This window comes from Mercenaria mercenaria, chromosome 6, assembly GCF_021730395.1.
Source record: "Mercenaria mercenaria strain notata chromosome 6, MADL_Memer_1, whole genome shotgun sequence".
NCBI classification, from domain to species: Eukaryota; Metazoa; Mollusca; class Bivalvia; order Venerida; family Veneridae; genus Mercenaria; species Mercenaria mercenaria.
Window position 1 is genome coordinate 7294239 of NC_069366.1, and position 122482 is coordinate 7416720.

Below are 122482 nucleotides of genomic sequence, written 5' to 3' on the forward strand. Positions count from 1 at the left end.
TGTGGACAAGAGTAAAAAGGCCGATTTTTGGTAATTCATGGGCCATAACTCCAAGACCGATTTGGCTAGTTATCGAACTTGGCCGAGGTCTCATGGTCAAACACATTTTGTTCAAGTTTGGAGAAAATCGGATGAGAAATGTTCGACTTAGAGTGCTGACAAGCTTTGTGACAGACACACACAGACATGAGTAAATCAGTATGTCTCCCACACCACTGTGTAGTGGGAGACATAATTAAGGTAGACTACCCGTAATTGGCCTCAATTTCACCAAAAGCGTACATACAACTTGATAATGTCAAACGATAGAAATAAGGTGCATATTGACAAGTTATATAGTGACAGTTCTCAAATATTTTCTCCCCTGAAAACTAGAAAAAAATAATTTTCTCCTTTTCCCTACAGGGAATTTAAGATTTCTTTTTGATATTTGTATCAGAATCATATAATGCAGCTTTCTACCGCAAAATTTTCTCGAAACTTAAGTTCAGATTCTCGTAATCAAAGAAATTATATATTTCCCATAGGCATCTATGTTAACTTCATTACCGATTATCTCCCCAAAAAAATGATAAAATTTGAATCTGGTGAAACGTTTTTAATTCTGAATGTCTTTAAAGTGACAAAATTTCATTTAAATATTACCATCCAGTTACAAGATATGAAATATGGCTATTACGCCACGATATCCTTAAAGTAAAACACACCAAAAACAAATGTCATGATTCAATAACTTTATTCCAAGAAGTCTTCAGTACACATGAAAGAACAGGTATCAGTGACTAATATACATATACTATACACATTGACTACGTCATTTTCCAGTATACAAAGTCAGTAAGAGATAAATGAAACATCTATTTTTCACAAGTCTTATTATCAACTGAAATGTTTCAGTGCCAAATTAAAATTCATATATACAAATATAGCACTGTGATTAATATAAAGGTAGGAAATCAAAATTATACACAAGACTTTTCATCATAAACAGGAAACATCCAGCTGACTTTTCTAGACTCCGACTTATAGCGAGCTAAAGACTCGAGCTTTCTGAAAACTTTCACATATGTATAGCGATGGTTTTTAAAACTAAGGCCCACCTGTCGGTGAGAATGTCTTTTCTCCGCAGTGAAGACATCACATCATCAGGTTGCTTATTCAAAACTCAAAAATCCTACGAAAGGTTTCCAGTTACTTGCAAAAAATAATTTCATTCTTTTTCAATTAAACATAAAGTTTAGAAGAAACTGGAATACTCCTAAAGTAAACTTGGCCAATAGTGAACAATGTTACTGTGACATTAGCTTCCCTGTAATATTGCAATGTATGATATTCACTCTACTAGGTATGATAACACTAAATTAAACATTTTTAAGTGAAAATTTAAAAACATGTTAAATCTGATTTCCTCCGACTTCGAGGTTTTGCCTCATTTCATTTTTTTGTATATGTTTATGTGTTTCTAATCAAAAGTACCAAACTGTCACAATCATCGGCAACTTCTTCAATTTCGAATGATTCAAGGGCTATAACTCCAGAACAACAAAGGATACCTGACTGGTTACTGAACTTGGTCAAGATAATAAACCCACAAACATTATAAATTTGGGGTAAACATTTGATAAGAACTACTCAAATTAGACAGCAGACTGTCAATTTTTTCAATCATTCATCATTCATGGACCATAACCCCAGGACCACAAAGACAATCCGGATGGTTACTGAACTTAGTCAAGATGTTATGCCCATAAATATTGTGACCCAGTTTGGTGAACAATGGATAACAACTGCTTAATTTAGAATGCGGACATCTTTAGCAGATGCCACCTGCCTGCTGCTACAAGAAATCAAATAATATGTCCCATTTCACAGGCGTATACTAACAAGAGCTGTCCATAAGACAGCCAAGCTCGACTATTCGAAATATTGTCACAGAAGCTGGAAATTATTACCCAAAATGTTAAATATCAAAAGAGTTTTAAGTTCAAAAGGGGACATATCAGAGTTATGGGACTTGATGCTATCAACTAGTTTTATAACCCCGAAGAAACATGTTAAGTTTCAATTCAATATCTGCATTAGTTTTGGGGATAGTAACTTGCATGTAAAACTTTAACCAGAATTTTCTAAGTCCAAAAGGGGGCATAATTTGCTCAAAATACATGTTAAGAGTTATGGAACTTGACCCAGTGAGGTAGGTAATTGATCTAGAAAAAGAATAAATAAGTTCCAAATCTATATGCCTTTTAGTAATAGCTGTATGTACTTGCACGCAAAACTTTAACCAGAATTTTCTAAGTCCAAAAGGGGGCATAATTTGGCCAAAATACATGCCAGAGTTATGGGACCTGACCCAGTGAGGTAGGTAATTGATCTAGAAAAAGAAAAAATAAGTTTCAAATCTATATGCCTTTTAGTAATAGCTGTATGTACTTGCACGCAAAACTTTAACCAGAATTTTCTAAGTCCAAAAGGGGGCATAATTTGGCCAAAATACATGCCAGAGTTATGGGACTTGACCCAGTGAGGTAGGTAATTGATCTAGAAAAAGAAAAAATAAGTTTCAAATCTATATGCCTTTTAGTAATAGCTGTATGTACTTGCACGCAAAACTTTAACCAGAATTTTCTAAGTCCAAAGGGGGCATAATTTGGCCAAAATGAAGGTCAGAGTTATGGGACTTGGTGCTATCAACTAGTTTTATAACCCCGAAGACACATGTGAAGTTTCAATTCAATATCTGCATTAGTTTTGGAGATAGTAACTTGCATGTAAAACTTTAACCAGAATTTTCTAAGTCCAAAAGGGGGCATAATTTGCTCAAAATACATGTTAGAGTTATGGAACTTGACCCAGTGAGGTTGGTAATTGACCTAGAAAAAGAATAAATAAGTTTCAAAGCTATATGCCTTTAAATGATAGCTGTATGTACTTGCATGCAAAAACTTAACCAAGGTGTGACGCCGACGCCGACGCCAGGGTGAGTAGAATAGCTAGACTATTCTTCGAATAGTCGAGCTAAAAATGAAGCAAATACTTAAAACAAATTAACTTTGTACTAGGTATATTAAATGTACCAGGTATATCAACGGCAAAGGCAAAGGCTGATCTTAAAGAAGTTGCTTTTTTTAATAGGACTACACACATAATTGAAACTAACTTAATTCAGTTTCAGTTTCATTTCGTTGTTTCTGAACAGTATATAATAATAAAAGTCTGCTTTCCCTTTTTTTTTAACAAAAGTAGCAAAAACATAAAAATTTATGACACAAACTTATTTACAATTATACTAAGGCCACACCAAATTGATAAGTTGTTCATCGGATTTTTTTCTGAAAAATTTGAGGCAGCGAGCGAAAAAATAATTTAAATATTTTTTTTGGTTTTTGAGAAAATCAGGAGCGAGCGAAGAGCGAAGAAATATATTTGTCTTCATTTGGCTCTCAACTGACTAATAAAAACCTTAAAATAGAATGTATAGCCCTTTTAAATTAAAAAGTAAGTCCCCAGGGATTGAGAAAATCTAACCCGCAGACGCACAACAACACGAACTCGTGAAAAAAGGTAATAACATTGTCATACAGTACACTGTAATCAAATATCGAATCGAATATTTACTGCTATGAAAATGTAGCATTCTTAGCTGACTTTACAAAGTTTTTGATACATCAAATATCTATGTGAGTGTTGCTAGATCTATTAAAGCTTCTGATTTGAAACTTAGAACAGTTATTTACTGTCAAAGTCTACACCAGGAGAAACAATACTCTAAGTCTGAATCTAGACAGAGTTACGCCCCTTTTTAACATAGAATATTTTTAATTAAGTTTTATATAATGACCAATAGCTCTGTACTTTAATAGCTTCTGACTATTATGCCCCTTTTACTGGCAAAGCTCTGATTTAGAAAAGTCGAGCATGATGTCTTATGTACAGCTCTTTTTTCTAACTTTAAACTTTCATAACATATTAAATTTGTTGAAACAAAGTCTCAATTAAAGTCTGAAATGGAGATAAACGTGCATTAACATTAGTCTACTAAATGATTGGAAAATTTGAAAATCAAAACTGTCCTGAACAACACGTAATGTAAATCCCTTACCCCACCAACTTTCATATGCAAATGCTGATCATTTGGACAGGAAAAAAACAGATAACAGATAAGTGACATGCATCAATAAGTATTTACCCTTACCAAAATAATGTAGATTGATGTTATCAAACAAATTAGTATGTTTTTCTTCATCCAGTTTCAATGAAATAAATCGATTTTTTGTAGTATGTAATTTGGTAAACATTTGATGAAAATGGCGTAACTGCATCAAGGCGAAATATCTTTAATTACACTAAATATAAGTATTATGATTTATTATAGACGATGTGTGCGTAGTATGTATTTATTTTGATTAAAATCCATTTGAGAACAATCTGGGACTGGAAGTATAAGCATTTATACACTTTTACGTCCGTAAAAAGTAGCGCACCAAAAAATTTTGGACTGATTTTTTTCAATGGGGCGAGCGCAAGCCAAAAACAAAAAAAATTATTTTTTTTGTGTTTCTGAAAATATACGAGCGGCAAATCCGATGAACAACTTTTTAGTTTGGTGAGGCCTAATGATACAATAAAATCAGATCATTTTTCTCAAAATAACCAGTCATATTCAAATCTGTTTGACAATATTTATACAAGTCAATTGCGAAAAAAACATCAGATTTCATACTTGCATGTGTTCCAAAATTGTTGTCAATCCAACAATTTTTTTTTTTTTTTTTTTTTTTTTTTTTTTTTTTTTTTTTTTTAAATTTTGTAAGAAATCTAGATTCACTGGAGTTGATACAGGTTTACTCATGTGTATCAGTTTTCCTTATAACTTCTCACATAGTTTTTAAAATCACAGTGAGACAAAGATAGCTCTGAAATCCCTGATCTCCCTACCCTAGCAGTCTTTACAATGTAACTGGAATGTCAAACTGACAACAATTTTGAAATGAAGGATGAAAAATGTTCAAGACATATCTGAAAGTAATTGGTATAATAATGAATATTGCAAACATAACAAATCCCGATTTACTTATATATAATTTTGACATTATGTCTGATGAATTAGATATAAACATAACACACATACATGCATCCAGTGATCTGACAAATGAACAGATAGGAAGAAAGATGACGAAATGCAGATTTGAGAAAGTAAGGTACTAAAACAAATTGACAAAGAGACAGAAAGATGTACATGCATGATGTAAAGGAAACAAATGAAATGAAATGTTTTTTTACATCCATTACTCATCCAAGAATTTGTGATAGTGCATTTATACTAAAGGAAAAATCAGTCATACACAAATATAAAAAAATAAGCATAGCATCGTTTAAAATTTTGTTCAGAAAAATAAATATGAAGTACACACTGCACACAGAACTTGAAAGCTGGCACTGACTGTATATATGCAGAGCCCCCGCATCCATTTATACTTGCATGGCATAACATTAACACAGCTGTGTAAAATTTGATAACACAAAAAGTAACATTCACATGTACACTTTCACTCATTCCGACATATCCATTAGCAATCATATCATTAACTAACATTAGCACAAAAAGTAGTTACCTGCTTCTTTTTGTCGATGCAGTTAGTCACTTCTGGTGCAAACGTGTCAAAATGTTTACCGTACTTTTTTTCAACCAATCAAAATTAATTAAATAAATTTTCGAATTTTTCCAGTACTTTTTCATGAAGAGTGTACAAACTGTACAATTTATTAAGAGGCATAACAATTTATATCTGCACTGTAAAAGCAGTAAAAACATAGTAGTTGGACAGCGGCCACAAAGTGAAATTTTCATCATAGTCACTATGCTTCCTCCCTATTAAAGTCTTTATACGCATGACCAAAATGTATCAGTAATTGAACGAGGCCATTATTGTAAAAGAAGATTTCACATCACAGCCATAGTCCTAAAATAAATGCATTTTGTGATTAATTCAATACATATATTTACATGTCTACCCCATAGGGGATTTGTAAGTTAATAGGAACAAAAGAAGACTACATATTTGATCTGACAAAATAAATTCAATTTTAAGAAACCTTGCTACCGAATACAAAAATGTATTTGTAAGGCCCATGGCAGGACTCACTGGAACTTTCAGATCAGTTCCATTATTCAAACTAAACTATTCTCAAATTCTGCATCTTGATAATAATGAGCCTGTCTGAATGTAAAACTTTTCTGTGGACCAGTTTTATTTTTTTATGGAAAATACATTTCTTGGCTTTAGACACCAATTTTAACTGACAAATTTTTATTCTGGCTAATTTTTGCAAATTCAAAGTTAAAGAAATAATAAAAAAGCACTCATCTTCAAAGCACATTACTTACAACTGGTTTGCATGTTGTCTTTTCAGAAACATTGCGCACTAAAATTCTGAACACTGGCTTACTCTTTTACAAATCTGACAAACGAGTGATTCATGGTTCATACAGACCTTCCCAAAAAAAATTCAAGGAGTTTTCATCCATTTTCAAGGACTAAAATGGGCGCAATGTCACTGTTGCTGAGACATGAAATAACCAATTTAAATCCTCCAATTTAGGACAAAATTAAACAATGTAACACGAGATTTACCTTTAACGCATCGCGGATAAATTACAATGTGAAAATTACTTGAAAGAGCATAAAACCCGTAAAGTACAGTACTGTACCGTACTATCGCCGATTCCCTGGCAGGCCCTAATGACGGTAACGGTTGTTTTGTTTTTTTGTCGTTTTTAGTTTATTTTGGTCCGTTTAAAATGTTTGTCCGTTTTCACTTCGCACCAGACGAATTTAAGGACTATTTGCCATCTTTTGTACGTTTTTTCCTAAATTCAAGTAGTTTTCAAGTAGTTTCTGACTGTTACAAAATTCAAGTAGTTTTCAAGGAGTAGGCATCAAATTCAAGGACTTTTCATGGCCTGTGCGAACCATGTGATTGCTCAATTCAAATAAACCCTTTAAATAAAACAGGAAAAAAAAATGTTTATGTAGGGTTCATTTTGCAAGTAAGATTTTTTTGCCATTAGGAATGTGGTTCAACCCTTGATAATGTGTCAATTCATATACACAAAATACAGAAATGAATAAAAAAATCGTCATACAAGTTATTTAAAACTTCATACTAAAAAATTCTGTAATGTATTTTGACAAATTAAATTCATTGTACTGTATTTTTCTGTATATTTTATTAAATTATATATGCAAAACACTTAAATATCTGAAACACTGTAAAACTAAATACATCTTGATAAATTATGCAACTCGGTGATCAAATCTATTCTGTTGATATTTCACACTCACGACTCTTACTTTATTGCCTGCAAATTATCACAGTGGTCCATTTTAGTCTCGGTTTTCTATTTCCGTGTTACAAACACTGTTAGCGAGACTGTTCTTTTGGTGTGTAGTTCTCTAAAATCCAGGGATGTGTCATTGTTTTCTCCAAAGACAGTCGCTGCCGTGGGTCGTGTTTTAACAGCTGTAAATGACAGAATACAAAGTTTAAATCTGGGACTAGAGTCACAATATTGTATAAGGCCTACAATACATTTCATTACACTTCCTGTGCTAGTTAACTCTTAATGATGCTTTAAAGTGAATGGGATTAGATCATCTTATGTCACATCGCATGAACATGTGGGGTTTGAATATATATAGGATTGTTTATTTGACATGACATGTATATATTATTATATTCAATATTGTATATATGTTCAGCTCTTCAGTATTGGAGGAAATAAAAGAATCTATCTAACTTTATTATTACATATTCATTTGTACACTATGCGCTTTATTATTACACTACATCACTTTATTATTACATAGTCATTTTTATTATTACACTATGTACTTTATGTTTACACTTTGAACAGTACTATCTGAACATTAAACATTCATGTCCAGTACTAGCATAAAACAAAAGTTCTAAGCAACCTAAGTGTATTTGCATCACAGTCAGAAATATAAAACACAAGTTTAACCCTTATCATGCTGGACACACGATCGCTCTGCCGTTACGACCAGTGTAGATCATGAGCAGCCTGCACATCCATGCAGTCTGATCATGATCTGCACTGTTCGCCATTCATTCAGTAACTTTTGGTATGCACCCCTTTTAACAGTTAATGGTACTGACCAAATTGAAAGATGGACAAGTTCATTATAGAAATTTAGCAGGGTAAGAGCTAACATTGTGTATTCATAAAACTGCAGCTTTTTTCACAAGTTTATTTTTTAAGTTATAAAAGCTGAGCAAGAAATATTTCAACTGACTACTATATCTGTGCAGTAGATATAGAAATGACTAAAACAGCTTACACTAGAAATGAGATCCCTAGCACCAGGCGAGACGTAAGATGGGTATCTTATGTCTACTTTTGTTATTCTTCTGTAAGTTTCTGAATTACTCTCTGTCTCAAATGGCGGTTTGCCGACCAGCAATTCATAGCAGAGTACACCCAGACTCCAGAGGTCGACACATTCATCGTGGTAAGTCCCCTCAATCATCTCTGGTGGAAGGTAGTCTAGTGTCCCACATAGAGTTGTTCTCCTGAATAAATGTAAAGGAAGATATTTCGTTCTATTTTAATTTATGTTAAGTGTAGTTTTTTTAACAGTAATTCAGTTAATCTAAAAATCATTTCTGGTTTTGTCCCAGTACTGACTTGTTCACTGAAAGCGACTAAAAACTACCCTACTGCACATGAATCAATGGTTAAACTTTTTTAGTTAAATCATCAATGAAAACATGTATTAATGAGAATTCATTTTTGTGGGCATAAAATTTCATGGTTCTAGCACAAATGGCTATTTTGTAGGGACATGAACTCATAATTTCAAATTTTGATGATACAGTAATTGGGAACTTAATTTGTTGACAGCTAATTTCCCAGATTGACATAACTTACTAAATCCATGAATATTTATGATTTCACAGTTCCTCGCCTGGAATTCTATCTCTGGACCTTTCAGTTCAGTCTCAAGAACTGACTGAACCATGCATACAACTTTGCTGTAACTTTTCAAGACCTGTCACTTGTCACATGTAACAGAACTTGAGGGTCAACAGCAGTCTCGAATCTCTAGCATCTGACTGGTTCTTTCAAAATGAAACTAAATTAACCACTGGCAAAGCTGCATTCTGAGACTCATCTCCGTTAATCTGTTTTGCACCTATAAAACCTGGGAAATGGACTTACTCCTTGCCCGTCCAGATGAGATAAGTAAATAAAGTTGAGTACAAACCTTGAAGATGGAGCGTGTACAGACCACCCAAAGTCGGCAATCTTAAGATCTGAGGTAAGTCCTAGTAGCAGGTTCTCTGGCTTGATATCCCTGTGTATAACTTTCTTACTGTGACAGTATTTCAGCGCATTGGCTAACTGGTAGATATACTGTAAAACAAACAACACAATTGCAGATCAAGACTCAGGATCATCCAAATTCAAGAAATCCGAAATCTGACTTCAGATCCACATTTTATACATGATGTAACTTGAAACAAGGAATTGGGATTAAAAGAAATTTTTGCAGTGTATGTTATTATACAGCAACGCATATCATGATATATTATCTGAAATGTGATGTCTTCAAATGAACTCGCAAGTTTTTTTCTGTTTCTATTACCGGTAGCCTACCTGCTATACAATGTACCATCATCATAGTGTGGTATGCAAATAAGATTATCAATTACATGTAAATACATGACAATTTAAAACAAACATATCCATTAAACAAGCTGTTGTAAGAGATATATTCCCCAACATATGGGCAGGTATATCCAAGAATTTGCGAGATGGATCTGCCGTATAAACCAACAGGCTACTGTATTCTCAAGACGATTATATACAGATGCAGTGTTCGAAATTCACGGTAGTCCGACAGCCCGTGGCTACCAAATTTCAACTCGGGCTACCGATTTTCCACAGGTACAAGCCCGACTGGGCTACCGAATTTTCTTCATTTGTTTTTGTTTAAAAAGAACATGCTAATTAAACGAGTACTGCGTCGTGATTTTCCAGACTGAGAAACGCTTATGGAATTATTGGTTTTTGCACTCTTACGTGTTGACAATCAAACACAGTGTCAAAGACGTATCCGCAGCTCTAATTGGTTGAATACAATCACCTCTAGCGTAACGGATAATTTGATTAGCTTTCACACTTCTCGCGAAAATCTCACAAGTACCTGCAGTAGGTGGAGCTTAAATTATGCTATCAGCGTGTGTGTAATGTTTATTCAGCACTCGGTATTACATATTACAAATTGTCAACAGTCCGAGTTGCAGTAATTGGCGAGTGCGGATCCTAAAAGATCGGGCATAACAGTTTAGATTTCGTTTTGGCAAGGAGTGTCATGTCAGATGCTTTTGGACTCTGACGATGCTGATCTGGAGTATTTCGAGTTAAAATTTTTCAAAAACATGGCAAACATGTACTGTATGTCTTTTTTATTACTTCAAACATGCACAGAGATGTCTGTAAAACAAAATGTTATATGGTGCAAAAATTATGTATTTTAAGGTGTTAAAGTTCGGGCAAGTAAAATTGGTGTCGGGCTTGGAAAATTTTTAATCTGGTAGCCCGAACGGGCTATTGGATTCAAATCTGAATTTCGTACACTGCAGATGCAGCAAAAATAGCTTGTAATAGGATTTTATCATGTTACTGCATTTTTGTCCACAAACAACAAAATTATTTCATGACCGACATATAGCTAGGTCAATTATTAGCATTGTTTGCAAGTATGAATAGCTGTGGCATAGAACAGTTGATGTTTTAAAGTTCCAAGTAATTCATTAATTTATATGCCCCTTTCTAATGCATGCACTTTATATCAGTTATATACCTGGATGGAAAAAAATATTGTACCATGTCAGACATAATAGTTTGGAAATTTTACACAGTGATATTGTACATTTTTTACAAACTAATAAAATAATGGTTTTTAGGTAATACCCCACATCCCTACTCAAAACAATTTTCTTTATTCTTTCCCTTTAGTATGTTGTTATTGCACTTGCAGCACATGCAAAAGTACAAACGATGAATTCAGTTCTCTAAATCTAGTAAATATTATTTCTACCAATGCCTAAATGTCTAAAATGTCATTAAACATTTCTTCTGAAAATTTCTTGTCAAAATACAGAATTAAGATTTTTGGATAACATTTGTTTTGTTTTTTTCAATGAAGTAACAAGTTGATAGCTTGAAACTAGTACATCCAATTATGATTTGCAATCTCATGAAGTGTAAAATTCAACCGTCATATACTAGATAAATACTGTCATACCTTAGCGGTAACTTTTTCATCAAATCTTTTCTGTTTTGTCAACTCCTTGTACAGTTCTCCTTTTGGTGCATACTCCAAGATCAAATAAACTCTAGTTTTGTCATGAAAGTATCCAAACAGACGTAATATATTGTCATGTCTGCAATAAAAACAGTCATCAAGTATTCATCAATGTTTCAAATACTTTGCTTGTTTAAATTTTCTGTTAAAATTTTAAATAGCACTGAATGTAACAAAACTTTGCAAGTGTACTCCTTAGCTATAATAGCACATCTCACTGAAATATAAATATGAAGTATGGATTAAAAACTTTTAAACCTGCTGGAATCACTGAGATACAGAAAAACCAAGTGTGCAGACCCTATCAGTCACTTATTATGATCATGTGAGGGTAATGCAATGATTTCAATTCCTTTCATACACAAACTGTCGCCACAGATCCACATGGGACTCCTTATAGAAAGCTGAGAAGAATTTCAGATGTTGCTTTGGCTTTAATATCGTTTTCCTACAGTATTTCAGTTATGTAACTGCGGGCAGTTAACTTAACCAGCGTTCCTGGATTCTGTACCAGTACAAACCTGTTCTCCACAAGTAACTGCCAACTTCTCCACATGAATCAGAGGTGGAGGACAAATGATTTCAGACACAATGGCTTGTATCAAATTGTCAGAGAAGAAAAGCCCCGCCTGGGGATCCACCTCACGACCCCGCAATTCATTGATCTGCGCTCTACCTGAATTTCAGATGCACAAATACAGTTAAAACTCTGTATTTAAAACTTGTCTATCTAAAATTCTCCAAACATTTTCAAGTCCCGTTCTGAAAACGTGCACAAAGTATCATTTTAAGTCAAATTTTTGTGATCTTAAACTAAAACACTTGATTCCTTGGAATTCAAGAAACAATTGTACAAAGTATCAATGCAACCTGAATACTTGGCGTCCTTAAATTTAAGTTTAAACAAGAGCTGTTTATAAACTAAAACTGTCAGTCTTTCGACAGACTAAACAAGACCCACGTAACACCACCTTTTTGTACAAAATAAGAACCTTTTATTTCAAATTTTAAGTTGAAATGGGGCCATTTGATCTTAGCTTGTGTTTTATAATCATATACCATGTGTGTACCAATTAAGAAATAATTTATAGCAAAAGAGTGTTTTAACACTATTTATGCAGATGGGCGGTTATACGGTGGGTGTAATAATTTCAAGCGGGCACAGCCCGAGCGAAATTATTTGTACCACATATTACTGCCCGAGTGTATAAAAAGTGTTAAAACACGGTTTTGCTATAAATTATTTCGAATCTTATATCATGCCCTTAATCTAAAACAGTAGATAAAATGTAGTAGCGCTCTTTCTTGGTCGCAACAAAAACATTGTCACCGCACGTTAACGTTACGTCATTGTTGCATAAGTGTTTTAACAGAGAAAAGCTTATTAGAATAATGAATTAATCCATTCATCCTTTCAAAAGTTATTGAATGAAAATCAACATTTAGCAAAATTTTAAGTCGGAAAAGGGCCATAATTGAAATGAATTTCTTTTACTATAGCAAAGATCAGTATTTTAAACAAAAACTGGTATAAAACTTTTTGCTTTCAAATTGTAGTTGTGAAAATGACTAACAATGTTAACTGATTTTAAAGTAACTTGATCAAAATAATCATTTGTGGTTTTAAAGAAATATCCTAGGAATTTTTTATTTTCAGAAGCAGCACAAAAGAAACATTGCCTCTATTTGAAAGTCTGGCATTAAACAGATCTAGCTTCTAACTTGCATTCCAGCAAATAAACTAGATGTGTGTTCATAGGACATAAGACATAGTCTATAATTGCAAATGAATTATATAAATGTACAATTTATCAATTTTACCTCAAGTGTGATTGTATTTCTATTTCACGTCTTAGTTGATGTTCTACCCCAGATTTCTGTAACTGTGACTTAAATAACACCTGAAAGTCAAACAAATAGGGTAAACATGACATCTGCTTTTCCTGGCTAATCAGAAAGCCATCTGTGGCTGTCTGAACAATGAATACAACTTTCTTCAGAGCTACAATGTAAGGGCACTGTTTACGCTAAATGCTCATAAGTATGACCACTTTCACAGTGACCTTAAAAATGCCTTTCTTTAGAAGTTTAAAAGGGCAATTTACTGGTATCTGAAACATACTCTAAAATATACTTACAATAAAATCGAGAAAATAAAAGGGCTCATCAGAATGAAGCCACATTTTATGGTTTTTTAAACAGTGAAAAAACTGTTCTCCAAAAGAAATTGAGGTCTGTTACAAAATGTCATATTTACCAAAACAATCTCCAAATACCGGTAACATAATTTATAGCTTCAGGGACTGCGTTTTAGGCGAAGTTGAGCGAAAACTTCGCTTTAAAATATTTCACTTCGCCCTTCCCGCCCAGAAAAGCGAAGTTCAAGTCGCCCTAAAATTGGATGAAAGGAAAACATAATCGGCAATAAAGTGCGCCGATATTATACATCTCGGTTATGTAAAGTCTGTAAACACAATACGCAATACACAGGATGTCACCGGGAGGCACGCGCGGCGAAACGTGTCCATGACAACAAAAGATGATCACTCGATTTCAGATTGACGCCGCATGATAAGCTGCTAATTGTTTGCATTTAATGTGATTGCAGTAAACGATAATTAAAGAATGAAAGAGTAATAATTAAAGCTGACCGACATCGGAGATCAGAGAGCCCGAAAACTTCGTAAAACGGCGATAATTAACTTCCGAATTACAAACCTAATTACTTGTCAGTCGGCACGTGGAGTGATTGACATCTGTCAGTAGCTAATTAACATACGACGCTCCGCCTACTGTCATACTTAGTTTGTGGCAGCGAACAATTGAAATTCACCGAGATTTTGATTCACAATGCAGAACTTCGAACTCGAGACGCATTTCGCGGATCGAGCCGATGCACGGGACACTTTTTTTGTGCGGGTCAACTACGAGTTTTTCTTGATTTTCGCGGGTCAAAACACGGAACCTCAGGTCAACCGAACGCCCTCAGTACTTGTCTTATCCAGTTATTCTTGTTTTCAGATAAACATCGTTTCGAAATTTTTATTGCCATCACAGTGTAGACTACCCGTTACTCCCGACGTTTATTTTTCAATTGGGATCTGCTTACTATTCATTTTAATCTGCATTTCTCTTTCATTAAAAACATATATAAGTTAAATATATGGCCCTTGACAAACTATTAAATTTGTTGTTTGATAAAAATAGCAGACAACTCTTTTAGGTAATTCTGAAATGTGTTGAAGGGAGGTAATACATTTAACCAATTTTTAGATTTTTTTATGTCAAAATATGTAGTTTTAAAAATATTGCCCCTGATTTTTAAGTATTTTATCTACTGATCAATACAAATAACATTTCATTGTAAGATTGAGAGTTTTTTAAACTCTGTAGTTTGTCAAATTGAAGGAACATAAAAAAATTTAAACTCAGAATGCTCACATACCTGAAAAAGCTGCTCTAGGAAGGAAAAAAATTAATCCAAGAAATATTAAGTACTGATTATATGAGGAAAGATTTGTTGTGTCAAGTTGTTAAATATTTTGCAGTAAAACAGTAGAAATATGTACTGTATTGTTGAAACATTGCACCATTTTTATTTAAGTCATAGCAAGATAATACTACAATGGAACTGAATAAACATTATTATTGTTATTTAATGCATGTAAGCAATGTCCTGTCTCACGTTTGCCGAACTTCTCCCAAAATTTCAAAACTTCTCCCTGTTTCCCAAGGAGGGAGAAGTCACTTCTCCCTAAATTTCCAGGCTAAGGTAGTCCCTGAGCTTTAATGTATAAAAAACAAGAGCTGTCCCTAAGACAGCCAAGCTCGACTCTTCGAAATATTGTCCCAGAAGCAGGAAAATATTGACCAAAAAGGTTAAATATCAAAAGAGTTTTAAGTTCAAAAGGGGGAATAATTTGACCAAAATGCATATCAGTTATGGGACTTGCTGCTATCAACTAGTTTTATAACCCCAAAGGCACATGTGAAGTTTCAATTCAATATCTGCATTAGTTCTGGAGATAGAAACTTGCATGTAAAACTTTAACCAGAATTTTCAAAGTCCAAAAGGGGGCATAATTTGCCCAAAATACATGCCAGAGTTATGGCACTTGATCCACTGAGGTTAGTAATTCATCTAGAAAAACCAAAAATAAGTTTCAAATCTATATGCCTTTTAGTAATAGCTGTATGTACTTGCACGCAAAACTTTAACCAGAATTTGCTAAGTCCAAAAGGGGGCATAATTTGGCCAAAATGAAGGTCAGAGTTATGGGACTTGCTGCCATCAACTAGTTTTATAACCCCGAAGACACATGTGAAGTTTCAAATCAATATCTGCATTAGTTTTGGAGATAATAACTTGCATGTAAAACTTTAACCAAAATTTTCTAAGTCTAAAAGGGGGCATAATTTGCTCAAAAAACATGTCAGAGTTATAGGACTTGACCCAGTGAAGTTGGTAATTGATCCAGAAAAAGAAAAAATAAGTTTCAAATCTATATGCCTTTTAGAAATAGCTGTATGTATTTGCACGCAAAACTTTAACCAGAATTTTCTAAGTCCAAAAGGGGGCATAATTTGGCCAAAATGAAGGTCAGAGTTATGGACTTGCTGCTATCAACTAGTTTTATAACCCCGAAGACACATGTGAAGTTTCAAATCAATATTTGCATTAGTTTTGGAGATAGTAACTTGCATGTAAAACTTTAACCAAAATTTTCTAAGTCTAAAAGGGGGCATAATTTGCCCAAAATACATGTCAGAGTTATGGGTCTTGGCCCAGTGAGGTTGGTAATTGATCTAGAAAAAGAAAAAATAAGTTTCAAATCTATATGCCTTTTAGAAATAGCTGTATGTACTTGCACGCAAAACTTTAACCAGAATTTTCTAAGTCCAAAAGGGGGCATAATTTGGCCAAAATGAAGGTCAGAGTTATGGGACTTGCTGCTATCAACTAGTTTTATAACCCCGAAGACACATGTGAAGTTTCAAATCAATATCTGCATTAGTTTTGGAGATAGTTACTTGCATGTAAAACTTTAACCAAAATTTTCTAAGTCCAAAAGGGGGCATAATTTGCTCAAAATACATGTCAGAGTTATGGGACTTGACCCAGAGAGGTTGGTAATTGACCTAGAAAAAGAAAAAAATAAGTTTCAAAGCTATATGCCTTTAATTGATGGCTGTATGTACTTGCATGCAAAAACTTAACCAAGGTGTGACGCCGACGCCGACACCAGAGTGAGTAGAATAGCTAGACTATTCTTCGAATAGTCGAGCTAAAAATCATGTGTACACTGATCACTAAAATGTTCCATTCTAATAATGAAGAAAAAGTACATAGTACTTACCTTCAAAGCTACTATGTATTTACTATGCTTCTCTCTAGCCAAGTAAACATTTCCAAACTTCCCCTTCCCCAAAGGCTTGCCTATATCAAAATCTTCAAGTGACCACTTTTTCCTGCAAAAACAATATTTCCTTCAATTTCACACATTTGTGCAATAGAATATCACATGGCAGTGCTTTTTTTCAGTTTTCAGGGGAAATGGTGGTTGGGGCTTCTGGGATGGGGAAATTGTCTTGTAACTACCTGAATAGATGGGAAATTTTGCTGTAATGAAAACAGTTATTTTCAATGATATAGTACACTCTAGCAGTAAATGCTTAAAGCAGTTAAAGTACACTGTCTTTTGTTTACATGCAATTGTTTACATATTAAATGCAGGGGTGTAAAATTCCACTCGCCCGCTGGCTTTGGCGAGTAAGTCTGGGCAGGACGAGTGGACCCCGTTGTATACTTCACCAACTGCTTTTTACATTGTAACTTTACCAAAATTCAGCAAAAAATGTTTTGAATTACATCACGAAAAAAGATAACAGTAGACGCTTTAAAATTCAATCACCTACCGATAACGATTGCGCGCTAGACTGTGATTATTATTATTATCGATGCAGTTATTACAAGAAAACCATGTACCGTACGCCAGTCAAGATAAACTTATTTATCAGAGTTAATGTTATTATCGTCACCGTTTATTTTCCAATACTTTGTCAAAGCATGGCAAACCAACAGCTGTAGTTTATTTGGAGAGCGACCTGGTGACCTTGACCTTTGATCTGGTGACCCCAAAGTCAGTAGGGCTCGCGTACTCAATAAGTACTATCAGCATGTGAAGTCTGAAGGTCCTGGGTGCAGTGGTTCGCTAGTGAAGTGCCTTCATGCAAAAAGTTAACGTTGTGACGAACGTAGGAAAGAACTAATGGACGGTCAGTTGAAAACTAATATGCCTCCCTTCCGGGGCATAAAAATACAGTGAAAGGAAAAGAAAAATGTCTGCTGTGAAAAGAAAATTTAAGCATAACAAATATGATTAATCAAAAAGGAAACAAGAGGGCCAAGATGGCCCTAGGTCGCTCACCTAAGAAACACACCATAACAGTGTAAAACATGTCTGACCTAGTGATTTCATGGAAACAAATATTCTGACCAATTTTCAATAAGATTGGACCAAAAAATTGGTCTCTTGCGATAAAACAAGCATTTTCTTAGATATGACCTAGTTTTTGACCCTAGATGACCCATGTTCAAACTCGACCTAGATTTTATCAAGGCAATCATTCTGACCAAAATTCATGAAGATCAATTGAAAAATACAGCCTCTATCACATACACAAGTTTTTTCTTTGATCTGACCAAGTGACCTAGTTTTTGACCTCAGATGACCCATATTCAAATTCGACCTACATTTCATCAAGGCAATCATCCTGACCAAAGTTCATAAAAATCAATTGAACAAGAGCTGTCCATAAGACAGCCAAGCTCGACTATTCGAAATATTGTCACAGAAGCTGGAAATTATTACCCAAAATGTTAAATATCAAAAGAGTTTTAAGTTCAAAAGGGGACATATCAGAGTTATGGGACTTGATGCTATCAACTAGTTTTATAACCCCGAAGAAACATGTTAAGTTTCAATTCAATATCTGCATTAGTTTTGGGGATAGTAACTTGCATGTAAAACTTTAACCAGAATTTTCTAAGTCCAAAAGGGGGCATAATTTGCTCAAAATACATGTTAAGAGTTATGGAACTTGACCCAGTGAGGTAGGTAATTGATCTAGAAAAAGAATAAATAAGTTCCAAATCTATATGCCTTTTAGTAATAGCTGTATGTACTTGCACGCAAAACTTTAACCAGAATTTTCTAAGTCCAAAAGGGGGCATAATTTGGCCAAAATACATGCCAGAGTTATGGGACTTGACCCAGTGAGGTAGGTAATTGATCTAGAAAAAGAAAAAATAAGTTTCAAATCTATATGCCTTTTAGTAATAGCTGTATGTACTTGCACGCAAAACTTTAACCAGAATTTTCTAAGTCCAAAAGGGGGCATAATTGGCCAAAATGAAGGTCAGAGTTATGGGACTTGGTGCTATCAACTAGTTTTTATAACCCGAAGACACATGTGAAGTTTCAATTCAATATCTGCATTAGTTTTGGAGATAGTAACTTGCATGTAAAACTTTAACCAGAATTTTCTAAGTCCAAAAGGGGGCATAATTTGCTCAAAATACATGTTAGAGTTATGGAACTTGACCCAGTGAGGTTGGTAATTGACCTAGAAAAAGAATAAATAAGTTTCAAAGCTATATGCCTTTAAATGATAGCTGTATGTACTTGCATGCAAAAACTTAACCAAGGTGTGACGCCGACGCCGACGCCGACGCCAGGGTGAGTAGAATAGCTAGACTATTCTTCGAATAGTCGAGCTAAAAAAACAGTCTCTATCGCATACACAAGATTTTTCTTTAATTTGACCTAGTGACCTAGTTTTTGACCTCAGATAACCCATATTCAAACTCAACTAGATTTCATAAAGGCAATCACTCTGACCAGATTTCATGAAGATCAATTGAAAAATACATCCCTACTGCATACACAATGTTTTTTCTTTCGATTTGACCTAGTGACCTAGTTTTTGATCCCAGATGACCCATTTTCGAACTCGGCCTAGATTTTATCAAGGTAATCATTCTGGCTAAATTTCATGAAGATCAGCTGAAAAATAGCCTCTATTGTATACACAAGGTTTTTCTTTGATTTGACCTAGTGACCTAGTTTTTGATCCCAGATGACCCATTTGCGAACTTGGTCTAAATTTCATCTAGGTAATCATTCTGACCAAAATTCATGAAGATCAATTGAAAAATACAGCCTCTATCGCATACACAAGGTTTTTCCTTGATCTGACCTAGTGACCTAGTTTTTGACCCAAGATGACCCATTTTCGAAATCGCCTAGATTTCATCAAGTTATCATTCTGACCAAAATTCATGAAGACCAATTGAAAAATACCGCCTCTATCACATACACAGATTTTTCTTTGATTTGGTCTAGTGACCTAGTTTTTGACCCGAGATGACCCATTTTCGAACTCGGCTTAGATTTCATCAAGGTTATCATTCTGACCAATATCATGAAGATTAACTGAAAAATACAGCCTCTATCGCATACACAAGGTTTTTCTTTGATTTGACCTAGTGACCTAGTTTTTGACCCGAGATGACCCATTTTCGAACTCGGCCTAGATTTCATCAAGGCAATCATTCTGACCAATATTCATGAAGATCAATTGAAAAATACAGCCTCTATCGCATACACAAAGGTTTTTTTTGGATTTGACCTAGTGACCTAGTTTTTGACCCAAGATGACCCATTTTCGAACTCGGCCTAGATTTCATCAAGGTTATCATTCTGACCAATATTCATGAAGATTAATTGAAAAATACAGCCTCTATCGCATACACAAGGTTTTTCTTTGATTTGACCTAGTGACCTAGTTTTTGACCCGAGATGACCCATTTTCGAACTCGGCCTAGATTTCATCAAGGTTATCATTCTGACCAATATTCATAAAGATTAATTGAAAAATACAGCCTCTATCGCATACACAAGCTAAATGTTGACAGACGACAGACGACGGACGACAGACGCCGGACATCGAGCGATCAGAAAAACTCACCTGAGCATGCTCAGGTGAGCTAACAAGAGAATATTATTTGTCTACTGTGTGTTATATATTTGAAATTTGTTTGTTGTACATACTTCTTTCATAAAAGTGAGTATTAAAATGTCATTAAGATAGCTGTAATTTCATTAGGTGAGTGACTGTTCACCAAGAGCAAGTAGATTTTACTGGCTACTAGTCCTGTGGGCGAGTGGTGTGAATTTTTTTTTTACAACCCTGAATGTACTACCAGAGTTGTTTGGAATATGTGTAATAAAAAACATATTTGTGCAGAGAGGAGTCAATTTCTCCACCCCCACCTTCTTCCCCCAATATGTAGTAGTCATTTGTGTTCAGCTTCTGTTCACTATGTTGTCAGTGATATTCTTTTGTGCATCTATGTATAAATTAATTGTCTGGTATGTTTACAATGGGATTTAATGGGACAAAACTCAAAACATAGGAAAAAATGTTTCATATCTGATTTGTACAACCCTTCTTAACAAGGCCATCACGAAATCATAGGTGCAAATGAGTTTAAAAACCATCTCTTCCAGTTTCAAAACTATATCTGTTACATTTTTTTTGAATTGTCGACTCATTTTGTGAATCTTCAAAGCTGATTTCTTCAAGTCAATATCACTAGGGAGCTAAGACTCACTGTAGGGATGAAAATGAGTTTTTGAACCATCCTACAAGGTTTCAAAGCAATATATGTAACAGTTTTTGAGAAATTGTTATTTTTTGAATTTTCAAAGGCGTAAAAAAAAAAACCCCTAAACAAGGAGCTGCGTTCAAAAACACTTGATGCCCCCGATGGCATCCTTGTCGATACAAAGCAACCCGAGTCCGTAAAAAAAAACCCCCTAAACAAGGAGCTGCGTTCGAATATCACTTGATGCCCCCGATGGCATCCTTGTCGATACAAAGCAACCAAAGTCCAAAACGAGGTCAAGGTCAAACTGAGGTCAGGTGATGTTTGAAGATGAAGAAAGGTCACAGGTTACATCTGTATTAGTATCAAGTCATTCTTGTAAGGGGTATTGGTGCTGGACGAAATGGTCCCATTTGGTTCACCAAGAGATGGCCCATATAAAACAACCTAAGTCCAAAATGAGGTCAAGGTCAAGGTCAAACTGAGGTCAGGTGATGTTTGAAGATGAGGAATGGTCACAGGTTACATCTGTATTAGTATCAATTCATTCTTGTAAGCGGTATTGATGCTAGATGAAACGGTCCCGTTTGGTTAACCAAGAGATGGCCAATATAACGCAACCTAAGTCCAAAATGAGGTCAAGGTCAAACTGAGATCAGGTGATGTCTGAAGATGAGGAATGGTCACAGGTTACATCTGCATTAGTATCAAGTCATTCTAGTAAGGGGTATTGATGCTAGACGAAACAGTCCCATTTGGTTAACCTCGTACGGACGGACAGGACGATCACTATATGCCTCCCGCATCAGTAGATGCCGGGGGCATAAAAATGTTAATTTCTTCAAGGTCAATGTCACTAGGGGATCAAGGAGTCACCATGGGGTGTAAAATGAGTTTCTGAACCATCCTACAAGGTTTCAAAGCAATATAAGTAACTGTTCTTGAGAAATTGTCATTTTTGTGAATTTTCAAAAGCGTAAAAAAATCTAATGCTAATTTCTCTAAGGTCAAGGTCACTTGGGGGTCAGGACTCACCATGGCGGTGTAAAATAGTTTTTGAACCATCCAACAAGTAGGGGTGCGTACCGGTTCTTGATATGTATCAATTACCGGTGTAACAGCCCAGTTTTTCCCCCAGTCAGTTCTTTCCCCAGGGAAAAAACTGACTAGTCAATTCTTTCCCCTGGGGAAAAAACTGACTAGTCAGTTTCTTCCCTCCCTAGTCAGTTTTTTCCCCCCTTGGAATAAGTTTTCTGATAGGGAAAGAAACTGACTAGTTAGTCAGATTTTTCCCCCTAGTCAAGTTTTCCCTTCAAGTATTGGATTCTTTCGGTATTGTTATTTGGGATACAAGTGTCTATTCATTTTCAGTTTAAATTTCAGATGAAACAGGTATTGTTTTTCATTTGAAAAAACCTGTGTTTCTTTTTTTGTAACTTTAATCAATATTTTTTTTGTCAAATTAAATTTTCTAATTTCTGTTTGATTGCCATTACTATTTAATATCTGTCAGGTGCGGGGAAGAAATTGACTGGTCAGTTCTTTCCCCGTTGCATATACTTGACCTATCAGGTGGGGAAAAAAATTGCCCAGTCAGTTCTTTCCCCCTTAACATATATTTCACCTATCAGGTGGGGGAAGAAATTGACCAGTCAGTTCTTTCCCCCCCTAGCATATAGGTGGGGGAAGAAATTGACTAGTCAGTTCTTCCCCTCTTGCATATACTTGACCTATCAGGTGGGGGAAAAAATTGACCGGTGAGTTCTTTCCCCCCTAGCCAGTACTTGACCTGTCAGGTGAGGGAAGAAACTGTCCGGTCGGTTCTTTCCCCCCTAGCCAGTACTTGACCTGTCGGGTGGGGAGAAGAAATTGACCGGTCAGTTCTTTCCCTCCTAGCATATACTTGACCTATCAGGTGGGGGAAGAAAATGACCAGTCGGTTCTTTCCCCCCTAGCATATATTTCACCTATCAGGTGGGGGAAGAAATTGACCAGTCAGTTCTTTCCCCCCTAGCATATAGGTGGGGGAAGAAATTGACTAGTCAGTTCTTTCCCCCCTTGCATATACTTGACCTATCAGGTGGGGGAAGAAATTGACCAGTCAGTTCTTTCCCCCCTAGCCAGTACTTGACCTGTCTGGTGGGGAGAAGAAATTGACCAGTCAGTTCTTTTCCCCCTTGCATATACTTGACCTATCAAGTGGGGGGAGAAATTGACTAGTCAGTTCTTTCCCCCCTAGCATATAACTTGATCTATCAGGTTGGGGAAAAAATTGACCGGAGCTAGCTAGTTCTTTCTCCCCTAGCATTATACTTGAACTGTCAGATGGGGGAAGAAATTGACTAGTCAGTTCTTTCCCCCCAAGCCAGTACTTGACCTGTCAGGTGGAGGAAGAAATTGGCCTGTCAGTTCTTTCCCCTCAGCCAGTACTTAACCTGTCGAATGGGGAGAAGAAATTGACCAGTCAGTTCTTTCCCCCCTAGCCAGTACTTGCTGTTAGGTGGGGGAAGAAATTGACCAGTCAGTTCTTTCCCCCCTAGCATATACTTGACCTGTCAAGTTGGGGAAGAAATTGACCAGTCTGTTCTTTCCCCCTAGCATATACTTGACCTATCAGGTGGGGGAAGAAATTGACCGGTCAGTTCTTTCCCCCCTAGCATATACTTGACCTGTCAGGTGGGGGAAAAAACTGACTAGTCAGTTCTTTCCCCCCTAGCCAGTACTTGACCTGTCAGGTGAGGGAAGAAATTGACTTTTCAGTTCTTTCCCCCCTATATATAGTAAGTACTTGACCTGTTGTGTGGGGAGAAGAAGTTGACCAGTCAGTACTTTCCCCCCTAGTCAGTACTTGACCTGTCGGGTGGGGGAAGAAATTGACTAGTCAGTTCTTTCCCCCCTATATATAGTAAGTACTTGACCTGTGGTGAGGGGAGAAGAAATTGACCGGTCAGTTCTTTCCCCCCTTGCATATACTTGACCTATCAAGTTGGGGAAGAAATTGACCAGTCAGTTCTTTTCCCCCTAGCATATACTTGACCTATCAGGTGGGGAAAAAAATTGACTGGTCAGTTCTTTCCCCCCTAGCATTATACTTTTACTGTCAGGTGGGGGAAGAAATTGACTAGTCAGTTCTTCCCCCCCCCCCCCCCCATATATTTCACCTATCAGGTGGGGGAAGAAATTGACCAGTCAGTTCTTTCCCCCCTAGCATATAGGTGGGGGAAGAAACTGACTAGTCAGTTCTTCCCCCCTTGCATATACTTGACCTATCAGGTGGGGGAAGAAATTGACCGGTGAGTTCTTTCCCCCCTAGCCAGTACTTGACCTGTCAGGTGAGGGAAGAAATTGTCCGGTCGGTTCTTTCCCCCCTAGCCAGTACTTGACCTGTTGGGTGGGGAGAAGAAATTGACTGGTCAGTTCTTTCCCTCCTAGCATATACTTGACCTATCAGGTGGGGGAAGAAAATGACCAGTCAGTTCTTTCCCCCTTAGCATATATTTCACCTATCAGGTGGGGGAAGAAATTGACCAGTCAGTTCTTTCCCCCCTAGCATATAGGTGGGGGAAGAAATTGACTAGTCAGTTCTTTCCCCCCTTGCATATACTTGACCTGTCAGGTGGGGGAAGAAATTTACCAGTCAGTTCTTTCCCCTCTAGGCAGTACTTGCTAGAAAGAACTGACCGGTCAATTTCTTCCCCCTCTAGCCAGTACTTGCTCTGTTAGGTGGGCGAAGAAAATGTCTGGTCAGTTCTTTCCCCCCTAGCCAGTACTTGGCCTGTCTGGTGGGGAGAAGAAATTGACTGGTCAGTTCTTTCCCGCTAGCCAGTACTTGCTCTGTTAGGTGGGAGAAGAAATTGACTGGTCAGTTCCTTCCCCCCAGCAAGTACTTGACCTGTCAGGAGGGGGGAAGAATTTAACTTCCCCCACCTGACAGGTCAAGTATATGATAGGGGGGAAAGAACTGACCGGTCAATTTTTTCTTCCCACCTGAAAGGTCAAGCACTGGCTTGGGGGGAAAGAACTGGTCAATTTCTTCTCCCCACCAGACAGGTCAAGAACTGGCTAGGGGGGAAAGAACTGACCGGTCAATTTCTTCCCCCACCTGTCAAAACAAGTACTGGCTAGGGGGGAAAGAACTGACTGGTCAATTGCTTCCCCCACCTGACAGGTCAAGTACTGGCTAGGGGGGAAATAACTAACTTGTCTATTTTTTCTCCCTCCTAATAGGTCAAGTACTGGCTAGAGGGGAAAGAACTGACTGGTCAAATTCATTCCCCCCCCCCCCACCCGACAGGTCAAGTACTGGCTAGGGGGGAAAGAACTGACTGGTTAATTCCCCCCCCCCCCTGACAGGTCAAGTACTTGCTGGGGGGGGGGGGGGGGGGGAAGAACTGACCAGTCAATTTCTTCTCCCACCTACAAGCAAGTACTGGCTAGCGGGGAAAGAACTGACCAGTCAATTTCTTCTCCCCGCCCAACAAGTCAAGTACTGGCAAGTGGGGAAAGAACTGACCAGACATTTTCTTCGCCCACCTAACAGAGTAAGTACTGGCTAGAGGGGGAAGAAATGGTCAGTTCTTTCTAGCAAGTACTGGCAAGTGGGGAAAGAACTGACCAGTAAATTTCTTCCCCCACCTGACAGGTCAAGTATATGATAGGGGGGAAAGAACTGACCGGTCAATTTCTTCCCACTTAACAGAGCAAGTACTGGCTAGTGGGGAAAGAACTGACCAGTCAATTTCTTCCCCCACCTGACCAAGCAAGTACTGGCTAGGGGGGAAAGAACTGACTGGTCAATTTCATTTCCCCACCTGACAGGTCAAGTACTGGCTAGGGGGAAAAGAACTGACTGGTCAATTTATTTCCCCACCTAACAGAGCAAGTACAGGCTAGGGGGAAAAGAACTGACTGGTCAATTTACTTCCCCCACCTTACTGATCAAGTACTGGCTACGTGGGAAAAGAACTGACCAGCAGTAAATTCCTAAAAACCTTAGAAGAAATTGAAACAGGAAAAAGGCAAATAAAAAAATACAACAGAAATTAAAATAAGTTCATTTAAAAACATTTCTTTAATTTACACAAAATATGAAACATATTTATTTTATATGAAATTTAAATGAAAACCGACTATCTGAAATGAAAAACAGATTAGTTAAGAATAACCAAGAATAACCAGTTCCAATTCACTAACAGGGGAAATAATTGACTAGCCAGGAAAATTGATGAGGGGGGAAAGAATTGACTAGTTAGTTTTCCCCCCCATAAGAATGATCAAGAGTAACCAGTTGCGATGGGGGGGAAAAAATTGACTAGGGGGGGAAAGAACTGACCAGTCAGTTTCTTCCCCGGGGAAAAAACTGACTAGTCAATTCTTTCCCCCGGGGAAGAAACTAACTAGTCAGTTTTTTCTCCGGGGAAAGAACTGACTGGGGAAAAAACTGACCGTTACACCTGTATTCAGGGTTCGATCGATACATCGGATCGAATGTTCCTGTATCGATCAAAATCAAACTAACTACATGGTAAATAGCCTCATTAATAGTTCTCCTCCAGTAAGCATAATTTGTTTACTCCGGAAATGCTTTTATACAGCGTCAAACCTGATAGCCAATCAGCGTTCAGCAGCATAGGAACAAGAGCTGTCCGTAAGACAGCCATATTGTCCCAGAAGCAGGAAAATATTACCCAAAATGTTAAATATCAAAAGAATTTCAAGTTCAAAAGGGGACATAATTTGACCAAAATGCATATCAGAGTTATGGGAGCTGCTGCTATCAACTAGTTTTATAACGCCGAAGACACGTGAAGTTCCAATTCAATATCTGAATTAGTTTTGGAGATAGTAACTTGCATGTAAAACCTTAACCAGAATTTTTCTAAGTCCAAAAGTGGGCATAATTTACCCAAAATACATGTCAGAGTTATGGGACTTGACCCAGTGAGGTTGGTTATTGACCTAGAAAAAGAAAAAATAAGTTTCAAATCTATATGCCTTTTAGTAATAGCTGTATGTACTTGCACGCAAAACTTTAACCAGAATTTCCTAAAAGGGGGCATAATTTGGCCAAAATGAAGGTCAGAGTTATTGGACTTGCTGCTATCAACTAGTTTTATAACACATGTGAAGTTTCAATTCAATATCTGCATTAGTTTTGGAGATAGTAACTTGCATGTAAAACTTTAACCATAATTTTTAAGTGCAAGATGTACGAGAAGGCACATTTCCATAAGGTAAAAGAATCGATACCAGTCTACAATACATTATCCGGGTTATTAAAGGTTAAAATCTGTTACACATCTGGAGGTGAACAAAAAAGTCGTTGGATTATGCAATAATTGATTGGAAACCACAATGTCTTTTGTAAGGCCTCGGATTCTTTGGCTACTCCATCTGCAATATTGGATTCAATTTTTGGCTAAAGGTAATAAGATTTGGCTAAAAGATTTTTCATTTGGCTAAAAGCTTGGCTACAAGAAAATTTATCCCAGTGCCACCGCTGAAGGGGAGATAAAAATCAGAAACTTACGACGTACTATGAAACATGCCCTTTTCACAATTACATCACTCATCTTCACACTACAACCCATATTCATCAGTCATAACTACTGGCCATTTTTCATAACTGAAGCACAAAGAGCAACTGTATATTTACACATACCTTTCTCTACCACCCTCTGCCATAGCCATTTGTGGTTTCTGGGCTTCTCCAGTTGCACGGTCAGCCTGTGAGTTGTTCTGTCTGGGCTGCAACACTCTTTGTTCCATGTCTGGAAACAAAAAAATGTAAACGTGTATTCAACAGTTATTTAACAAGAGGACCATGATGGTCCTGAATCGCTCACCTGTCCCCACGTGACCCAGTTTTGAACTGAGTATGACGTCGTTTTTTCTATTATTTGACATAGTGAACTAGTTTTTGAGCTCATGTGACCCAGTTTTTAACTTGACCTAGATATCATCAAGATAAAAATTCTGACCAATTTTCATGAAGATCCATTGAAAAATATGGCCTCTAGAGCGGTCAGAAGGTTTTCCTATTATTTCACCAAATGACATACTTTTTAAAAGCACGTGACCCAGTTTTGAACTTGACCTAGATATCATCAAGGTGAACATTCTCACCAATTTTCATGAAGTTCCATTGAAAAATATGGCCTCTAGAGAGGTCACAAGGTTTTTCTATTATTTCATCTAATGACCTACTTTTTAAAAGCACATGACCCAGTTTTGAACCTGACCTAGATATCATCAAGATGAACATTCTCACCAAATTTTCATGAAGATCTCATGAAAAATATGGCCTCTAGAGAGGTCACAAGGCTTTTCTATTATTTGACCTAATGACCTAGTTTTTAACCGCACGTGATCCAGTTTCGAACTTTACCTAGATATCATCAAGGTGAACATTCAGACCAATTTTCATGAAGATCCATTGAAAAATATGGCCTCTAGAGAGGTCAAAAAGTTTTACTATTTTTAGATCTGCTGACCTAGTTTTTGATCGCAGTTGACCCTTTTGGAACTTGACCTAGATATCATCAAGATGAACATTCAGACCAATTTTCATAAAGATCCCATGAAAAATATGGCCTCTAGAGAGGTCACAAGTTTTTTTTTTATTATTTGACCTACTGACCTAGTTTTTGACTGCACATGACCCAGTTTCAAACTTGACCTAGATATCATAAAGATGAACATTCTGACAAATTTTCAAGAAGATCCATTCAAAAGTATGGCATCTAGAGAGGTCACAAGGTTTTTCTATTTTTAAACCTACTGACCTAGTTTTTGACCTCAGTTGACCCAGTTTCAAACTTGACCTAGATATCATCAAGATGGACATTCAGACCAACTTTCATACAGATCACATGAAAAATATGGCCTCTAGAGAGGTCACAAGTTTTTTTTTATTATTTGACCTACTGACCTACTTTCTGATGGCACGTGACCCAGTTTCAAACTTGACCTAGATATCATCAAGATGAACATTCTATCTTTCATGAAGATCCATTGAAAAGTATGGCCTGTAGAGAGCTCACAAGGTTTTTCAATTTTTAGACCTACTGACCTAGTTTTTGAAGGCACATGACCCAGTTTCAAACTTGGCCTAGATATCATCAAGATGAACATTCAGACCAATTTTCATACAGATCCCATGAAAAATATGGCCTCTAGAGAGGTCACAAGGTTGATTTATTATTTAACCTACTGACCTAGCTTTTGATGGCATGTGACCCAGTTTCAAACTTGACCTAGATATCATCAAGGTTAACATTCTGACTAACTTTCATGAAGATCCATTGAGAAGTATGGCCTCTAGAGAGGTCACAAGGTTTTTCTATTTTTAGACCTACTGACCTAGTTTTTGACCGCAGGTGACCCAGTTTCAAACTTGGCCTAGATATTATCAAGATGAACATTCTGACCAATTTTCATGAAGATCCCATGAAAAATGTGACCTCTAGAGAGGTCACAAGCAAAAGTTTACACTGTCACTTCGTGACATGTGAGCTAAAAATATATTCATTCTCTCAGATTTCTAGTTGAAGTCAATATGCCAGACTTTTCTGCTACTTTGAAAACGGACAACAGCTGAAATTTGGGAAAACTGTTTGTTTTTTTAAATGGGAGTTGGAAAATTTTAAGTTAGAAATTAAAGTACCATTTTATAGGATATGCTTATGGATGGTTTTTGACCGAGCATTCGTTTTCAACTGAAGCTAATTTTTTGGAAAAACGAAAAAATGGACACCTACAGATCCAGATCTATGCTGGTGGTGAAAAGATGTGAATACAAAAATTTAAAGGGCCGACACTCAAAGCACAGAGGACAAAATTCTTTTCAGCAACCACTCATCCTGCAGGACTAGTGACTTACAACTGTTACTGGTCAGGGTTCATACAGCCAAGCTGACAAAATTTTGAAGGACTTTTCAAGGATTTGGCTTAGATTTTCAAGGACTATTCAATGGTGACAAATGAAATAGTCAATATATAGTTGGGAATTACAACTACATAATTATGGAATAATTCTTACAACAGAACACCAGTATGCCTAGAAATAAGCATAGTTAACCAAATAGAGATATTTTAATCAAATTATTTGAAAATGGAGTTTTTGTAGGAATTCAGCTTATTATCGGACATCAATGCACAATACAGTTTCATTTCTCCCAGACAGGGCCCACGCTGTCGTGAAAAATCGCGAGTCGCGAAAATGAAAAAATCTTCGTAATTTGGACCGCCATTTTGTTTCAGACGTTCTAAATCGTAACCTCCGAGAAATTATGTTAAAAAAACAGTTGACTGGTTCCGATAATTTTACCTTGTAAAATTAACTTATTTCGGGATAGTACTACCCAGTCTGCATTCACTTTACATATAAAAGTGTGTAATAAACATCTTGACACTCAAGAAGAGGCAATTTGCAATCAGTTAGCAACCAATTTTCGGGTTAAAATAATCTTTTTGTTTTGTTGTCATTACGGCAGATTAAATGATTGATGCCTTTAATTTCCATGGATCAAATAATTAATAAATAAATCGGCAAAATAATGAATGGTTTGATGAATTTTTTAACGTTGTCGCCACCGTCAGACAGTATCTTAGTCACAGGCACGGGTCCAGTGTATTTTTTGTTTAATATAAAAATCTTTTTTTTTCACACAAATATACTTTTTATATGTTAGTCAAATGAAAAAAAAATGATGACAAACAATCCGGTCACAATATCATACACGACACTGTGACCGGATTTTTGTCATCAGGGCTCGACACTAACGCTGGTCCGAGACCAGTGCTTTTCAGGGAGGACCACTAACTTCTCGAACCTGTGTGGTCCAATGGACCACCGAAAATTACAAGCAAGTCATTTTTAAAATAAATTAATAAACATTGAATTGTTCACGGTACTGCAGTTTAAAAATAGAATTTGGTTTTCCCCATGTATATTTGCTTGAAATTTGGAATGCCCGGATGTAACGCTGGTACTAAAACCCGGGAACGGAACACAGTAACTTATCTATCTGATTCAAGTATTCACTTACGAACTACTGAGGTATCACTTACGAACTACTGAGGTATCAGTACAGTATCCAGCGTTCGGTAGACCCGAGGTTCCGGATTTTGACCCGCGAAAATCGAGAAAACTCGTATCTGACTCGCACAGAAAATGCCCCATGCGTCGGCATGACCCGTGGAAATTTTCTTTGATTCGTCTCGAGTTCGAAAGTTCTGCCTCTGTGCCAATCAAAATCCCAGTGAGTTTAAATATTGTTTGCCGCCATAAGCAGAAGTATGGCAGTAGGTGGAGCTCCGACTGACACGTTGTCATCTCGCGGTTCGTATTTAGTGCCCGTCATTATCAAAAGTGTTTATTGATCAAAAAGTTAAAAGTTAATTGATAAACAATACGAAAAGCAGCCTATTATCGTGTTTGTACAACTTGTTAATTAGCGTTATACAGCTTCTGCTGTATTGTTGTCTTGCCGATTATTACTGAACAACAAATTGGATAACGAAATTCATTTATTTTATGTGTTTGACACGTTTATATAAGCCCATCGGCCGTTACGATCAATAGCATTTTATTTAATTTATTATCATTACCGAGGCTTTGTTTGGGCAAAAACAAATAAAAATGCTTTTAATAAGCAGAAATTATAAGTATTCAATAGGTATAATGAAAAAAAAAAGAAAAGCAATTTATAACACATATTTTATCAAGAATTTAATGTTACTTTCGTTTTCCATATTTGTCACCCGTTTTCACGGCCGTGATTTTCGGACATTTTTAACGAAATTTTCTAGTGCAGTATTAATGAAAAGTCAATAAAAAGTCTGTATTTAAGAAAAAATGACAACTGTTGCAAAAAAAGCTCTTATTTTGAAGCATTTTTCAAGAAGAGGCACCAAACCCCACCCACTTAAAATATGAATTGCTGAAAAAATCATCTTTATTGACATCTCTATTTAAAATTTGATTTTCAAAACTATTTTTAATAATTAAATGGCAGATGTTTATCAAAATAATAATATAAAAATCACATGTTTTGCAGTGTTTGTAAAAAGTACTCCATGAAAGAAGAGGGGGTCTCATATGTTACTGGTTGTGTTAACTTAAAAAAAAAACCCATCCAACTATGTAGGACCACCTGAAATTCTGTCGGACCATCAGTTTGCAAAAGCTGCTGGTCCTTCGGACCACCACTGGAAAAAAGTTAGTGTCTAGCCCTGGTCATCCTTTTTTTTTCATTTGGTTAACATATAGAAAGCATATTTGTGTGAAAAAAGGTTTTTTCTCATATTAAACAAAAGAAAAAAAATACACAGGACCCGTGTCTGTGATCTTAGTAAGTAATTAGTAAAGGTGTTTGCCATGTTTTTTGAATGTCTGTAAAAGATAGGAATGGATTTGAAATGTAATCCTATATCAGTTACCAACACAGAAGATAATAGGTAGGGGTAGATTTATCGGAAGCACAAAGCACCAAAAACACAGCCCCGGGCCATGCATTTACATAGTAGGCCCACAACAAAAAGAAGCTGTAATGGAAAAATATTTCAGACAGGTTGCTTCAAACATCCAACAACATTTTAAAATACAAAACTTGCTTTAGAGGTATACCCACTTTCATTCAAAAGTCCCCCTATATAGCTAGAATATCACTATTTGCTTATGGGAAGTAACAAAAATTTTCAACGCGCTGTGGGAAGGGAAACCTCTCCAGCACCCTCCCTACCATTCCCGAGAAAAAAGGTGGCTCCAACTTTTTCCAGCCCAATGTGGGCCCTGCCAGCTCTATACCTGCAACATTTGTCAATTTTTTAATCATTCAATTCAAATTAAGAAGTTCCCGAGCTCGATATTTTCTTCTGTTTCTCCGACTTTGCATGTGATTTAAGGGCGGATTCGCCCATAGAGCCAATGTCTTTTATTTTGTTGCAATGTTTTCACATCGCTTTGTGCCTGTTTTCATGGTTCACCAACCACGGATATGTTAACAACCATTTTTTATTGAAAACACAGAGCTTTGTTTTTCGTAGCCATTTCCTGTATTTTTGACACCGGAAACAAACTACGGTGCGCATAATATAACACATCGTGAAAACCGTAACTTAAACGTTTTGTACTCGGTACAAATCGTACCAGGGGTGTGGAAATCACAATATTTTTCAGTAGTTACAAAAGCAAACATAATAAAGTGTAATACTGTAGCTGTTTCAAAAAATAAGCTTTCGACAGTTTTATAATAGCTTGTGTTTGTCTGCGAGGCCGTTGAACATTTAACAGAAATACCTAAAAGACTGCACATCATGCCATGCGAAGCCATGTGAGAAACTTTCTGTCAGAAAACATCATACTTCCTGACTCGTACTAGCAAGCGCTGTGTGCTTTGACTGTTGACTTCCATTTTTGTTGGCAGACGAAGTTGTAACAACTAATTTGTCCATAACTTTGTGATAATTGTTTACGTTTCCGGTTTATATTTGCCGAGTTAACGTGTGCAAAAGGATTTACAGTCAACACGCCCGATTTGGTCATTTCGTCCCCCTCGGCGATTTCAAATTGGTCATTTCGTCCCCCTTTTTAAAACGTATTTTTGAAAAAAATCGAAGTATGATAAATTAAGTCGTTTTTTTCTTTCAAATAAGTAAATTAAATACTAAACAAGAGGACCATGATGGTCCTGAATCACTCACCTATCCCCACATGACCCAGTGTTGAACTGAGTATGACATCGTTACTTCTATTATTTGACACAGTGACCTAGTTTTTGAGCACATGTGACCTAGATATCATCAAGATAAAAAATTCTGACCAATTTTCATGAAGATCCATTGAAAAATATGGCCTCTAGAGAGGTCACAAGGTTTTTCTATTATTTGACCTAATGACCTAGTTTTTGAAGGCACGTGACCCACTTTTAAACATGACCTAGATATCATCAAGGGGAACATTATCACCAATTGTCATGAAGATCTCATGAAAAATATGGCCTCTAGAGAGGTCACAAGGTTTTTCTATTTTTCGACCTACTGACCTAGTTTTTGATCCCACGTGACCCAGTTTCGAACTTGACCTAGATATCATCAAGGCGAACATTCTGACCAATATTCATGAAGATCTCATGAAAAATATGGCCTCTAGAGAGGTCACAAGGTTTTTCTATTTTTAGACCTACTGACCTAGTTTTTGACCGCACTTGACCCAGTTTCGAATCTGACCTAGATATCATCAAGGTGAACATTCTGACCAATATTCATGAAGATCTCATGAAAAATATGGCCTCTAGAGAGGTCACAAGGTTTTTCTATTTTTAGAACTACTGACCTAGTTTTTGACCGCACGTGACTAGGGCTGTCATCGATAGAAACGATATCGATGTATCAACGATATTTTTTGGTCGATCGATTATCGATTCCCATTTTCAAAAATCGATATTTTACAGAGAGAAAAAAAACTGTCTTGATAAACACTCAGACCGTCTAAAACAACTTTTTCTGCCTGCAAAAATATGCCATAAGTAACGGAAGTTGTCAAAAAAGGTAATGTCTAAACTTGTACCGTAGCAGTCTTTTCCCACTAGCCAGCACTACCTATATGGGTAGAAGTAAAAAGGGCTCAACTTCAGAATCTATTTGCAAAAAGTTACGTTGTCCTGTCTTGAAAGGTCGCTTCGTTGTTTGTGCATGTAAAAACATAGTGTATATACTGTTTCTACGTCAATCTCGGCTTTTTACTTGTTCGCGTATAGCTGATCACTCAGTAAAAGGTACAGAATTTAGCTAGTGTCGGTAACAATAACAATCAAAGATGGCCGAAGAGGAAGCCGTCGCCGGCTTAAATAGTGGAAACAGAGTCAAAAGACGGAAAGAAAAGCTTTGTTTGGGTTCGTAGAAACACAGGGTGTTGCTTAAACATGCCTTTCAGTACAACAAACAAACAGTCAAACACTACAAATTTGAGGCCCATCGAAAACTTGGGCAGAAGTTAAAAAAGAAAAACAAAAAAAAAAAAAAAAAACACGCGGTGCCAGTACCGAAAGTAAGTGCAAGGTAAAAATTAGACAGGGTACGAAACAGGCTAAAAATAAATAAAAGCATTGTAAAGAAATAAATTAATTAATTTAATAAATAAATAGATATCTGTGGAAGAGAAATACAGAATTTTAGCTGTTTGAAACCTGACTCCAGTGCCTGGTATTATAGTGTACTAGGTTGTAAAGTAGGATAAATAAAAAAGAGGAGTGAAGGCACAATGAAGATCTATAAAAGATTTCATTAATTTTCATTTATTTTATTTATTTCATAGATACAAATACAACACAATCAAACAGTAATATAAAAAGTTGGCAATAAAACTAAACATAACATTAACAAGAAGGTATATAGCATGCCCATGAACAAATAGGTTGTTAATCTAACTTAATAATCGATATATCGATGTATCGTCGATATTTGTCTTCCGATATATCAGTATCGTCGATATGCCAAAGTCCCAATCAATGACAGCCCTACACGTGACCCAGTTTCGAACTTGACCTAGATATCATCAAGGTAAACATTCTGACCAATTTTCATGAAGTTCCATTGAATTATATGGCCTCTAGAGAGGTCACAAGGTTTTTTCTATTTTTAGACCTACTGACCTAGTTTTTGACCGCACGTGACCCAGTTTCGAACTTGACCTAGATATCATCAAGGTAAACATTCTGACCAATTTTCATGAAGATCCATTGAGAAATATGGCCTCTAGAGAGGTCACAAGGTTTTTCTATTTTTAGACCTACTGACCTAGTTTTTGACCCCACGTGACCCAGTTTCGAACTTGACCTAGATATCATCAAGGTGAACATTCTGACCAATATTCATGAAGATCTCATGAAAAATATGGCCTCTAGAGAGGTCACAAGGTTTTTCTATTTTTAGAACTAATGACCTAGTTTTTAACCCCACGTGACCCAGTTTCGAACTTGACCTAGATATCATCAAGGTGAACATTCTGACCAAATTTCATGAAGATCCATTGAGAAATATGGCCTCTAGAGAGGTCACAAGGTTTTTCTATTTTTAGACCTACTGACCTAGTTTTTGACCCCATGTGACCCAGTTTCGAATTTGACCTAGATATCATCAAGGTGAACATTCTGACCAATATTCATGAAGATCTCATGAAAAATATGGCCTCTAGAGAGGTCACAAGGTTTTTCTATTTTTAGACCTACTGACCTAGTTTTTGAACCCACGTGACCCAGTTTCAAACTTGATCTAGATATCATCAAGGTGAACATTCTGACCAATTTTCATGAAGATCTTGTGAAAAATATGGCCTCTAGAGAGGTCACAAGGTTTTTCTATTTTTAGAAATACTGACCTAGTTTTGGACCGCATGTGACCCAGTTTCGAACTTGACCTAGATATCATCAAGATAAGCATTCTGACCAATTTTCATAAAGACCCCATGAAAAATGTGACCTCTAGAGTGGTCACAAGCAAAAGTTTACGCATGGACGCACGCACGGACGACGGACGCTGCGCGATCACAAAAGCTCACCTTGTCACTTTGTGACAGGTGAGCTAAAAATATACATAAGTTTTTGTTTGTTTTAAGAACTTTTTGCTTTAAAAATGATCGATTTAACAAGGAGGATTTTGTTTTTGATTTTTTTTTTCTGTTTTCTTTTTCTTTGTTTTTGAAAGTCTGTTATGTTGGACAACATGATAGCTGTTTACATGTCCGTATTTGATGCTGCTTATTTTCAAACTCTTGAATAAGATTAAAATTTTTATTAAACTTTTTTTATAACAAGTCAAAATATTTATTGGCATAAACATATATACATGTTTATCACCAACAACTATCATTTGGCGGTTTGCTTAACAGAAGTGAATTGAAAAGCATAATTTCCTCACTCCAATCAACTATCAGTGCTCGCGCTGCCAATCGACATTATCGCCAAATGGCGATTATTTTATTCAAAAGTCGATTAAAACGCAATTTTTGGCGATAGAAAATGGCGATTAATTAATAAAAATGCTACAAAAAATATTGCAAAAAATTGTCCATAAACACCTGGAACATACATAGTTTTATCAACAAAAACGTGCGAAGTTGGTAGCATGAAGTGTATTTGCCCAGAGGCATAATTACCCCCTCTAAAGTTGACTTTGACACGCTTAATTGAACACAGTCTGCTGTTTATTAAATGGCCAGTAATTATCGGCAATTAGCTTGACACCTTGTGTCAGTTTTGTTCACAGTTTGATCTCAGTTGGAGATAACACTCGATCTTTATTAGTATCATAATATCTATGATTTTTTATATTTCTTTCATCAAAATAATATTAAATTTATATGAAATTAAAAAAAAACCACTCGCTCTTTTACGGTATGTAATGGCAATCTTAGATTTTAGTGTAGATAGTAAGCGCTGAGAGTAGTTTCCCTTTACCGAAATGGCTAAAATCGCAAATGAACTTATTTTGAAGTTCGAAAATGGTCTATACCTGTGAATACTATGCATTCACGACTCACGGTTGGTCCCGACCGGGGGTCATAAATCATCGCATTTTACACGAGTATCAACGGTATGTTCAGTGATATGATGAATGTATAATGACATTTATTGAAAATGTATTTGCACTAGAAGAAACTTGCAATGTTTGATTATTCAAAGCCTATGATAAACATGAATAATGATAATTGAAAAATAAAGTGTGTTTAAGTGGTCCATGAACAAAAAAGATTAAATAGTTACAGGCCTTTTTTTATGCTGATTTTAGGGCCGAAATTCGGCCCCATTCCCCAATCTAAAAAGTATACTTTTTTCCCCACCTTGGCCAAAAATTCCCCATGCAAAAAAAAATGAAATTAGTTTTGATTTTCAGTCCTAATTTTAACAACTTTTCAGCAAATATATTCCTCCAAACAATGATTTCGCGACGTAAATTTCCCCTCCAAAAGGGACCTGGTACCCTTCCCCAAATTTACAAAAAAAGGGCTGTAGTTATAAAAACCCTGTTTTATGTTTTTTATTGAAATGCGAAAAGCGCATGCGATTAACGCGCACGCCAAGTTTGTCTATTAATTTTTTCCCTGAAAAAAAAGTGGCTATTAATTTATAATGGCCAGGGCTAGCACTGAACTATTAACACCTTTAATTTTACTAGGGGAAATTTTGACACATTTCATTCGGTCAGTCAACAACTTCTCATGCAATTAAATACCATTAACACCTTCCAATCAGCCCAATCAAAGCCTTTTAATGTGATTAATTACCTTTAACACCTTTCGTATGTAGGTATAGGTCAGAGACCACCAATTCAAAAAAGTACAGGGAACTTACTGGGAATGAGGTAAATGTATACCTGGGAATAAGGTAACATCTGTGCGTTCTGATTGGTCAGTCATGTAAACAAACCCAGGAAGTGATTATTTTTTCAAAATTGATATTTTTTCACTGCATTTACAGTATTTTATTATACATTCTGACAAAATTTGCTACATTTTAAGTGTATTTAAAAAAAGTTTTATCAAACGAATTTCTCCCGCCATGTCAATGATGTAAACAGGGGGTCATCTCATTCACACGAAAATTACTTAAATCAGGGGTCCTGAAATAAGATGTCTGATTCGTGGATTCCTCAGTCCGGACAAGCAGTTTTTAGAAGCTGGCTTGTCCGGGGACAAGTAAAATATCCGTGGTAAACATTTTATGAAAACGATACTAATCGGCGTCATCTGTCAGGGGTTCCATTTGACCCGGGACCCCGGAGATTTTCAAAAGACGTTCAAAAGACCCGGCAGAATACTTGCCTGTGCGTCCTTCGGGACCCGGGGCATTTTCCTTTGATAATCCTCTTTCTTATCATTAATTTCCAGCAGTAAAACTATTTCCACGATAGACACGTGTATTCAAAATAAACACTCGCGGTCATGCCCTCCTGCCTTACTGCCTTTGATCTCTGCTAAATCCCGCCCTTTCTCCTGTAGACATGCTTCGCTGATTTTTTTATCAGCAAGTTACGTCACGGCGAGTGCACATAGGTAACAAGAATCAATGAAGTGTTGAAATTAATTGATAAAGCGAATCACGTGTACTGTCAAAAAGGCGCCAATTATTAAATTATCGTAAGCAGCTGATTACCGAGCATGTGAAAAGTGCCCTGCAAGGTTTTTTCATGCCAACTTTAAATCAGACCATTGTTTAGTGATCATATCGTAATTTCAACAAGAAACTTCACAAATTTTGATGAATTTTGAAAGCAAAAATAAGTTTAGAATGTCCGTTCACGGGTCTAATTACTCCCGATGTCATATGCATATTTCCAAAATTCCTTAATAAAAACTGACTTTCAATGCAGTTTTTAATGACAAGTAGCATCATTATTCGAGGAACTATCGCTGATTTAGCTTAGTTTGACAAGTAAACAGAGCAAAAAGTACTTTCCGATGACATTCTGAAAGTGTACCAGTATCTGGATAGTACATTTTGGATACATTTTTATTTTTTTATAGAGTGTTCTAGCACTTCTCTGTTATTAAAAATGAAATGAAATATTGAAGAAAACCCTGATCAAAATAAAATGAATTTTGATAAATATTAGTTTACAATATCAGACTATAATTATGACCTGAAACTGACATTTTTATCATGCTGTAACATGATCTTGGGTTTATTGTTGTCTTAGGTAAAGATCTACGTATTACTGTATAAAAAATATAGTCAATTATAGGGACATGTTGGGACTCCTGTATTTTGGAAAAGGACCCTTCAAAATTTGGGCCCAAGGGTCCTGGGACTCTTGGGTTTTCGGGTCTAGTGGAACCCCTGATCTGTGATTTCCACATGCCTAAAGGCAATACCTAATCTGTTTGTGATCATTTATGACCCTTAAATTATCAAAACAAAAATGTATGCAGCCATTTATAGACACGTGGACAGGTTTACTACATTTAATGATCATTATTGGAAAATTATACCGTGAAGTTGAAAATGAGTGCCAGTCTGGGGATTCCCGTTATCTACTTTCATTTTTGACTTTCAGAAAATCGATTAGCTAGGTTGGCGCTATGTAAAAAAGTTTAGTAGCCAGAATTTGTGGCTTAATTTTTCGAGTCGATTGTTCTGACATTTAACAACTCGGACAGCTTATTTCAGGACCCCTGAAAGACCAGTGCAGTATTCAGTGAATGTTATGGGACCAGGGTAGAAATTCTAGGCATACTGAGATTATTTTTGTCAATGGCATGTGTTCAAGTGTTCTTAATTATTCTCTACTCACTAAACCTTGCTAGTCATAACATATTTTCAAGTGGATGTTCTAGTCACTTAGCTTGCTAGTCATAACATATTTTCAAGTGGATGTTCTAGTCACTTAGCTTGCTAGTTATAACATATTTTCAAATGGATGGTTCTAGCAAAGAAGTATAAAATACACAGAATGGCAACTGGCTGTAATCTCGCGTGAGCTCGTGTCAGAGCGTGATTCGGTGTTATCTTACTAAAAACAAACATCGCCGAGCATGGAGTTACAATTTGTACCTTTAAAACTACATTTAAAATACATGTTAGCTTCTAAAACAAAATTAGTTTAATGTAAAATGGTCTTAAGACACGAAGTACACGTTTTTTTTGCCATCGAAAGAAGCGTGGTCATACGGTGATAATTATTTTACCGATGAATAATTGCTTTCGCACACAAAATGGCGCGTGGAGAAAGCGCCACTTCCGGTAAACGAGATCTCGTGTTTTTGTCACGGAAGGTTGGCGAGATTTGCTCTATGTGCCTTTCAAGTTGCCAATCTATTTATTTTTATAGCTCTTTGGTTCTAGTCATAACATAAAAACTTTATATAAGTCAAAATAGAAGTCAACAGAAGTGTATGTTTGTATTATTTGTTTATTTAGTAATGATAATGCTGATCCTTTCCTTTTTAAACTAAAAAGTAAGGACAAGTTCTTCTTAGGTACGGACAAGTGGATTTGTGGGCCCAACTTGTCCGTGGACAAGTAGACTCTGAAAGTATTTCAGGACCCCTGCTTAAATAAAGTATCACTATTCAGATGTTTTTCGTCCGATATTTTGGTAGAACTAAGATAGTTCTTGAAAAACTTGAAATTAGATATGCATGTTTCGATGTATGGAAGGCCGTACATGCCATAATGTTACAATGTAATACGGGAAAACAATTGGTGGTCTCTAACCTATAGGCTCATTCTACTTTTTTAAAAAAAACTCTGTCTACTTTTGAAGTAATTTTTTTTATTTTAATGACAAAAAATGAATGTTATCTTTAGTAATATATATCAAAGAGCTATAAAAAATAAATAGATTGGCAACTTGAAAGGCATATAGAGCAAATCTCACCAACCTCCCGTGACAAAAAAACGAGATCTCGTAAGAGTCGTTTACCGGAAGTGGCGCTTTCTCCACGCGCCATTTTGTATGCGAAAGCAATTATTCATCGGTAAAATAATTATCACCGTATGACCATGCTTCTTTCGATGGCAAAAAAAACGTGTACTTCGTGTCTAAAGACCATTTCACATTAAACTAATTTTGTTTTAGAAGCTAACGTGTATTTTAAATGTAGTTTTAAAGGTACAAATTGAAACTCCATGCTCGCCGATGTTTGTTTTTAGTAAGATAACGCCAAATCACGCTCTGACACGAGCTCACGCGAGATTACAGCCAGTTGCCATTCTATGTATTTTATACTTCTTTGTATATATGTGACAAATATTAGTTGTTTATTTAATTCATATTGTATTTCTAATTAAAACTTTCTTCTATTATGACCAAGAGGGGGACGAGCTGACCAAATTTTATCATGAGGGGGAAGAAATGACCAATTTTGGGGGACGAAATGACCAAATCGGGGACAAGTTGACTGGGGGACGAGTTGACTTCATGGTTCATACAGAATATCAGAGACAAAATTCAAGTACTTTTCAAGGACTTTTCAAGGACTTTTTACAATTTTTCAAGCACTATTTTTTTTCAAAACCACGACATAATCTGAACAACTTTTATGTAATTGCAAAAATAAAACAACCATTACTTGTCACACCATTGAAAATGACGTAATTCGATTATTAGATTGATGTGATTCACTATTTTGCTGAGGTTTATCGCTTTTCTTGTGATTTTTTAGCGCACTCCTACTAATGATACCTCAAAATTTTGTCACACAACGTACAAATACACTTCGTTCTGTCTGCTCTATAGGGCTTCAGCCACTTTTATATTCGTCTTTTGTCTCCCGCTTACTTGAGTAAACATGTTTATTTTTCTTACTCATTTTAATTCACTGGAAACACTTGCAAATAGTTAAAAATTGTGAGTTATTATTCCCCGTACTTTTTTAACGGAAACGGAAACATGCAAACGGTGATATAGTAGAAATAGCACTCTGTAAATATCGATAAAGTGTGGCCGTAGACCACTATAATAGCATACGAGTGACCCGATCCTGCAATTTTACGAATTTATTTTCATTTTCTCCGATTTATTTTAAGCCTTAAATTCTTTTTGCAAACCAAAGTTACAGAAAGAATATTTTCAAGGAGTGAAAGGTCAAATTCAAGGAGTTTTTTTCAAAATTCAAGTACTTTTCCAGGTCTTTTAGGGTTTTTGTCATTTTCAAGGAGTTTTCAAGGACTACCATCGAATTCAAGGACTTTTCAAGGCCTGTGCGAACCCTGGACTTGATACCTGCAAAAGTCACGCGAGATCATGACAGGGAACCAATCAGAACGCAGAAAAAGAGATGCTTAATTTAGACGCAGTATGGTTCTCCGAAAACTGGAGAAATCGAGAGGCCCTCAGCTGGTGAAACATCCGTTATTTCATCACCTCCATAAACTTAGCAACAGCATTACTAAATTATTCTTGCTTATTGCGTAATTTATACCTGAAAATGTATACATGTCCATAGACAAACAAAATGAGTCCCGAGTCACTGTACTGTGTTTTTCGGTCGATATAATTATAATTCAGGCAACAGCAAGGAAGCGCCAAACGCTGTCAGCATTAGCGGACTCAAAAAACGGATTTCATTCAGCATAATAATTTTACATATGCAAAGAATAAAACATTTCCACCACAATTTTGACCTTTTCTGGAGGGGCATATCACGTGTAAAAAAAAATATATTAAACGATATTCATCTCTTGAATACAATTATTTGGACTAGGATACGGGTAAACTGAAGGTCTAGAAGTAAAACATATTATTTTAAACTATGTTTTTGGGTTAAATCATAATTTCAACCAGATTCTGTAAGCCAAAACCTGAAGAGACACGTTTTCGCGACCTAAAATATTTCTTTTGAAAATCTGTAACTTGTATTTACAAGTTTCCGTATGAAGTAGTAAAAAAATAAGTAAGTTTTAGAATGACTGAGTCTTTACCAGCAGATAAAACGCTGTAGTTCTCCTGTTTGCAAGTCGTTTTCTTCTCAACTTGTTCAAATGTTTTGTTTCAGCTGTTTAAAATTTTGTACGGTGAGTGACGATTGGATAAAACTTGGCGGGAGATAATTGTTGCTATAAAATCCGTCAGATCATATCCGATACGTACCAATTATGTCCGAATAACGGTGTATATTTAGATTGATTTAATGTTTTTTAAGCGACATTTTTTTTATTTTAAATACTATACCTGAATGCAGACGTATACTTTAAAGTAAATCATATGAAAAAATTTGGCCCAGAAAATGTTGAACAATATATAGTAAAGGCCATTTATGGCCGAAATGTCAAATAAAAGAAAAAACTCGCAAAGAATTGATTTTTTGTGTAAGTATTTTACAGGATGTATGTAGCAACATATTAAAAGTATAGGGAAGTAACATGATGCAAAATGTCTATTTTGGGGTAAAAATGTTAAAAAAATAAATGAAACTGTGGATTTCTGGAATCGACCCATAGCAACTGAACTATGCATCTTAAGAGATCCAAATTTGGCACAACATTAGATTACTATATTGTACAAAACGTAGATTAATTAGAAATTTTGAAAAAAGCAAGATTGCGTCCTTAATCCAATATGGCCGTCATAAAAACGACATTTAAACCAGAATTATCATTGATTTTATGTTAAATTGTCTCATATCCTTGCTTTTACACACAATAAATTGATTATTGTTATATGCAGCTTAAGATGGAAAACATACTGCCAGAAGATTCAATATGGGGCAATGGTGAAGTACAAAAATGTATACAGACAATTTTTTTGAGTCATTCAGCAGTAGAAATTATCGTTAAACAGCGATAACTTCCTTATTTACTAACAAAACATATAAAAGTTCAAGTATTTGTTTTCTTAGTAGGATCATTTCCCATCTTTTCTTAGTAGGATTATTTCCTATCTGATAATCATGTTTTTGGGAAAAATTACATTGAAATTGTTTACAGTTCTGTTTTCACTAAATAGAAATATGGCCCGAAATAGATGATAGTTGCATAATGGCGGATTCAAATAGTCCTCAGGTATTGTTTCATTATTTTCTTTTCAATTCTTGCTGAAATCACATGAGAGATCTATGCTTGATCTGTAGGTAGCCTTTTCCTAATGAAATAATATCATTACAGAATTTGCCATGTATACTTAGATCATACATCACCTCTACAATCTGGAGTCTCGATCATTGTTAGCTAATTTTGTAGTTTGAGTATTTGACTGAAAATATTTCCCCGCATCAAACATGACCCCGACTTTTATATATCTTTATTCAGAACTGACAATATTCTGTAAGAAAATGTAAGTTACAGACATTTTACATTTTAAATCGGTCCTGGTGTGTGCTGCGGTCATCGCAAATACGTGTTTTATATAGAATAAAGAAGAACAGCTTTTTAGTGTGTTGTATGTGGTTAATTACATGATGTTATATACAATAGTAAAAGGGAACCAACTATTTATTAGAGCAAGTTCCCATGTTCTTGTTGTAAAATATATTAGAATTTGAACCTATCAGAAACAAGATATAGTTGCAATTGAAATACATCTCTGCGTAGGTAAGTTAATAAGACAGATTACAATGAAGTCATTTTCTATCCAGCGACTGATGTAAACACACTGAGGATTCAACTTAAAATTTAACCAAACACCTTAAATGAGCTATTACAGCTACACTGAAATAGCAGGTAAATGACAGATAAATTACATAAAAGAAGACTTGAGACTAAAAAAGTGTTGCAGTATTGTAACTAGGTTTCGAGCTTTAGGGCCAGCACATAGAAATTAAACCATTACGGGATAGACAATAGCAAATACAGGCTGAGCATTGGAAAGTTGAGAGACGTTTGGTTTGGTAACCTTCTGAAGCAGTAGAGAGTTCCCGCTCACAGATGGGGTTCAACATTCATACCAATATGGTGGTTTAATGCTATATGTTATAGCATATAAACAATGAGCATCCAAGAGTCAGTGCAATCATATTGAGTTGCAACTTCAAGTAAGAGAACATCGGCTGAACATCTATGTAAAAACACGTCTATGGATGACTCTGAATTACTTTTTGCACTTTTAGCATGTGCAAATGTTGAGTTCTGCTGAACCCCGGGCTAGAGGGCGTGGACGGTAGCATGTATTTCCATTACCGTTCATGAACAGGCTCAATCAAACCGAGCCTGCAACATTTTCGTGTTTGTTGTGTTGAGCAACCTGTGGAGTTTCCATTTTTTCTATTTTTGTATGTTGTCCATTCAAAGAAATTGTCTGACGGGAACTTCAACAAAAAGACCTGTCAGTATAGCATCCCCAGCCTATAGAAGTTTGAGCTGATTATCATTAGTTGAAGGTTGTTAGTTCGAAGCATTGAGTGATTTTTGCCTGATCCCTGAATTATCTAGCTCATAACCAGGGATACAAATTAGCAGGGGCCCAGTAGCTCATGGCTAAATAGATTTTGGGCTGGGCCCCTAAATTGTTCGAGAAAATGCCTATTTACCTAATGTTAAATATTTATTTTTGACAGTCTGGTCCCTAAATAAAAATAGCTAGTTTATATCCGTCAAAATGCAATTATTTATGAAATATTGGAACACAAATCAGTTAGGCGAGATAGTTAGAGAAAGAAAATATATATGAGGTATATGGTTTCACTAGCTCTACATGTTTTAACAAAGGACATTCTACATACCGGTAGTTTGTCAGTTAGTCTGAGACATTGTCACCTTAGTGATTGGACCCATTACAATGTTTAAGATACTAAAGGCATAGGCACTCTCCTGGGCCATATAACTCTAATATGACATACATAATATTGATATAAATATGCTACGTGGAAGTGTTGTTATGATATAGTTTTCTTTGCTTTTGCAAAGCTAATTTTTGTAAAATGTTACCAATTTATGTTCTTGGTAAAGGTTATAACACACTTCATAGCCGTTTTTCTTTATCCTTTACAAAATTCATATATTTCCAATGACTGTAGCACACATCAGGACCTATTTTAAATTTGTATAACTCACATTGTTTTGCAGAATATTGTCAAATACTAAATATAAAGAAAAAAGCATGAGTCATGTTTGATGCAGAAAAAAATATTTTCAGTCAAACACACATTTTTTAAATCAGCTAAAGAATGAGACCCTTAAATTGTAGAGGGTGGTGTATGGTCTAAGTATACATGACAAGTACTGTAGTGTTATCATTTCATTATGAAAATGCTACTAACATGTCAATCATAGATTTGACATGTGACTTCAGCAAGAATTGAAAAGAAAATAAGGAAAATAGCTCTACAGAGCCAAAAATAAAATTGAGGACTATATGAATCCGCCATTATGAGACTACCATTTGCCTCTTTAGTGTCTTTATGCCTATAAGGTATACTTGTTTCTCTAACATTGTGCAAGTTTCATTTGAAATGTACAAACAAACCAGATGCATGTAAAAACACAAGGTTTTAGTCTGATACCAACAGGGTCTAAGGTTTTATGGTAATTTCAGTAACGTATGAGAACTCGTCAAAGTTTGGCAAAAATAGCTGTCACAACATTATTTTCAATCAGTTATCATAACTGTAGCCTACTTTTACCCTGTTTTGTAATTTTCTACTCGGATCTGTATACAAATTACACATTTAAGCAGTAACTGTTAAATATGTTGGTTTTACCTCTGACTGCTAGAAATCTGTAATATTTAGAATACCAATGTGCAGTTTTTGAGAAACAATACTGTACAACCAAAACATTAAGACTGTGATATTTTTGTGATGTATCAACAGTTAACGCAAAATTGCAACAATTTTGTCATTTTTTATCAATTCTAGTCAAAGAAAACCTTTCCCATGTGGCCAGATTTCATTTTTTACCAATATGCCCTTGTATGTTACAGCACACTGAATAACTGTTCTTCTTTATTCTAGATAAAATTGTCATATTTCTAATGACTGCAGAACACATCAGGACCTACTTTAAGTGTCTGTAACTTACATTTTCTTGAAGAATATCCTCAGTCCTGAATAAAAATCAGAAGAAAAGCGATGATCATGTTTGATGCAGGAAAAATATTTCAGTCAAACTATTTTAGAGCCATTTTCCTATTCAGTGTATGTATTCCTAAATAATCTTGTGGCGGCCATTTTGGAATCAGGAAGCCATCTTTAATTTGTTTAAGACTGAAGTTTGTGCGTTTTGATAAAAAATGTATGTATGCACAATGATGTTGGTCATCTTTCACACTATTTGAAGTTTTTGAAATACTTAAACGGTTTCCTGTATAATGAAAATTTAATGGCGGCCATCTTGGATTTTGCCGGCCATCTTGTTTTTTTTTAAATAATCTTGAGCTTAATTTTTTCTTGTATTATAATTCTCTACTAACACGCAAAATTTCGCCTTTTTAATACAAACAATGAAATTATTATGGGTCGATTCCAGAAATTCATAGTTTCAATTATGTTTTTTAACGTTTTACCCTAAAAATGCATTTTGCACCATGATACTTTTCTATACTTTTAGTATGTTGTTACATACGTCTTTAAGAATGCTTACACCAAAAATCAATTCTTTGCGAGTTTTTTTCCCCTATTTTCATAAAAGGCCTTTACTAATAAGGATCTTACACGCCTGCCTGTGTAAGACGGGGTTTTCCCTACCTAAAGGACAGTGTGGAATGGAAAACCGAGCGTTAGCGAGGTTTTTTATCCACGCTGTCCCGAGGGTTGGGAAAACAGCTGTCTTACATATGCAGACATGTTAGAACATTTTTCTTGCCTATCACGTTCAAAATAGATCGTGGAGACAAATAGAATGGGTATTAATATAATTTATTACATGAGTACCTATAAATAGTAACAAATTTGTGCCGAAAATTCTCCCATTATCGCATTGCGTCATGCATTATCACATTATCATAATAAGCCCCGGGGCCATTATCGATAATGGCCCTGGCGTTAGCGCGGGAAGTTAACGTCCGTAAACAGAAATGACGTCATGGCGTTTCATGGAGGTAAAACAGCGGATATTTCCGTTTTATTTTATCATCTTGAGCGTAACATCGTGTATTCTTCGTGAAATAACGTATTTTTATCCCTGAATTATGCAAGAAGCAAGAAAGTACAACTATCCAGGTATTTGATTTTATACAGTAAATAGACTCGTATACAAATAATATAGAAACTGAAAAGCTGAAATTTATTGTGCCAGAAGATGCAAGTACCCATAAAAATGACAAAAAAAACACCATTTCTTTCTATATTATAGGTAAACATGTAATAAACAGGTAAATACATGGGAAAGCGGTGCCTTTGAGTGATAATGGCCCTGGAAGAAGATAATAGCCCTCGGGCTATTATCACCTTGCCAGGGCCATTATCACTCAAAGGCACCGCTCTCCCATTTATTAACCTATACATCATAATAAGCCCCGGGGCCATTATCGATAATGGCCCTGGCGTTAGCGCGGGAAATTAACGTCCGTAAACAGAAATGACGTCATGGCGTTTCATGGAGGTAAAACAGCGAATATTTCCGTTTCATTTTATCATCTTGAGCGTAACATCGTGTATTCTTCGTGAAATAACGTATTTTTATCCCTAAATTATGCAAGAAGCAAGAAAGTACAACTATCCAGGTATTTGATTTTATACAGTAAATAGACTCTTATACAAATAATATAGAAACTGAAAAGCTGAAATTTATTGTGCCAAAAGATGCAAGTGCCCATAAAAATGAAACAAAAAACATTTCTTACTATCTTATAGGTAAACATGTAATAAACAGGTAAATACATGGGAGAGCGGTGCCTTTGAGTGATAATGGCCCTGGAAGAAGATAATAGCCCTCGAGCTAAAGCCCTCGGGCTATTATCACCTTGCCAGGGCCATTATAACTCAAAGGCACCGCTCTCCCATGTATTAACCTATACATAAATATTAATACTTCTATTCTTCATGCATGACTAACACCTTGAGGTTCTTATCTACATATTATATAGTCCCAATTATATGTGACTCTAGTTACCTCTACCGGCGGTCCGTCCATAGAGTCACAAGCAATATCAAACTGAAATGAAATAAAGTTGGGCTACATGTTTGACAGCAATGGTATTTTGCGGCTTCTTTAATTAATAGTCCTACCTTAGGATTTCAAGATTTATTAGCAAATCGTGAAGTCGTTTTAAGTGTGAAAGCACGAAGTTCAGGATTTCATACTTTACGATTTCACATTAAAATAACTCGTGAAGTGTGAAATCATGAAATATCATACCAGTCCTTGGCAGTAAATAAAGCTATATACTGACTACGAATTCAGGTTATAACTGTACTCTGGCCGCGGCTACAATATATAAGGTTCTAGATATATGGTACAGTAAACATATTGCGGTTAAATGTTTGCAATAATTTGTGATTTACTCTAATCTTGAATTCCAGCTTTAATTAAGCGAAACAAAAACAACAACAACAAACTTTTGAAGGAAATGACTTACGTAATATTTCTCTGACTTTGGAAAATCAAATGAACTGGCTTACTTTACGACAATTTCTCCCAGTTAGGTCCAAACGTTTAAGACATTTTTGGGGTGCTTACATTGTAGATAGCTGTATTATCAACATCACAAAGTTGAATCCAGCAAATTGTTTTGTTGAAAATAAGACAAACTGATTATCTTGATTATATAATAAATTAAAAATTTTCTAAAATAGTTTTCTATTAACAGTACGGAACTTATAAAACGTGTATAATTGGTTTTAGCCATAACATTTATGTAACGAATACATTCATTGGTTAATATTTAGTTTCATTGCCTGGGGCGGTATTGGCGAAGCACCATTGTCACGCGGGATAAGCCGGGTACGTACTTTCTACACAGACGAACGGAAAAAGAAATAATTTTAACCTTTACCCTGCTTAATATTTCAAAAATAGACTGGTCTATCATTCAATTTGGGCAGTAGGCCCTAGGGTGTTCACTGAAAAATTACTAACTGAATAACGAACAGTGCAGACCATGATATCAGCCTTGACGCACAGGCCCCATCTAACGCATCCTTATGGTATAGCATTTATATAGTAAGAAAAAAGAAAAGGTAGGACACTTCCGAATACCCATATTCTCTTGTTCATTAATATATGATCGATTTCAATAGAATAAAATTTAAACGTTAGTTGGAAATATTAATTTTAACAAATTTACCACAAAAAATATTCAAATAAGTCCTATTATAGCTATAAAATCGATGTTTTACATTTTGAATCGAGTCCAACATTTGCTTTGCTCCGCTGTTTCCGGATCTACGGTGCGAATATCCTCTGCGATTTCATTGGTTAATAGGTATAGTTTGACAGATACCGGGAAAATCGATATACCTCGGCTATATACCTTCATCATCATTACTTCAATAGAACTGAATGAAAAAATAGCGACAAACAATAATAAACAAAAATGTCAATTCAGTTAGAACAACTAAGGAGCGCTGCTAAGCGTGACCACAACATTATTACATCGGGCCAAGCCGGTACAGAATATAAATTTTTCGATTTATTTTCACGAAATTTTATACCTTCGATACCGAAGGTTTATTTTTGACCACCGCAATAAGGTCTACAAATTCACTCCGTTGCAAACCGGATGTATACAAGCAGGGAAGATGTAGAAATCTGAAGTTCGTGGAAAATCGCTTATTTCTTTAAAAATACTGTAGTGATAAAGGTTAAACTTATGCCGTAGGTTTATTACAATAATATCAATTAATTAAGTGTATCGTTTGAACCGTACGTTCTATATTAGCTTCAAATCAGATTTGGTGTTTCGGAAGTGTCCTACCTTTTCTTTTCTTACTATATAATGCTATACCATAAGGATACCGTTAGATGGGGCCTATGCCTGGACGGACGTGCAGGTTGATCTTGGTCTGCACTGACCAGTCGCAATGACTTGCCGCCAGTAGACTAATGGACACAGTAATGGTTAACTTAAAATATTGAGTAAGTAGGCCTTTAAGTAAATTCCGTTTTCTTTATTTACAAAATGGTTGGGCACAGATTAGTAGCGGGTCCAGGATTTTGACTGGCGGTAGGGGAGGATTTGGGGTAACGCCTGTTTTTAGCTCACCTGAGCACGAAGTGCAAGATGAGCTGTTAGAGAGTTTGAGATTTCAACCTTCGCCTTCCCCTTCAACGTCTCTCATATATATTTGGGGTAAAACGTCACCAATATGCGTGTATTTTATTTATATCAGACGTTGCTACTAAAGTTTTCCATGTAATTTCAAGTAAGCCTAAGAATTCGTTTTATTACTATGTGAAATTAAAAGTTTAGTTTCAGGATTTCTGCTTATTCAGTTATTCGATTATCCATATGTATAGGCTAACTGGACTAAATTTGATGCGAAACACTATCAATAAGTATAAGAATATTGAAGTTTTGTTTGGCTGATGATTTTAACTAAATACATTGAATTGAACCTGGAAGTATGAAGTTATCAACTGATTTTGAGAAACTTTGAGATTTTGTTCAAACTTTAACTTCTACGGCATATTTGTGTCCTCAATCGGTATTGATTATACCAGATGGGCCTTTTTGTCGTAAGAAGTGAAGTTTTGAAAGTCCGAAGATGTGATATCACGGAAGTCAAAACTTCAGTCTATGTACATCTACTCTGTTCACATACACGGCATCAAAGACTGAAATCTGGATGGAGGCACATGGCATGACAGTCGTTATTCTTGAAAAATGAATGATAACGCGCGATTATCATTTGGTGGAACATTTTATTTTAACTTCCAAATAGAATCAATCTGTTTCTGCCGGACACTTAATAAGACGATTGCGTTTTAATTATAAACATAAAATGGTACTAGTAATACGACATTTTTTTTTTCGAAGTAGCAGACAATTTTATATCTATGATATCATGATGCGAGAGGTTTCCTGTTAGCCGTATGGGATAGCTCCATTCTTTACATGCACGGACCCAGAACATGGCAGAGGGGCATTTGGATCAATCCACCTTTGATTCTTACATTTTACAAAGAAAATCGGTCTTGAAACTCGTTGTGACTACCCCCCGCCCCCCTCCCCCCACCCCCGAATGGGTGACCCCCCTCTTCAAATTGGCGTCCCTCTAACCAAAATTCCTTGATCTGCACATGCTTTACTTATGAAATAGTATATTCAAACAAATACGTGTATATGCCCACATATGTTATTTTGTGCGACAATTTTCGTCTCCACCTAACAGTTCTTGACTGTTTCGCTAGACACATGGCAGGGTAGCCACCGACTCTGGAAAACAGGGAAAACAGGGAAAAAGGCTAAAAAAATTCCCTGCATGGAAAATTCAGGGAATTTGAAAATTTTGAAAAAATCAGGGAATTATCAGGGAATTTTTCAAAAATTGAAAGAAAAAATTAAAAAAAAAACTGTATAATTATGTCTTGGCTACTGGTGGTTTCTCTTCTTCATAATAGTTACATTTATTTTATATAATAGAGAATACTATACTTAGCAAATGCACTCACTGTTTGATGATTCTAAAACTGTTATTCATCAACTATAAGAGATATGTTTTTGTTTCTAAAATGCAGAGAAGCTAAAATGGAATTGAGCAACCATTGCCCCAGAGCTCAAATACTAATACATTGTACTTTGAAAGCAAGCAGAAGTTGTTGCACAACTAAAAACTAAAATGAATTAACTGTCAGTACATTATTGACATTAACAAAATGTATACCAACATTTGAATCATGCATTAGAAGTACCTGTGTATTGGTAGTAGTTGCTTGTTAGACTTTTGCTAGTTATTAACAAATATCCACATTAGTCTTGAATAGCATGATTATGAAATGTATTTTTAAAACCATAAAATTAGCAACTTCATGAGAAAACTCTTTGGCTTTGAAACCAGTAATGGAATCAAGACTAGCCTGTACATTCTGTGTAGTCTGATCAGGATCCATGTTGTTTGTTTGTGCACATTAACTGTAACAGCCATAGGTCTATAAAGTTAAAATGAACAAGATGGTTCCTGATCAGAGTACAGGCTTTTTTACTCCATACTGGCCACAAAGTCAATATGCTGATGTCCCATGTCATGACTTGAGTTTTAAACTCTGTTTACCAGAAAGATGAAATTGTTGTTATGAATGCAAGGAGGTGTTGACAGTAACTGTTGTATGCTAGTTTAGTGGACTAATTCATTTTCAAAGAAACTTTTATGTCAAATCTTGAAGACAATTTGTCTAGATTTAATATTTTTCTTTTTAAGTTAAAAGTTAAAACTGCAGGAAAAGTTATTTCCCACTGCCTCATATTAGAAACTAAAGTGCTGGATTTGTAATTCTTAAAGGCTTATTTGTAACCTTCTGCTTTAATATGCAGTATGATTATGAAGATTGTAGTGTCTTTGTGGCATTGTAAAGGAGAATGTTAAAAATCAGGCTCAGTTCATTTACATTAAAGCTGTAATCACATTGTTAATTTGAATAATCAATGTTATAGGCAGTAAAAGACATTGGAATTAGTATCACAACAAGTTACAAAATAAATAATGGTATGTACATGTATGTGAAATGTAAGTCATTGCTGCTGAAGTATTGAAGTTTTCTTTTTGGAGCTGTTTTGAGTTGTTACTTACCATGCTTACTACTCTTATTGAAGTTGCTCAATGAGATATTAAATTACCTATATAATTGATTATTCAACAGGATTCTGGAAATAAAATAAATAATGAATATATTTTCAAAATATGATAAATAAATATAATTTCATATGTATATAAAATAGATGTAAAATAAACAAGTTTATTGGTGGAGAAGGTATGGCTAGAATGGGAGGATGGAGGCCATAGTATTACTACATTTATATTCACAATTGTTGCTAAACCGAACAAAGTGTCAGGGAAACTGACTATCCTGTCAGGGAAAATTCAGGGAATTATCAGGGAAATTTACTTCAGATTTTTGGTGGCCACCCTGCATGGTGACTTGACACGATTATATTGTGCTGTCTGAGAGTTTGGCATTATACAGAGTCAAACTGAGTGTCATGATGCCAAAACGTATGATACCACGAGAGTATCTTACATTTGTTTCAAATCGCTTGTTAAATGTATTCATAAATTGTGTATATTGCCTCATGTTATCAACATATCTTTTAAAAGGTTAGATTTTCAACAGGAACAGTCTACAAGTAAAACGTTTCTTTTAAGGAATTCGATGTACAAAGTACCAATTCAAAGTAAAAAAAAAACTTTAAGAAAAGCTATGAAATACTAGTCAACAGACTTTTGTGTTTGCTTTATCTCGTATATTTAACTTCTAAGTATATCGAGAAATACATTTGTTGTAGTTGATGTCTCATGTTTTTGTTTAAAAAATATTAACTGTAATATCTTTAAAGAACACCATCAACTATAGAATACGTTGATATGATTATCATTTTTATTTCCTCTCAAGTATGATATCCATGCGATGATTATGTTAATTGAAATGTTTTTATTTAGTTTTCATTTCTAAAACCTCTTGTAAAAGTCCTGCACTTTCGGACAGTTTATATCAAAATGCACGAGAAAAACGATCATAATTACAGATAAATTGAATGGGCGGATTAAAAGAAGTAAGGTTCATTCTAAACTTTGAAATCTCAAGGAATTTTAATCGAACTTCAACTTCATACGTTAACTTCGCAAGAGACGTTGAAGGGGAAGGCGAAGGTTGAAATCTCAAATTGTGACCGTCCGTCGTGCGTCGTCCGTCGTCCGTCAACGTTTGCCTTGTGAACACTCTAGGGGCCAAAGTTGTGACTCAATCTTTATGAAACGTGGTCAGAATATTTGTCTTGATGATCTCTAGGTCAAGTTCGAAACTGGGTCATGTGGGATCAAACACTAGGTCACCCTGTCAAATCAAAGGAAAAGCTTGTGAACACTCTAAAGGCCATAGTTGCGAGACTTGGCCGGAATGTTTGTCTTGATTATTTTTAGGTCAAGATTGAATCTGGGTCATGTGGGCTCAAAAACTAGGTCACTAGGTCAAATCAAAGGAAAAGCTTATTAACACTCTAGAGGCCACGTTTATGACCCTATCTTCATGAAACTTGGTCAAAATGTTTATCTTGTTGATCTTTAGCCCAAGTTCGAATCTGGGTCATCTAGGGTTAAAAACTAGGTCACCTGTTAAAATCAAAGAAAAACCTTGTGTCTGCAATAGGGGCTACATTTTTCATTTGATTGCATAAAACTTTGTCAGAATGTTTGTCTGCATGAAATCTCGGAGGAATTATTATCTGGGTCACGTGGGGTCAAAAACTAGGTCACCAGGTCAAATAAAATAAATAAGCTTGTTTACACTCTAGGGTCCACATTTTTTATTCTATCTTCATAAAACTTGGTCAGAATGTTTGTTATCATCAAATATTGGTTGATTTCAAATCTGGGTCACGTGGGGTCAAAAACTAGGTCACTAGTTCAAATCAAAGGAAAAGCTTGTATACACTATAGAGGCCACTTGTTTGCTCCAATCTTCCCGAAACTTTGTCAGAATGTTTGTTTTTATGAAACCTTGGACAACAACGAACCAGGGTCAAGTGGGGTCAAAAACTAGGTCACTAGGTCAAATCAAAGAAAATGCTTGTTTACACTCAAGAGGCCAACTTTTTGGTCCGATCTTAATGGAAATTGATCAGAGTATTTGTCTCCATGAAATCACTAGGTCTAAGGTACATGTTTACACTGTTATGGTATGTTACTCAGGTGAGCGACCTAGGGCCATCTTGGCCCTCTTGTTTGCCTCAAATGGTACAATTCATACTTTGAACATGAATATTTTGACACAATGTCATCTTTAAGATATATAAATGTTGAAAAATTAATTTGAACTTAAACGATAGCTTTTAAATTTTTTTTTGGCTCTTGGGCAGTTAAAATAGGCGTAATGTTTAGTGATATGTAATGACTTAATAGCGAACAAATTTTAAGGGAGGTGATTTTTTTTACTAAAATTGCTGATATCTAATTTATGCTCGCTGGCCTTTAAGCGAGCTGGACACTCCCTTTGTATCCACACTTGCAGGTATACTTATATAGTGCACATGCGACCAAGGGCGTACCTGTGCATACTCCTGTACTCGTGTGCATATATAATCAAGATCTGAAACCAGGAAAATAGAAAAAAATGAACAGTGTCGTTTAGGCCTATAAGAGTTTCTTCAAATTCACTTCTTTATTCATTTTTTGTAATCATTGCGTAGGCCCACCTCAAACGAAATGCCTATGTACTTATAATTTTCTTTATTCTAAATGGTTTAAAAGGTGTATTTGCAAAAAAAGATTTTTTTTTGCGACAGGCCGCTCAAAGGCGACATAGCAGCTTAGAAGTAATAAGGAATTTGAATCGTACTCAGGGTACTGTCGCGCTAAGCTGAGCGTAGCATACATCCAAGCTTATTGATATATAATAAATATAAAATAATTTGTATCTTGCAAGCCACAAAAGCTGTATACAGCAGTTCCAAATATGTAAAACTTACTTAATAGGTGGTAGGAAGTTACTAGGAACTTTCAGTGACCGAGTTGTAATGGTCGCTGGCTCCTAATCTTTTGCTCCGCATTGTTGTGGGCTGGAAACCTCGCTTGGGATATAGAATACAGAAGATTGGTGGTTCTAACCAGGTGCCCGCACGTACCCGAAATAATAATCTGGGACATCTGAGGGTCTTGCCAGAAATGTGCAAAAATTTCTGACTGGCATTCCTTTAATTTCGGACTTCGAATTAAAATGCGTTGCTCAAAGTGATGAAACTATTTTTAAACCGATTTTTTACAAACAAAATAAAATATTATTTTAACCATAAATCCACCATTTTCATACCACACTTTTGTTTCGGACAGTATTTCTGTCACGAATGTTTCATATCATTGTCATTTTAAATCCGTTCAGTTTTGAATGGCCGGTAAGTTATGTTCATTTTATGGAATAACGACACAACTCCTTATTTTCTAATTTTATAAACGGGAACGAGTGTCCGTTTTTGCTAACTGTGTTGAAAAAAGAAAACTTCGGATTCTATACCGAATATTCGTAGACTGAATAAGCAAAAGGTTTCTGAAAACAACAGCAAACAGAACTGGGGCATTATAAAAATATGTCCAGCCGTCAAAGAACTCGGAACCCTATTGTTTGTTGTTGTTTTGAAGCTCCGTAACAAATAAACTTAGTTGTGGAGTCTGGGAGCATACATAAAGTGTGGTAAGATTTTGTTTTGAAATTTTCAGAATTTTCTGGTAATCCTTTTTCGGAATAAAAAAACAATGAAAAATCTGGCCATGACATAAGCTTGTTTTTTTTTTTTTTTTTTTTTTTTTTGCTGTTCTTTATATTTACAGACAAAATTGTTAGACATGTAAAATGTAAAATTGATGTTTCTTTTATATCGCTCGAAGTGGGCCTTATATTCTTTGACATTTCTTGGCCTTTCATTTTTTGTTAGTATACGCATGGTCTGCCCGCTCGATACTGTATTATTATATTAGGCCTGTGGTAAATTGGAACGTATGATAAGTCACTACTCATTATGAGAAAACAATATCTTTAAAGCATGCAAATTTTGCCGTTCTATTCGGTGGAACTTTTAAGTTTTAAGTGGATGCTAGCAGATACTGTAAATTGCATAAATTTGCCAGAACGGGCGCAGCGGTGCCGGAGTACGAAACCAGAGATCATAAGTTCAATCCCCAGCTCCTCCAACTAATAAATAACTAGCATTTGGTGCATTATACCAGGCACGTTAAAGAACCAGGAAAACTTCTGGAATAAGAGCGTCTTCTGTATCATGCAGTATCTCCAAAAAGTCTTGAGGTGTTTCGCATGTATGGGCTACCGGTGGAGGTTATAAATAAGCATCTCACGCACGCACACACGCACGCAGCACACACGCGCTTTAAACATAAATGTTTTCATTCAGAGAACCAAGATAATGAGAAAGCAAACATGAAACGTCAAAGTCTAAATCAGACACTCTAATTACAATATAACATTAATCTAACTAAATAATATTTCATTTTATTTATTATCAAAGCATATTGATTGGGCCAAGTCATTTCAACATTAGCAAGCTGACGCACCACTCTACGTTAAAAGTCACAAATAAGAGAAACAGAACGACATAATTTATGCGTATGAATAACTTTTAAACTATGAAATCAAATTCAAAATACATAAAAAATATTTGATTTATGATTAAAAAATTAAATAAAAATGAGAAACGAAAATAATTGTTATGGTAATATTAGAGAGCAAGATGACAGATAGTGCTATAATTATCGTTTTAAAATATGGGCTGATATTGAAACTACATAAAAACAATATAATTAGCAATTGTTAAGATTTAGATAATTTATAAGCAAAAGTCTGAAAATCTTAGATAAAAGAAAGGTAAGAAAAAAGGATATTGTTCGACTGTCAGCATCTATACCAACGCATACACCCTTGCTTTGGATGAAATTGCTTGCTGCATCATAAGTTATACAAACGTTTTTTTTTTATTTTCGGATGAAAGAAACTTTTTTTTGTAGAAACTGGCTAATATGTTTGTTACTAGATATAAATTATACGTGATAACAATAATTATACATTTCATTTCCATTTAGTAGTTCCCAAATATTTCCTTGAATAATAATATAAATTAACTATAGATTTATATGAACACTTTTATGCGAAGAACATTTAAAATGAGTCACACAATACTAATTTCTTCACATTTGCGTATATATAATGTGACTACTTTACAATTAAGGAAAACTAGTGCTCATCATAACAGTTGTTTTGTTGCAGCGAATCTGCTAGAATGTCAAAATCGTCTTCTGGAAACTCTTTTTTCAGCCTCCTTCTGGCATTAGCAAACCACGTGGACACCTGTGTCAAGGTCATTCTGGACAAAATGGCGAGCATGATCTTCTCCGGTTTATTAGGGTAAGGATTCTTTTTGTGTTGCAGCAACCAAAGCTTCAACGCACCCGTGTTATCTTTAGCTACAGGTTTTCTTCTGATGACGTTAACGTGGTCAGTCCCGTGATAAATCCTGTAAAAATATTGTTACAGTACAATACAGTACAGTACACAATACGTTTTATTTTCGCTTTAAACAATATAAAATTTATAGCCGCATACGGAATATAAAAAAGTATCATCAGTTGTCAAATATTGTATTGTATTGTATTGTATTGTATTGTATTGTGTCGTGTCGTGTCGTGTCGTGCTGTGCAGTGCAGTGCAGTGCAGTGCAGTGCAGTGCAGTGTAGTGTAATGTAATGTTGACTTGTACGTGGTGTTATGTCGTGTAGTAATGTGCTGTGATGTGCTGCAGTATGTTAGGTGTATTGTATTCCATTGCTTGTAATATAGCCGCATACGGAATATAAAAAAGTATCATCAATTGTCAAATATTGTATTGTATTGTATTGTATTGTATTATATTGTATTGTGTTGTATTGTGTTGTGTTGTGTTGTGTTGTGCAATGTAGTGTTGTGTTGTGTTGTGTAGTGTAGTGTAGTGTAATGTTGTCTTGTACGTGGTGTTATGTCGTGTAGTAATGTGCTGTAATGTGCTGCAGTATGTTAGGTGTATTGTATTCCATTGCTCGTAATGTGGCAATGCATCTGAATCCGTCGTTGAAATAAATGTTATTTTTATTGGGTCTCAACGAGTTTTTTATATTTACTCTTTCAAAATTTACTGACGTCCGTATCTTGTATTTTCCAAAATATTTTCCCAGTAGGTTTAACCAGAAGAAATGATATATTTCCATCTTACTAGAACACAAATAAATCCACCTGACCAGAACTCAGTTAAATATTGCACTTACAGTGACGGTCTGTACGGTGTCCGAGATGAAATAGTGTTGTTTGGTATATACCAGACTGGCAGGCTGCCTTCGATGACCGTTCCCAGTCTGTTATAATCCTACAAATAAAACGGGAGGTATGGATAAACCAATATCAGGTATATACAAGTATTACTGGAGTTAACCATATGAAATTGTAAATATTTAAGTCTTTAACTTATTACTTGTAGTGATTTGACAAATGTATTGAGGCTGCATAAAGTTTGTTTCATAATTACATGAAACAGGTTGAAACAAGGAAATGCCTTTTTTCTCATGCTTATATACACCTTCGTAAGGTAAAATCGTGACAAACAACATAACTTCTATGTGGAAGTACACTGCAATGTAGTTCAAACATAAAATAATTATGTGGAAACATTAATATTCGTGTGGGACTATATTCGTGGATTTCGTGGTTGAATCAAACCATGAAATTAAATCCTACCGAACAAGGATATATGTTAACAAGTTCATGTCCGCACGAAACAGCCGTTTTGACCCAAAACAAAAGAAGAAATTTCATGCCCAAGAAATTAAATGATTTCAAAGTATTTTTGATTTGGGATATACATGGTATGTTTTTGATATGGCGGCAATTTTGTACCTACGACAACATTAAAAACGTATCCGAAACATATGATAGAAGTATATGAAAACTATTGACTAAAACACTCTATGAGAGAAGTTTTATTTTCATCAAAATTATACAAGAAAATCATTTTATAAAATATATGTATAATCCTGCGCTCAAATAATATATTTTTTTCGATTTCCTGAACGAGGAGTACAGAAAAATGGTCCAGTAGAGACGGAAACGATAGTTGGATATATAAATGATGGAATAAAAAAAAACCCTTACTCTTTTATAGCGTTGCTGTAGTAGATGCGGTCAGTCTAATTACTGAAGGCCAATAAGGATCAGCAAGGAATCCATAACACGGTATTCGGTTGGATAAAACTAATATACGCAGTGCAATTTACGAACCTTTACAGATACTTGAAAATGTTTGGTATTTCATCAGATTTTTGTTAATATGAATACTGACTTCTAAGCGTCTTGAATATTGATGTCATTAATTAATGAGCCAAAATATGAGTTTTAGAAAAAATGTATGTAACAATAATTAACTTTGACAGTCTTGCATATCATATTTAATTTTTTTGTATTAATGTTATTTTAGGTCCATTATTAGCTTATAATAACTACACCTGATGGCTATTTCCTTTGACTTATCAGCCACCAGGAGCTTTGTAAAAAAATTATATAATCACGTGTCTCCAAAAATAATTGGTATTTCATTGTCGTCTGTTTTTCTGAATACTACAATCAGGCAAATGAAACATTCATTCTAATATGCTTGTCTCTGTTAAAACACGCTTACGCTAGAATGACGTCACGTTAACGTGCGGTGACGTCAAAGTTTTTGTTGCGACCAAGAAAGAGCGCAGCTATATTTTAGATTAAAGGCATATTAGAATTGAAATAATTTGTAGAAAAACCGTGTTTTAACACTATTTATACACTCGGGCGGTAATACGTCGTACAAATAATTTCACTCGGGCTGCGCCCTCGTGGAATTATTACGCCCGACTTATAACCGCACATCGTGCATAAATAGTGTTAAAGCACTCTTTTGCTATAAATTATTTCTTAAATAAAAAACTGAATAAAATCACAATAAATATGCATGTACTGAAATAAAATCCACACTGGACATAATATTATTGCCTTTAAAAACATGGAACTGGCTGAATAGAGCAACATATTTACCGGTTTAGTAGTATAAGATCCCTGGAAAATATTTTCTAGAGTTAAATCACCATACGGTACGGAACAGTTCCTTATATGACTAGGTACAATTTCTTTTTCCATATTCCAGATACACGTGAATGTTAAATCCTACGTAACAATGACTTATTTTATGTTGTAATATCTGAATGATTAACTTTAAGAGAATATTTCGGTTTTAAACAACCGCGAGGACAATACCGTCTTTTATTTCAATTATCTAATGAGCGTCTGATTGAGCATGATGTCACACGGAAGATGACGGATGAGCACTTCCTGTAGCGAATGTGATTACTTATGATCACACCCTATAGTTATCAAAGATTGGAGCGCTGTGTGATATTTCAACCAATGTTTATTTTATGGAAATTTCACAGCGGTGGTCTTGCTGTAAAATATGGTGAAGTGGATCAAATGGCATTTTTTCCTACATGCGAATGAACAATCGTGCACAGACGGGTTTTCGAGTAAAACCAAGATCAAACTGTGCTTTTATTTTTCAATTTTGAAATTATATAAATTGATGTCACCTCGCTTGTGAACGGAATATCATTTGAACCCCTTCTGGGAGCAAGCCAACAGTTTCTATAAATTTATTAGATACTGAACCGAGCAGACGTTGCAGATTCGCGGTATGCATGTCCGGAAACGGTAAAAACAGTAAATATAAAATTGTTTCAAACATATCTGACATATCATTAATTTGAACATAACTGAAAATGATGATGTACAGCAAAAAAAAAAAAAAAAAAAAAAAAAACAACAAAAAACACAAAATAAAACAAATACTAGTAACACATTAAATGATTTATCAGAGAACACATAGTATGACCAAAGTTTCAGTAAACAAGTTCTAAACTGCCAGCACATGCTTCTTTTTGTAGCCCTTAAGATGTGGAATATAAAAGTAAGTCTTGTTTATACGAACTAAAGTGTCACCTTAAAACCAAGTTTCATTTTTTTTTAAGTTATTTAACTTTAATTACAATAAATAACAAGATTTACATATATATTCTGTATAAGTGTTAAAACTTTCTTGATGGCATTTAAAAACCTGCCATATGTCAGTATGGCATCAAAATTGTATATGGAAAAAGTTAAGACGACTATTTTTAATTAACGAATTGAAATCTTGTAAAGAGTATACAAAGAAAGTTCGTTCCCGTTAAGCAAACAGCTGTGATTTTTTTACTGAGATGTAAAAGACATTTAGAAAGGTCCACACTATTCACTGAAAGACTGTGATCATGTTTTGGGTTCTACTCGCTGAGTTTATATGAATGTATGACAAAAATTGCCTTTATAAAAACATTTTTGTTCAAAATTGTATTTTTCAATAAATTTTGTAGGGGTAGGTAACTTGCAGACTTAACAGTACCCATATGTTGCAATGTATTTAGACATTATAGTAGCTGAGTACAAATTATAATTCAATGTCTGAATAAAATGTTGCACTCATTTATAGAAGAATGCTTGTTTATTTTCTTCTTTTTTTCTGAAATTAGTATATAGAATAAATTGTATTTTTACATTTGGAGCAGCACTACGTCAACATTGCAGAATTTAATATGCTGAAAAACTATACACGTCTTACTTTCCATGTCTTTGCATGCGGATTTACTTATAAATCGGAACAAACTTTCTTTACTCACTCTATGTTGAATTTAATGGTATGTTTGTACATTTTCTAAGTATATAAAGATTTCTATACTTTAGCCAATCCAGGGCCTCAGTATAATTGTTCCGTAAACATGTCGGATAGTCCCGAGCGTTTTAAAAAGCTCTGCCGTAGTGTTGTTGCTATTTTCATTCATCCGTGGTATGACGGAAATGACCTATCTAGCAGATATAAATAGACAGTTTATTCGCTACGCGGGAATGTGTAGATGTTAAAAATAGTAACATATAGGAAAAACCTGAAATAAATTTAGTAATCTGTTTGCAAATTTAGACGGTTTCCTTTCAAAAGACGCCGACAAAATGGCGAACGAACAAAAACTTTTAGTTAAATGTATTTCGAAACTAGATAGTATGTCTCATGGATTAACGGACAATCGTCCAAAAAATTTAGAAAAACTGAAAAATACTCTTAAAAAAGAAACCGAGGTTATTTATGTGAATCAAATTCTGATATATTTGTTGACTCTGGATTTCACCATTCCTTTAAAGAACGAAGAGGACATTCATAAAACTGATTCTGAACTTGATAAAGAGATCGCTGAAACGGTTTTTAAACTAGCCCAGGATCAAGGAAGACAGGTGTTCGCGTTACCATGCGATTCAGAATTACACCATCAAATCGAAAGTAAAGTGCAGGTAAGTTTTCCAGGTAATATGTACAGTTTTAGTCTTATCTAAGAACATTTTTTGCTATTTTACAAGGTACTGTGCTTTGCAGAGCGGCAGACGTATTAGCTCAGCTAAAATACATGCTAACTGAGAAAAGTTCAACTTTCGGTTTCGAGTACAACGTCATGCGAAGCAAGGGGTCGACCCCTCCCCTTTAAGTAGCTGTACGATCAATTTGGACTCAAAAAGTATTTAATATAGCAGACGGATTGTTCGTTCTTTTACCATACAGTAGGTTTTGCAACTGTTTCCCAGACACTTGCTTTTCTCATTTGGCTTTGACTTATTTCATGATATCTGATATTTTATAGTTGTCATCCCTCTGACGGGACAGCGACAGTCAAAAGTTATCACGCTGTCCCAAAACGTCCTGTTATTTGGACTACCCAGACACATACTTTACGATGCACACATAAAATTATATGCACTATGCTAAATTTATTGTAACCTGTTCAAGACACAGATATGAGACTATGGGTGGCGGTTACCGCCAAAATTAGTAAATATACAATCCATTCATAAATAAGTCAGTCCACTGGCACCAGAACAGAAATATAATGCCTCTGTACATGTTATACTCTACCCCTAGGTATTCTATAAGAACCATGGTCATGAACGGGAAAATATACTAACCCGTTTCAATCGCGCATTTCATACCTAAAACACGCAATTCGGTAAATGTGTACTATGGATACCAAACAAGTGATAATTTATCTTCCATTGTGTACCGGTAACAAATTTTCAATACATCTTATCTTAGAAAAACAACGCGTAGTTTATAGTTATTTAAACGTTACACAAAAAACTTGCTTGAACTTCCCTGGTGGAGTTCCGTTCTAGATTACAAAACTATTCTGATTGGCTGTTGTGAAAATGTATGTCAATCGTCATTTTTAGACTCTTCCACGCGTTAGATACTACACATATAAATCTGTATCCAATAAGACAGATCAGTGAAACAGACTATTGTCATTTTACTATACGTGTTCGCTAAAATGTGAAAATGCAGCATAAATGTGCAAAATGAATAAAATAAACGGAACAGATGCAGACCAATATACGATTTCAAATTAAAGATCATATACAAGTTGAATTTCATTCATCATTTCGAGTTTTAGTGTAAAATTGTGATTTTTTTAAATTCTTTTTTTGTTTGTTTACATTTCGCCAAACATGTGCACACTGCCGTGACCTCTAGACCGGATGTTCATTAGGGAAGGTCAAGCAAGTTGTTTCTGTAACGTTGACGAAAGCATAAAATATGTTGATAATCTCAGCAATATGAAATATTGAGACAATGTGACAGGTGCATGACGGAAGATAAATTATCGCTTGTTCAATATACTAGGCACCCATTCACCGAACTGCGCGTTTAAGTTGAGAAATGTACGATTGAAACGGGTTAGTATATTTTCCCGTTCATGACCATGGTTCTTATAGAATACCTAGGGGTAGGGTATAACACGTACAGAGGCATTTTCCTTCTGTTCTGGTGCCAGTGTCCCGTCTAATATATTTACATTCAACACATTGTATTTTGAAACCATTTAATACAAAACTTCATTCCATCCATTTAAACATGGAACGATGCATTGAAAAACTTGTTGCGATGCACCGTAATATGAAATCATCCAATAAAACATGAAACCATGCAGCTGAATGTGAAGCCGTTTAACACAACGTGAGTACGTGCAGTGTAAGATGAAATGATTCATTACAACTTGATGCTGTTTAATGCATATTGATACCGCTTTGTATAATCAAGAGCGGTGTATTAAAACTTGATGCAATGTGAAGACGTTTAACGCAACATGAGTTCGTGCAGTGTAAAGTGAAACGATTCATTAAAGTTTGGCGCCGTCTAATGCATACTGAAACCATGTTGTGTGATTTGGAGCGGCGTATCAAAATTTGATGCCATGCAGCAAAATGTGAAACCGTTTAACGAAACACGAGTTTGACCTGTTATAAATATAAATTATGGATCGGTTTTACATCTTGAAATTTGTCCTATAACTAACTTTGTTGTACTATTCAAACATTTAATTTTAAACAGTTTCTGCGATTTATCTGAATATTAAAAGGGACCTTACTTTCGTGAAACATCTTCCTTCTTATGTTAAGCATTTTTTTGTTGTTGTTGTTGTTGTTTTGGTTGGACAGGGTCTTTTTCCGTTTTTAAACAATATTTCATTTAAGTTGGAAAGTCAGTTTCCTGGATTTCATACGACATGTTAGGGAATCCGAGCGAACGTAGCAGATGCTTGTGGGTATAAAGTTAATACTAGACTAAGTATGAAATCAAGGAAACTGACTGTCCAACTTAAATGAAGGACTGTTGAAACACGGCTTAAGATTTTCCGCCGCCACTCCCCTCCCTCTCTACACCTCTAACCTGCTCGCTTAGCTCAATTAGGGTGAGCGCAGATGTACGGATCTTGGGGTCGCGAGTCCGATGCCCGGGCTTGGCTATGTTCTCCGTGACAATTTGATAAAAGACATTGTGTCTCACATCATTCGTCCTCAGATTCATCAAAGACCTATAATATACATTATAGGTCTTTGGATACATGTAGGGAAGTTGGCAGTTACCTGCAGAGAACAGGTGTGTAGTGGTACAGAATCCAAGAACACCGGTTAGGTTAACTGCCTATCGTTACATAACTGAAATACTGCTGAAAAACGGCGTTAAACCAAAAACAATCAAACAACCCCCCCCCCCCCCCCGAATAAAACAACAAACAAACAAAAATTGTGAAGTACATAAGTACATGTAAGTTTGATATACTGTCTAAAAGCATAAACATGTAAACATAACTTTCATAGGATTAAAAATTAACTCAATTTTGTCATTATGTTTTCTTTTACTGATTATGTTTCACGAAGGCATACTTCTGACAAAACTTTAACTAAGAAGAAAGATGTTTCACGAAATAAGGTCCCTTTAAATATTCAGATAAATCGCAGGAAATGTTTAAAATTAAATGGTAGATTTTTACCACTAGGTCGGTTTTAGGATAAATTTCAATATATTTTTTATGTGAAAACAAGGAAGAATATCCAACAGGGAAAGCCACGTTCCAAATACACAGCCTTCCCAAAGGCACACACGAACAACACTCACCCACCACACATACAAACAAAATAAATACACAAACAATACAGGAACACAGTGGGGCACCGTTTTGGAACGGTCAGTGGCAAAACCACCACTGGGGAGTTTAAACCGGTTTATGGTGCACCTAATCTCACTCTTAGCCCCATGTTCCAAAGTCACTAGACGGTGTAAATAAAAGTTATACATAGCTGCCAGGTGAAACCCTAACATACGTTAAGGCAACAGAAGGCACGTAATGTTAAACTGATCCAGAATCAATATTTATGAAATGTCAAACCTATGAACTGATAAGTCTTATTAACCTTTTACATTGCACGTACTGGTGTTTCGTTAAACGGTTTCACACTTGGCTGCAAAGCATCACATTTTGATACTCCGCTCCAAACCACACAACATGGTTTCAGTATGCATTAGACGGCGCCAAACTTTAATGAATCGTTTTACTTTACACTGCACGAACTCATGTTGCGTTAAACGTCTTCACATAGGACTGCATGGCATCAAATTTTTATACACCGCTCTTAATTACACAAAGCGGTGTCAATATGCATTAGACAACGTCAAGTTGTAATGAATCATTTCATCTTACACTGTACGTACTCGCGTTGTGTTAAACGGCTTCACATTGAGCTGCATGGTTTCATGTTTTATTGGATGATTTCATATTACGGTGCATCGCAACAAGTTTTTCAATGCATCGTTCCATGTTTGAATGGATGGAATGAAGTTTTTGTATTAAATGGTTTCAAAATACAATGCATTGAGTGTAAATATACGAGACGGGATGGAGTTTTGAACTAGACGATATTGAAATTGCACTGACTGACTTGTTTATGAATGGATTGTATATTTACTAACTTTGGCGGTAACCGCCACCATGCATATGAGACCTCTACAAGATAAGACAGTAAATCAAAATTTATTGACATAGATTATACATCTACAACATAATGTGTTCCAATCTTTCAGGAGTGGTATTCGCAGAAGCGTCGCCATGTAGATCCCAACAACCCTGCCCTGGGTATTGCGACTGCATGTACCATAAACGCACATTTAGATGTTGACAAAATTGTCAAGCATCTGGAACACCTTGACATAATGCACCAATGGCTGGAATTGGTCTCTTTCAAATTTCCGGACAGTGAGGCTTTCGGAGAGCTCATGAAGGCTTGGGAGAAATGGACTGAGAAAATAAAAGAAGGCCTTGGTGAAGCATCAGCTTGTACTTATCAACTGTTCTCGACCATGATAAAAGAAGCAAATGACTCAATTCAAAACACTAGGATAAATGAAATAGGGAGATACTGTGAAGAAATGTATGTCAGTAAGTATCCAGAATATAAGTCACACAGAAAGAGAGAAGTTAAAATTGAGCAAATGGAAACAAATGAAGAAAGTCAGAATTCAGAGCAACTAGAAATGGCTGCCGTAAGTGAGGACAAAAAACAGTCACTCCTTAATTCGCCGCTTTATTTGTGGCCGGTTGGAATAGAACCGGATGTTGTTTATGTAATCCTTAAGCTAGGAGCAGCAGAGAAAAAACCAGAAACAATGCATCATTTTAAAGACTTTGTTAAAAGCATTGGTGACGTAACATATGTGGTATCACCTAAGTATATGCTGATGTCACATGTTTCAAAAGAAAATGCAGTGTCCGAGGGTGAAGAGGTTACGTTAAATGTCCGGCTTGGTTCAACTGAATCTAAAAAGACATTCCAACTGAAAGACACCAGTGCACTCGGATCCGTCCTGATATTTCCCGGAAAACGAAAACCATTTCAAGGAAAGTCGTTTAAAAGATTTCGGCGCATGTTTGATCGTATGGATACATCAACAGACACGGCGAAAGAAACGCTTCGGGGGTTTCAGGAATACGTTCTGAAGACAGTAAAACATTTGTCTCAAAGCACAGGCGCTGCACTTCTCTATGACGATGCAGATGCAAACGTTCGTTGCAGAGACAGCCTACAAGAGTACCTGAAATCATTATCCGAGAGCAATGGCGTCAGCGAAGAAGAATTTTCCAAAGAATTGCTCCGACGAAGTTTTGAAATAGCTACAGTTCCTGCTGATACGTTGGTCAATCTTTTGATGAAAACTGGATACTTGCAAATCAACGAGGTAGATATGTCTGTAACCTATACACCTGGATACAGAAAACAGAAATATATGGAACAAGGCACGGCAGAATCCAGTTTTTTACGGGAATGGGAACGATTCTACAAACAAATGGACAAGCCGTCGGACATAGAAATGGGTACCTACTCCAGGAAACGCAAACACCACATGCCTTTGTTCGACTATAAACGGCAAAGGATTATAGACGTTTAGAATTGCATGTGAATGTATGTTCTTTTGTACAGGCAAAGAATGTGTATCATATTTGACAAATACCGTATTTGCCATTTCATTCATTTGTTATTCAGTTTTTTAAGTATTTTCGGTGATTTCGGATTTCCGTGCTGAGGGGCGAATGCGAAAGAGGTCTTAGTCCATAAATGATTTTGTATACATTTGGTTTCCATTGTTTTGTATGTGTTTGCCATTTACAATCTCTGGGATGTCACCACTGCCATGATCATGTACACTTTGTATATTGAATGATAGTAGCAACTTGAGTGTTTGACAAAATTAAACGTTTTTAGAGTTTCATTTTTTTTATATATTTTATTTGCGTATCCAAATTCACAGGATTTTACTAGTCAGTTGTTGATTCCCGGAAGTTAAAGCTCCTATACTTTAACACTTATTACGAAACGTAGCCTCTTTATTATCACAAATTTGATATAATGTTTATAAAAGTTTTAAACTGTTTGTGTGAAGTACAGATGCAGCATTAAGATTAAATGACTTTTTGGATTTATTTTTAACTTTGTTATCATCTAACATATCATAATTGGTCAGGTACATAATATTATTGCTAACTTTACACACGGCTGTTGAAAATTGACCATTTGACTAGAGGGTAATATTATGTACTAATACAATTTGCAGAATATCTATCCGGAATCTAACTTGCTCTGATCTTATGTGCATACATGTTAGTGTCACTATATAAGATTATGTCATAATATTGTTTTGTAACTAATGTTAGTGGTTAGAGACCACCAATTATTTTCCCATGGGCTTCCATTATAACATAATGGCCTGTAGGTGTTTACTTAAGTCGAATCAAATTTCTCTCAAGAACTATCTTAGTTCCACCAAAAGAACGGAAGAAAAACATACGTATAGTGATACTTTATTGGAGTATTATTCACATGAATGAGATGACTCCCTGTTTACATCGTTAGCATGGCGGGAGAGAAAACCGTTTGATATACTCTCTTTTTTTCAATACACATTAAATGTAGCAAGTACTGTAAAATGTATAATTAAATGCTGTAACTGTAATAAGTAATTTTAGTTAAAAATCGCTTCTTTTTTGTTTACGTTACTGACAGACATTACCTTATTCCTAGGTATACGGTTACCTTATTTCCAGTAAGTTCCCTGTATTTTTTTGAATTGGTGGTCTTTGACCCAGTATGTATATATATGTATCATAATAAACGTGAGTTTTTTTATCAAAATATCGATTTTATGTTTGTTTTCATATACGTTTAACGGAGTCCTCGAATAATTCCGCTGTCATATGATAACATATAAATTAGGCTATTGTCTATAACTAAGAACTAATAAAATTTAACGATTCACCAGAAACCCCACAAACTAGGTGTTTATCTCTCTATGTCTTTGACACTGAAGTTACAATGACATTATTCATCGATTTTCTTCGAGCAGGATTTTCAAACACAGCGATTGCGTGGTATAATCATGTATAATAATGGAAACATAATGTTCAACGCTATAGTACTTAAGTCGGTGTACTTGAATGAAAATCGGAAAAGATAACGACATTCACATTGTCCTTAACATAAATAGATCAAGTTCATTTGTTAGATAAGTTAGAAAGCGTTGATGTTAATGCATATGTTGATGGATAATTGGTTGGATTACTGAATTAGGTCACACAATACATGCCGTATATGAAAAAGTTAAAATGAACTCACAAACAGTTAAGGCAACATAATTCGTTTTCCATTGTAGACATACTTGTAGAAATACTACAGGAGAAAATGTGTTTTGAATTTGCTGCTATAGTTCTCGGCCTAACTGCAATATGGGTATATGTTTTGCGCGACTGGAGCTTTGCGTTTCTGGCTTATGCCATGTTTTTTCCGGGTGTCACTGCTCTGTTTATGACAGCAGTAAATGGAAGATTGATGTCGTTTTTGAGTAGACTGTCGGGTTCAGCGGAGGTAGGGTCATTTCTTTACTACATTCTTTGATTCTGTTATTGTAGTCGCTCAGTTGTTAAATAATCGAATTATATCCCTACAATGCAAAACTCACTAGTAGATATTGCCGGTTTATGTGAAGTCCGACAGAACATCGAATGCAGGTTATGTAGGGAGCGTTTCAAAACGTATTTATTTGTTGGGTAAGAGACCGTTTTTAGCTCACCTGAGTTTTTGTGATCACACTATGTCCGTCGTCTGTCAACATTTAGCTTGTGTATGCGATAGAGGCTGTATTTTTCAACTTACCTTCATGAAATTTTGTCAGAATGATTACCTTATTAAAATCTAGGCCGAATTCAAAAATGGGTCATCTGGGGTCAAAAACTAAGTCACTAGGTCAAATCAAAGAAAAACCTTGTGTATGCGATATGGGCTGTATTTTTCAATTGATCTTCATGAATTTTGGTCAGAATGATAACCTTGATGAAATCTAGGCCAAGTTTGAAAATGGGTCATCTTGGGTCAAAAAATAGGTCACTAGGTCAGATCAAAGAAAAACCTTGTATATGCGACAGAGGCTGTATTTTTCAATTCATCTTAATGAATTTTGATCAGAATGATAATCTTGATGAAATCTAGGCCAAGTTCGAAAATGGGTCATCTGGGATCAAAAACTAGGTCACTAGGTCAAATCAAAGAAAAACCTTGTGTATGCGATAGAGGCTATATTTTTCAACTGATCTTCATGAAATTTGTCAGAGTGATTACCTTGATAAAATCTAGGCTGAGTTCGAAAATGGATCCTCTGGGGTCAGAAACTAGGTCCCTAGGTCAAATCAAAGAAAAACCTTGTGTATGGGATAGAGGCTGTATTTTTTACTTGATCTTCATGAATTTTGGTCAGAATGAGTATCTTGATAAAATCTAGGCCAAATTTAAAAATGGGTCATCTGGGGTCAAAACTAGGTCACTAGGTCAAATCAAAGAAAAACCTTGTGTATGCGATAGAGGCTGTATTTTTCAATTGATCTTCATGCAATTTGGTCAGAATGATTGCCTTAATTAAATCTAATTCGAATTTGAATATGGATCATCTGGGGTCAAAAACTAGGTCACTAGGTCAAATTATAGAAAAAAATTTGTGTATGCGATAGAGACTGTATTTTTCAATTGATTTTCATGAAATTTAGTCAGAATGATTGCCTTGAGGAAGTTTAGGTTGAGTTTGAATATGGGTCACATTTGGTAAAAAACTAGGTCACTAGGTCAATCAAAGAAAAACCTTTTGTATGCGATAGAGGCTGTATTTTCCAATTGATCTTCATGAAATTTTGTCAGAATGATTGCCTTGATAGAATCTAGGTCAAGTTCGAATATGGGTCATCTGGGATCAAAAACAAGTCACTAGGACAAATCAAAGAAAAACCTTGTGTATGCGATAGAAGCTGTATTTAGCTCACCTGAGCACGAAGTGCTCAAGGTGAGCTTTTGTGATCGCCCTGTGTCCGTCGTCCGTCGTCGTCCGTCCGTCCGCCGTCGTCAACAATTTGACTGTTAACACTCTAGAGGTCACAATTTTGGCCCAATCTTAATGAAACTTGGTCAGAATATCACCCTCAATAAAATCTTGGGATGAAACGATATTGGGTCATCTGGGGTCAAAAACTAGGTCACCAGGTCAAATAAAAGGAAAAGCTTGTTAACACTCTAGAGGTCACAATTTTGGCCCAGTCTTAATGAAACTTTGTCAGAATGTTACCCACAATAAAATCTTAGACGAGTTTGATATTGGGTCATCTAGGGTCAAAAACTAGGTCACAAGGTCAAATCAAAGGAAAAGCATGTTAACACTGTAGAGGCCTCATTTATGACTATATCTTAATGAAATTTGGTCAGATTATTAATCTTGATGATCTCAAAGTCCAGTTTGAATCTGGGTCATGTAGGGTCAAAAACTAGGTCACCAGGTCAAATCAAAGGAAAAGCTAATTAACACTCTAAAGGCCACATTTATGACCATATCCTAATGAAACTTTGTCAGAATGTTAATCTTGATGATATATAGGTCAAATTCAAATCTGGTTCAGATGGGTCAAAAACTAGGTCACTAGGTCAAATCAAAGGAAAAGCTTGTTAACACTGTAGAGGCCACATTTATGACTGTATCTTCATGAAACTTAGTCAGAATGTTAATCTTTATGATCTCTAGGTCAAGTTCGAATCTGGGTCATATGGGGTCGAAAACTAGGTCACCGGGTCAAATCAAAGGAAAAGCTAGTTAACACTCTAGAGGTCACAGTTTTGGCCCGATATTAATGAAACTTGGTCAGAATGTTACCCTCAATAAAATGTTGGAGGAGTTTGATATTGGGTCATCTGGGGGCCAAAAACTAGGTCACCAGGTCAAATCAAAGGAAAGCTTGTCAACACTGTAGAGGCTACATTTATGACTGTATCTTCATGAAACATGGTCAGAATATTAATCTTGATGATCTCAAGGTCCAATTTGAATCTGGGTCATGTAGGGTAAAAAACTAGGTCACCAGGTCAAATCAAAGAAAAAGCTAGTTAACACTCTAGAGGCCACATTTATGACCATATCTTAATGAAATTTGGTAAGAATGTTAATCTTGATGATTCCTAGGTCAGGTGAGCGATACAGGGCCTTCATGGCCCTCTTGTTTTCAATTAATCTTCATGAAATTTAGTCTGAATGATTACCTTAACAAAATCTAGTCAATTTCGAATGTGGGCCATCTGGGGTCAAAAACTAGGTCACTAGGTCAAATCAAAGAAAAACATTGTGTATGCGATAGAGGCTGTATTTTTCAATTGATCTTCATACATTTATGTCAGAATGATTGCCTTGATTAAATCTAGGTCGAGTTTTAATATGGGTCATCTGAGTTAAAAAATAGGGCACTAGGTCAAATCAAAGAAAAACCTTGTGTATATGATAGAGACTGTATTTTTTCAATTGATCTTCATGAAATTTGGTCAGAATGATTGCCTTGATGAAATCTAGGTCGGATCTGAATATGGGTCATCTGGGGTCAAAAAGTAGTTCACTAGGTCAAATCAAAGAAAAACCTTGTGTATGTGATAGAGACTGTATTTTTCAATTGATCTTCATGAAATTTGGTCAGAATGATTGCCTTGATATAATCGAGGTCAAGTTTAAATATGGATCATCTGGGGTCAAAAACTAGGTCACTATGTCATATGTAAGAAAATATTTGTTTAAAACTCAAGAGACCACATTTTTGGTCCAATCTTAATGAAAATTGGCCAGAATATTTGTTTCCATGAAATCACATGTTTACACTGTTATGGTGTGTTTCTCAGATGAGCGACCTAGAGCCATCTTGGCCCTCTTGTTAACAGTATCGACGGGCAGTTCGGAACTAACCAGTGTTCCTGGATGGTGTACCAGTACAACTTTCTCTGTTCAGCACGTAACTGCCAACTTCTGCATAAGAATAAGTGGCGGAGGACGACTTATGTGAGACACAATGTCTGCTATCAGAATCACCAAGGACAGCATACACTTTGCATATGGATCGAACTCACTATACCATAAGATCCATAGACCTGCCCTTTCCTCACTAAGCTAAGCAGACGGGCAATTAATTTTTGTAATGACGAAGAAAAGTTACATTTACTTTTAGGACTGCATGATTTCTTTCCTTTCCCCGTCTAGTCGGAAAATCGGATGCGATACTTAGTGGAGTACTGAATCAAGCATTTTGCAGAATGCGCTACATTCGCACGTCCATCATTTTTCATCTTTGGTAAATGTGTAGAAAAGATTGTGAAAAACATAATTAAATAAATATAAAATATAAATATTTTTGTTATCATTACCGCTGATGACCATGCATGGGTTGCCTTTAAATCGATAAGATGCTGTTTATTTGCTAAACGATGCAGATAAGTCCTTGAGATCAAGTGTCATTGTTCTAAACTGTTCTAAATCTGACAAGCCTTTCATGAGTAATTGTCCGGAAACTATGAAACCGACGGAAAGACAGAATGAACAGCGCACTCCTATATACCCCGCAAACTTCGTTTGTGGGGGTATATAATTATGAAAGGTAGTATGTGATCTTTATGTGTAAAAATCAAAGTATCATCGAAAAGTCGTTCAGCCTAGGTTTTGCTACTCATATATTGCGAAGTGTTTTTGAAATCCAACAAATAGTATAGGAAGGTGTTCAGGACAGATTATATTCAAAACTGATTTTGAAGGCCATAACTCCGAAAAAATAAATTCGAGCGAGACGTACCAACGATATATCAACAAGACTTTAAACCAAATCACTCCCGTGAACTATCGTTGAAATCTGGCTTGGTAAAGGGAACTCCTCTAACGTCTTCTCAGAACATTACTATACGATCGTCCTCTTATGAACAGACAAAATGAAACTGAGTCCCGTCAATACCGAAGATTGTTACAGCGAACAAAATGCAAGTATGTTTTGAGAAGACCTAGAGGATTTAGTGCACATTCACAGTTCATTGTCCACATAAGCTAAAGCCGACAACGTTAGGAATATGTTATGCGTTTCATGCAAATAAGATATATCTGCCGGGTACAAAGTTCAAAGAGATTATTTCATCCTACGATACCACTTCAGCTAAGATTATGTACTAAAGTTAGATCAATGAACCCGATGTAAAAGAGATTGTATTCCATTTTAATCCAAACCGAATAAGCTCTTTATCAATTGTATAAAATAAAACCTATGATGTTATGTTTTCAGCTTTTGTTCTTAACCTATATATTTTAGCCAGTTCGAAGTCTCGTCTTCGCCGTAGCTGCTGTCGTTCTAGTGTATTGCATGGTGGAGGCATGCGTGGTCCTAGCTGTAAGAGCGGGATGGGCAAGGGAAGGTAAAATATTGAATTCCCCGTGTTACTGCAATAGGAATTTAAATTTAAATGCATGTCGATCTAATATACACAATGTGGGGGCATGTGTAGTCTCTTTCAGGATGCGTGGGGATAATTCGTCAGGTCCTGAGGGTCAGGTAACGTATTGAATTCCCCTTATACTGTAATAAACATTTCGGTTAAGTTCTGGTTGTAGTTCACTGCGAGATGAAGGCATGATTTTAGCTGTAACAGTAAGATGGGCAAGGCAAGGTTAAGTATGGAACTCCCCGTGTTACTGCAATATAATGTTTCGACAAAGTTCATGTTGTTCTAGTATACTGCAAAGTAGTCATGTGTAGTCCTAGTTGTAACAGTAGCATAGGTAGGGCTAGGTTAAATATTGAATCCCCATTGTTATCGCACGTAACGTTTCGGTTAAGTTCATATCGTTCTTGTGTACTATATGATGGGGGTATGTGTGGTCCTTGTTTTAACAGTAGAATGGGCAGGGCCATGTGTGAATTATTGAACTCGTGTTATTGTAATACAACGTTCAAATAAACTGAATAATATATTCTAATGCCAAAACAAGCGGGTGTAATGAAATTTGTCTGCTAGGTCCACACAATCGCCCTCATTGCAGTAAAATACAATGATATATCATAACCTGGGGGATTATCTAGTAAATATAGCATGCATTCATATTAGATAATCTTTAAGATATTGTATAGATAGTCTGTAATATGCATAATTTGTTTTGTATAAATTTTATAGTTCAAATTCGCCCTTTTCCTCATTTTCAATGACTTGAAAAAAAATTGAAATCCCATCTGAACTATTTTATATCATGTTCATTTTAGCGGAGATACGTAAGCACAGTATACATGAGCATAACAAGAACCGGTTGTCGGGGTTTCTACGAGCTGCTGGTGAGGAAATTGGATGGAGATGCTTCTTGCTACCATGTCTTCTTGACAGATATTCCGTTTTTACTGCATTTACTATAAGGTATTTGTGATTGTTTTCTTCTAGAATACCCATTTACCTAGTTACGTCAGAAAGTGGCTTTCAATTTGGTATGAAATACGTTAGGCGTGTTTGGAGGCAGACCTTCCGTGTATACTCTAATCACGGCCAATGTATTCATACCCGAATATTGATTTCTTTCTTTTACTCACAGATTTGTGTTCGCTTCCTTTTCCCAATCAAATCGTGCATACAGGAGGCAGTAAACAGTTTTCTGAGCTTCTCGGCCTAGAGTCGCCTACCTAACTTTCAAAACCTCACACAAAAGTCTGTAACCACACACCTGAAATAAAGATATTGCAACATTAACACCACTGTATGTCTATCGTTACAAACCATCTGCAATACATCTCTAATATCTAGTTTTCTGTTTACAAGACCTGAATTTTGTGCTCTCCCGGTCGCGGAAACTGATGACGAAAAAAGCTAAATTTGCCAATTTTTCAATCGCTGCAGAAAATTCCCTGAAAATGATAACCACAATTGCTACACTGTTCCATACTCCAGTAACACTGTAAAATCTGAAAATAAGCTGAAATATATGGGCCATCCGTACCGTTTTTTCACTATTCCGATTTTCCTGAGGCCCCTGCTAAAATGACAACCCCACTTTCAGCTAGCTCAGAGGAAGCATGTATACGCTCCTGCAAGTCATTACGTCATACTATCAAGATCAAGGCTACTCAACTGATTTTCTTTAAATAAGTGAAACTCAATTCTAGCCGCTGAAACTTCAATTCTAGCAATAATTATTATTTAGAAGTTCAAATATGCACTTCATTCCGTAAATTGCCTCTTATTTGTAAATTTCACCCGGCCAATTCGACACTAACAGCTGAAAACTGTTTACTGCCTCCACACTATAAAATTAAACCTGCAACAACAAACATTCTAACGTTGCGTCGTAACGCACACATTCTGTACCACTTGTGACGGCGTGACGTAAAAATACTGATACTGCAGTAAGTCTGCGCCTTTGTGGTCCCACTTTTCTGAAGTTATACGATCGATGTATGTTACTGGAGTATACACTCCACAAATCAAACATATTTGCTAGAACTGTAGATATGAAATCGAGAAAAAAGAAATTTTTCATTTGATAAAAGTTCACATTTTAAAGGCACCACAGGTTCTTTTGCAGTGAGACCTTGCCACATTTTGATGCGTACCTGTTACTTTGTATTTCAGTGGTATTGTATGGGGACTATTCCATGTACCTGTGATGATTTTATTGACATACAAACTGAAGCCCCAGCGTCCATATCTTACCGTGCTTGTGCAGTGTGTTTCGTGTATGTTATCTGCCTTTCCGCATGGATGGGTGGCTGTCAAATCAGGGTAGGTGAAAGGATATTTGAGCCGCACCGTGAGAAAGCCAACATAGTGCATTTGCGACCAGCATGGATCCAGACCAGCCTGCGCATCCGCGCAGTCTGGTCAGGATCCGTACTGTTCGCTAACGGTTTCTCTAATTACAAGAGGCTTTGAAAGCGAACGGCATGGATCCTGACCAGACTGCGCAGATGCGCAGGCTGGTCTGGATCCATGCTGGTCGCAAATGCACTATGTTGGTTTTCTCATGGTGCGGCTCATTTGTCTTCTTTCTTTGAGCGTGTGGTCATGTTGGGGACTGCACTGACCGTAATAAACATATAACTAATACACTCCTGTAGCAGGGCTACCGCTATCATAAACCGCGTAAATATTTTATTATATTTTATTGCTAGAGTATCATGACTAGGTTTAGTTTCAATATATAATAGTTACTAAAGGCACGTCTATGATAAGTTATATCACAACATCTGTGAAATTAAAAAGGAGTTATTGTGGGACTATTTGGAAACACACTATGCATCCCTTTTACAAATGTAAGCTATTCTTTCCCCTATCATAGTGTCTGACCGCCGTGACCGGTGAAAGGCTTCCAAGACGGTTTTCAATGCCTACTAAGGTTGTATCTATTTTCTGTCAGGTTTTTTTTTCAGGGTCTTGGTGGTGTTTTTTGTGTAATCTTTTTGCAAGACATGTGCCACATTGAATACATGCGTGTTTAGCTTGTTATGTTTTCTTAGATTTATGTTTAGCATTTCTGTTGTTTACATACTTTGCTTTTTATTATCTGTACATGTGTGGAGGGGGGCCTCCTGGACGGGACATATTTTAGGTAGTTTACGGTATCTAGAATAATCGCATTTATTGAACTATTAATGCGATATATAAATGTATTTTTCAGTTACTCTATGTGGGCTTGCAGCGTTATGCATTGGTTCTGGAACATTTATAATCCTACAGTGTTAGGCAGTATCTATACGAATACTCCTGGAAAGTATACTGGTCAGCAGTTGCTCATTAATGGTGAAGGATTGACCGGATGTCTGGTTATGTTACCGGTAGCACTGGCAGTGGTTTTAGACCTAAACTATCAGCTACTGACGGTGTTCTGATTAGTGAAAAGATGGGGTCTTTGTTACATAAATGCCTCATTTCTGTTATATATTGTATATATTCGAAACAAATTAAAGCGATTACGGATTTTTGGAATGCAAACGGAAAACATTGAGTTTGAAGATAACCCAGGAATATCACACCAAAGACAGTTGACGTTCCATAAAAATACGATCTCTATTTTCATATCTGTCAAGAGAAGAAACTGAGAGAATATTTGCTTACCACTGGCAGTTTTTAGTGAGGCATCAGCTGAAACTCAACGCACTTTTTATTTGCTCCGGGGAAGGGAGGACACTGGCTAAAGCGACGCCTATGTTTTTTTTTTGTTAGAAATATTATTCATCGACAACACCTTTTCTTCAATAATTTTACATAGATCAGAATAAAAGGGCTGTCTTGGTGTATTGTGTTTGCTAGATTGTCTTCCTACTTTCACACATAGAGACGTAGAAAATTAGACGTCTTTACTTTTTTTATCATATCGTAATAACGATTGCTGCTGATTTTATGACTTCATATTTGTAGCTGTTAAATTGCAATATAAAATGTTTTGTATGTCAGTTGATTGTGCATGTAATGTTAAACATTCTAAAGCGCATTATAAATACATTGCACGTATAATGTATTTTAACGGCCTTTTATCGAGCTTGAAATTTACATGACACTTACTCACTCATATCCATAACGGTTACTTGAAATTTAGCATATCAGACCTTCGTAAGCTATAAATGGTGCGATTTTAGCAAAGCAAGTAATGGGGCGATTTTTAGTATACCACCAAACTTTTAGCTAAAATAAGGGCGAAGTTTTTCATAGCTGTAATGGGGACGGTTGTTAGCTAACTTTGGGCGGATTTTAGTATATCAGCAAACTTTCAGCTGTAATTGGGACGGTTTTTAGCATACCACCAAACCTTCTCCAGCTATGTGGCAGTTTTAACATACCTCCAAACCTCTATCTATAAATGGGGTGGTTTGAGCATACAGCCAACTTTTCTTCAGCACTAAACTGGGCTGATTTAGCATACCACCAAACCTTCACATATAAAGTGGGTGCATTTAGCATACCACCAAACTTCCTTCAGCTATAAATGGGGCGGTTTTAGCATACCTCCAAACCTCTATCTATAAATGGGTTAGTTTGAGCATACAACCAACTCTTCCTCTGCACTAAACTGGGCTGATTTAACATACTACCAAACCTTCTTCGGCTATAAATGCAGCGAATTTAGCATACCACCAAACCTTCTTCAGCTATAAATGCAGCGGATTTAGCATACCACCAAACCTTCACCTATAAAGTGGGTGCATTTAGCATACCACCAACCCTTCTTCAGCTATAAATTAGGCGGATTTAGCATACCACCAAATCTTCACATATTAAAGTGGGTGCATTTAGCATACCACCAACCCTTCTTCATCTATAAATTAGGCGGATTTAGCATACCACCAAATCTTCACCTATAAAGTGGGTGCATTTAGCATACCACCAACCCTTCTTCATCTATAAATTAGGGGATTTAGCATACCACTAAATTCTTCACTATAAAGTTGGTGCATTTAGCATACCCCAACCTTCTTCAGCTATAAATGCAGCGGATTTAGCATACCACCAAACCTTCACCTATAAAGTGGGTGCATTTAGCATACCACCAACCCTTCTTCAGCTATAAATGCAGTGGATTTAGCATACCACCAAACCTTCACCTATAAAGTGGGTGCATTTAGCATACCACCAACCCTTCTTCAGCTATAAATGCAGCGGATTTAGCATACCACCAAACCTTCACCTATAAAGTGGGTGCATTTAGCATACCACCAAACCTTCTTCAGCTATGAATTAGGCGGATTTAGCATACCACCAACCCTTCTTCAGCTATAAATTAGGCGGATTTAGCATACCACCAAATCTTCACCTATAAAATGGGTGCATTTAGCATACCGCCAAACCTTCTTCAGCTATAAATTAGGTGGATTTAGCATACCGCCAAACCTTCTTCAGCTATAAATTAGGTGGATTTAACATACCGCCAACCCTTCTTCAGCTATAAATTAGGCCTTGTTCAACTAATGGGACGGCATTAGCATAGCACCAAACCTGTTTTAGCTGTAAATTGGGCGGTTAAGTATATCACCAAACTTTTTTCAATATAAAGGGTCGATTTTTAGCGTACCACCAAACCTTCTGCTATAAATGGGACGCTTTCTAGTATACCCAAAGTCTTCTCCAGCCGAAAATTGTAGTGATTTTGGCATAACACCAAACCGTTTCAGCTAAAATGGAGCGAATTTAAGCATACCAACAGACTTTCAGTAACGATTAGCAAATTTATGGCAAAACCCGAACCTTATTCAACTGTAAATAGGACGGTTGTTAGCACACCAACAAACTTTCCTCATTGAAATGGGGCTGTTTTTAGCATACCATCAAACTTTCTTCAGCTGTCGATGGGGAGGAGTTTAGCGTCCGACTAAACCTTCCTCAGCTGAGAATGGGGCTAGTTTTAGCAAACCACCATACCTTTAGCTGTTAATTGGGCACTTACTTTTAGCAAAATCAAACCTTTTCAGCTGTAAACTGTTCGGAATTTAGCATACCACCATCTTCGGCTACAAATCGGACGGTTTGTAGCCTACCACTAAACCTTCTTCAGCTGTAAATGGTGTGGGTTTTTGCGTAGCACCAAACTTTCTTCAGCTGAGGCTGGGGCGGTTAATAGTACTCTTTCTGTCACTGAACGTGAATGCAAAATAATCCGATATACTATCGAGAGACTAAAACACAGAAATAAAGGTCATGTGTTCACTTCTAACTTAGAATGTTGCAAGTTTAGCTTTCTTTTATTTTTTTCATCTTTATGATTCCAGTATGGCTAAAAGTCCTTTCATAATTGAAACTTTTCAGACAGGAACATTTATAATTGTATTTTGAACAAAGAAAAGAAATCCGTGTTACTTTTATATAATTTTTTTCTCGTTCATTCATCAGACTTAACAAAAAATATGATATGTTGGGTTCTTCCCATTTGTCAAAATCGCACTTAAACACATTCTTTCAAAATTATTGCAAAATTAAAGACACTTCTCTGTGACATTCTAGCAGTAAGAACTAACTGTGGCAACACAAAAAATACTATGTCATGGTAACAAAAAGCTACGCGAGTTCTAATGCACTTGGTGAGCACAGTCCTGTTCTGCCCAATACGTTACCGATATGTATACTTGTAAAGCCGATATTTGGTAACGTAATTAAACAGTATAAAGTTTTTTCTTACTTTCAGTCCTTGAAATCATTCAATACAAACTTGTCTACAACCTATATATGGTAACTGTTACCAAATTATATTAATTGTAATGTACCTTACAAATACGTTACCGAAATGGTAAAAAAAATCTCATTTAAAAGAAAATAAATATATATAATAATATTACAGATTTTCTTGACATGTTTGATGTGTCTAATCTGCTAAAAGATATGTGAATAATTTGAGATAAAATATCCTCAAATAAAACTGGAAAATATCTACATTGTATATCATTATTTAAAAGGCAAAATTTATCTTGACTAGTTTTTGTAAAATATAAATAATGCTATTTACACAATATAAATATATTAAAAATTCCCTTAGCCCAAATTATTAGTATTTATTTATAAACTAGTATTTTCTGGCGTTGACTTTTATAACTTAGATGTACTGTATTGCACCATATTGAACACATGTCTTCTTAGTTGGAAAGATGTGGAGAATGGAGATCGATATTATATAAATAGTCGTCCAATCAAATGAGACCTCCAAATTTTCAGAGAGAGAGAGAAAGAGAGAAAAAGAACTTTCTGTTGACATTCGCCTCAGATTATAATGTTAAGCCGAAAAATTTTTTCGATCCTGGATACAATAATCTCCATCAGTCAACAGCAGATCATAAAAGCGACTTGCTTGTCTGTATGCCACTCAAAACGGATCTTCTACACATTTTCGACCTACCAGTCAACTGGCCAAAGCAAGCACTCATTTTGTTTATATTAAAATCTACTTTAGTAACAGTTTTGGACAAGGGTCATTTTAGAACACAATTAAAAGTTTTAGCAAACCACCATGATTTCACTAAAGATAGGGCCCATATAAAATCGTTCAACAAGATCACTAGTATACACATGGAAGATAGGAAAGTGCGCGAAAGTCAATCTAATAGCTCACTGACTGGAGTGCAGATAGTTAAATGCGAGAACAGAAAATATCCAGAATGTATATAAAAAGCATTAGTAGGTATATATATTCAAACTGATTTAGTTCTTGTGTAAATTAAGGAGTGTGTGTCTTAACACATGGACGACTATTCGTATAATACCACGACCTAAATAGGAATATGTGGTTGCTTTCTGCTGAACACTGAAGTCTTTGCTAAATCCCTCAACCTTACAATTCATGCAGGGACATGCACGCACACCAAGGATACAACGTCCATACAGCCAGTATTAATAGTTCAGTTATTCACGGAAAACTCCGAAAAACAACGAAGTCACCCTTCACCTTTTGCTGACGTCACGTTCACGAAGGACAAGCAATGTAAGTCATTACGAAAATCTCGCGGAATAAGTCGGTGATTTCCGTAAGACTGTGAAGACAGAACACATCTCACGAAAAAATGACTGAGCAGTTTTAAATCCAGCTGGTTGTTGGAAGAGAGCACGTGATTTTGTTCTACTATTCCACCATCTTTAATGCAGAGCGTGAATCCATTGGATACATTTTAGTAAATTTTACGGTGTATATTTAAGTGATTTTTCTGTATTCAAAATTTCTTTATAAGTTAATACTAGGGATAAAGGATGACATTCGGTTTGAAATAATTTTATCCAAATATTTATTTCAACATTTAATACTCTTCTGTTTTATGGCATCGCTGAAAACTAAACATTTAATAAAATAAATAATAAATAAAACTACTTTTGTCTAAATGGACAAAGTCGTTTAAACAAAAAGAAATTATCACAGCATTTTGATAGAGAGATACAGTACAGGGCGTGTGTATTGTGCAAATCACACGGGGGACCACCATCCATTTTGCGGTTAGTTTTACAAAAAAGTAGAGTTGCGTTTTGAAAGAATCTATCACCATTAATATCCTGACAGACATATTCCCAGAAGAGGAATTATTGTGCTTTCATACATGTTTACTTAAAATCTACACAGCCGCTTTCCAGAGTTTACTAAAGCCACAATGTTTATTCTGTGCTAACACCTTTTTGTTACGTGTGTTTCGTTTTCATTATTATGTTACAAGTTGTATGAACAAAATCACGTGCCCTCAGCCTTTGCGCCCCTATCTCCAGAATTTAATAATATACACACTTTACAGTTGTAAAACAAGTAAGCAACAACCTTCACCAATAGACAACCTCTTACACAGAGTTACCGCTCCTTACACATTTAAACCTCGATCAACGTCTAAAAACACTCATTTCCATCTACTGGTAGATAGCGAACTGTTCTATTAAGTTTTCAAGTAAACAATAAATGTGGTAATCACGTGATTTAGACGTTGACACGAGATTCATAGTGAAGGAAGGAATCCTCGGCAGATATTGCTAAAAATAGAACGAACCACACCCACAACCACCACCATATATGCTTTCTGAAATGTTTATTGCTTAATTCAATATCATGAAGCAATATAAATTTGCTACATAAAGAAAATGTGTTGGCTAGACAGAGTGTTTTTTCAAACATGAAAGGGTGAACTTTTTACCGTAGCACGTGATTTGAAAGTGACCATCCCAAAACCATAGGCATATAAAATATAAACAATTTTGTTATATGGTTTCTTATCTGAAAAATTTTAACTTGCCTTTCATTTTTATTTAGATAAGAGTCCTAACATTTTCTCAGTCCAAGTGTGGGTAATTTTCTTTCAACTGATTTTGCGTACTTTCAGGGTGGTCACTTTCAAAGCAAATGACGTCACACAAGACGCACGTGATGTCATGGAGATATTTAACCAAAACCAATGAAATGTTACAAATCACAGGTAGATGATAACATAACTGGAAAAAAGCTGTTTGAAATTTACATCAGTCGCAGTCCAGCAGCCAATTTTAAATTCATAGTACAGCAGTGAATGTTCAAAATCACAGTACAGCAGTGAATATTTTAAATCTAGGCAGGTGCAAAGTGTTTGTGAAACAAACAACGAGTTTAAAATGTAAAATCTAAAGCTAATTCTTACTCTGGTTTTAAATTTCTATTTCTTTCTTCTTTTTTTGACAAAGCAAACGAATTCCATATATCTTCTTTATTTAAGGCAAAATACATAATCAATGTTAGGACACTGCGACTGATGTTAAAATACACCAACCAAAAGTTTATATGTTTTCAGAATCTGCAAGACTGATGTTTCATAGAAAGTGTAGTAATGTTGTATACCCTTAACCGACAAGTATTGCACTAGTAGTTTCCTGCTGTCATGTTATTGCTTTCTTTTGTCAACACTTCAATTTCTGGCAGCAAACAACAGATAAAAATGTTTCAATTCTATCTCCAAATTTAGGCCTAATGTTAAGACAAAAAAGAATTTACAATGTAGCAACTTAAATTTATCCCATTCTAAGCCATAAAGATACAGATATTAATATAAACCAGAGTTCATTCCCTTGGACCTGTTTAAACACATAGTTTAAAGAACAGTGGCGAACAAAAAAGCAAATATGCAAAGTTTTTAAAGACCAAAGTCTGCCAGAAAATGTAGCTGACAAATTGTAAACCTGCAATTTTCAAAGCATAAGTCAGATTTCCTTTTTCTACATTCATGCATCTACACTTGAAATAAGTATTAGCTATTCAAGAAATGTTTGCGAAGTATATAAACAATGTAGTTTGGCTACAGGAAATGTTAGTACCCTGCAATTTACAACACACATATACAAATAAAGTAAATACATATCATCATAATTATCATTCAATAGTTGGATTGAACCAAATTGTTTTTTTTTTTCCCTTTTTTGTTCTAATAAAAAAAAGCAATGAAATGTAAATATTTTTCATGATGTCAAATTGACCAAAAAAAAAAGGATAACCCAAAGTTGAGAGGTTTAATCCAACTACTTTACACAACCTATAAAGTAATTAAGTTAAAAGAATAGTGTTTTTCTTTTAAAATAACATGGTTTGTAAAATACATTAATTCAGTGGTTAATTCATGACAACATTAAGCACAAAAAATGTAAATCAATTTAACATCAAAATTCAAGGCACTTAAGTTTACTTTTCTCTAATGGAAGACAATTTAAATTGGCAAAAATTTGCTTTCATGTACTATTTGGAATGTAACAACCTGAATAAAATATGTTGCAACTGGAATGCTTATTGACCGGAAGACTTTTCCAAGTATAGTAATTATTATCAAAAATACAATATTTACATATAATAGGAAAACAATGGAATATATATATATGTACAAAGTCATAGCTATTCTATTCTATACAATTATACGCCCAAAGAATAATCTGCAATCAAATGGAAGACATTAGATTTTGTTGTTACAACAACAGCGTGTGCTTTGCACAAAAAAAACCTAGAGACATATTCTAACAAATGATTCTATATGTGTGTGTACATATTATATACAAAATGAAAACGTTCTTGTATGCGTAGAACTGTGCACTTGTTTTTTTTATATTTGGCGTAAATACACATTTTGCATAGATAATGTAAAAATGTACGGAAAATAACATCCTGTTAGCACTTTGAACACAATGAAGGCACTAGATTCAATGAAATATGAAGAAAACAAATATGTAGAAATTCCTACATATGTCTGGAGCATGCAAGATTCCTATATAGGTGATTTTGTTTCTTTTATTTAGACTCTCGTTGAAGTTTTAATATTGGATTTTATATAAAGCTTCTGTTTATTTCATAAAAAATACTAGGTGTATTTTGATTCTGATAAAATGATATTTTTTCTTGACTAGATCAGTAATTCTCATTTGATTTTATTCATGCTAAAAGCTTTAAAAGTCTATGTATACACTATGATTGTATAATATTTCATCATTTAAATATTTACAAATCAAAATTGAAATAAACTATACATGTATGTCAACAACAATATTATATTTCACTCTAACAACACTAAAGTTATGTTACTGCATTATATGAAAGCAATAATAATGGTGAAAATAAGATCTATGAAGTAAAATATGTATGTAAAATTAACAGAATATTTACAAGCATTCAGTTTAATGTGTTGAAATTAATAAGAAACAACCTAATGCAAAAAAAAAAACATACTACACTTTTACATAAAAATTCATCAGATCAACTTAACAATCAGATACATCATAACTTTGAGACAAGTAAAAGTTTCAATGCCACAGCGACAAGGAAAAGTCATAAATATTTAGATCTACTCGCATGAAAAAACAACTATGCTTTAGGGAAATCGATATGCTAATTACATGGTTTAGACCTCAATTTTACCAAAGTTTAGGCCATTACTTCATAGCAACAAATGTGGCAAGATAAACAAAAGTATATATTTAGTAAGCGATAATTTCTTAAGTCAAATTCTAAAGTTAAGGCAATGACGTATTTTGTCCAAAATAATCTCTTTTACGGAAGTTATTAATTTACTGAATTACTTGCCGAAATACAAGATAAAACAAACTTTTTCTAGACCTGGGTCCTCTTAATACTCCAAAATAAAACCTTAGCATAAAATTCATTGAATAAAAAATACAAAGCATATATTAACATTCATTTGTTTTCATTTCTGTGGTTTCAATACTTTATCCAGTATTTACGATGCCAGGAATAGCTCAACCATTCTATTTCCAACAATTTGGTGATTTTTCTCTGCGACTGCGCGTTCCGCTTCGCCGCGTGAAGCGAACGATATCACTACGTCACCACTGGGCAATCCTTCTGGTGTATACTGCACTTGAATACATTCTGGACTCACCTATTAAAGCAGGGAAAAAACATGTTGAAAGTAACTTGAATTTTAAAAGGTTAATATTGACGACATAATCGCAAATCAGTTTTATGTAAATTACGATGAAAGCCTAAACTTGGATCTTACAATAAAAATAATTACTCGAACTTATAAACGAATTGGATGTTAATGCCTAGTTTCACAGGCCCAAATACAATCAGTTTCTCAACTGCATCCTGTGTTTTATTGTCTCCCCGAGGAGGAAATTAATGCAATATTCATCACTGTATATGCATTATTGTGATAAAAAATCTAAAACGAGACGATAAGATTTGAAGAAGATATTCGAGTGTAAATATCTGTTCGTCTTCGTAACATAATATATCGAATGGCCTGCGAAAATATTCATTAAATAATATGCATGCTTGAAAAATCATAATTATGTAAAAATATATTAACAAAATTTTCTTAATAATTTATTTTTAAGAATGGAATACGAGGCATATCATCAACATGAAATTTCTGATTAATATTGCAGGAAAAGTGTAAGAAGGTATTAAACATCTTTTGAAGAGCAGACGACAAATATTATGAAGAGCAGCAGACGATAGAATAAAAACTAGCTATATATGTAAGTATAAACTGGTTAATCAATGCAGTTTCATCTAGTCGTATTCATCAACAATACTACAAGTAAACAATGCAATCAATTTTGACAATTTTTGCAGAAAATTCAAAATTTGCCCGATGTGTTTGATAATGTACTTACTATAATAAACATCTGAAGTTACAATCTTTTATAAATTTAAATTGCACCGAATGTTCAGAACATATTTAAAGTAAAATATGTTAATGTGAAACAATAAACTGTGCTGATGAATACGGACTTTCGAAAACAATGTAGCGCTAAAACAACTGCACATAGAAAGGAACCAAATGTGACAAGCATTCATATGGACTTCCAGGTTTTCGTCTGAACAGTTTTTTAAATAACAATTTAGAAAAGCATAATTCCTTCGAAACAGCAAAATCAGCTAAAGTTTTTACAATAACAGGAATGTTATGCACGCAAATCCCGTGCAAGGCATGAATTTTAATGTTCAGACAATCACATATGTGAATGCTTGTCAGCATGTTTAGTTTAGAGATACATCGTTAAGAGTAATATTTTCAGAAAAAAATAGTGCTAAAATTCGAAACAGGAAGTTTATTTACGTGTAAACTTCACCTCTATAACAATCAAATAGCGTAAATGTATAAATATTTGAAGTTATATTATATGGAGAAACGTTGTATCTCTAAACACAAACCGTGTTATTCACAGCAAACGAGATGATCTATACTCTTTTGATTTGTTAGTGATTAACATACATGTGCATCCCTCTATTACATACAAGTATACCTAGCGCTGGATCCGTCCATGGTCGATAACAATATATCCCTGTTATTTTTGCTTCTCTCAAAACAATATATTAGATTTTTCATATTTACAAGTGCGTTTCAATGATTCTGTACCTACGCAACTTTTGCAAAAGTTTTTGCCAACCTTTTAATGAATTTAGACGGACATGTAATGTAAGGGCGGTAAAATTCCTTTTTCTTAATCTAACAAACGTTTGTACCCGATTACCGGACTTATAGATAAACAGATCTTCCTTGTTTTCGGACATACTTTTTTTCTAACTCATTAATCGGACTTCTGCATATTTACATACATGTTCCCGGTTTTCGGACATACTTCTTTTTACCCATGGTTTTCTCTTTTTCCCCAGACATATCTCCTTTTACCTATTAGATATGCTCCATCAGATTACAAATATAGGTTTCCTGTTTTCGGACACAATATTGTGCAATTTTATTATTAAGTGACAGGTATAAAGATTCAAATTAACCTGTTTTATACAGATCACGGGCAATACGGTTGATAACAATCTTAGTATTGAGTTCTTAATTCTGGGCAAAGGACGTACCTCCGGAAATCCTTGAAAGAAATTTAGGATATCTTGCAGAGAGACATTAAAAGGGAGGCCCCGCATTACGACCATGGATGGTCCCGTGTTAGTAGTGAAGTAAGTCTGTGGTGAAACAGGAGGTGTAGGGTACCAGTAGATTATCTGTGGGAACATGGCTGGTCTTGGAGCAGCGGCGGCTATAGGCGTGATCCCTTGCTGGAAAGGTGAGGCATACATTGGCTGTGGTATGTGTGTGAAAGGCAAGGCTGAGCTGAACGAAGTAGCAAGGGGGTTTGTCGCTACCCCAGGCAGTGATGGTAATAATGCTGTAGTACCTGGAAAAACAAATCATACATGCAACACTGTGTTCAAAAAATCTGAGACAGATTATCTCATGTAAAGCATATAGGTAACTAGGCAGTTTAATAACATAAAACCCCAGTACCCAGTATATAATGTATCATACTGCATTACCATACAGTTAAGAATAGAATTATTCTACTGTGTAGTTGTTTGAAAAAAAAAAAGTTTTTTTTTGTTTAAATGACGCTAAAAAAGCTTTTAAAAACATCACAAAAAATGTAATGGAGAAGATATTTTACCAGGTGAAATTATTTGTCGTTGAATAATTGGTGAATGGGTGATAGTTGGAACAGCGGCCTGATGAGCAATTGGCGTGACTGGAGACAGCGTTGGTGACGTAATTCCGTGTGTAAGAACGAGGTTCATATCCTCCCCTGAGCACTGAATGACCTCTATGACGCGTTTCTTTCCCGCGTAAATAATTTGTCGTCTGTGTCTGTTTATTGCAGTAAGTTGTGCTGCCTCCTCGGAGCTCATCTGAATAAACGCTTCGCCTGACGGTTCTCCCTATGTAAATTCAAGGTCAAAGGTCAGTGCTTAAAAAAAGTAACTCATTTTGTCTCGTGTAGAATAGGCCTTTTTGGTCTCACGTTTTCTCTCAATGAATAAACAGATATTAACATATTCTTTTGCAAAATTTTATAATCTTGAGTGTATGCAGACAGTAAATTGACGTTAACAACATCTATCTTTTGAAGTTTTAAGCACGTTCTATGTCAGTAATGTATAAATCTGTCAAGTAATGCATCTACACATTAGAAACACGAAAACCTTAAACAGAAAATCATGTTTTTAAATTGTGTCTTACCTGAGCACTGTAAACCATGTGAACTCCTTGGTATACAATAAACTGTGAGAACTCCCCTAGGAACGATAAAATATCTGTGACTTGTGACCCGCCTGGTAGATTCCTCAGGCGAATACAGTCTCTCTTGGTCCCGCTGGTGATTAGAGACTGTGGGATATATGGTAGTGCAGTCTGGGGCGGTAACTGGGCGATAAGTGGTGGGAGAGCAACTTGACTCTCCTGTGGTTCCGGGTTTCTTGGGTCCATGCTTCTGTTTAAAACCTTTAATGACATGTTCATAAATTTGATATTGCCATTCAAACATGTAACAGCTATTCCCTGAATGAAGTACGAACATTTAATTACTAGTTTTCTTGAACTGCGTGTTTCAGCATAAACATCTGAAGAAATATCAGCAGAATTTCAAAGTGGTATGTTCAAGTTTTAAGTGGAACCCTTAAATTGCATTACAAACATAACATACCATGTCTACAGTGATTTAATATCGTTCTTCTTATAAATAACTGATGTTTAAAGCATATTCTACAAGTGAGTTTTCAAACCTGTTCCCTCCATAAATACTACACATTTCATTTCACCATTAAAAGGGTGTTACAATAATTCGAATTTTGAAATTGCACGTACTTCTGCTGTTTCAAACAAGTTAACGACCGTGTAGTCACGGTATTTTTGCTAGTATTCATATATCAAAAAAAAAAATGCAATGACGTCAAAAATTGCAATTTATCTTTGTTTAAACTGAAGATCTTAAAGTCTACTATAGCTGAAAAAAATAGAAACGAGTGCGAATTATTTGAACACCCTTTACATGAAAAGCAAGCAGAAGAGAGAGTGAGTGAGATGGGTGTACCTGCTGAACTTCAGCGGTGGTAGATTTGAACAGTTCTATATAACGAGTGCCCATGATATCCCTGTGTTTTTTCAGTGCTTTATCAGCCTCGTCTTCCGTCGGCATCAAGACGAAAGCGTCTCCGGTGGACCTTCCGTCGGGATAGTGCACAAACAGAATACCATCTTCACCGTCTAACACATCGCACACGTTTGGTTCCCGGGCGAAGAATTCAAGCTGGAAGCCAAACACATAACCAAGAGCAGTTAGATGGAGTAAATATAGGTGAATATTCTATTGCTGATAAACATGTAGACCAGCCATGCAAACCAGTGAAGCTTTTTGTTTTATCTGGCTAGACTAGACGAGGCGAGGCTTCCCCATCACACATCATATGTATATCACGTGACCTGCTACCACGTGTGGTGGGTTTGTCTCATGCCTGTAGTGTGTGAATCAACCCATTATAAAAACAAACCAAGCACGTTCTTTAATTAACAACGGTGCTCCAAGAAAGAAGAATGTAAGTGTTTTATATATACATTTCTAGCAACGCAAACTAGCACAAGCCGAGCCGTCAAATAACATACTGTTATTTAGAAAAAAAAATCTTGATATTTTTTTATACTGAAGTAAATGAGTGATGGTATTTATAATGGAAAGATGAAAAAAAATTCTTGATGAGGTATGGATTTTATCTAATGTTACACGAAACTAGACTTAAAATTCGTATTTATATGTACAGAAATTAAATATGATATATGTGTTGCCTCAAACATTTTACTAAAATCACTCAAGTGAAGAAAAACATGAAAACAGTCATGAATTTTAAAAAAAAAAACCAAGATAAAGAAGCTGTAACATGGAAGTATATGTTAAATATTCTCTAATCTACCACTCAAAGTAAAACATGAAATGAACCATATTGTTATGTTAATGTTAATGGACATATATTGTTCACCGTCCATACATGGTGCATATGTATAGCATCTTTATCACTGGTCACATAAACAGGCTGTCAACCACCTTAACAAAATCTTTAAAAAAAACATATAGGGCACCTTAACAAGAACTTTCGGAAGTACGGCATTTTTTCTCGTGATATATAGGAACTTCGAAGAAAAATTACAGGATTTTCAAAAAAAAAATAAAAAATATATTGTAGATTTTTTTGGTGAGGTGTGTGAAAAGTACATAATAATGGAACTCTGATGCAAGGAAACATTACAGTTTAAGCTAAGAAAAAAAAAGAACAAATGGACTAAATTGAACTGATTTTTTATTTCAATAATATAATGTATTTCCTGTTGTTTTTTTTTTTGTATTTAAAGGCTATATAAGAGTTCATTCTGTTCCATTCAAAGAACTGAGAAATCTGTGGGTAGCTCGAAAGAGGAATGAAGCCCAGTAAATGAGGAAAATGCTAACCAATTTTTCTGGCTTTTTAAAATACAAAAATATTGGAAACAGAGCTTTGAAAATAAAAAAAAAATGTCCCCAGAAATATAGAGAGTATTTTTAAAATGTAAAACATACTGTCATTATCCGAAGGAAAATACCTTAAGATATATATGAGACTATCTAGTTAAAAGGTTGACTGCCTGCACAAACTCAGCCTCCACCTAATACCGCCCATGCACAAGAGTAGCAGAAGTGTAGCTCAGAATAAGGTGTCTCTTGTTTGGTCAACTGACTGCATTTAAAGTACTCAAATCACCCTCTACCAAAATAATTGTAATTACAGGGGTGGAACTGTTACTAATGTCATTTAAGGAGGATTGTAGGAGAACTTCTGTGCTAATGGGAAAGCCTCTCTGGTTACAGAAACCACGTGACACCTACAGTGTTACTGAAAATAGTAAATAAATTTTAAAGATCCATCCCGTTTTATATGAAATATGATGATTGAAGACGGCCATATTCCATTGCACGAGGCACTCACGAGACAGCCCTGCACCATCTTAGTTCCTGCAATATGATTGGCTGATTTTCTATCACCTCATTACCATATCCAATATGGCGACCAAAACTCTAGAACCGTAAGTCCTTGTACCACACTCTGAGTACCATATCATAGACATAGTAAGCCTTCCCTAAACTTACCTTAACTTACAAAGTAAGATTTAGTTTGTTTTATCATTCGTTTTATGTAACCATGATAAAGTGTTTTCCATTCGGCTGAAAATTCAATACAGGAATGTCAGAGGTATATCCCGAATTTTCTATGCTAAGTATTTTCATTTAAATCCTATTTTCACCGAAACGTGTTAAATATGTTCAACTTAAAATGCTAGAATTTTAACTGTTCTATTGTGAAACAGTCACTTTTTATATGAAAAACATTTCATGAAATGAGCTTCTAATTTTATAACTAAAGTAAACTTACTTCATAACATTTTTTTTTCTGGTGTACTTACTTAAACTCTTTATGGTGACCTATTTACACTAAGGATTAATAATGGTAAAAAGAAAATAGTTTTCTTTTAATACCACAAGGTAATAACGTGACAATGCTTAACACAAAATAAAACCAATTCAACTAATGAAGTTATCCCGCTTTAGCCGAACATGCCAAAAAAAAATGCATTTTAGATTTTTCTTAACAGAAAAAACATCTAAATTATGTTACTATCTGTGCCTGTAAATTTAATATTAATAACATCCTGTGAAAAAAAATCATATTTGTATTAAAACATGATAGTAAATATGGACATAACTCTTTGGAAGGATATTTGCCGGAAAAAAAGTAGTACCAGTATTATAATAAGGAAATAAGTAATGTCAAACAGAGAGAACTCACGTGCGCTGTAAACGAGATTTATTGATGTCACTGAAACACTAACCTTTAATTTTATGACTTTACTTCAGGTTAATATATGAACTGAATTAAAATGAAAAAGGGACACATCTGTGCAAATTTTCTCGATTTTTAGTAGTGACACTTCCAATCTCGTTGTATGCTTACAAGATTTTGGAGAAACTTTATCAAAATGCAACTGAACTTACATATTTCTTTATCATAATATTTCTGGTAGTACCTTTAAACGTACATATTCTTAAAATATTTCAAGGGTGTTAGTATTGGATATATGAGATTTACTTTGAACTTACCACTTGTTGTGTTGTAGCTGTGAATGGCAATCCGCGCATGCGTATGATAACTTCCCCGCCACGTGACAAGAATGCCTGTGCCTCTGTATTGCTGCCTATAAACCAAAAAATAAAGATGCTACATGATTGTCAGAAATACACTTAACTTTGGTTACGGGATAAACCCGCAACCAAAAAGTACAATTTTACGTCGCTGTTACAGGATTTTTAATTTATTTTGATGATGTAAACAACTCCAAGCCTAAAACGGTCTCAAATTGGGATGCTTTGTTAGTACAAAGGCTGTACATAAGCATACCCATACCGCACTATTCCACCTACATAAAATTTTCTGCATTTTGGGCGTTTAAATGAGCTAGTCAAATTCGTTTTGAAGCCGGGCCTTCGTGCTTCCAACTTCTGTCGCGCCAGAGTAAATAGTTAACAAAATATTTGGCAGACTGTCTTACCACTGTACATAGGGAGTGCGTGAGTACATATGCGTCATTTGATGCTGTATCTTGCATAACAAGGGGGTTTTACGCATCAGATTTTGCTAGTATATAATGTATTGATTACTTAGTAAAATCTAATTAGCCGTGCTCCGTACCGTGATCAATACCAGAATAATAAAACACTACGTACGTTTCTGTAACAGCTGGTATACAATATCAGATATCATATATGTACATTTAACATACTTCATCTACATATCTGAGTTCAAACATTCAACATGTTTCTCTATCTCTGAAACATAGATGTATACGAACAAACTGGAACATCGTATACAACTGACAATATTACAGTATTTCATTTTTGCTGTTCAAATTTTACTGGTTCAGGTAAGTGCTAATCATTTGTGAGGACATTTTAATCCATACCTCCAGCTACATTCAGAAAGTCCTTTCCAGTGGCTTTATATACTTCTATATATCTTTGACCTATATGATGTTTATGTCTTCTTATGGCAAGATCTCTCATTTCCTGATCCTGAAATCTGACTAGAGCTTCACCGTTTCGTCTTCCTTGTGGACTAAGGCAAAGAGCTACACCACCCCTGTAATTAATGTAATATGTTTACTGAAATGTTTATACTAAATTATTTCAACTAGATTGTAACAAGATTTTAAAAACTTATTTAGTCATTCCCAGATTTGTTTCCAGGAAAGATCCAGTATAGGAGTCACATGAGGACGGACAGTCGTTTTCATTTTATGCCATTAATAATGTACACACTGAAAGATATAGCGTGCATGCATGAATAATTCATAAAATACAAAAAAATGCAAATTACCATCAATATATCAAAATGTCAATATGTGTTCACTTTATTCTTAAAGGGTCATAATGGCTTCGGTTAGTGTTAGTTTTTGTCATGAATATAAAATATACCAATTTCTTGCAATAAATCCTTTTTGTCCGTAATAGCTCTATCAATATCTGTCACAAGTCTGAATATTTAATTAACAACTTAGAAAACATTATCAAGTCAATTAGTTTTTAATACCTCCTTTAATAGCACTGGCAGTTTAAGTTCATATGCAAAATTGAAAGCAGTGCTTTTCCAACCAAGTAAGAATGCGCACTCTCTGTCTAGTAATCTCTGTTTTTACATAAAATGAAAATTATTATTAAACTGTAAATTATGCAAGTAAACTCACTTTGCAATATTTAATCCTTTGAAGAATCTCGCGATATCTTGGTCCGATGATTGCCATGGTAACCCACGTGCTCGTACCACAACCTCGTCGTCTACGATATCTGTTTTACTACTGTAAAATAAGAAAAAAGGCACGCATCATAACAAGGAAGAAACAACAAAAACATTCACTCTCTGTCTAGACTGTGTTACTTCTTTAACAATAACACGTTACATTTTAGATATAAATTTAGGCGTTTTCTACTACATCAAACGTTGAATTATGTAAAAAAAACTAGGTGTCGTTTGAGACCGCTAGCTATTGTGTATGACACAACATACAATATTTACCTTATCGAACACCCTAGATCAATTCGTTTTTTTGTTTGTTTTTTTATTATATTTTATTCTCATTAATTAGATAAAAGGGGTTGAAAGTAGCAGGAAACATGTCACTCATTATCAGGAAGATTTCGAGGCAAAAAGAGAACCCTACGTCTGTTGCACAGAGATTCTCGATTACAGACGCACCAACTTCCATCATTCGTCTCCAAGGCGGGTTGATTAACGTTTGATAATAAACGGATGTACAAAAGACTTTTATTGACCCAAGGTGTATTAACAGGAAAGTTTTTTCTATATTCATCAATCCAAATAAGAGTTTTAATTAATCTTATCAGAAATTTGTAACAGCATATCAGGCGTCATTAGCGGCAAAACCGTTGTTACGGTTGTCCTAGTGTCAGAGAATATGATATCTGCGATACGACAAATATCGATCGGAGTTATGTTTCCTTGTTTCGAGACTGTAAACCAATCTCAGAATACGGACTTGTAATTGGTCAGTTTCAAATTTTGACTCCAAGACAACCAATCAGATGTTGGATGTTATAGACTTGTCTCTTAAAACTCCTAGTTATCAGACTTTAATGTCACAAAAGTCAAAGGTGAGTTTGTGTCAAGTCAAACCAAAGATGATACAATTCTTGTATGTCAAAAGCGAGTGTCTCAAAGGCATCGCATGTCCAGAGTAGATCACAAAACAAACTAAGATGATCAAATAATTTACCTTCGAAAAAAATCTCTTTACAAATGTACTTCGCTTTATAATTAAAAAAATGAATGTAAAACCTATGGTAATTAAGGTTTAATGAGAAGCTTTATATTTTTTAAATATTTAAACACATATAATAACATGTCAACGATCTGAGGTATCTATCATCATAAAATTTATTCAAATGAAACTTAATTTCCATAATTAGAATCATGTCCATAATTAGAGTTGTATACTGTTAAATGCTGTTGTTGCTGCTGGACTGTTTTTCAAATTTGTACTTACCATATACCTGGTTCCAGTCGCTCATTCACCACATCAGGTTCTGTGAATAGATGCCCTGAAACAAAAGAAAATATGTAAATATTTAAGCCCCCGTAGAACTTCTAAAATTACTTCTGGTGAAATGTGACAGAACTTAAGTTACTGTTTTGTTACAAATTTGCTGCTATGAAAATGGATGTAATACCACTGAAGGAATGTTAAAATGATACTGGTCTCCATAACAATGTAACAGAGTGTCATTAACATGCTTTATATATTTTGTGAAAATATATTTGTTTTGTTGGGCTTAGTGTCATTTTTCTATAGTCTTTTGATTAGGTTCTTGGGTTCCTGACAAATAATGTTCTCCGCAAGTAAGTTACAACTTCACCCCAATTGAATCAGATGTGGAGAACGAATGAAGTTTTTTTTTTAACTTATTTCCACTGAAAGTATTTAAAGTATTTGCGTGACATTACGGGTTATATTTCAGAAAAATAACCTTGTGGAAGTGGTGATATAAACATATAAGCGATGTGTTCAATTTAAACTGTGACACAATCAAGTAAGTTTACTTACCGTCCACAATAAGTCTGTGAATAGTTGATGCCATTTCTTGACACTGTTTGATACCATATTCTGAGGACTGGTCTTCTTGTAATCCTAAATCTGAGCATCTTCGTCAAGGAAACCAATTTTTGACATATTCAAACATAATAATTATTACAACATATAATATAACGTGTACAACAACAAAGAATATATTGGCAATGCTTGTCTACAGCCATGAAGAATGTAAATAACATATCATTTACGTGCACCATGAAAATTTTAATTACATCGCTTTATTGAGATAAAAATATGTGACAAATAATATTTCATTTATTGAAAAAGTGAAAATTTACTGACACTTGGAAGATTCATTGCGGAATCCAACGGGATCTTTAAATACGAGGCAATAGTTCATTAATTTAAACGCCTTATTACAGCACACGCCAACCGGTAGTTAATTTCTGAATCACGGTATATAATATTTGTTAGTTTTGATACAATCTAAAAGTCAAATAAAAGAAATTCTTCCGATCAGTGTAGAGCTACACAATGAAATGTTTGCACTAGGCAAACTGACATAAAATGTCATTCACATAGAATAACCCTTTTATGAATATAACATAAATACACAAAATGGACTCCGTTTCGGCTCCTTTGTAGGCCTATTTTGGTCTACTATAGTAGCTAAATCTTTCGCTTTGATGATATATCAAAACTCTTTCAGATTTGGTCAATATGTAAGGAACTGTCATGTCAAAATAGTTTATTATTAAAAATATCCAGAGCAGTTCTTTTTAAAGTTCTATGTGCAAAACCTCTAAAATATTTCAAAAACATACAAGTTTAACAAAATGCTATCAAAGAGGGTTCATGTCATCGTCTTTGGCTAAAGGGAGTTCTAGTAAAAGGTGCTGTTGTGAAGACCCTTTTTCGCACACTGGACCAAAATCGTTATATGACCGGTGCATATAGTTGTTCGAATTGAAATAAAAAAAAAAAAACAGACAAGGAAAATCATGAACAGGAAGGTGTATATGGCAGAACACTGACTAATGAAAATTTGCGTGACCAAACGGAAGGCCAAACAAATTGAAACTATTTACAAACAATAGTTACTAAAAACCCATGTTAATGTACCATAAATACTTCTTTTGGCTGTGTAATATATATGAAGTTAGTATTTACAAGGTGTCGGCCCTGACCTGAAGATAAATTGTTCCTGTTTTGTGTTATTATGTTACAAAAGGAATGTACAAACATATTTATACATTAGGACAGTAACGGTTGTATGTTTAACCTGAAGGGACGGCCCTGTATTAAATATATAGTGTCTGCAGTCGTGAGGTGTCTTGGCAATGATATATAGATAAACAACAGCTCTAAGTGACAACACAATGAAAAAACCTCATCTGAACTACTTACAACTTGTAAATGTATGCATGCATGTTAATGCGGAAATACACTGAGCATAAAACCGCACATTAAACACTCATTTCCTTCAGCTTACAAACATATCATACATAAATGTGTATGAAAAGAAACAGAGCATAGTTCGAAATAGAAAATGTTCATTTTCGTTCGACAGGTTGTGTTTGAAGCTAAATCTGCAAATGGACAAAACATGTAGAAAATCCATAGCATTAGTGCCTTTGGAGTACATGTTTTTGTCGTTGACATGATGCGCTTGTCTGTCGCACCGGGTACATTTCTGAATAGCCTGCATACATACAATCATTCCTCCGGCATTTTTAAGCAGATCGCCAACTTTAATTCAAGAGAATTCTGACAACTGTTCAATTGTTTCTGCTGAAATGCAAAATTGCGACTTAAAATGTTATAAAGAAATTTGCAACTTCTTGTATACATGTACTTGCACGTTGCAGAAAGATCGATTTTATCTTTCGGTAGGTATCTTACAGGCAATCTTGAACGGTCTCTGAGATTATTTGAAGCCTATTGTTTTAGTACGGGGTGACGATATATCAATACTGATTATGAACAAACATGTATCGTCATTTGATCAGGTGTATAAAACATAATCTCATTAACGCAACACAGGTCTTGTTATGCTATACTATTATGCATAGAGAAGGGACTTAAAACAAAGAGGCATTATGACTGAGCATGAATAAATAATAATATAATATAGACAATAAAAAGCCGTATATGGTAATAATGTCAAGGGTCATGTCGAATACAAAACAAGAATAAATCAACAAGTATGCACAGCTACGACATTGTTTCAATACTTTTTTGTAGGACAGAAGCGGCTTGTGGTCGATATAATGTCTAAAGACACAAAAAAAGACGGGGAATGAAATAGTTTTTGAAGATGTTTGCCGCTAAGATAAGATCTTTTAAATTCCTCTTAAGTAAAATAAACAAAGCGTACAATGGCTGATATTTGAAGCATACAGGAAAAGGAGAACGGTGTTAACAAGGCCAACACATAAAAGGTTGAATACCACCAATTGTTTTAGTATAGATACCAAACTCGCTGACAACAATTAGAATTCAAAGAGACTACGGCAATTCATCAATGTTTGGAAAAAGATCTGTCAGTATCTCATTTTGTTTTGATATATCAGTAAACTACGATCTAAGATGTCTAATATTGACAATTTGTGATGGTTGATTGTCCATAATGATAACAAATGACAAGTGGTGAAAAGACTGCCAATAATGAAGTGCCCAATATTAGCTGGATACGGGGCGATCTTTTGAAATATACATGTAGAAAAAGACCGGCGCAGACAATTTAAACTGCGACACTGGCGGAAGAAAACTTTGTGAACACTTGTATACTTAGAATAAACAATTCTGTAACACTGAAAACGGGGAAACTGTCGGCTGGCCAAAAGTTTCAAATTACATGGTGAAATGTCGTATTTAATTTCCTAATGACGCTAAATGTCCAAAGGTCAAACAGGCATGTCAACTGCATATTTAGTGACATTTGCCGACCATTATCATGCTGACTTAGAAATGAAAGCTACATAATGACCAAGAAGTTATTAAACCGAATCAGACAATATAATTGTGATTTCAAGTTAAAAATGCATGTACATTCTATTCACATTAATAACTGCAAACAATAGAAGTTCCAAAACCTCACAATGACATTCGTAATTTTTGCCTATTTCAAATACCATGTTTTTAATGACACGGTTTTAAGCTATGGAGAAAAGCGTTTCAGGAAAAACAAATGATGTTAACTTTTTTCTATATGTTTTCCAACACACTCTCATATGTTTCGTCTTCTGATACTTCAATGGTCTTCCCCATAAAAACCTTATGCATGACGTCAGATAATTATAATGTACAAAAAGGTGCTGCAAAATTCTTACTTTACGGCAGGACGTATGAAAAGAGCCCCATCATTAGTTACTTATGTATTTCGCCGAAGAAGCAGATTGAGATCACGTGCTAATATATGACTTAATATAATATCGTTCAACTTTATTCCAGTCACATAACAAGACGATGTATCTAAGTGATATATTGTTGTATTATTTTCATGTTCATTAATTTGGTTGGCTTTATTTCCTGAATTTAGACAGATAAATTTTAAATGCTTCAATTTTTTAATCATATTCAAATACAGGCATACTTGATTGTTTTTGCATTCGTTCAGTTGTTCTTAATTAACCGTGTATTCTTTTTGCGAAGAAAACCCGAATTAGCCATTCATTACAACGCCCTCAAACGACACATATGAAGGTATTACGACCGTGTAGGTCATATTTATGTCAATCTTTTTTTGGGGACCGTTCCCTTGTATATCAAGTGATATACATAATATATGTTCCAGAATGTCAGCTATTAATGAAAGTTCTATTTAGCAGACGACATTTGCCAAGATTTACCTTAAACAGGAAATGAAAGCCTGTTGGTCGCCCTTATAACTGTGAAAATGATATAGGTATAAATAATTCATCGATTTTGCATAACTAATTTCAACAAGTGTTATTAGCCTTTCTAATAAAATTATGATGGCTGACACATTAACTTAATAACATTAAGACCGCTTCAACAATACTGACAAAATGTAACTATACTTTTCAACTGAAAATAACATTGGCAATTCTGATTCATGAATGCAATTTACAATGAATACTAAACTGTATTATGAATTTATGATGAATCATTATAACGAAATACGCATGTTCTACACGTGAAATGGAAATTCCACCGGTGTCGTTTGGTAGTGAAGTATAATTTATTCAGTGCGGAATCTTATTTTTATAAACGGAAGCACCGTTTCTGTCCAATGGCCAGATTCCGTATTCACCCAATGCAACTTGCCGGAACTTTGTAGATGAAATCTATCTGAGCTGTCTGTATATGCAGAATGCATTATCATGCATAGTCCCATTGAAATGTGTGCTGATTTAATAACAACTTAGTTTAAGTTTCAGACTGGAGACTTTAATGGCTATGGGCCCTGGACACCTAATGCAGACAGGTTTGCTCGTACGTGAAACATCAAGGGGTTTTTAGAAAAGAATGGGGTTTGTGTACTGCTGGTACAAAAAAAAAACAGACTTATGATGAGGAAGTAATGTGTACACAGATAGAGAGCCCGACATAGAGAGCCCGACATAGAAGCTATGATGGTCACAAAACAAACAGCAGCTTCCGGACGACATTGGAATGAACGGAAACCCTGAGTTTATAGAGATACCGAAGTGGTGAAGATTTACTAAGTCCAAAATAGATACGGATGGAAATCTGAGTCAACTTGTTACAAATAGAGAGATAGGAGGCATTTCTATTATTTTCAGAGTAGATAAATTAAGAAAGATTTGAGTGTTTCAATGTTCCAACACGAATGCCATTTTGCTGAGCCAGCTAAGGTCCAAACTATTTTGTCTGGTCGTCCTTGTTATTAAACTGAATTGTATCATAATCTCAAGCGCTTGTGTTTTGTGTGTGTTAATATTTCCCCCAAATGAGCCTCTTGATTCATAAACTAAAAAGAAAATCGTAATGTCGACCATATCGTACATGAATCAATCTCTGTCAAGTAACTAGAATATGCTGGAGGGTAAAAGGGGTAGACAACTTTTGCAAAAAATACAAGTTATAGTTTATCCATTTAAAGATATGAGAATAACAACCATCCAGGCAAAAATGAGAAGTCATTACCGCGAGCAAATACAATGTATAATGTTTTACCAACGAAAGATATTAAAACAAAGCCCAAGGCTAAAATGTTAATTTGCCATCATAAAATCTAACGATGTATGAAAATTCGCTTTAGGTAAAATGTAATTAAAAGGAAAGATAAGATTTTAAAAACGACATTAATGTTTCGCCAATTTATAACGCTTTATCTGCTGACAGTGAAATATCAATAATGAATCGGTCAATATAGGTCCATGTATAAAGGTGAATCTAATCACTGGAATATCAATGTTTTGAAAACTTAACCCTACATGGAACAGCTTACTGCCCGTGAACATACAAAAACTTCTTCACCAGACACAAGAACATCTTTGTTCTATGTCATAAACATCGCTCCAATGTCAATATCTGGACTACTGAAATAACTCAGAAGTTAAACATAAATAATTTTCCAACAGTGATAACAGAGTTATCAAATTGCAAATCTTGGGTAAAACTACCAAAATTAGAGCAAATTATTGTCAGAGTGAGTCACGATTTCGGTTAAAACCTTCCTAATGCTTTCGTCAAAAATCAATAACTTCGCCACCCTGTTGCGGTTAGTTAACCATAACAACCAAAATTTCAGAGATTTTCGGGTAGTCGGTTTAAAACGTCCAACCACTGGTAATGTTACACAATTACACAATTATCAATCAATACGAAATAAAAGTCACCGATGACTCTATTAAAGTTTCATTTCTACCTTAAAATTGAATTGTTAATGAAGCGTTAAAAAAAAATACGAAAATTATAACAGTGTCATACCACTAAGTGATGTCGATATTGAAAATGAAAAGTTAGAAAGGTTTCTAGATTCTAGATAACTGGGAAAAAAAGTGAATAAATAATATATATTCAGTTGGTTGATTTTCGAGATATAGTTTCAAGGTATGTTTATATTCGAGACATATTTTGGAGTAAAAACAATCTTAATTGAGCAACTCTTAAAATCAATGTAATATCTATTCCAACAAGCGTGAGTTTCTTGAACAGAATAAAGGGGAATCGCCACTTTTTAATCAAAGTGCTTCTAAATCCGACTTAACTAGTTTCTAAACAGAAAACATACCAAAAGAAATTCACTTCATGATCCATCTTAAATAATGGAAACCTCAACTGTATTGACAAAAAAGTTTATAATCGCATTTATAACCATTTGTAGATAAACTTTTGATACGCTCCGACCTTCAGATGCCAGCATTACTTGCTACCGTTGACGAAGAAAGATAACACATACTGTATGTTAAAACTGTTTAGATTTAAGAGACAGCGTTGAAGGCGAAGAAAAGGGCATTGTGGTCAAGAAAATATCGAACAGTTTGGCAAATCAGCACAGTTAACAGCTTGATAACTTGAATGAAATTCTTTGCTTTAATGCACTAATGTCTTATCCTTTTTTTTGCAAAGTTTTCAGCAAGGAGAAAGAATAAAATCACTATGGTATTAGTGACATGGTGATCCCAAAAGGTCCACATGCCTGCAGAATAACAAGGTCAAGGCCAAACTCTCTCAATCACACATTTCAACATCAGTTAGTAAGCTATGATTTGTAACAAACTTTGTTTAGAATAATACAGATTTCAACGAAATGTAACCATTCTTAAAATCGCATTGTAATCAATTCTAAATGTTGAAATTAGAATAGACAACTAGAACAATTTAGAAAAGGAAATAACAATAACGTGACTGGAGAACTTAATCGGCGTCAAATGCATGTTATATGTCGACATGTTCTATAAAAACAATCCCGAACATGTTCACTTCCTTTTTCCATTAATATGAATTAAAGTACCAACATTTTTATTGAGATTTATCATTAATGTCAAAAAGACGTCGCCTTTTAAAATTACGTTGTCACGATTTTAAAAGTGTAAAAAGTTGACCCGATACACAAAGAACAGTAAGTTAAGCATACATTCAAATTTATTTTAATGGGAGAATAAGAAATGCGCTTTAATGCACTTTCTTTTATACGTGTCTGTTAAGTTTTGTGTCAGCTCTGACTTTGTTAATATATACAGTATACTTGCTTAACAAATTGATATTCAGTACTCTTTGAGGGCCCGCAGAAATGTTAATCCCTACCGTATTGTCGAAAATGAAAGCCAACACATTCAGTTTTAAATACAATTTTCTTCCCTAATCCCGCCTGAACAAACATGGAATTAACTGCCTTAACACATCTTCATACGTCGATTCAGACACGCTGTTTCCATACATTAATCTAATTTCACGCTGATTTTCAAGTTTAGGGTAAATTGTTATGAAAATGAAATGAAATAAAAACATCTTGGCCACATAGTTGCATTATATCGTGCGGACTGCAGGTTCACGGTAGCCGCACAATAAGAATGAATAATTAGGGAATAAATATACATGAAGGTTTTGATGACTTCATACACTTATCTTCAAACTACTTTAGTTTCTACTTCTTTTAAAAGCATTAATCGAGAGAGCTGTTGAAAATGTTAAATTTAGTTTCAATTTGATATCAACTTATCTGGAACAGTTTCTACCTTTCAAAAAGTGCACGAACGTTCAAGTTTTCGTTTTTGAAAGTTAACCTTTTTATAAACGCCTTTAGGCGAAACCATGTATATTTAGTCGTTAATATTGTTACTAGGACAGTCAACTCAACTAACAATCTTAGAAGGAAATCAACTAGAAAAACTATTCATAAATACCGAGTTTTTCTTTATTGGAATGCAAGCACCCGTATTTTTGCACATGGACAATTGTTAAGTTATTCTTCCGCACGCAATCTTTTATGCTGAGCCATAAAGGAAAAACTATGTTGTAAAACGGCTATTATGTTTTAAGATTTTTGTCAATTCTCACTAGGTTTCGCTACGCCTTTTAAAGCATTCTTTTGTTTTTGCCCAAGTTTTTTCTCGTCATGTCTTTTGTTAGTGTTATCTTTTTACTATCTCTATTGTTTAACCATTGACCAAACCGTGGCCTACCGACAGTGTCAAAGAATATAATACCAAACACTTTACTCTACCGGTGTTTATCATAGTCCAATCTTGTAATTAAAACTCAAAAGTATTTCTCTTTTAGTATGCCATTACTTCAAAAACAACAAGGGGTTTACCTAACTACTTGATAATTTTGGAATGTTAATTTTAACGCGTTAAAAGCCTTTGTTCGCAATGAAAAGAAAAATATTGACCAAAATAATAAGTAAAAGTATGACGAATCAAGACTTAAGTAGCAAATTTTCATATTTGTGGAATGATTCCAAATTCTGAACAATTAAAAACGAAGCAAAGACGACCCTGGAACGAAAGATACAAGAAGAAATATTGTCTATGTAAGAAATTATTTGCTATTTAAAACGTGCTAAGATTGTGAACAAATTAACTGAGTCACAAAGTAATAATCTTACAAGAGTTGACAAGAATTAAGCAATCATTTACTCCAAGACAAGACTGAACGGTCGGTCTAACAGATGACGCACATAAACAAGTTAGGAGATCCTTGCCTGTTATGCACTGGACGGGAGTAAAAACAATGACGCAAAAGAAACTACATCGGAAGACGGCTATATATATATAGGAACAAAAGAAGAGTCTGAAGCAGTTTGTTGTACTATAAACTGCACCAAACAATTGTACGGTCATGAAGGCCAAGTGAGTGAGATACCGGCTGCAAAGCAAGGGTTTTACTTAAAGCTTTAACGGATTTTAATTGACTTAATATCAACGAAAGCTGAAAACGATCAGTGCATATCAGAGTATCCATCAGTTACATAAAATATGCCAAACGAAGTAAAATGCATGAGAAAATAGTGCACAGGATTTAGTAATTGTAGCTTTGGAAAGGTCTACATCAACTCAGATATGTAATATATGTTTTAGCAAGTTAACCAGAACTAACCCATCACCGCTTAAATACAATTCGTACTCACCAGCCATCCTAGAGGACTACGGTCCAACACTAAGAATGAATTCTAACAACACTTCATGACCTTTCCGCGGAAGAGGTCATTCGAAACACTCTTTTTTTCAAGAATGAAAAAGGATACAATCTAACATACATTTGATGTTCGTAATATTTTCTGCTTTGTACATTTTCACAAACTCTTTTCTGAGGTCATAATATGAGTAGAAATATTGTGGTAAAGTAATGTTTTTATTCCCACATTCGGGATGTAATGCTTGTCGTATATGATTTGGTCCATCAGTTGCGAGACAGAATGATTTGCCGCCGTGGTCGGGGTGAACACCTTTTGAGACGAGAAACCGGTCGAACTGAAACAAAAGCATGTTATGATATTATTTGATGCATTTTCATTTATCTTAAAGAAGACTGACGCTAAGCTATACTGGTATGTGGTTTCAAAACCATTTATCGCTTAGAAATGTAAACTAACAAGAAATTACCAGAAAATGCATTTGCGATAAATGTATGTGCATGAACAAAATCACAGCACTATGCACACAAGTATATAACGAATGCCAAATATAGTAACAAGCATTCGGAAACGGCACGTCGGTAAAAAATGAAACGAACAATCTGCCGTTTACATTTAGGCTATTAAAGTTTTATTGCATCATACAGGGAAACAGACGTGACGTTACATAGCGTTGTAACGGAACGGTTATTAGAGCATAATCAAAACTAAAGTTCCTAATTTAGAACAACACTTTTCTCTGATTTATGCATTAGAATACAGTGTTACTGTTGCTTGAAAAATCGTTCTTTTTACATTTGCAATTCAGAATTTCTGATTAACATCATACCTATTATAATATATTATGTAATTATTCAAATAAACAAGAGATGTTGAAGACAGTAATGCTCAGTTATTGTTAGTACAAAAGTTAATGAATACTAGAAGTCGAAAAGAGGCCATAACTTTGTGAAAAATGAAAGCTGTTCACTGGCCAGTAAACAAGCGTGTGCAGTGGGTACAAAGACACCAGCCTGCACATAAGAACATAACCACGAATTTAGGCGAGTGCATTAGCTCTGCCTAGTTTTCGAACAGCCAAACTTAAAACACAATACTTCGTTCCATTTGAACTTAGACATAAAATATTAATTTAAAAGTGTATTTTTGTACTAATATGTTGCCAATCGTTTAATTCGATTTCGGCGGACACACGAACAAACACACACACTTTTGGCGTATGTAAATGCTAAATTTTGTATTTGAAGATCTTCTGTTCATAAAGACCAAAGCTATCCTTTTTAAATTCAAACCTAAACCATTTTAATTTCTATTTTTATCATATTACGGAACTGAGTTTTAAGAAACTTGTTAATCTTTTAATAGCCATGCTGTTTGGGAAACGCCGGGTGCAAGAAAAATGTTCGTGATTAACCTTTCCTATATACGGCTGATAAAGACGTTTGAAAACTTGGAAGTTCTTTATCTAGTTCTCTTTAAAATTCACTATACATGGACAATGGTGTATTATAAACAGATGTACTACCAGCCAAAAGCCTTACAAAGACAGAAACAATTTGGCATAAAAAGATTGAAGGGTGCTTTGCAAGCATATTGCCCACGATTTTAACATGTCTATTTCAGTTTTATTATGGTCACTTTAGATATGAAAATAGAACATCTAGTCATATGTATTTTACAGCATAGACATCTTTTTAATGGCATTGAGCTGCACTTTTAAAAAATGCTGCTAATGTTGATAATGCAAGTTTTATTACAGATCACTAAATTACGACACTATGAAACGGGAGAAAAGACTAGCAAGCTTGAAAATCCAATTACTCGAGACATTCGTGCAGTTATATTAACCACACAATTACAAAAGAATGTACTTAATTACATGAAAAAGACAAATCTGCTTTAATTTATCCCTTTCAACATCAGAATAAAGCGGTTAACATGATCAACAATTCAACAATATGTCAATTTCGGTGGAAAAGTAAACACTTTCACAATTCGTCTTAATATTTGATGAGATTACCAGTTTTCTTTTTTATTTCTAACTTTTTGGGCAAACAAGTGAAAAATACATATTAATCATAAATTTTTATTTCGGCTTATGTACTGTCATGGTGTGTTACTTTTCAGGATTAAATATTTATTAGGCTCGAACAGGCCTTTGAATGTATTTTCTCTGTGTTAGAAATGTTTGTCTAGCAAATTATAAGATCAGAGGCGATTAGCAAAAGAAAAAGGGGAACTGCAATTAATAAAAATTGCTTATGACAACGGTTTATATATATTTCTGCTGGTCATTTGTATTTGCACGTTATTTCATAGACACGATTGACAGAATACATGCACGGAAAGGCGTTGTGTATAAGGTACACGTTTTAAAATCTCTACAGTAGCCATTTCTTAATATTCCATAAATGCATGATCTTTTGCTACCATGTACATTCTAACTATTTTAAGGCAGTGGCTATATACAGAACTGGTACAGGTCTTTTTGACTGCCTTTCTACAGAGACGGTACAGCATCTGGCTCATTAGAAGGTCGTTTTACAGAACCAGGGCCACTTTTCTCCAGTGACCACTACCTTCTTTTAAATTAAACACCACATCATCGTATTTTTAGCCCCTATAGTGATCGCACCAAATGTTACGCAGCTATTCTCATTTTAACTTCGGAAGCTAGTATTGACCAACCCTATCAGTCATTGTAAGAATACATGTGTTACCATCGTAACATGATGTCCTTTGTTTGTGTAGAGGGTTTATATTTGTATTGTTACCATCTACACATAAATTTCTCATTTCGCTGCAACTCAGGCCTACAAGCAACAGCTTTTGGCAAACGGTAAAAGCTAACTGCAACGCGAAAATCCTTATAACGTCAATAATCGTGCAACAGGTGCTAGCAGCATTGGATGCTGAATGTTTGAAGAGCCGACACGCGTTTCTCCGTTAATTATAGCGGCTCTTTTGATATTTAAATTAGCAATGGAATAGGTGTTATTAGCTTTCAGGAAAAGTTTAGGGAACAGATAAATATTGCGTTGGTGTATTTTATCGATACTACAGAATAAGTATTCAACTGGCGTTGCTTCAACAGCGCCAACAGATTGTCCGTTTTGAAACAGTACATGACAAAAGACGGACAAGTACAGTATTCAATTAAACAAAGTATGCATGTTCATAAGAACTGAATGAGCATAGTAAAGCTGTCACATTATTTAAAACTCAGATTGTTCAGTACCTAGCGATGCAGTATTTCATATGCAAATTATTAGCAAGACCGAAATTGCGGGAGCTTATTCGTGTATTTTATTATTTATTCCTATGAAAATACCAAACACACTCATTTACCCCAATCTCAATTAAATACGACAATCCTAGAGATATATCGCCCTTACACTGATTAATATTATAAACGACATTCGTATTTCATCTACTACAAAAAAGACATTAATGCATAACAGGCGGCGTATATCTTCTTATGAAGTGTAATGTACGTACCTCATCTAATACATGGTCCAGTGGTTGAGCATTTTTGATGATATCTTCATCTAGACCCGTTTCTTGTTTACAATCTTCTGTAATTACGGTTTCCGACAGCTCGTTCGGCGTCGGTCGGCAGTAATGCTGCTGCACTGCAACAACCTAGGCAACAAAAAATGGAGGTCAATGTCATTGTAAGGACTAGCATTGGCAAACGTATATGGTTTTATGCACTCATGTAATACATAAGACCAAAACAAAAACAAAAAAAACGGCTAATACTGGCTCAAACTTTTTTTCAACCACTTAAAGTAAAAAACGTACAATATCTTTTATGTAGATCTAAACCAAAACTAACAAAAACTGGACTTCTGTGAAGAAAGTGTAGAAGCTGGGTCCGGTCGCAAAAGGCAAGGTAAGCCCTGGACCTTTTTGTTCTCATCTGTTTGACTTTTATTTATGCTAACTTATTGTGCAGAACGCTTAAAGGTTATTTGATTCAATCTAAACTGTCCGTTTCCTGGAGCTGACGTCAGTTGGCGTATTATGAGGATACTCATGACTATTGGGGTTCGAATCCTTCTCTTATATTCGAAAAAAATGGTGTATTTTGGCAAACTAGTAAAATGTTTATTTTCAAACTGGTTGGCTCAAGGGTTTAACTGATTGAGAGAGCAATCCTATAGACTTTGACAACTCTATATTGTCAATATTCATGGGTGTCAGAATATCGTGTGTTTTTTTACCATGGCCTTTTGTGGGACATAAGCTATTTGCACTGAATAGAAAGTGTGACGAAATTTGACATTCTACACAAAGCTTATTAAAGTTGTCACGCTGGAAGGAGTTTCTTTTATACAAATAACATGTATATATATAAGAAACATAAACATAATTATGATGCACGGATGAAGGAAAAAAATACATGACAAATATTGTAAAAATTGATCAGTGTGACAGCTAAAGGGGCATTCTTTACATCAAAAATGCATTATATATTCAAGCATGGTTGGGTGATTTTTTGACAGATCTTAGTACACGGCGTGGAAAAGTTATGATTAACTGTTTAATATTTTCCGAACAGGCAATTCGATTTTAAAATCCGTCATACGGCTGTTTGGGTTTTGATTTTCACACAAATATGCAAATGAATTCTGTTGTATTAATGGATGTAATAATATCTGGCTGATTAAGTGATAAAAACGCAAGAAATCGAAAAATCCTTAGTGCTTCTGAAAACGTTCGCCAGTTTTATGGCCGTGTTAAAAGCTCTCTGTTTAAAATGCATTAAAAATGTAGATTCATTTTTAGACATTGCAAAAGCAAAATATTTACCTTAAATTAAACATGACATGGTGTTTATAATTATTTTTTCCTTCTAAGTAATGCTAAAATTAAGTCATGGGTATCAATATAGAACAAATATGTATTTTATTGCTCCTTGTGCTGCCAGTATTATTTGAACAAACAACCGTAATTTCCGCATTTTGACACACAAATTTGTTCGATCATTTCCAGCATAAATTGCACTCTGACCTATGAAATAAAAAAAATGAGTCTAAGCTCGAGAAACCCCAAACGTGCATGTACTGATGTAATGAGCATGGCACGAGTTTTTGACGGTATTGTCTTTATGATAAACTCAAACTTCTGTACTAGTATGAAGAATACAAAACTTTTTTTTACGAATGTACAGGAAACAATATGGCTCCTTTAATCAAACTACTGTTATTATTCATAATGTAACACCACATTTTTGTGTGTTAATCAAGTTATTATATTGCATGTTCAGTTATAAACACCTTGAACAAAAATAGTTTGGCATGACCTAGAATAAAATTTGATACACTGTAATCATTTTTGAATCGATTCAATACAAAGTCAACAAATTATCACGTATTATGTTTCAAGCTACCGCTACAGAACTTTATAAAAATGTGTAAACTTATCAAATTGACAGACTTGAAATGCCTAATAATTGTACAAATACCAAAGATAAAACATGATCCCAAATTTCGAGATAATATAAGCGGATTTTATGTAAACACCTTTTAAACTACCCACGAGTAGCATAGTTTAGTTTCTACTTCAGTAAATTTTGTGTGAAATTACAACAAAATTTAAAAGGGCAGGACCAATTTAACTAAACAGACCGAAACTCTATAGAAGTTGAAAATACTTTAGCAGATGATATTACATAAAACCAGGTAGCCATTCATAGATAATATAACAGAAAATAACACTCGAAAATAATGTATAATGTTTAAAGCCGGAAATAAAATGTAAACATACCTTGTTATTTGGCAAGTCATATAATAAATACACAAATAAAACTATCTGTTCTTCGTCAACTCCAAGCTCTTCTCCATTTTTTCCAGCAGACGCGCAAAATAAAACGACCAAGTAAGAAGAATTGGTCATATTGTTAATTTCACTTATTTTCATTTTGATTGCACTAATTTCAGTCACTTTTCTCCATGAAAATACATGTATTCAGTGTAAATGGTGTATGTCTCTTAAATGTAATAAAGGAAATGTTTTGTAAACTGTACACCATGTGAAAGATATCCTAGCCTTTTACCGTCAAAATAAGACACACATTCTTATTGGTTCGTGCTTAAAAACGTGGCGATGAATATCGAGGACCGCCACGGGGGATCCAATTAAGACCGTATTTTACAGGTAAATGCGCCCAGGTGTGACGAATAATAATTTTACTGCTGGAAGTTATTTAATCGCCATTATCGCTCAATTTGCTGATCGATGGGGAATGTGATAAAATATAAATACAGGAAGTTGTAAATTTGACGAAAAAGTTAAGACATTTAATAAAATATAACCAAATAGCCAGGTATCTTTCTACATCGGTGTACCCCGTAAAAGAAAATAAGACAATGCGCACGCATCAACAGTAGTTACCGGAAGCTGGAAATGGCGCCAAGCTGTTACAATCTCGTATGCATATAATGGAAATAAAATGGATTTTCCTGTAACAGAAAGCAATGTGTTACCACGGACAAATATATATTGGAGGCATTAATGCTGTCGGATATCCTACCGCAACTGGTTTGAAAGAAAATTTCCATAATTGTAGATTTTACGACGAAGTGGAAAATGTCAAAGTAATTTACTCTTGGTATGAGTCTAGTTAATAGATCACAGCAGATTAAACATACGACACAGCAAAGTATAAAACTCGGCTCAAAACCCATTGCCTACAATGCTTTTAGCAATCACGCTAAATAGTCATTACATGAAAATCAACTGAAATATATCAGAACCAGAACTTACATCGAATATCTGTCAGCATAAAGTGCATGTTTGCCTTTAGATTTTAGCTGTAATGTTCAATCAATTTCTGTCTATTTCCTGAGATAAAAATTTATGACTATCAGGTCTTCCCCGAATGGATAATTCAAATTTTCTTTCACCATATGCAACGGTGAGTTATTCCTGAAGTGCACGGAAAACTCAATGCTCTTACGAACTGTGACAAATGATTCTCAGACCCCCTGAAGGCTACCTTCACCCAAATTCCGCTACCTATCTTTCCATGATATGAAAAATAAACCGTAATGTCAATATATGTTTAATGTTTCATTCATATAACATAAATCGAAGCACTTGGATTAATGTTGATAAAAGTTATTTGAACAGGCAGTAAATCTTTCAAATAAACCCGTTTTACACACCAAGGGAAGTATTAGAGTAAATAAGTCAACAGAAGTGGTCACTCAATACGGGTTCTTGCAGACAACTAAAATTTAGTAAATAAACTTTGAAATTTACAACATGTATTAAGTTCAATACAAGTAGGAAATCAAATGTAATAAATAATGCATTAAGAACGTTCGAATAAATTTCCGTGTCATTTTTTTCACTTTAAATGTGTTATTAACTTTTAAAAAAAATAATTATATGCGAAAAAAAAGAATGTTTCTGTAACCTCTATATTTCAGTATAAATCCAACACATTTGTACAATTACACGCAATTTATCTCGTACTATTTATTGTCATGAAAACCTTATTTCCACGGCAAAAAAATCCAAAGATATTGCCCACATAACAGTAATTGATAAAGAGCTATTAAACAACAGGCATGTAAATCCAGAGAAAATGATTCAGAATGTTTGGCTATTCATGTAATCTGAATATTTTGCAACTTGTCTGTCGTCTCGGGGGACCAGTTTAATGGATTTACAACTGGTCTTCATACAAAATCTCAGGGAAATTCCGTAACAAAAGGGACATGCTGACCTTTTACCATTCACAAAGTCTGAAGGTTTCTAAGGTCAAGCATTGTGATTTTCCCCTAGCGTTTTAAGGCCTGTATGAACACCTTGTTTTTAGACATCTAGAGGCCGATATAAAGTCTTCGAAATCGGAAAATACATAGAACTTAATAATTTTATGTGATAACATTTATTTTTTCGGGTTTCACCATGACAAATATGCTTAGACTTAATAACACCAAATTTCACTAGGCTTTGTGCATTAAGTGTATTTGGATTCTTGCAGGTCTTTCTAAGATCAAGAATGTTCAAAGCGTTACATGGTCAGAATGGGTACAAGGGAAATATCGAGAGAAAAAAAGGACAAATATCAAAAATGAAACCTTTGTAGCAAAATTTCTTTATAATCATATGGGACAGTGACATATTTGTATAGATAGCATATACTTACGACTAAGATGAAGAGGGACTAAGGGGAGAGTTATCAAGTATTATCAGCATAAAAGTGTGCCAGAAGGCTTCTCACCTGTCTAAGTTACAGGTTAGATTAAAAGGTGACATTTGATTAGGAAGATATTAACTGATAAGAAGGTATTCATGCTTGGCTTTGTTTTATTTTACAGCTGACTTGTACCCACTGTATTGTCCTTTTCTTTCATCCAAACAAAATTGAAAGATATATAAATTATATGTGTAATACAAAGCTTGTCATGGGAGAATGCATGGAAATATAGAGGCTGCTGGAACAGGAAAAATCAGGCCCCATGACTCTTTAATTAAAATAAGAATCATAGAAAGATTTTTTTTCTGGGCCTTACAAAAATGTGATCAAATATGACATCCTTTTTTTCACAAATTAGGCCCTTTACTGGCCAGACCAGACTTCAGATGACTTCCTTTTATGGGGATATTTGAAAGACAGTCTACAAACATGTCTGTAACAACATTTCATTGAAAAAATATACTATAGAATATGACAGGTAAATGGGACAGCCTGTGCATGGTCAATAACTTTCCATAAAAACACCCTTGCAAAGAAATACTAAAGTAACACATGTAATTATCCTGGGCATTTATCTTTTGTTAAAAGAACATAGAGACCTAATAGAGCCTCTTAAAAAGTATAAATAAAATGTCAAATTAAATTAAAATATACTCTCAAAATGATGTGGTTTTTTTTGCTAATTTGGACCATAACTCTCCTTCCACTTATGTGCATTTGTCTGCTGTAAAGCTTTGCATTTCAAGATTTTCCGTTTGATAGCATATATCTTTTACCCATAAACCCGTGTCTATTGTATAATCCACATTTTCCATGAAACTTTTTTTCTCTTTGATTGCTCTTTAAAACTAGGACAATACAGTACAATTACAGTATTCAAAATATGTTTAAGATTAAAGACATTCCTACTACAACCCATCTGACCCTTTAGAATGATGTATAATTCATATCCAGACCTTACATAAGAAAGCAGAAACTCACAGAAAACCTGGTTATGAATTAGGTGGATCAAACAGTAAATGAGCTGCACCATGAGAAAACCAACATAGTGGATTTGCGACCAGCATGGATCCAGACCAGCCTGCGAATCCGCGCATTCTGGTCAGGATCCATGCTGTTTGAATTCAAAGCCTATTGCAATTAGAGAAACCCTTAGCGAACAGCATGGATCCTGACCAGGCTGTGCGAATGCGCAGGCTTGTCTGGATCCATGCTGGTCGCAAATGCACTATGTTGGTTTTCTCATGGTGCGGCTCAAATACTTTTTTCATTAAAACATGTGCATAGGCAATACACACATACAAAATGGTATCATTTATAAAGGGACACCGTATTATATGGCCAATAACAAAGAAAAAACACACTTTGACAAGGAAATAGAACAACTTTTTAAACAGAACATACATTTTATTTAGGATTTGAGCATAAGTCCTCATCCACATAACATATGAGCGCCACTGTGGAAATACAGCATGGCTTTGACAAAAGTATTTAAGATCGTGCAATCATACTATTTGTTATCCCACATTCATATTGTTTGTATATTAATTCCAGCACTTGCATACAAATGATTAGTCTAACTCTTGACGTAATTATCACTTGGAAGGACCATCAGGGGAGGTAACTAGATTCACAGATTGGGACTAGCAAATGATAAGCGGACAGAATGTGCAGTCTGATCTGGTTTCATACTGGTCATAGTTGGTTTTTGCAGAGCAGCACTCATATATACACTATTTAGTCAAGATACATGAAACAAGTATTTCAAACACATACCATTAATAATTTTTATGTTTTTTTTTATATTATTAAAATAAACTGTACTGTAAAAATATTAATATTCATGGCAGGAAATTTTTCGTGATTTTTGTGGCACCAGGTTGTGTTAACCCTTACCTTGGTAAATTTCTGTAATGAACTTGTCCATCTTTCAATTTGGGCAGTGCCATTACCTGTTAAAAGGGGTGCTTACCAAAAAGAGACTGAATGAATGGCGAACAGTGCGGATTACGATCAGACTGCATGGATGTGCAGGCTGATCATGATCTGCACTGGTGGCAAAGGCAGAATCAGTATGTCCAGCATGATAAGAATTAATCTGCAAAAATTAATGTAAACAAACAAGAAAAAATCCAATATATTGTATTTTTAACATTAGAAATCTTCCGATTCACGTCCCCTTGAAATAACCAGGTTTGAAGTTTCATGCCCATGTAATTAAATGATTTCTCAGTACATTTGTAAAAAGAACATACAGATCACACAGCATGTCTTACAACTAACAATAAAATGTCAAATTCATCTAAAATAACATCATTGTAAAAAACAGCAACTAAACAGGATGAATACCTGTAAAACTACTTAGCTTTCTGTTATATAAAGCTAAAATTGCACAGCCCTCATTTGTTAGAAATAATACTGATAAAATTACGTTTTTTTCTTAAAACTTAAAATAATTTTACATTTTCCCCCCTAAAATTTCAGTGAGACTCATTTAAGTCCTTTTAACCTTGTAAAACATCTTACTGAAGTAAACTTGGTGGAAATGAACTACATGTATCTGACATAACTGCAAAGGACTAGACTGGTCACAGTCCTTACATTTGCCAATGATAGTCTCTTCTTATATTTTATGTTGAATTACTTCCCTTCATAGTTCTAACATGGTTAACTTCTGCTGTTGTGATAATACAGCCAGATATTCAACATGGAGCAATCTATAAATGAGTCAGAAAATATGAGTATATAAAAAAATAAACTTATTATCAGACTACCACTGCTATAGAGTACAAAATTCCAGTATGGAAGGGCATTATCGCAGCTTTTGGTTTGGTTGTTACATTTTCAAAAGTATTTCAGTTATGCAACAAGAGTAGTTAACTTAACCAGTGTTCCTGGACTCTGTACCAGTACCAACCTGTTCTCAGCATGTAACTGCCAACTTCTCCACATGAATCAGAGGTGGAGGACGAATGCTAACAGTCATCATTTGTTTTATCAAATTGTAACAAGGAACATATGCCTCATTGAGGATCGAACATGTGACCCCATGATCCGTAGGTACGAGCTCTCCCTACAAACCTTAGAAAATTAGCTTGGGGGACAAACAAAAGCTATTAGAGTCTGCAATGCCCTTCTATAGATATTTGATCTGGTTTCACTTTTTGTCTTATTTTTCAATGTAAGATAAACATTTTATATCAAACTCAGAGAAAATGAAAATATCAGAAGCTACAAACCCGTAGCTTTGAATGCTTCTACTGTTTGGTCCAGGGTTTTTGATAAATTACCTCCTTTTTGGGGGACAAGATTCCAATATCATTCTGCATGTCTCCAGGGTTGATAACAGAAATCTTTTTAACTTTAATGACATATTGAATATTTTCAAATTTTATTGGCAAAAACATAACTATCAGAATAACCTTTTGTAAATATTTTGCCAATGAAAAATAATGTGAAAGTTTCATGTGGATTCAGGGGCAAAGCAAAAACACTTTTTAGAAACTAAATTTATACCACAGAATAGCTGAACTTTAAAATTTATCAAATTTTGTTCTTAGATTTTAAAAGTGTAAAAGTACCCACTATCATCCTTGAGTTCTTGAGAATGAAGTACACTACAGACTTCTTGTATAAAATGTAAAGAGAAATCTACAAAAACATTTTCTACTGAACAGGTACATCAAACAGTAAATGAGCCGCACCATGAGAAAACCAACATAGTGCATTAAAAAAGTGCGACCAGCATGGATCCAGACCAGCTTGCGCATCCGCTCAGGCTGGTTTGGATCCATGCTGTTCGCTAACAGTTTCTCTAATTGCAATAGACTTTGAAAGCGAACAGCATGGATCCTGACCAGACTGCGCGGATGCGCAGCCTGGTCTTTTGTTTGTTTGTTTTGGGTTTAACGCCGTTTTTCAACAGTATTTCAGTCATATAACGGCGGGCAGTTAACCTAACCAGTGTTCCTGGATTCTGTACCAGTACAAACCTGTTCTCCGCAAGTAACTGCCAACTTCCCCACATGAATAAGAGGTGGAGGACTAATGATTTCAGACACAATGTCGTTTATCAAATAGTCACGGAGAACATACGCCCAGCCCGAGGATCGAACTCACGACCCGGCGATCCGTAGACCGACACTCTACCTACTGAGCTAAGCGGGCGGGCGCGCAGCCTGGTCTGGATCCATGCTGGTCGCAAATGCACTATGTTGGTTTTCTCATGGTGCGGCTCAAATTGTGCTGATTAGTTAAGGTAACTGTTTTAGATGATCTTTCAAATGAGAAAACATTGCACCTTTTAGCTATCTATTTAGCAAATATATTATAAACTGAAAGGTTAAAACACAAAAAACAAGCAAGCTGAAGGGAAGAATTAATGCATTTTAGATTACATTTCGAACATTTCCATCTATTATCCAACAACTATCAATCTCTACTTTTCTGTTTTCACAAAAAGTGGCGTTTATTTAAAGTACTAATAAGTAAGGATGAAACTGTAACAAGAATGCACACCAAGTATTGTTGCAGATGTTCCTGTATCTTCCTAGCCTTTTTAGAGTGCTTTCATTGGAACATATTCAGAGTTTTGTCATTTTTTTAAATATTCAAAACGTTCATTATTGTTAAAATTTGACTGATGAACCTTGACCTGCCAGACAATGTCCATTTGCAAATCATGAGTACACTCCTCAAGAGATATTACTGAAGAAGAAGAAGAAGAAAAGAAGAAGAAGAAGAAGATGATGATGATGATGATGATTTGTATCAGTGAAAGCATAACTGATCATGAAAATTGATTTGGATATCACAATACCACTGTTATGTCAGTAATTTCTTTGCAATTTCTATGATCAGTAATGCATTTAAAAAGTGATAATGGACTCTTCTGGTAGGTCATAGCTCAAAGGTCAAAATTTATCTATGGTTTAGTAAGTACAGTTGAACCTGCTTTAGCAGTCACATGTACTAACCCTTACCATCCGTGCAGTCTGATCATGGTCTGCACTGTTCGCTATTCAGTCAGTAAATTTTCAGTAAACACCCCTTCAAATGATAAATGGTACTGCCCAAATTGGAAGATGGAGCAGTCCATTTTAGAAATTTAGCATGGTAAGGGTTAAGCGGCCAAATGCCTTAAGCAGCCAGTGTGCCAACTTCCCAAACTGACTGTGTGTGTGCTGTTTTTAACTTGTCTTAAGCAGTCACCTGCTTTTAGAAACCAAACCGTCACACCCTTGACTGGCCGCTTAATACAGAGTTAACTGTATTTGTAAATAACCTATACTGATTCAGTGCACTCTAAAAGTAGGATTTGCTTTAAAAAAAATCACACTTGTTAAGTCTACACAATGTAGGAAAGCTTTCAACTGAAAAAGTTATATAACAGAATTGC

General features: G+C 35.2%; 5 protein-coding genes and 1 long non-coding RNA gene across 8 annotated transcripts; 3 read left to right on the forward strand and 3 right to left on the reverse strand.

Moving 5' to 3' along the window:
• Positions 1–719: 719 nt before the first annotated feature.
• Positions 720–43609, reverse strand: LOC123549831 (aurora kinase A-A-like). Its single transcript, XM_053545021.1, has 8 exons — positions 43488–43609; positions 27728–27836; positions 16754–16865; positions 13218–13297; positions 11337–11475; positions 9291–9439; positions 8364–8595; positions 720–7524 (listed from the first exon to the last, which is right to left on the reverse strand). Exons 2-8 carry the CDS (start codon positions 27832–27834, stop codon positions 7426–7428), a joined length of 918 nt encoding a protein of 305 aa, XP_053400996.1. The 5' UTR covers positions 27835–27836; positions 43488–43609; the 3' UTR covers positions 720–7425.
• A 6731-nt stretch (positions 43610–50340) lies between these two features.
• On the forward strand, positions 50341–60667 carry LOC128557565 (uncharacterized). Its single transcript, XR_008371245.1, has 3 exons — positions 50341–50381; positions 59409–59498; positions 60394–60667. It is a non-coding gene; the product is annotated as an uncharacterized LOC128557565 (long non-coding RNA).
• On the reverse strand, positions 58578–64974 carry LOC123549833 (iroquois-class homeodomain protein IRX-4-like). 2 transcript variants are annotated; one of them, XM_045338269.2, is made up of 3 exons: positions 64542–64974; positions 60392–60489; positions 58578–59607 (listed from the first exon to the last, which is right to left on the reverse strand). In XM_045338269.2, the coding sequence occupies exons 1-3, from the start codon at positions 64563–64565 to the stop codon at positions 59328–59330; spliced, it is 402 nt and encodes a 133-aa protein (XP_045194204.2). In that variant the 5' UTR covers positions 64566–64974; the 3' UTR covers positions 58578–59327. The 2 variants fall into 2 exon arrangements, with proteins under 2 accessions (XP_045194204.2, XP_045194205.2); XM_045338270.2 differs by lacking the exon at positions 64542–64974 and adding an exon at positions 62184–62931.
• Positions 64112–70320, forward strand: LOC123549832 (uncharacterized). Its single transcript, XM_045338268.2, has 2 exons — positions 64112–64517; positions 68638–70320. The coding sequence occupies exons 1-2, from the start codon at positions 64182–64184 to the stop codon at positions 69997–69999; spliced, it is 1698 nt and encodes a 565-aa protein (XP_045194203.2). The 5' UTR covers positions 64112–64181; the 3' UTR covers positions 70000–70320.
• Positions 70321–70686: 366 nt separating this feature from the next.
• Positions 70687–80925, forward strand: LOC123550716 (uncharacterized). Its single transcript, XM_053545022.1, has 5 exons — positions 70687–71969; positions 76742–76844; positions 77687–77834; positions 79041–79190; positions 80086–80925. Exons 1-5 carry the CDS (start codon positions 71787–71789, stop codon positions 80294–80296), a joined length of 795 nt encoding a protein of 264 aa, XP_053400997.1. The 5' UTR covers positions 70687–71786; the 3' UTR covers positions 80297–80925.
• A 2326-nt stretch (positions 80926–83251) lies between these two features.
• Positions 83252–114943, reverse strand: LOC123549834 (epithelial splicing regulatory protein 1-like). 2 transcript variants are annotated; one of them, XM_045338271.2, is made up of 13 exons: positions 114642–114943; positions 112368–112511; positions 108981–109206; positions 99812–99901; positions 99254–99308; positions 97937–98047; positions 97157–97332; positions 96297–96391; positions 93207–93422; positions 92357–92617; positions 91788–92055; positions 91204–91520; positions 83252–89260 (listed from the first exon to the last, which is right to left on the reverse strand). In XM_045338271.2, the coding sequence occupies exons 1-13, from the start codon at positions 114792–114794 to the stop codon at positions 89099–89101; spliced, it is 2274 nt and encodes a 757-aa protein (XP_045194206.1). In that variant the 5' UTR covers positions 114795–114943; the 3' UTR covers positions 83252–89098. The 2 variants fall into 2 exon arrangements, with proteins under 2 accessions (XP_045194206.1, XP_045194207.1); XM_045338272.2 differs by having other exon boundaries at positions 89121–89260; positions 91337–91520; positions 114642–114941.
• Positions 114944–122482: the final 7539 nt, after the last annotated feature.

Coding starts and splice junctions, on each gene's coding strand:
- LOC123549831 (XM_053545021.1), bottom strand. CDS start 27,834: ATGGAACAAAGAGTGTTGCAGCCCAGACAGAACAACTCACAGGCTGAC. Junction 13,298..16,753: donor AATACATAGTAGCTTTGAAG/GTAAGTACTATG, acceptor TTTGACTTTCAG/GTGTTATTTAAGTCACAGTT. Junction 7,525..8,363: donor CTAGGGATCTCATTTCTAGT/GTAAGCTGTTTT, acceptor TGTCATTTACAG/CTGTTAAAACACGACCCACG.
- LOC123549833 (XM_045338270.2), bottom strand. CDS start 62,285: ATGGAAAAAGAAATTGTACCTAGTCATATAAGGAACTGTTCCGTACCG. Junction 60,490..62,183: donor GATCTTATACTACTAAACCG/GTAAATATGTTG, acceptor TTTTATTTGTAG/GATTATAACAGACTGGGAAC. Junction 59,608..60,391: donor ACACCGTACAGACCGTCACT/GTAAGTGCAATA, acceptor ATATTTTTACAG/GATTTATCACGGGACTGACC.
- LOC123549832 (XM_045338268.2), top strand. CDS start 64,182: ATGGCGAACGAACAAAAACTTTTAGTTAAATGTATTTCGAAACTAGAT. Junction 64,518..68,637: donor AAATCGAAAGTAAAGTGCAG/GTAAGTTTTCCA, acceptor CCAATCTTTCAG/GAGTGGTATTCGCAGAAGCG.
- LOC123550716 (XM_053545022.1), top strand. CDS start 71,787: ATGTGTTTTGAATTTGCTGCTATAGTTCTCGGCCTAACTGCAATATGG. Junction 71,970..76,741: donor GACTGTCGGGTTCAGCGGAG/GTAGGGTCATTT, acceptor TATATATTTTAG/CCAGTTCGAAGTCTCGTCTT. Junction 76,845..77,686: donor AGCGGGATGGGCAAGGGAAG/GTAAAATATTGA, acceptor TGTTCATTTTAG/CGGAGATACGTAAGCACAGT.
- LOC123549834 (XM_045338271.2), bottom strand. CDS start 114,794: ATGAAAATAAGTGAAATTAACAATATGACCAATTCTTCTTACTTGGTC. Junction 112,512..114,641: donor ATGACTTGCCAAATAACAAG/GTATGTTTACAT, acceptor TTTGTTGCCTAG/GTTGTTGCAGTGCAGCAGCA. Junction 92,056..92,356: donor ACATGGTTTACAGTGCTCAG/GTAAGACACAAT, acceptor GAATTTACATAG/GGAGAACCGTCAGGCGAAGC.